Source organism: Schistocerca cancellata, chromosome 2 (assembly GCF_023864275.1).
Source record: "Schistocerca cancellata isolate TAMUIC-IGC-003103 chromosome 2, iqSchCanc2.1, whole genome shotgun sequence".
Taxonomy (NCBI): Eukaryota; Metazoa; Arthropoda; class Insecta; order Orthoptera; family Acrididae; genus Schistocerca; species Schistocerca cancellata.
In genome coordinates this window covers 135,398,013-135,542,191 of record NC_064627.1, presented here as the reverse complement: position 1 = coordinate 135,542,191, position 144,179 = coordinate 135,398,013, and the positions used below count along the sequence as shown (strand labels likewise).

Below are 144,179 nucleotides of genomic sequence, written 5' to 3'. Positions count from 1 at the left end.
TGCCAACTTTATTAGACACAAGAGTTCAGTGAGGGGTGCTACTAAGATTAACAGATGCCCACTGCACTATCACAAATGCTGCATTGTTAGTTCAAATGGTTCAAATGGCTCTGAGCACTATGGGACTCAACTGCTGAGGTCATTAGTCCCCTAGAACTTAGAACTAGTTAAACCTAACTAACCTAAGGACATCACAAACATCCATGCCCGAGGCAGGATTCGAACCTGCATTGTTAGTAACTCAGGGAATATGCCCATAGTATTTGGAAATTAAGGGGAGCTCTTCATTGGTCAAAGGAAGGCAATAAAATGGAAGCCTTAACTATACTGGGAATGGAGGCCAGTACAGAACAGTATGAATTTCTGACTGAAAATGATATTTCTTGAGCTGTCAAGTGGAGTGATACACTAGTGACTTTAATGAGCTGTATGCTACATACCTGTATAAAATCAAAAGGCAGATTAATGATAGTTGCACCTACAGCAATGTGGGGGACATTGTGGGACTGTGCTTGCTATGAAGGTGTGGCGCATAATGGTCATTAGCCATTAACGATGCTGGATCTCAGAGCAGCACTGAAAGACAAGTCACCCTGGTGCATCTTGGACGATGCTGCAGCTACACTATCCAGGAAGGCCACAGAAGACTTCACAAGGCACCAAACCACATGGCAGTATGCTACCATCCTGCCTATAAGAGATACTTTACAGATGAAGAGAACACAAATGATTTTGGTGACCACTGAATGAAATGTTTTTCCAGGAATCTACATTGCATTGGCACAAGTGGTCATGGAAGTGTGAATTTTAAGACATTACAATGAAACTTTGAATCACTTGTAAAGAGGGAACACTACTGATGTACTGTCCTTAACAAGGAATTAAGTAGATGATTACTGCTGATGGGGCAGAATGAGGGCAGATCCAGCAGTGGAAGTAAACATGAGTAGTTGAGATGCATCCTAATAAATGAACACAAACAAAACAGAATCTATACAGTAAATTAGCCATAATACTTGAGTAGTTGGTTAAGGTTTTTTTTTTTTTTTTTTTTTTTTTTTTAATTGTAGCGATAACATTTTTGTGGCATTAGCAGTTTTTCTTTATAAGTTCCAAAAACAAACAATTAATACATATATTTATTACTATCCACAAAAATGTTAGCTTCCTAGATGATAGGCTGTAATGTGAAAAACAAATAAATAAATGCCCATGTCTGGTGGTAAACAGGGGTGGTGATGTCAGTACCATCTCTATGGAAAGATGTATGGGACATCCTGTGATAGTGGTGGGAATGGCAGTTGGTATGACTACCATGTGCAGAGATGGTTCTGAGGATAGTGGAAAGTGTCCTCACTCAAAGACACATATACAGTTGTTCGCTACATGACATGCAGCCAGGTCACCTTATGAATGATGAAGCCCCACTCTGCTGTTACAGGGTGGAATTTAACTGGGTGTTGCTGTAGTTCCTGTAGTATCAATAGCATCACACATATCTTCAGCTGTTGACTGTGCTAAAGTTCTATTGGCCTTTTTTCATTCTCTGCCATGATTCTGTTTGGAGTTTATAGAAAGGGTTCGGGTCATTTACAGTGCTCTATTACCTGATAAAATTTTTGCCATGTGTCCTTTGAGTGATCTGATAACTGCCCTGCCATTCTGTTGCCTTGGGATTGGAAATGTGCAGCTGTCAATTAACATTGTTATTTTGTTGGAAAAATTGCTGGAATTGATGGGTGATGAATTGTGGGCTGTTGTCAGAGACAGTCACATTAGGAAACACTTCAGCTGTGAGAAACTTTAGTAATGCCTTTATAATAATGTTAGTAGTAGTTTTGACAACCATATGGCTATTTGAACAACATGTCAACTACAACAAAATTGATCAACTTTCAAAGGGGGCTTGCAAAGTTAATATGGAAATGCTGCTATGGCTCACTTGGGACTAGATATGGTAAAAAAACTATATAAAATTCAATCTGATCTTCTGTTTCTAAACACTGACTTGTATTCTGTAGACTAATGAAAGAGCATACCCTTGCTGTGAAGATTATTCAGTGGACAAAATCTGCATAGCATTGAAAATGAATTTATTGGAGTACAATTAGGGTCTCCTGTGCTATTCAAATACAGGGAAATATAGGGAGGCTGCTAAGTTTCAATTGTTTGGATGTGAGCTTTTATAGGTGAAACTCCTTTAACACCCAGCACATGTCCAAGATATTTTACCTGTTCTTGAAAGAAGCTACATTTTCTTAAGTTAGATTTTAATCCGGTCTCATCAACCTTTTGTCTAAGTTATTCTTCTCAGAGTAGTTGGAACAGTTTCTGTGAGACAAAATCTAAGGGTACCTATTCATCTAAAACAAATATGTAATTGGAATCAAATAGTGCACCCACTCCTGGGCTCAAAAAATTGATGCAAACTATTGACAAAGATCCTCTATTTCATTTAAAGAAATGGTAGAAGAAATTAGTTTTACTGAACCTCAAACAGAGAAACCCAATGTGGTGAAAGTGACTAACCCAGAGGTGTTTTTGGTATGTAGCCATGGCTGAAAATTTCTCTTTTATTGTACTCTCACCAGCTGAAAGGCTCCATTCCATGTCTGTAATTCAAAGTGGTCACAGCACCTGTATCAACCTGAAATTTTATATCCTTGTTCTGATTGAGAAGGGAAAGATAATGCTTCTGTGGCAACTGTGTTCTGAGAAACTTTGAGTTTATGCAGGGTGTAACTAAATTCCATACACAGACTTCAAGGACAGGTTCTTTACATCAAAACAAGAGAAACATGTCTAGTAAATGTGGGCTCTGAAATGTATACCTTAAGAGCTATGTTCAATAGAAGAGGTGTGTTTCATAGTAGCAAAGATGAGCAAGAGCTCATAGCTCTTAGTATGCATTTTAGAGCCCATGTTTACCATACTTTTTTTTTTCTTGTTTGGGCCATACTTCCTCCTCTCAAAATATGGAAAGCAAAGAGCTTGCAGTACGAGAGATGTGTTTCACAATATTGAAGATAAGGAAGTTCTCATAGCTTTTAAGCAGAATACTTTTATTCTGTGTTAAAGAGACTGTTCACAAAGTCTGTAAAGAGAATTTTGTTATACCATGTGTTCACAGATTTTCATGCACATTGTGTTCCATGCAAGCTGTCTCTGTGAAGTATATTAACAATAAATTCTTGTTAATCCTAATTTATTCACTGGAAATTATGATAATTACTTTCAGTTTACTTTAAATAGGGTATTTTGGAGAAAGAGCCCCATAATCTTACAGTATATAGCACTGGTCTATACTAGAAAAAAAACTGTAAACACGTGTAGGGAAACAAATACTTAACAATATGTATTAGGCCAGATTGCTACTCACCACAAAAAGGAGGCACTCAGCAGCAGACAGGCACATTTAAAAGCACACTAATGTGTCATACATAGTCCTTCATAAGAATTAGAAAACCACACACACATTCATACATGCTCAACTCAAACATACTGATTACCGTTGTCTTCAGGCACTCAGGCCTTAGTGTAGGTAGCAGTCTTGGCTGTGGTGGGTAATGAGGGTACAGAAGAGGTGTGGAGCCAGGAAGGTTAGATGTGAGGGAAAGTTGCTGTAGTTCTGCTGTAGGAATTTGCAGGGACATGGTGGAAACAGGATAATGGGCTGCTAAGGGCAGCATTGGGAGATTGTGCTTCGGAAAGGGGGGGGGGGGGGGGGGGGGGAGAAGAACAGAAGGAGAAAGAATAATGAAGGTGTGCTGGGAGGATAGAAAGCATTTTTGGGTTGGGTTGGGTTGTCTGGAGGAAGAGACCAAACATCGAGGTCATCGGTCTCATCGGATTAGGGAAGGATGGGGAAGGAAGTCGGCCATGCCCTTTCAGAGGAACCATCCCGGCATTTGCCTGGAGCAATTTAGGGAAATCACGGGAAACCTAAATCAGGATGGCCGGATGCGGGATTGAACCATCGTCCTTCCAAATGGCATTTTTGGGGCTGGAGTAGGAACAGGGAAAGGCATAGGGACAGTGGAGAACACGGTCTAGTGAAGGCTGAGGCCAGGAGATTTGTGAGAACGAAGAATATGATGAAGCACAGTTCAGAAAAGCAAATTTTTGTTTCTCTTCTTTTCAGGATTTATTGTTAGTGCTAAGTGCAGCATGATTTTAATCTTGTTTATTCCCTGTCAGTGTGTGGTTCCACGCACACCGTTCCAATGCTCTTTCACCATCATTAAGAATATGGTAGGGTACAGGTATTCTCCTTGACACCATATGTTATAGGCCTTGGCAGATTCTGTAATACCACATGAGAAGTGGGAGTTAGACAAGCTGTCTACATACGATGGAACAGACACTGGTATCGCTTCATGTCGATGCAGAGTGGGAGGCCATTGCATTGACGAAGCAATCAGTCAACTCGCAGTCTCAGCATCCACCTATGGTGAGATAGTGAAAACCATTGAGAGTCAAGAGCAGTCCCAATGTGCCATAGATAATGTGAATGGGGAACAACTTGATAGCGAGTCTGACAATGGAAGATCCCATGCATACAGTACAATGCATGGAATAAATAGAGTAGGTGGTATTAAAGATGCAGAAGATCAATTGAGCTCACTAATTGGGGGGGGGGGGGGGTTGATTTCAGCAAGCTGTTTCAGTTCCTCTCAGATGCTAACACACACACTGAGGCAGATCATAGGGAACATGGTGAATGAGAACAGAAACAGCAGAAAATAAATGAAGAATGTGACAAAGCATATGGTGCCCTACTAAAGGGAACACATAAAGAAAATAGAGGCCAAAATTAAGAAAAATGCAAGGAATATAGAGAGAAAATTTAAACAAGCATTGCAAGTGCTACAACATCTAAATAACAACACAGCAGAGATTAAGGAACACAAGAAGATCACTAAAGTTGATACTGAACAGCACAAACAGCAGAACAAAATAACTGTGGATACTCTCCAAACATGAACAGTGTACACACAAATATCTAATGAAATCAAAAAAATACTGGACACAATCAAGAAAACATAAATGGTCGAGACAGCGGTCAAAGCGATTCCAATGAAAATACAGCAGAAAACATGGAAACAGGGTCCAATAGGAAGTCTCCTGCTCCAATCACAGAGTCACAAGAATTGCACAATCTATTACAAATTCAAAAAACACAGTAAAGCAGTACTACGGTGCAGAAATGAACTGAGGAGGCACTCATGATGGAACTTGCAAATCCACAGCATGAGCTGTCACAAGCACTTGGTAGCAAGAACAATGTGGGTGCATCTGACACTACCATGTGAGCTAGTTTGAATGCTACAATCAGCAATGTTCAAAACAGGCCATTATCTAGCATGAGAAGTGAGCCAGCATACACTATGTGTAATACACATTTTCAGCTGCATCCACTGATCATGGGCGCTACATGTTCAATGAAGGAACAACTCTTTGATCATACCTACTTCTTCAGACAGAGAAAATTTCAGATGTTCGGAGAGAATAGTGCAAATATTCACACAAAAGCCTGAGCCAAAGAATTTGATTATTCTATTCCCCCATCGTGGCCAGTACATGTTCCAATCGATTTTGTCTCCAGTTATTTAGAAGGTGCCACAATGACAAGAATGCAGTTTTTCACACATAATTGCCAGACATACAACAAATTTCATACAGGGTTCCTTGTGACCTACTGGTCACAGGACGTGCAGACAAGGGTGAAGGACGAGATTACACTGGGGAGAAACTTCGTCAACTTTGGAATGCAAAGATCCATAAAATACTTCGAGAAAATGTCTCAGGAAAGCCAATTCTTGAATTGTCTGATGTAGATGTGCTGTAGCAAACTTTTATCAAAGTACCAACAGTCACTGTTTGGGCGCTCTGAGGATAATGAAGAAATGTTTAAAATCCTGCCCCAATACTTTGAGCATATCAACTCCGATTTCAGCAATGAGAACCCAGCACATAACAATGGACAACCCGCAGTTAGATCACAATGACATTTCACAGGCAAGGCAGAATGACATCAACTGTAACAATAGGTGAGACAGGGTCCAAGACAACCACAATGAAAGACAGAGAGCTCAAATAGTGGAAGTACAATCACTCGACCTGTGATGTAGTCAACCACATGTGGCTCGGAACTTGCAATGACAAGAGTCTACTACATGACTGGACCCTACAGACAAAGCTGTGGAAGACAACTGCAACACAGTTCGTGATGGTGAAGACATGGCAGATAGGAGTAACCTTTTTTAGTCTGGGTATAGTGACATTAGGGAAGAACCACTTGAAGATAACAAAATGACGGAAACAATAAAATCTGCACCCAGCAAATGTAATAACCATAGACGTAAATTTAAATGGGACTGGGGTTAATGGAAGCCACATGTTAGTCATAGATGTAGAAGTGCTCAAGAAATGCCTAGAGAAGCTACTTTGCAGTTCTGTGGCTGCAGAAAACCGGAATAAAAGGAGACATTGTGGGGCAGATCATGGAAGTCACAAAGTAAGTCCACTTCAAATTTGAATGCCAAATCACTCACTCAAGTGGAACTTTCTGGTCATTCCCCAGCTCTCTGTTAATGTGATACTGGGAATGGATTTTATGAGTGAGAATTGTGCTTTTCTGGACCTCAGCTGTGGTGAGATTACACTGCACAGAGGAGTTCCAGTCAGCCTTCACTTCAAAGAACAAATCCCAACAACTTGCTTGAAGCTCTACCTGGGCTCCACTGGTGCTCATTAAAAGTGTTTGAGTATTGGTCACCACAAACATAAACAAAATAATGTCATGCTAAATAAAGATGAAGTGACACCCATCATCACAAAAAAACTGACATCAGGGAAGAAGGAAAGGGCGACCTAATGAGTGCACTCAGGGAAGATGCTGAGGTTTTCTCACTCTCACTCAGTGTGATGAGAGGTTTTCAATATCAGTCCAAGGTGAGAGATAACAGAAAGTTCCATACCTGCCCATGTGCCATACACCTGGCATGCAAATGCAAGGGCTTGAAGGAGATATAATCCACACTGACAAAATGAATTATCGGACCAGCAGTTATGCCTTACAACAGTCCCTTCCTTGTTGCCCTGAAGCAAGATGGTACACTGCATCTAGTGGTCAATTCAAGACAAATAAATACAATAACTGAGCCAGAAACAAATAGGCCAGAAAGTCTCAAAGAACGCCTGCAATAGTTCCACAGAACTGAAGTGTTCTTCTCAGTGGACTTGCGGTGAGTTATTGGTGAATAGAACTTGCTCCACCCTGCCGTGATTACACTACCTTTCTTGCTTTTGGTCACTGCTGTAGTTTCTGATGCTTGCCATTTGGGCTGAATGTCTCATCGGCAGCATTCATTATGGGCTACAGGAGTGCATCATATAATATGTGGATGATATTTTAATAGAAGAAGGCATCCATGCACATCGGATTATGGCAAACTTGGAGAAATCCAACCTTGGGGTTTGCAGGGTGAAGGGCTCGACCATATCATCTCTAAAAATGGCATTTCACCCAGCCCTAAAGAAACTGAAGCAATACAACATTTTGTACAGCACTCAACTAAGAAACCAGTTCAAGGATATCTCAGGCTTATAAATTTTTATAAACGTTGTGTGTCAATCAAAAGCCTCGCTACACTGCACCTGTGTCACCAGTAAAACTACAGCCTGAATCTGGGATGACCAAGCAGAAGCCTAATTCCAAACACTGAAATCATCAGTCAACTTAGCTGTGACGTATGTGCACCAAGACCTGTCATCTGACTTCTATCTGGTGATGGACAGTGCTTTAACCAGGCATGAGGTGGTTCTATTTCAAGAGCTAGAACAAGAAGCAGCTCGTCCAAAAAACTGTTGCTCTTGGTATACATGTTCTAAAGAAGTGTGAACAAAACTAGTCTGTCACAGACCTGGAAGCCCTGGCCATAGTATGGGGTTTCCAAAAGTCCAGGTTTGTTCTATTCTGATGAAATATCACCATCTTCAAGGACCACGAAGTGCTGGAGTTTTTACTGATGGCTAACTTGACACATAGTCGTAGGCACTCTGGGTCTCCCTGCTCCAGAAATACAACTTTTCCATATCATACATCACAGGCAGCTCAAGTATTATTGCTGATGCTTCGTCACATTCTCCCATGGGTCTATCTGAAGGTATAAAGGAAAACCTAAAGGAGAAGCACTTTAGACTGTATTACTTAAAAAACATCATGATTGAGAAACATGGAAAAGATCCCTTGCAGACATAGTCATGGAGCAGGATAAAGATCCCATTTTGCAAGACATCGAATGCTGCTACCATGGACACAGCAAAACAGAACCAGTCCTATACCATCAGAAAAGGAGTTTTATTTAGACATCAGACTAGAATGACACACAATGGTTGGTTTGCATCCCTGACGCCCTTTTCGCAACTTGGTTTTTGTTTAAACACCAAAACTATGCACTCTTTGGCACAAAGGAAGTTTTCTTGAAGCTCCAAATGACATGTCACTTTAGAAATACGGAACAGCGGATTCGCAGAATACTTGTGACTTGCAACAAATGCCAGAAGGCTAAACCTACCAAAACACTGAATCAACCACTCCTGTCTCTATTGTTCCACTCAAGCTGTGAGATGCGGCCATTACTGATTTTCTTGGACCCACTGTCCAGGACAAATAGGGGTTATTGTTTTGTGTTTGTGATGATTGAGCTAACTTCCATACACACCAATGAACCAAAACACTATGACAACCTTTTTAATAGCATGTTGTTCCAATTTTCAAATGCAGTACAACAGAGATTCTGCTTGGCAGGAATTCTAATAGAACTTGACAGGATTCCAGTAGTGTGTGTCCCCAGATGTTTATACACACTCAAGCAATACCTGCAAATTACAGGCACGCAGGTGGTGCCCGATGTATGTTCCAACTGGTAGAGATGGCACATTTACTGGCCAAGACATCAATGTGAGTTCACTACAGTGTCCCTCAAACAACTGTAACACAATTCTGACCTTGCAACAAAGGACAGTTATCCTGCTAGAAGATGTCATTGCCATAGGGGAAGACTTCAAGCATGAAGTGATGCACAATAATATTCACGTAGTTGACTGCTGTCAAGATGCCTTTGATTACCAACACGGATCCCATGGAAGCCCAACTCAATGTACCACATAGCATAATTGTGCCATCGCCAGCCTGCATCTGTGGTGCTGTGCATGTTTCGTGCAGCCATTCGCCTGGCTGCCAGCATGTGAGTACCCAGCCATCAACGTAGTGTAACGAGAAATGTGATGCATTCAACAGGCAATATGTTCCTACTGATCCATGGAAAAAAATCAGTGATGCTGTGCCCACTGCAATCATGATTGACAATGCCAATGGGTCAACACAGGAACATGTAGGGGTTGTGTCATGTGGAGCTCCATGTTCAACAATGGCCTTTGAGTTGTGTGCTCTGAAACACTTGTGCCTGCACCACAATTGTACTCTGTTGTCAGATCTGCCACAGATCACTGCCCATCCCAGATTACACAATGGAGGATCCTCTGACCTCTACATTTTGTGATGAGACTTGGTCGTCCAATACCATACTGCCCACTTGTTATTTCACCATTCTTCTACCACTTTCAATAGGTGCTCATGACAGTAATATACAAACAGGTGACCAGCTGCACCATTTCAAAGATTCTTATTTCCAGCCACAGTGCCACAACAATGTGCCCTCCCCCTTATATCAGTGGATTCCCTAATTTGTGGCATTCATCTGTGTTCTGCTTACATTCTTTCCTTATTGCGTTGTGTGTCCGCAGCACCACCAGGAGGCATTGAGTCTCATAGTGGGCAGTGGTCATAATGCTTTGGCTGATTAGTGTATACGGTGCTTACAACTTTGAAAAGAGCAACAGGAGAGACCTTTGCCAATATGTTTGAGGAATGCTTCCTCAAAGATGGTTTGGTCTGGAGAATCATATCAGATAATGGACTGCAGTTCGGGTTGGGTCAATGGGAGGGTGTGTCGAAATATTACAGAGTAAAACTGGTGTACATATCAACATGTCACCCTTCATCAAATCCTACTAAATGTGTGATGCATAATTTGGGTAGTTTATGCAGATTGTACTGCTTGAAGTGACACACCACCTGCGATGTGTTTCAACATGATTTTCAGAATGTCATAAATGATCTCCCACCTTCCGCCACATGATTGCCACCAATTATGGTTTTGTGAAACTAACCACAACATGACAAAATCAGTGATTTGATCAATTTTCCTCTCCAATGGAAGTTACATCACAAGGAGATCATTCAGTGACCATACAAAACTGGTCACGGGCAAGTGTGAAGAGAAGATCAACATAAAGGCAGAGCCCAGAACCTACCATGTGAGGGTAAAGTTCTCATTTGGGCACATAGATTATCAAACAACAATGCAAACAGTGTTAGAAATTCTTCTCCATGTACGTGGATCTGCTACAGTCGAGAAGGATCCTGTACCCAAATGTCCTGGAGTTGGAGTCCACAAATACTGGAAAAGTATATGAGCAGCAACTTGTCGCGGTCATTAAAACATGTCTAGAGTACAAAAAAGTGTGAAAACAACACAAAGTGGGGACAAGTGTCTCCGCATATAATTAGGCAGAGAAATCAATAGCACAGCCAGATAGATGAGAATAAAAGTTCTGCCAACAGGGTATTAAGATGGTTGGATTCTTTTTGCGACTTCTTCTGGGATGGATAAGGTTGCTTAGAAGCAGTTTGCTAAATTAATTTGTTGTATCCACACCGATATGGTGCCAACCATGTCAACAGAAGACAGTCTAGGTAGGTCCGCATCAAAGTATGGTTGACTTTTTATGTAACACTAGAGAAGCATCTGAAACACCAAGTTTTCCTGTGTGATTTAAGTATGCCATTTACTGACAAACCACTGTGCCTGTTCCAAGGCAGAATGCTTTCACTGTACAGTGCACGAGATGGTTGGCGACCAACACTTTTTTTTCCTCAGGTCTGATGTAGCTTAAGATGCCATCAAATGCCTACTGGCATCTCCTACATGACCATACTGATTTTCAAGGTGTCATGGCCCTCCAGTGTCACCACAGCTGGACCCAACGCCATTGGGGTCAGGTATCCTGAGTATCAGTTGCACATGGCCAAACCAAGGGCCACATAGGGTCACCTCCACGTGGGCACTTTATTTTGGTAGCGGCATGCATGGCACTGGTCAATGAAAGGTCAGACCATTGACATACTAAGCATCTGATGTAAACACATTTACCAACAGCAAGCCTGGCCCCAGCATACAGCCCACAGAAACAATATGGCCTGTGGATAAAACATCGGTCACTACAAGACAATATGACAACTACCTCTCACAATAATCCTGCTAACTTCAAGCCACAATACTCTCACCGATCATGGAGATGACACCTGAAGTTCCCTGCTGCAATACTGCCTCACCACATGTATTCCACCAAATGTTCCCCACCTCCTGCAGTCTTCCACAAACACTGGACTGGACATTACACCATGACAATAATCTGTGTATAGTGCTTGTGTTAAGTGCTTTGTTTCATACATTTTTCATATGCTACCATTAGAAGAGAATGCCATAGGGTGCAACCTTTATGGATAACATAGTAAGGCTTGTTCATCACTAGTCCTCACAAGGAGGTATTAGTTTTTTCAAACTTTCTAGTTTTTTTTTTGGCTGATTCGTTCCTGGATCAAGACCATACAATGAATTATAATAAAGAATTTTATACAAACTCTCAGCACTTGAGCATGGCTTTTTTTGTTAAAGTTCCGTTCATGTATTTTTCACTGTGTTTCTTCTCTCAGTGGTAAATCGGACTTTGTTATCAGACAGCACCCAAAGACGATGGTGGATCTATCTGGACGACTTTTTGCTTAAAAGTATGGAACCTTTTGCCATGTCAAGTCAGCAAATAATCTTACAATAACTAAAGATACAAAATAAACATACATAGGTTAGTAATAACAGTATATTCTGAAATAAAAACACAATTTAAAGGACACTTACATTCTGTATTTACGAGTGCCGTTTGGTTTCAACTAGTCAAGTATTAATAAAGTAATGTAGTATTAATGGCAGTGCACCTAAATACGTCCATTCTGGACAAGACCTAGAAAGTAAAAGGTGACTCTTAGTCTAATAATATTATCTATGGCTCAAATTGTTTCTTTATTTCATAACTTATAATTAAGTTTTCTGCTAATAAAAGCTCAGCACACAAATGTAACTTTAAAAGTGGACAAAATTTTCTTTCTTACATCATTCGGAAGGATGATGTAAGTATCAGTTTAATTAGATAAACCAGTTAAAATTCGCTTTAAAAACGCAGATGTCCATCTTTGAAACCAGAATGCATAGGTGTCCATTTCTGATGCAAATATGATTAGCAGTGTCTATTTTTTATGCACAGAGATTCACTTCATAGTGCTGTGAATCTTTTACATGAATATCAACTGGGAAATTGCAGGAATTTGGAAATAAAATGAAAGAAATTAAATTTCAGACTCTTATTATATTTCTGAAAAAAGTAAATGATACAATAATGGTGGTGCTACATACAAAATAATATGTAAATTTTAATGTTGTTCAACATGTTTTGCCCATTTACACGATTTTGAGTAGTAAAGAAACTTGTTTGTATTTTGGAGTTCTTACATTATGAGAAAATTGCCAGAGGAACTTAATATATGCTCGAAAATGTTTGGCTTGCAACCTGTTAACATCTCAAAGTTTTTCTGCATTGATTGTTATATCAATGGGAATGTTCTGACACTTTCTCTCTTCCGGTTTGCTGTTGACTTTAGAAATTAGTCACTCTGCCCCCATATCCATCTTGTAAGCTTTGACCACCATTTGCCTGACTGTTTTCTGGAAAATTATGTGCCTGCATGCCGACAACTTGAAGTGGAGCTAACATGTCAACTTCATATGTCGTTTGGCTTGTTCTTTACAATTTTGAGATATCCAATCTCTTCCAATTACTTTCAGAGTTTCACACTTCTCAAAAACTTTAGTATTCAAATTATTATTTGTTTCTTAGATCTGTTTCTATTAGGTCCAATGCTCTACCTGTAGATAGGAAGGAGTGGCCAGTAACAGGAAAGACTATTTCAGTCTTCATTAAGTTTTCTGGTGCACAGCTATATACTGATACATTAACAGTTTAGACAATCACTTTACAACCTTTGAAAAACTGAAAGGTTGTAGCAATAAAGCCTTCAGGAGTATTAGGCAATATGGTCTGTTGCCTTAGGAAGAACAAGATTCTTTTGGCAGTCAAAGTTCAAGAGAAAACACCCTGTAGGATTTATACTCAAGTGCTGGAAAAAGACTTGGGCTTGTTTCTTGCTTAGCTCCAATTTAATTTTCAGTCTTCAATTCACAGTCTCACTTTGTTCCACTGAGATTCTATTTCCCACTTCAATACATTCACTACACTTATCTATACTTGGGTCAGAAACTCCTTTGTTTAACTTTTTGCAGAAAACATTTCTGAAACGGCTTGATTGGCTTCCTCTTGATTGACACCTTCTGCATCGAACATTATTCTTATTGATGTTGAGATCTATTGGCAGATAAATCTGTAATTTTTTTTCTCTTGAATAATCTGACTCACAGACATTTAGACTGCAAATAACGGTCTACAGCAGTTCTCTAAGTGGGAAAAATTTGATCTCCTTGTGATTTCCAACTCATGTTTATACTAGGACATGAAAGTTACCTTTCTTGAAGTTTCTGAACACTCCTATGATGCTGTGCTTAGTTACTGGCATCAGTAACATGAGGAATGTTTCAAAACAGACTCGCAGGTTATTACTGCATTAGTTGACAATACTGTATTTAAAACTGGTGGTTTTTCCTTTAAGACCTTGGTTCCTTCTTCCTCTTGGGGTTGGGTGTTTCTGTACAACAATATTTGAGAATCAATGCATCTTGCTCACTCTTTCCAGGTGTGAAGTAAAATGCATCTTGGAAGTCTTTGATGTCAGGCATCATTAGTAATGAACATTGATAACCAACTCTGTGGTTACATGTAGGATGCTATGGGAGGCCTTCAGTGAATACCTGGACACATGAAACCACTATAACAATTGTTTATTGTCATGTAAGCTTAGTAGACTCATTTAACAATTGAAGTAATTATATAGAAATGGAGACAGAACCATATAAAAATAGCAGTAAACATCTATGTTTTCCATTAACATACTAATTACAAGATTATACTGACAGCACTGAGTTTAGAAATACAATTTCTGTGTTGCTTTAAGTGTTGCATTTAATTTTCTTGTATGTTAGTGTGTATTTTAAAACAGTGAATCTCTTACCCCTTCCCCTATGCCCCAATCCAACCCACAGCCTCAGATTTTATCACCAGAATAGCAGGGGCAATCAGTAGTGATTAAAAATTTGCCCATCTCTCAGTCTGTAACACGGGCCATATTATTAGTTTCGATGACCATGTATCTCAGAAATTACTGGCATACGACCAGTTGAAACTCTTGTCATATTTCTCCCTGTACACTCTTACATTATTTATAGCATCAAAATTCTTTTGAACAATTAATAATTAAGTGTAATACACACCTAGATTACAAGCTATCCTTACCTTTGTTTCAATGTTCTTTTTCCACTTATCAGGTTGCCGAATTCTCTTCCTGGCTTTTCCTTCTGTTGCAGGTGAAACATTTCTTTCCATTTCACTCACTAAACTATTAATTATCAGTAGTCATACTGTAAAAGCACTTCAAAACCTGAAATACGGGGTAGCACGTTTATCATCTGACACTGAAGTGAACAGTGAACACCAACTTGTTATTTATCATACTTACATCCATTTCTGGAACAAATGGACTTCACTAATGAGAAGAGCAGAAAATTTCCTATCAGAATCTTCTGATAACTAAATTTCGACCAGGAGCATAGGTGCCTGGGTTTGATACTAGGTTACTCACTTGTATTTCAGTCATTCCATTACTATTGTTTCTTGCTGCCAGAAACAGCGTATAGACACTATTTCTTATATATATGCACAAGTACACACATTCCATGTTCATTTTATGCATATGATTCTAGTTTTCCATTATTCAACATGTTTCACATATATGCATAAGCCTGTGCTTAGGTATACATACACGTAATTTTGTTATCATTAGAGTCCTACAAGGCACATATTACACTGTCATTGGATACAGAATGCATGAATTACCTTGCTATGTGCACCTTTCTGCCAGGTGCGTCATCGTAATATACGTAGAGAAACATTCTTGTTGGTGCTTCACATTTGATGTTTGTCCTATGTGCCAGTGAAGTTTCGATCTGTTCTGGCAGATGGTAGAGCCGTACGTAGTACAGCGTTAAAATGCTGTCTACACATGACTCACATTACAAGCCGCATGCTGTTATTGAATTTTTGTGTCCAGAAAAAGAAATCAAGGTGAACAAACCATAAATGTTTGTGTGCAGTGTATGGTGATGCTGCAGTTGATAGTAATACACTTGGGTGATGGGTAAAGAAAGTTACAGCCTCAGGAAATGCAGAAAGAGAGCTCCATGATCAGCCACGCTCGGGATGTCTTGTCACAGGCACTGCTAAAGACTTGCTGAATCATGCGGATGTCATTATTCATGCCGACCACCGCATCACAACTCGACAATTGGCTCTACAGTTCTCAGTCAGCATTGTAAGTTCATCTGCAATGATCAAGACTCTCGGATATTCAAAGAACTGCTCACAATGGGTTCCACAAACGCACACAGTGGACCACAAGATTAAAGGAAGGCCATTTCATCTGAATTGTTGGCCGTTTAAAGATTCTCTATGGGGAACACACTTTGAAGATGACAAGAGTGTCAATCACGCAGTGAAAAGATGGCTATGCCTACAGGACAAGAGCTTTTAGCAACAGGGAATATATGTTCCTCCACAACATTGGCCTATGGCCACATAAAGTGATGGAAACTATGTAGAGAAATAGGTCATGGACAAGACATGTTGATGTACAAGGTGATTCAAAAAGAATACCACAACTTTAAAAATGTGTATTTAATGAAAGAAACATAATATAACCTTCTGTTATCCATCATTACAAAGAGTATTTAAAAAGGTTTTTTTTTCACTCAAAAACAAGTTCAGAGATGTTCAATATGGCCTCCTCCAGACACGCGAGCAATATCAACCCGATACTCCAACTCGTTCCACACTCTCTGTAGCATATCAGGCGTAACAGTTTGGACAGCTGCTGTTATTTCTCGTTTCAAATCATCAATGGTGGCTGGGAGAGGTGGCCGAAACACCATATCCTTAACATACCCCCATAAGAAAAAATCGCAGGGGGTAAGATCAGGGCTTCTTGGAGGCCAGTGATGAAGTGCTCTGTCACGGGCTGCCTGGCGGCCGATCCATCGCCTCGGGTAGTTCAGGTTTCATAACTAACCTTTTTCGTAGGACTCTCCATACAGTTGATTGTGGAATTTGCAGCTCTCTGCTAGCTCTGCGAGTCGATTTTCCTGGGCTGCGAACAAATGCTTGCTGGATGCGTGCTACATTTTCATCACTCGTTCTCGGCCGTCCAGAACTTTTTGCTTTGCACAAACACCCATTCTCTGTAAACTGTTTATGCCAACGTTTAATACACCACTTATCAGGAGGTTTAACACCATACTTCGTTCAAAATGCACGCTGAACAACTGTCGTCGATTCACTTCTGCCGTACTCAATAACACAAAAAGCTTTCTGTTGAGCGGTCGCCATCTTAGCATCAACTGATGCTGACACCTAGTCAACAGCGCCTCAAGCGAACAAATGTACAACTAAATGAAACTTTATAGCTCCCTTAATTCGCCGACAGATAGTGCTTAGCTCTGCCTTTTGTCGTTGCAGAGTTTTAAATTCCTAAAGTTGTGGTATTCTTTTTGAATCACCCTGTATATTGTCACTAAATTCTGACTCTTAACAATAAATATGTTCTGAGAAAAAAAAGTGGGGCTTTAGTTATTGAACGACCCTCGTATCACACACACTGTACATTGTAATCATTTTTTAAACACATTTGCCATTTGTGTACACATGGAAATTTACAATTTTTATGTACAATTGTCTCATTCTATATCTTAATGGTTAAGTGCTTTTTATTTTTCTTTATGGGTGTCTTGTCACTTGTTATTTTCCCAAAATCATTGTGGGATGGGCCAGAATCTTCAATACACAACCATGGTTCTCCAATTACTAGCTACGACCATGAATGTGTTGTCTACTGAAGCAGAAGTTAACATTCTGTGTTACACTGTTGAAGCCATCAGATTACTATATCTACGGAAACAGTTGAGTGTTTGGAATTATCACTAAGTCATGTTTCTCTCTATACTCTCACTCTGCCTTCTGGAAGAGGCTTTGTCAGTTTACTAGCAGAAACCTTTTCTGGCAACAAGTTTTGATGCAACAGGGGAAGGGGTGACATGAGTCAGCAGCCTGTTTCAAGCCTGTCCTCACATATATTCCTTTATTTTGCATAAGTGATCGAGTAAAGTTTGCATATTTCTATATTCCACATCAAATTGATCATCCACAACTTCTTCTCTGACGTAATTTGCAAATTTGTGACGTGAGTGGCTGGAATGCAGTCGCAATGTAGGGGATAATCGGTGAGCATCTTCTTAAGAATGCATCATATGATCTCATACATTGCTGGGTGCACATTAGTGAGGACAGGAATATTCCTCCTGGAGCACAGCTGCACAATAAAAATACAGTGTGCCTGGACTATACTGAGAATAGGACCAGAGAGCAACTAATTGGCTAGTGGTCACAGAGCTACATTAATAGACTTCATCGATGACCAACTCTGGGTGTTTCCACACAGGGGTTGTGCTTTGTCTCAAGTACTGTCTTGCTAGTCTGGATATTTTGCTGCTTATGGACACTGAGGCTCTGCCAACCATACTGCGTGAGGATGACGTGGGGGGTTACCATTGCAAAGATACTTGGTGAACATCTTTCCACTGTTTGGGAACAACCGGATGAACGGAGTGCAGGTTTCTCATGGGAGTTGTTCAACAGCTTTCATTGGCGGTGACATGAAACTCAAGATGATGATGGTCTGGGAACAAATTTCCATGCTTTCAGTTGACTGATCTGTTAAGCCATTTTGCTCACTGGCTCTTTTCTGTACAAAATGTGCAGACCCAATGTGTAGAGAAAAGGAGTAGTAGTTTTTCTGTCAGGGCCAGGAGTATGTCAATTCACATCTGACAGTTTTTGGACCATGCCCAATCACAGACAGTGTTGGATTTATTTTTGGTGCTGTCACGACTTCTCTTCCGCACCAGTTTTCTTACGAAGGCAACAAAGAGGAGTCGATGCAGCAAGTGTACTCCAGCCAATAGCACTGCAATTAACCACCTTTCTGGCTCAGTGATTGGCACCATTCTCTTTGGCTGTGATCACTCCAGATACAATAGGGTGCCACATGCAATGTATTTGTCTCCTTTCAGAGCATTTGTCAGGCAACAACAAGGGAGGTTTAATCTTGGATCATACCTTCAGATAGTGTTTTGATATATTGCTCTGATAGTCAAGATGTCGCACAGCTCCCTCTCACTTGTTGATACTTTTCCCACCTACGGCTTAACCATTCACATCTTAGTTATCGCATGATGCTATCAGCTGTAAATTTATGGCACAACACTAATGTCCATATACCCTTTCTATTTCAAATACTTTTCTATTTATGCGCTCTGTTGGTAGTCATGCAGTCTTAACACTACTTTACATCAAGTTTGGGATCAAGAATTATATACCCAAAAATGATTTTAGGTCAGTATCCCAATCAAATTTTCCCATAAAATACTGGTGGCTGCCCTTTCATTGTAACTGATCACGCATAAGTTTGTCTAAGGAAATCACATTTGTAATCACTTAAATTCAATGTGATTCATGAGTTTCCTTTCTGTTTGAAATTTTTGGAAAACATTCAACTATTTACCAGATGAAACCCCCTTTCATTTTGTAATAAATACGATTCCTGATAATTGAATGACCAAATACTTGATCCATAAACAAGGATGCAAGGCCTAAGCAAACTGGAGGATACTTGGTTAACACTTCCTGTGCATCACAGTCAAAACTCCTTGTATGTCTACTTGTTTCACAGAGAAATTTTGTCATTATTCATGATCTGGGATGGCAAACATGCAAGTCTTCACCATTTCCATACTGTTCGAGAATTTGTAAAGTGATGCTGGGCACTACCAACAGTGACTTCTGGCATGGTAAAGACTTCCAGTCTTGCTTGAAAGATGAAGAAAGAGCTGACAATCTGTAGCATCATCAACAGCACCGATTGCACACTTGTAGTACAGTGTTGAGAGGAAGGTCTGAATCAAAGGCTAAGATGGTTCTGCAACTATGTAGGTTAAAGATCCCTTGACTTGTGCCAGAGGGTGGTGGGATTTTGGGTTCCACTAAATAGGTGATGGGTCCATTGCGCATACGAGGTGGCTATGTGGGTAGCAGGGGCTGTGTGGAGTGGTAGAGTCATTTTTTAGCTTAAAGGGTCTCAGGAAAGAACAAAACAGGCTTCAGTCTCAAAGGGTGCACATCAAACACAGGATGAGGGTAGGCCTAGGAATCACATGTATTATAGTAATAAACTGGAGTAGCTGTGTTGGGAAAGAACCAGTGTTCAAAAAGAAAGCACTGAAGTTCAAATCATTAAAGGTACTGAGAGCTTGCTAGAGCCAGAGATTAAAGTTCCAACAATATTTTTACAAAGCACCAAACCATGTTTCAAAATAACAGCTTAAATACAATTGGTGGCAGCACATTTGTTGCTTTTAAAAATAGTCATCTTGTAGTGAAACTGGAGTAGATGATTCCTGTCAGTTAGGATGGGTAGAGGTTATACTAGACAACCAGAATAAATTAATGTGTGTTTCCTTTTACTGACCTCCTAACTTAGTTGCTGAAAGGCTCAATGAAAACTTGAGTATCATCTCAAATAGGTACCCACTCATACGATTACGGTTGGTGGTGACTTCAATCTACCCTCAGTATGTTGGCAAAAACACATGCTGAAAGTCAAAGTGTGACGTTCATTTCATTTCTGAAGCACGTACAAGAAAAATGAAAATTAAATTTATGTGGGGAGTAACTATAATGGTTGCATATCACAGATTTCATTCCAGAATAGTTGACTTTACATTTTACAAATCTTGTCATAGGTGATAATCCCATTCAATTTTAAGTGAAATAATTTAAAGAGCAATATTTTAATATGATTTTATTTCTATAAAAAACAACACAATTAATGAAAAAAAGTTTTTCCTTTTTCTGCACTTCAAGGCTAACGCACTTGCACCTGTTCGTCTTCACTATACACTACCACTTCGTTCTGAGTCTTCCTACATCCCTTCTTCCACTTGGCTCGTACAACATGCAGGATTCTCTCTGCCATCATTCTTTGTAGGTGATTTTCCAGAAAGTTTTACTTTCTTTGTTGTTTTCATTTGTATATTATTAATACTTAGTTCATTCCTAATAACTTCCTTTCTTATAAGGTCTTCATTGGTAACACCTCTCATTTTCCTAAGAAATCTCTTTTCTGCAACTTGTAGTTTACTTTTATTGCATTTTTTTAGGGATCCATGACTCACTTTCATACAGCAATACAAGTGTGGCCATGGTTTCATAGAATTTTAATTTTTTTTTCCCTTCTGTATTTTGTTCTAGAGTGCTTTATCATTCTGCATACTGATTCATATTTGTTGATATTTTCTATGTTCTTACCCATATCATTGCTTACATCGCATCCTAAAAAATTAAAGTTGGAGACCTGCTGAAGTGGTGTATTATCTGTAATTGGGTGAGCCATTTCCCATGATGGTCCATGATTTTAGCGTTCTTTGTTGATATTCAAAGGTTATCGTCTCATTTCCCTAACTGACACAGTTTATATACTGATTTTTGTAGCTCATTTATTAAATTAAATATGAAAACTAGTGATGATGTCAAACTTAGCCCAAAGTCCAGTGTATCATCTGCCATAGTTAGGCCAATTAAATAAGTTTAACACTGCCACAATCATCCAGTCCCAAATATGCATGACTGAGTTAATACCAACCTCCCATTAATTAAAAACAATTAATGTGTGCGAGTCCAGTATACAGGGTGTTACAAAAAGGTATGGCCAAACTTTCAGGAAACATTCCTCACACACAAAGAAAGAAAATATGTTATGTGGACATGTGTCCATAAACACTTACTTTCCATGTTAGAGCTCATTTTATTACTTCTCTTCAAATCACATTAATCATGGAATGGAAACACACAGCAACAGAACGTACCAGCGTGACTTCAAACACTTTCTTACAGGAAATGTTCAAAATGTCCTCCGTTAGCGAGGATACATGCATCCACCCTCCGTCACATGGAATCCCTGATGCGCTGATGCAGCCCTGGAGAATGGCGTATTTTATCATTGCCATCCACAATATGAGCACAAAGAGTCTCTACAATTGGTGCCGGTGTTGCGTAGACAAGAGCTTTCAAATGCCCCCATAAATGAAAGTCAAGAGGGTTGAGGTCAGGAGAGCGTGGAGGCCATGGAATTGGTCCGCCTCTACCAATCCATCGGTGTCCGAATCTGTTGTTGAGAAGCGTACGAACACTTCGACTGAAATGTATTTGATCATGTTGGAATGAAGCCTCATCTGTAAAGAGAACATTTGCACTGAAATGAGGATTGACACATTGTTGGATGAACCATTCGCAGAAGTGTACCCGTGGAGGCCAATCAGCTGCTGATAGTGCCTGCACACGCAGTACATGGTACGGAAACAACTGGTTCTCCCGTAGTACTCTCCATACAGTGACGTGGTCAACGTTACCTTGTACAGCAGCAACTTCTCTGACGCTGACATTAGGGTTATCGTCAACTGCACGGAGAATTGCCTTGTCTGTTGCAGGTGTCCTCGTCGTTCTAGGTCTTCCCCAGTCACAAGTCATGGGCTGGAATGTTCCATGCTCCCTAAGACGCCGATCAATTGCTTCGAACGTCTTCCTGTCGGGACACCTTCGTTCTGGAAATCTGCCTCGATACAAACGTGCCGCGCCACGGCTATTGCCCCGTGCTAATCCATACATCAAATGGGCATCTGCCAACTCCGCATTTGTAAACATTGCACTGACTGCAAAACCACGTTCGTGATGAACACTAACCTGTTGATGCTACATACTGATGTGCTTGATGCTAGTACTGTAGAGCAATGAGTCGCATGTCAACACAAGCACCGAAGTCAACATTACCTTCCTTCAATTGGGCCAACTGGCGGTGAATCGAGGAAGTACAGTACATACTGATGAAACTAAAATGAACTCTAACATGGAAATTAAGTGTTTCCGGACACATGTCCACATAACATCTTCTCTTTATTTGTGTGTGAGGAATGTTTCCTGAAAGTTTGGCCGTACCTTTTTGTAATACTCTGTATAACATTTTTGCACAGAAAACAAATCACACAATAATTTATTTACATACTGTGGAACCATCGAACAATGGAAAATCCAGGATGAAATGTAACAATATTATGAAAACGATAGTTGCTACTCACCATATAGCGGAGATGCTGAGTTGCAGATAGGCACAACAAAGAGACTGTCAGAAAGAGAGCTTTTGGTTAACAATGCCTGTGTCGAAAATAGATAACTTAACACACACACACACACACACACACACACACACACACACACACACACACACACACACACACACAAAACTCGCGCACCCTTGACGGCAGTTACCAGAGAGAGAGAGAGAGAGAGAGAGAGAGAGAGAGAGAGAGAGAGAGAGTGTCTCCACTATATGGTGAGTAGCAACGATCCTTTTCATAATATTGTTACAGTGGAACTATTGTGGACATATAAACTCTGGACCAAGAGTAATTTAAAAAGCAAGAAACTGTTAACACTGGAAAGGGTTTATATATATATATCTCCATGGAAAGTTGTAATTAGATTTATCCTATGTAACCAGTATTGTAATATAAAAATAAAATTCAGACACAGTTTAAAATGCACAGAACATTAGAAGTACAGCACATATTGGATACCCAACACTCATCTTATGTAATATTTACATACACTCATCAACAGTGCAGAAAGTGGGAATAGATGCCTATGCCTGTTTTATAGGTACTGATAATGTGTTTGTGTTTGAAACATTGCTTTTATTTTCAATGTTGGTCTTTGTTCTAGAACTGCACATGTTCTATGATAAATTCATTGTTGTTTACATAAACCAATTCGCTACTCTAAATTACCACGCTTGTCACACAAAAATACTAAAATTATCAAGGTTATGCTTAATTCCTTCAAAATTATGTTGATGAAACAATTTTGTTTTATTTTTCCTTTGTGCAGCAATGTTTTATACACAAATGATGATAAACTCAACTATTACACCATAAAAAAACATTTCTCTACATAGAACCACTCATTACAAAATATTTTGTTTCCTGTGGCAGGTGAGATTTATTTATGTCAACATTTATTTTTATATTTCAATATCTACATGCTTTATTTACATATTTATTTGTAACTTTAGTTAAAATTATACAATATATAATTTAAAAAATCTGTGTAATAGCTGTTATAATACAATACTTTACATTTCCAATGGAATGTAAATAAGGTTCAACACAAATTCAGACACTGCAATATGCTCTTTAGCCTAGATTTCTGAGCATTAATACTGAATACACCATAATCTAAACACCACATTCAAATTTCTTTCCTTAAATCCCAATCACCTGAATAGTAATCAGCATATCCAAGGCATTTAAATGTATAAAAATGTAGTAGTTCTACGATTTTACTGACAATGATGCAGTGCTTGTAGTTGGCTTTGTGCCTTGTGTCTGTTCTTTCTCAAGTTGTCTTCCAAGGTATTCCCTGTAAGAAAGCATTGGCGTCCTTAGACAATGTCAAGTCTACATACATTAACTTATTCCCTACAAATTAGTCAAACAGTTGAATTCTTTGGTATGTATGACGACAATTAAACTTCTTAAAAAGTGCTACCAGAACACAAATAACAATATTTTAATTTCACAATTTTCATGATTGAAATAATCAAACATGCTGCTGTCAACATAAGAAAGATAAGACATTTGTTTCACTTCTACTGTCAAATGAAGTGGATAGTGTACATGTAACAGTAGAACAAAAAATAGTATTAATACTTGTAATTAATAGATTATTGTGAAGATTAATGTCTGAACTATGAAGTGCTTCTAACTACCTTCAAAAGTACAATAACAACTTAGGGTACAGATCATAAAATCTCTGTAAAAGAGAAGAAGAATTATTGTGCACTTAACAAAAAAACAAATACAAGATTGTAACTGTTTGTGGCACTGCCACTACCCTGCCAACTGTATGGTGGGGAATAGGATGTCAAAACAGATCTGCAATGTTCAGTTACATAGTCGGCACTTTTATAATTTCATTCACATGATGAAATCATGTAAAGGATTGAGAATAATATGAATGCATAATGAATGCATGAAAAGGATTGAGAAAAATATGAATGTGTGAGTTATGACGTGCCAGTATACCAAAATTAAATTCTGAGTATTTATTATGAGGATCTACTTGGGGGAAAGTGGCCGGAGCAAATAGTGTGATGTCCACTTTTGTAATGGTCACATAATGGCCTAAATGCATCTTTTTTTCAGCTGCACAGTTCGAGGGTCAGGCAGGTCTATAAAGATCTCTTAGCAGTGTTCTGAATCTTCTTAAAATTGGATCACAAAAATCATGCCGATCTAACAAAGTCCCTTGCACACAAAAAGTATCCACATTTACTCTCAGTATGTAATAAATGGTTGTGGATAGCATTGATGAAAATTATGTGTTTTTTTTTCCTCCTCCAAAGCAGCACTAGTAGCACCTGTAGCAAAAGTAACATGAAAGTAATGAAATTTTTTTTCTTACTGTTGTACAGTTGTTGTGGTCTTCAGTCCAGAGACTGGTTTGATGCAGCTCTCCATGCTACTCTATGGGAGAGGGAGAGGGGGGAGGGAGAGGGGGGAGGGAGAGGGGTGGAAAAGAGAGAGAGAGAAGGGCTGGCGAGTTCACACGCTTGCACATGTTCTCATCAGTTCATCTCCTAACTATGGCAGTATTATGGAGCATTTCGACAACAAACTGTTGTCTTTTTTAGTTATTTTTAATTACAGACAGTGACTTAAATATGTATACCTTATGTATGGGCACTTTATCAACTCTTTGTGAACTGTGGGCTTTTTAAACATCAACTCTTAAAAACACACACATACATTTCTGAAGACCCTATAAGTAACTCTCCTGTGAAACTTAAAAAAGGTGGCAAGAAGCTGATGACCTCTCTAAACTGTTTGTGTCAGCAGATGGGGTTATGGAATATCTTGACAGGACATATGAGAATATTTACAGAATATGTGCAACAGTATCCAGTTTTTCCAAGCCAAAGAACACACTGAACTATCCTTTGCACTATTCATATCACAGCTGACAGGAGAGTAAAGCAATCATACAAGCTAAACTACCCTCACCTGACTACCTAGAAGTGCACTGTAAGGCTTCCAAAACTAAGATGTTCATTCTTGCATTGAAAGTATCATAGCAGTATTTTCTTTTGTTTCAGATGTATTGGAATTAGAAACTTCAACCATTAGATTGTTCAAATTTTAAATGTAGTTAGAGTGCCTCTTCCTCTATACTGGTTTTCCCAAATACTGCCTTTCCCCCCATTTAGGTAAACAATGTCTTCCAAACAGAAGAAATGTGCTGTCATAAGACTCTTGGCAAGGAAGGGTGCAAGCAAACCAACATTCATAGTACTTATTTGTAGATGACACCATTGACAAGAGCAATATTACAAGTAGGTGAAACAATTATTCAAGCGTGCAGTGGGCACACCATAAAATGTGACTACTGATCCAAATCAACAGTGGTTGGATGACTAATTTGCAGGCACAGACTGGTCTTGCACTTTCTATGCAGTGGAACAAATGGAGGCAATTTTGAGAAGCAACATTCTATAGATGAAGAGTCACTCCAAATACATGCAGTTTGAAAACTCAACATCAGCTAACAAGTAATGAGTGCTTTTGCAATACTTTTAGTATCATCAATGTGTTTTCTGCCTGGGTTACATTTTGAACTTTCAGTATAGTTAGCCCTGCTAATAGATTTGAATGTTGTGAATACTGTACATCTTTCTTCAGATCATCTTGCATTATGCTGGCTGCAAATGTGGTTGGTAGAAGTATGTGGAACATTCAACATTAAATAAATTCCTACAACTTAGTGGCCTGGATTCACAAACAACTGGTATCCTCCACTTAGTGGAGGCCTGTAACCAAGTCTATTATACAAGATAGAACTAACAATTTTCAAAGCTTTTCCATTACCTGTTACTGGTGCACTTACATACCTGTATCGTGCAACCGACATCTTCTATAAAGGCTGGATCACAGTACTGTTTATTTCAAAATGCACTGCCTTCCTAACAGAAAATATTCTCCTGTTCTTATCAATTCACTGAATAAATGGCCATTTCTCTGCATAACACGAATGTGTGTATTACATTTTATTTGTAACACAGATCTGACAATAACAAATAGACAAATAACCAGAGCTTTAAACTGAACAACTGATGATCTCAGAATATGAAGATTTAATAGTACAGGATCGTGTCTTATTTTTCACATCTTTTTACTAATAGTATATTAACCTTCTACTTGATTATCATCATTTGCAAGGATAGTTTTCCTGGGCACATTTGACAAGCTAGATAGAATGGAAACAATTAGGAGATTTGTTGCAGTATGTTTCATATGTATGCAGTTATTTGGAGCTCTCTTCACCCAGCACTTACAAAAAGCAATTTTCTTGATACTTCAACAAAACTTAGACCAGATCTTAAATATCACTCCTGTTTACTGATAAACAATTTTTACTACAAAAGCTAATATGCCTATTGATGTCAAACAGAAGTATTAGCATGCATTTGATCGATGGATACACACCAAAAAAACAGATTCAAGAAGTCTATCAAGAGCTCTCTCCCCCCACCCCCCACGCCACTTCCCTGTCTGTGCCTTCCTAAAACCCTCTGCCTGATTGTCCCAGTTAGTAATATGGGAACCTATGGTTTAAAGTGGATCCTAATCTGTGGTGGAACTCAGCATTTTTCACATACACACATAACTGCCAGAGGTGAAGGAAGCAATAAGCGACAGAAAAAGATCCCAAGACCAAATGAAGATTGAATCCTAGACCTATGGATTTGTAGTCCAATACCTGCTGCATTACCAAGTCATATTATATCATTTAAAGCATTTATAGTTTAAAAATTAACAAGCTCTCTATAAATTCAGTTAATACTTACCAATTATGAACCATCAATTTCTGTACTGCGAGCAGAGCTTCATAACGAACATTTGGGTCCTCATGGCCAAGTAACTGCATCACCAACTGTTTACCACCCAACTGTTCAATTACACTACGAAGAAAGAAAACTTTTGAAAGATGCAACACCTACGCTGCTAATTTCTGATGCATAATAACAATGTAATTAGTCTAAACACTTTTCCACAATTACCTATTGGGAGAATAATAATCTTAACACACTTTCTTCCCTACAATGAACACAAATTATGTATGAGACACTTTTGATAGAAATGATGGCAATTTAACCAAAAAGAATCTGCCTCTTTAGTCAACAATAAAGTAGTCGACATTTTATTTTAAAGTAATATTAAGAATATAACAAAAGTTTTGAAAAGTAACGGACTGTATTATTACAACAATTAACTCATAACTGTTTATGTCTCATGTTTTTCTCATCAAGTATGAACGGACAAATACTCACTGTTTTCCTCTTGGGTAGTGTCTCACGTATTCACCAATGTCAAAGCTAGCAACACTCAGCACTAATGGATCTTTGCTGGTTTCCAGCAGATGAATTAATATACGAAGCAATTCATAATTTTTTTCATTGAGCCTGCCTGCATTTTCACGCCAAAATTTTGCTGATTTATGGACAGGACTCCACTCCAACCGACCTGATTTCACCTCTGTGGCATACTCATCAAATGAACTGCAAAAATAAAAGACAAATCTTTAAAGAGATACCTAAAGCACATATGACAAAGGCAAAATTCAATAGGCCACTTGTTTGTTTGATACATATTGCTACCAAAAAAAACATTGTTGATTGGAAAAAAGGATGATGACCATAGGAAACCACATCAATCATTTAGATGTATTACAATTTGTTAGAAAGGCAATGATTACAACGCAGGGATGCACAATATCATAATTGTTACTATAAATAAGTTTACTTTCCAATTAACTCTGTTTTATATTTGCTTTTCTAACAGCTATGTTTATGTGGTAGTTCCATTTGACTTCAGATTGTATGGTAAATACTAGATTGTTGCACAAACTAACGAACCATCACTAATGATGCAGCTGATTATTCCTGCATTTCAAAATATTTTGTCCCTGTACAAAATCTGGTAACTGTTGTCATTATCTGGTAAAAAAATTACACTTTCCCATGGAGGTAGAAAAAGAAGGGAGATGGCACAATAGACTTAACGTTGTATGTTGTTTTGAAGACAGGGTGGGTGGGGCCTGCTGCCATCTTAAGCGGCCCAAAACATTGTCAGATTACGGTTTACAATTGCTTCCTGTTCATTATTTCTGTCATGTACATGCAACAGCTGTTTCAAATACTAAAAAACACAGTGCTTCCATGAATAGCGTCATGTCAGGAAGGCAATTTCGAATGTTTTTCTGTTCTTAAATGCGTAATTGTTCTAGTAATACGGCTCATTTGGCCTCATTAACGTAACTTGTTTTGTAGTTGATAAATTTCAAATAAACAAGAAGAGAAGGAAGTGATGTGAAAAGCACATTTTCATAATCCATTAAATCCACTATTGCCATATTTGTATCGACAGCAAATGAAGCTGGAACTCCGAAACCAATGCTTGTTTGCTTATTGGTACTCCTTCTTGTTTGTTAGTTTCAGCTTTCAACTCATTTGCACAACATTTTTAATGTTCACGTTTGTAAAAAATACTTACCTATATGTTCTTTGCTAGCCCATAAACATGTGCAATGAGGAAAGAAGCAAGGCATGCTATTGTAGCTTGCACTTGTCAACAACGCCAACGATTATTGAAATGTCAAAGGAACAGAACTGCATAGAGGTATACCTCCAAGCAGAACAGAATTCTTGTATTATTAGATTGTCAGTACATTATTTTTACTGTAGTTTGCACATCATGTCACTTTGAAATCTTACCCATGATGCATCACTCAGCATGTGACCAATAATAGCAATTTACAGTGTAAAATAATGATATAATTTTTAAGCATGTTCCACCATAAATGTGAATAAGAGAATGGTCTCAAATGCTTAGGCCCCATAAAATACACATTTCATTTTAACAAGTCTGTTTTTTTTAGTAATGACAGTCTAACCTGCGTAACATATATTCCTATCTTTCCAACAGTAGCCTGTTTGCTTCTCTTCCCAGAATATTTCTTGTCACTAACTCTGTCAATTTTTCAGAAATAACCAAACATATTACACCCGGAATGTATGTCTACTTTGATCATCTGTTTAACTTTACTTCTGAATTTCATTTTGAGGTTTTCAAAATATGGAAGTCCATATCACATACTTTTGTGATACACCAACAGTTGGTGACTAGTTCGTGTTCAATGTATCATTTGCACGATAAGTCTTAATGATGTGGAACAAGTCATTTTATATTAATATTTTTTTTCGTTCTAAATATGCCTTTTGTGCTTAATATTTATTATTTATTTTTTATTTCTTAGTCACAGACAGACAGATGTTAGTAATTCCTAGTCATCAACATTTACACATTACAATAACAGATAGTAGTCTGCACAATAGGACTTATCAAAGAGAAATGTTTTCAGTTTAGTTTCAAACTTTAATTTGCTGTCAGTCAAGCATTTTATATCACTGGGTAAGTCATCAAAACTTTTGGATGCAGAATTATGAACTACTGTTTGTGCTTCAGACAACCTTAATGTGGTGTAATGAATGTCATTTTTTTTCTAGTACTGTAATTATGTAAATCATTTTCCTGTTGATGTGTAATGGATTATTTACAACAAACTTCATGAAATAAATATAGTGTGAAGTGGTTAGACTGCTACAAAAACCTCAACACACACACACACACACACACACACACACACACACACACACACACACACGACCTCTGTCTCTGGCTGTGCAAAGCCACAGTCTTTTTTAAAGAGTGAGTAAATGTGAACAATGAATAATTATCAACAGGAGGAATTTAGGGCATGAGATGCTGACCAACAACCACAGCAATCACATAACCGTGTATTGTGCGGGGACAAAGCCATTGGTACAGTGTGGCACAGACGTGAGCATGTGCAGTTAGATAGGCACTGAAAAACACATGAAAGAATCAAATTAAACAGTGCAGCCATAATTCAGGTATACAAAAGAAACTATTGCTTGAACCATTCCACTTATGAATGAAATGTAATGTCTTTAAACATCAGATTACGAGCGGAGAGATCAGTACACCTGTAAACAATGCAAGCTGTTATTTTTGATGAAACAACTATATCTCCACACGGTCAAAACAGCACGTGCTATTTGGGATAAAACCACAAAGTCGATAGATATCGCCAACAGTCAAAACTGGGCACATGCACATCAGAGTGACATCACAGGCAAGTATCACCATGGTGAACCATGTAGGCATAAATGTGGTGAACCTAATATTTTGGGCTATATAAGATGGCAAACATAAGCTTCAAGTTTGTGACACAATAAAAACTCCCCTCCCTTTTTTTCCCCTCCATGCACTTTCCTGAAATATGTTAAATCCTGATTTCTTTTCCTATGGTTTCTACTTATTGAAGGCAATACTATGGATTTTGTCTGTCCTCCGATCTTATTTCTAAGCTTATATTTAATATGATATCTCTGTGGTACTAGAACTTTGGCTAAACAGACAAGAAAATGAACCTCAGAAAATCAAATGCTTCTACTACCTTTTATTTAAGGTTACTGAAGCTGACAGAAGTTAAATAAAATGTAATGGGATACAGAGTGATTACGTAAAGTGTGGTGAAAAAACCAAGATGACACACAACAAAAACCATACTGTGTTCTATTACAGAGAACAAGAGAAGAGAGGAAATTGAGGCATAGTGTTTATTGTTAACAAGAAGCTTAAAAACAATATTGCCGATGTGGAATGAATCTCAGATAGGACGACGACGTTTGTTTTAAAAATCCTCTGCCAATAATTCATGTCTATCCCCCAATGTGTTCACAACACCTCCATGATAAGTTGAATGAGCTGATAAATTACAGAAATTCCACTACAGTATCTTAATGGGAGATTTGAATGCGCAAGTAGAACAAAAACTGAAAGAAGATTCTACATTGGGAAAACTGGGCCACAATGTCAGATCATACATCAGAAAAATTTGCTGAGAAGAAGAATGTGTATCTGCTTAATTTATTCTCCGAGAAGAAAAGAATTAGAAAATGGACAGGCAAGAAGTAAATGTAACACAAAAAATTTTATCAAACAACAAATAAAGCAAGCAAAATGTAAGGCTATTAAACCACTTTTGAACTGCAAATGATATAAGGCTAAAAACAAATATCATTAGATAGGAAGTCAGGAATACAAATTATGTGAAGTACCTGTCCACTTCCATGCCTGACTGGTCAGTGTGTCTGACTGCCAACCTATTAAACAACTTGCAGCATGGATTCCGAAAAGAATGATCCACATTAACAGCAGCAACAACTTTTTACCGTGAACATCTCAACTGGATAAAGGAAACAAAGCCATTGGAACTTTTCCATACTTACCTGAGACCTTTAATTCTGTGAATCATGGCGTACAATTATGCAAATTAGAAACTTATTTTTATAAAAGGAGAAGTTCTAAATTTCGTAAATTCCAAGATAGAAGACAGTGTAGTAAACCATGTTATACGAACAAAAGTAAGATCTTAACAGGAAGATCAGCATACAAAACTGTGGAGGCCCTCAGGGAAATATTCTTGGGCCTTTTCTGTTTCTTTTTATAAATTAATGACATTACATATCCACAAAACTTGAAGTTCATGAACTATGCTGCTGATGTATCATTTATTAGCTGGGGGCCATACTGAACAGCTACAGATCCAAAGCAATAAAGAGAACATTGAACTAATCACAGAATGTCTAACAATGAATAAAGTTACAGTAAAACCCCATATTAGCAAACCCGCTTTTAAGGAATACTTTCGTTGGTCCCGGCGATAACGCCATAAAAACAGTGTTCCTGAAATTCGGTTTTAATGAATCGCGCTTTCTTTTAAATCCCACTTTTAAGGAATAAGTGTGTTACAATTCGCAAATTAAAATACGGTCTGCAGCTGCACTTCTTGTTTTCGGACATTGAATCGTAACATTAGGCTTTGATCATTTGTAGTCTTAAAATCGATGTCCGCGTTAGCATTTGAATATTGGTCTCTTATCGATAGTTGTGAAGTTATCAAGATTGGTGAATGTTAAACTGATCATTTGAAAACACAATTCTTCCACACTACCGCACTCCAGCTGTCGTGTCTGATGCTATAATGTGAAAGTATTAAGTGTATACTGTAGTTGTGTAGTCTACTTACAATAGTGTAAATGTAATATGGCCAGCAAACGAAGAGATGATGATAATGTACTTACTCCTACACCCACTATGGAAATGAGTGAGCTGTTTGCTGCTGATATTGGTGAAAAAACTGAAATTGGTGGTGAAAGTGGTGGTGACAAGGATGATGATGATGATGAAGATGCGGACTCACCAACACCAAGCTTTTCTGTAGTTGTGGAAGGACTTGAGACTGTGAGAAGGTATTTCTCATACTTCGTTGTGGATGAGTCAGTCCTTAACACTATTAACCAGCTGGAATGACAACGTATAGGAGTACACTGTGCTGGATGGAAGCAGCAGACTACTCTTCTAGATTTTTTCAGAAATAAAGACAGTATAGCAGTTTTATTCATTATTGTGATATCTACCGTGATGATGATGATGACGATGATGAGGATGATGAGGTCCCATACTCCAAGGAGCGTAGGGGACGATGCAGGCGACCCGCACTGCTGTACTAAGCAAGGTCCTAGTGGAGGTGGTTTGCCATTGCCTTCCTCTGACATATCTACCGAATTTAAGCCGCACTTTTTTCTGTTTTTTTAAGCGGAAGTTCTGAAAAATGTTGGTACGTGCCACCACAACTAACTTCTGCCGTCTAATATATGTAGGACTACACAGGCATGCTTTGCAGGTACAAAGATAAATACTGGCGCCAAAACCTATGCGTCAGTAAATAAATTAAAAGAAAAGGTAGAAGAATGTAAACATTATGCCATGTATTCTTTTGTGTTTGCTGCTATCTCATTTAAATCCTGTCTGCCTAATAAACTACGAAACTAGAGTGAGACAACAGCAAACACGGAAGAATATACATATAATGTCATGTTTATATTCGTATTATTCTTATGCTGAATAGTGATACAGTCAGAAATGAGACACGAATCTAAGATGACTAATTTCTGTGCAGAATGTAATGTACTAAAGAGGCGTCTGCAAAGATTTTCAAACAGAAAAATTTTCGCTAAACTCTCGTTCGGAACAAATTCTACCATACGCAGTCTATTATTTGGTTCTTGTTGATCATTATCAAAGAAAGCAGCAGTGTAAGTAACAACAAATAGCACTCTCTTGGCGTTGTTTTGGTTATGAGACAACTCCTCTCTTTTTTGTTTCAATTGTAAGTCGCGGTAGCGCGCACTAAAGCAAGCCATGCTGCGAGCGGCGACAGGTCGTAAACACTCATTATCAGAATGCGACAAACAATGCATGACACAGTACAATAATGCATTTTCAGCTTAGAGTGACAAACACCTATAACAAAGAGAACGGCACTTACCAGATCAAAGCAAAATAAGCAATTGATTCAAACCAGACGAAGCACGTAAAAAAGGAAGGGTACCCGTATAAATACGGACGGGGTGGCTGACACATAGCAATGGCGACTTGGTAAAGCTTAACTGTTAAGCTTACAACTCGAACCAAACTACTGTAGCTGTATCTTCATCCATTCGACCTCAATCGTCTCTCATGTTACAATGGACCAATTTTGTTTCTATTTGGAGGGGCGGTCTAAAACTTTTCTCTCCCCTTGAATTTCAAGTCTCAAATTTCAGGGGGGGGGGGGGGCGGCGGCTTAGATTAGGGAAATTTTTTTTTTCCTTGACTTCAAGTCTAATTTTTCAGGTGCGGCTTAAATTCGAGTAAATACGGTAATTCATTGAGTGCCATTAGCTAAATAAAATTTTCTCCTCTTAGACCAAGATACCAGTTGTTTATATTTTCCACGAAACATTTTCATGTTCACTGTATTTTTGTATGCAGCGCAAGGTGTGTGTGTGTGTGTGTGTGTGTGTGTGTGTGTGTGTGTGTGTGTGATTATGGAGTATTTATATGGCCTAAATAGCCTAGGTTCCAATTTTGATTCTGGAACACTTATTTATATCGTTTTGACCTAAATCCTTATTTAAGGAAACCCCTCTTTTAAGGAACATTTTTTTTGGTCCCCTGAGATTCGTTAGAAAGGGGTTTTACTGTACACTGGATAAGGGTAAGGCTGCTGTAATGAAGTTCTTGTTAAAGTACAACCAGTCTCAAACTGAATCACTGTCTACAGTTGAAATGTGCAATAAATGTAAGTTTTTAAGCACTGTGATTGATGAACACCTTAAATGGGAACAACATACCAGCTACATCCATTAAAAGATTACTAAAACATCTCTCAAATTATAACTGTTCCTGTCCTTATAGGAATGTACTAAAGAATAAACCACTCACATTTATAATATGTGGTTGAAATTTGGGGTGAGGCACCCACTGTCTACATGGATAGGATATTTGGGCTTCAAAAGAAAACAGTTAGGATAATTGCCAACATGAGCAAACACCAGTTCTGTAGGGACTACTTTAAAAATTATAATTAACTGACTGCATTTTCATCGAATGTCCTTAAGACTATAAGGTTTGTAAAAGAGAATATTTATAAAGTGTGATGAACAACAGAGTGAGTCACAGTTACAATGCAGGAACAAGATGTCATTATTATAAGATACTGAATAATAAGAGAATAATTTAATTGGATAAATAAGAAATCTACTAACCAAGCAGCAGCAGAACACACACATAAAAGTTTATAATTAGGCAAGCTTTCGGAGTCAGTGGGTCCTTCTTCAGGCAGAAGGGTTGAAGAGGAAGGAAAAGGGGTGAAGGAAAAGAACTGAAGAGGTCTAGGAAAAAGGGTAGATTTTGGGAAAGTCACCCAGAACCACGGGTCAGGGGAGACTTACCGCATGGATGAGAAGGAAAGACAGATTGTTGGGGACTGCATCAGATGAGATTTGAAAACCTGAGAGCTTAAAGGTGGAAGACAGGTTAATATGCAAGACAGAGATTACTGCTGAAACATCACACATGAGTTAATAAGAGTGGAAAGCTAAGTGCAATGTATTTAACAGAGGTGGGAGGGGGGCGGTGAAAAATAGATGGGTAAGACAATGAGCGATGTAGGAAACTGTAATAGAGTAAAGAAAAAAAGTAGTTACTGCGAAGGTAAGCTGAGCCGTAAAAAATTAATCTAAATTAAAGCCAAGTGAGTGGCGAGAAACAAGCGCATGTTTTAGCTCTAGTTCCCACAGGTGGAGATCTGAGACAGTATTGTCTGGAGAAAGAATCAAGATCGCATGTGTGGTTTACATCGGCAACCTTCATTTATGTGTGTGTTCTGCTGCCACTTGGTGAGCAGATTTTTTTATCTATTCAATTAAATTATTTTGTCAAAAATTTACTGTTTTCGTTGAATAATAAAGAGCAACAGATTACAGTCAATTTGAAGCGGGAAGATATTTCTATAAGCAGTTGCCAAATAATATAAAGCAACTCCATGGCCATCTTTTTAGAGGCAAATTGAAACAACTTTTAACTGAAAGATGTTCATACTCACTCAAAGATTTCTAAGATGTACTACTGATAGTTCTACTTTTAAGTACCACATTAACTATTGATATACGTGGTAAATGTTTACATAAAATGCTAACTGTAACTTTTATACAAGGGGCGTTCAGAAAGAAACGAGCCAGAGGCATAATTACATGTTAGAAGTATCGACCCTGGCTGTTGAGACATTTGTTCCACTGTGACGCAAGGTGGTGAATGGCTGTCTCATAAAATTCCCGGGGCTGCGATATTAACCAGTTCTGCACATACAGTTGGACGTCGTCATCCAAGGTTAATCGTTTGCCACTCAGAGATTTTTTAAGGGGACCAAAAATGGCATAATCACAGGGAGAGAGGTCCGGACTGTGTGGAGGGTGGCCGAGAACCTCCCACTTGAATTTCTGCAGGAGTGTCACCACTGTGTTGGCCGTATGAGGCTTTGCATTGTGGAGCAAAACGACCCCACAGGTAAGACTGCCTGGTCATTTTGATTTGATCGCTTGGCAAAGGGTGGTCCAGGTTTGCGAGTAACACTGGGCTTTCACTGTTGTCCCGTGCTGCAGTAAGGGAATCAGAATGGGGCCATCTTGGTCAATGGAGAACGTCAGCATAACCTTTCCTGCACTCGTGTGGACGGCCTTGGCTTTTTTCTATTGTGGTGGTGATCTTGATGCTTCCACTGGAGACTTTGTTGTTTTGATTCTGGTTGGAAGTGATGATACCATGACTCCTCTCCAGCCATCACTCATGCCAGGAATGCATTCCCTTAACGAGCATAGCACTGCAGATGAACAAGACAGTGGGTCTTTCAACAGGCTTCCTGGTTTGGTTGAAGACTGTGGCGCACCCTTTGGGCACACACTTTGTGCATGTGCAGTCATTCCTTCATGACGGTGTGAACACTTCCAGTGCTCAATCTGACCACGGCGGCTATGGCTTTCACTGTCACTCGGAGGTCCTGGGTAATCAGTGCAACCACCAGCTGGACGATGTCATCAATAATGCAGTGTGGTGCTCCAGACTGTGCATCATCGGCTAACGATGTCCGTCCTGCCCTGAAGCACTTGTTCCATGCCTTGACCCTTCCAAGGGACATGCAGTGTTCACCGTACACTTGTGACATTCGTCGATGAATGTCCATACCTCCTACTCCTTCCGCTGTCAGAAAACAAACAACACCTCTCAGCTCTTCTTTTGACGCCACCACGTCACTGTTTGCAATGCGACTGGCAGCGATGGACAATTGACGCATGCTGCTGCTGGCTCTTTATAGTCACATGACGTGCACGCGTGCCCTCTAGCGATGGGCTGTGAACTTCCACACACTGGTCGGAACCACACCTCGTTACACGTGCCACGATATTACCTTCCTGTCACCGGTTTCCGCATTCCAGACTCCGGCTCATTTCTTTCTGAATGCACCTTATATATTCATTATATATACAGGATGATACTTTGTAAATGTACACAATATCACCAAAACTATTCTCAGCAGCCCTAGAAAAAATGTTCAGGCCCCTCAAATGTCAAAATGTAGAAGGAATACACTTCAATGGAATTTATCTGAACCATCTTCAGTCTGCTGATGACACATCTTAAGTCTGTTGATGACACAGCACTGTTTGCTTCCAGTGTACATAAACTTCAACAATGAATATAAGAACTTAATAAAACAATCATTTACAATGAGACTTAAATAATACTGTCATGTAGAAGAAGGTGTAATTAGATGAATGATGAACACTAACTTCACTTAACAAAGGTTTATTCAGCACTTGCACACACGAGAGTGCGGAGCGAACTGCCTCTGGCCAGAACACATACGATATTACAGGGTGGTCCATTGATAGTGACCAGGCCAAATATCTCACGAAATAAGAATCAAACGATAAAACTACAAAGAACGAAATTCATCTAGCTTGAAGGGGGAAACCAGATGGCGCTATGGTTGGCCCACTAGATGGCGCTGCCATAGGTCAAACGGATATCAACTGCATTTTTTAAAAATAGGAACCCCCATTTTTTATTTCATATTCGTGTAGTACGTAAAGAAATTTGAATGTTTTAGTTGGACCACTTTTTTCGCTTTGTCATAGATGGCGATGTAATAGTGACAAACGTATAAGTATGTGGTACAATAACATTCCGCCAGTGCGGACGGTATTTGCTTCGTGATACATTACACGTGTTAAAATGGACCGTTTACCAATTGCAGAAAAGGTTGATATCATGTTGATGTATGGCTATTGTGATCAAAATGCCCAACAGGCGTGTGCTATGTATGCTGCTCTGTATCCTGGACGACATCATCCAAGTGTCCGGACCGTTCACCGGATAGTTATGTTATTTAAGGAAACAGGAAGTGTTTAGACACATAATGAAATGTCAACCACAACCTGCAACAAATGATGATGCCCAAGTAGGTGTTGTAGCTGCTGTCGTGGCTAATCCACACATCAGTAGCAGACAAATTGCGCAAGAATCGGGAATCTCAAAAACGACGGTGTGGAGAATGCTACATCAACATCGATTGCACCCGTACCACATTTCTATGCACCAGGAATTGCATGGCGATGACTTTGAACGTCGTGTACAGTTCTGCCACTGGGCACAAGAGAAATTACGGGATGATGACAGATTTTTTGCACGCAATCTATTTAGCGACGAAGAGTCATTCACCAACAACAGTCATGTAAACCGGCATAATATGCACTATTGGACACGGGAAAATCCCCGATGACTGCAAGTGGAACATCAGCGGCCTTGGCGGGTTAATGTATGGTGCGGCATTATGGGAGGAAGGATAATTGGCCCCCATTTTATCGATGGCAATCTAAATGGTGCAATGTATACTGATTTCCTACGTAATGTACTACTGATGTTACTACAAGATGTTTCACTGCATGACAGAATGGCGATGTACTTCCAACATAATGGATGTCCGACACATAGCTCACATGCAGTTGAAGCGGTATTGAATAGCGTATTTCATGACAGGTGGATTGCTCATCGAAGCACCATACCATGGCCCACACGTTCACCGTTTCTGACGTCCCCGGATTTCTTTCTGTGCGGAAAGGTGAAGGATATTTGTTATCGTGATCCACTGACAACACCTGACAACATGCATCAGCCCACTGTCAATGCGCATGTGAACATTACGGAAGGCGAACTACTCACTGTTGAGAGGAATGTCGTTACTCGTATTGCCAAATGCATTAAGGTTGACGGACATCATTTTGAGCATTTATTGCATTAACGTGGTATTTACAGGTAATCACGCTGTAACAGCATGCATTCTCAGAAATGATAAGTTCACAAAGGTACATGTATCACATTGGAACAACCAAAATAAAACGGTAAAACGTACCTACATTCTGTATTTTAATTTAAAAAACCTACCTGTTACCAACTGTTCGTCTAAAATTGTGAGCCATATGTTTGTGACTATTACAGCGCCATCTATCACAAAGTGAAAAAAGTGATCCAACTAAAACTTTCATATTTCTTTACGTACTACACGAATAAGTAATAAAAAATGGGGGTTCCTATTTTAAAAAACGCAGTTGATATCCGTTTGACCTATGACAGCGGCAACTAGCAGGCCAACCATAGTGCCATCTGGTTTCCCCCTTCAAGCTAGACAAGTTTCGTTCTTTGTAGTTTTTTCATTTGACATTCATTTCTTGAGATATTTGGCCCGGTCTCGATCAATGGACCACCCTGTATACAGTTACAGAACATTTGTGGTTACCTCTAGAATGTACTCAAACCGAATACAGAAATTAAAATTTTACAATTCAGGTGAGTTTTGAACTCATGACCCTCCATGCAACAATCTAGTATCATAAGCACTACACCACGATGACTGGGTTACTCAACTTCTTCTGCGACATTGCTCTCTCCTTAAGAGAACAGTGTCTCGGTGTTAAGTTCTCCTAGTCCGGGAATGAGTCATTGGTCCTGCATGCTCCGACTCCTGACGACTGATGTTCACCCTGGTGGTGAGCTTAGAACTTCCTCTGCTGCTACGTTCTTCATCACCTTTCTGCTTGTTGCCTGTCGCTGGAGCTTTGAATTTACCCTGGGTTGCAGGATCCTTAGAAGGCTTCGTTCGAAGGACGTGGACTGTATCTCTGATCTTGTGTTGAGGTCGAAATCTTCAACTTCATAAGTAACATCAGACAACTGTTTTACAACCTTATAAGGTCCAAAGTAGTGCCTGAGGAGTTTCTCAGAGAGACCAACCTTCTGAACAGGAGTGAAGATCCAGACGAGGTCACCAGGCTGGTAGACAACAGGGCGGTGGCTTGCTTAATACCTTCGGCGATCGTTTTCTTGAGCCTGCAGCGTGCGGAGTCGAGCTAACTGCCGAACTTCCTCAGCACTGGTTAACACCTGGCTGATGTAGTCATCCACATCATTAGGATGTAACGGAAACAGTTTCCATCGTCATAGTTGCCTCACACCCGTGCACCCGGAAAAATGGCGTAAATCCCGTGGTGTCTTGTTTGGCGGTGTTGTAAGCAAACGTCACGAAAGGTAGCACCTCATCCCAGTTACTCTGCTCAACACTGCCGAACACTGACAGTAGGTTGGCCAAGGTCTTATTAAGGCATTCAGTAAGCCTGTTAGTTTGTGGATGGTAGGCAGTTGTCATGTTATTAGTAATGTTGCACCAACGGTTTCTCTCTGTCACAAGATGCTATTGAAAAACCTTCCCTCGATCCGTAATTAACGACCTTGGGACACCATGTTTTAATACAATGTCTTCCACAATGAATTTGGTTACCTCGGATGCTTTGGTTGTTTTTACAGCTTTTGTAATGGCATAGCGTGTCAGATAATCAGTGCAAACAATAATCCATCTATTGCCACTAGCAGACGTTGGAAATCATCCAAGGAGGTCAATCCCAATATGCGGGAAAGATGTTTTGGCTGGTGGAATTGGTATGTGTCGGCCTGGTGGTTTCTGAGGAACTGCCTTTCTCCTATGGCACTCTCGACAGTGCGACACACAGTGATGGACACTCCTAAATAAACCTGGCCAGAAAAATCTCTTGCGGATCCTATCGTATGTCTTAATAAATCCTTAATGTTCGGCCTCAGATGTGTCAAGGAATTTCTGTAGAATATTTAAGCGCATGTGTTTAGGAATCACTGGTAGCCACCTCTTTCCAAACAGATCAAAGTTTTTCTTCCAAAGTAATCCATTAACTACCTTAAATTGTCCTTTCACATCCTCTGACCGATTTAAGGCAAGCATAATTTGAGATATCTTGGTGTCCTCCTCCTGCTCAGCAGAGAGATCCTGGAGTGCAGTGAGGCAGTCACTATCTTCATCAGTCTTGATGGTCTTGTGCGGGGTTGCTTGGGAGACAGTCGGCATCTTGGTGTTTTCTTCCACTTTTGTACACTATGGTAATGTCATACTCCTGAAGACGTAGTGTCCACCTGCCTAGTCATCCTGTTGGATCCTTAAGACCTGTCAACCAACAAAATGAATGATGGTCTGTAATAACTGTGAATGGCATCCATAGAGATACAGTCGAAATTTGCACATAGTCCAGATCCCAGATCACAGCAAGATATTCTCTTTCTGTAGTTGAGTAGTTTCCCTCAGCTTTCGTAAGTGTCATATAAGCATTGGCTATAACCTTCTCTTTTCCATCTGAAATTTGCACCAGAACAGCACCAATCCCATACCCACTGGAATGCGTGTGTAGTTCTGTAGATGCTCTCTCATCACACAGACCAAGTACAGGGTCAGTCGTCAGAGCCTTTCGCAGCACATCGAAAGAATCTTGTTGAGCACCACCCAAGATAAATTTAACATCGGCTTTTAACAACTCTTTGAGTGGCCTGGCTTTGATACAAAAGCCTTTGATAAAACAACAGTAATAAGAATATAATTCGAGGAAGCTTCTCACATCGCTAATACTTTCAGGAACAGGAAATTCCAGTATAGGTTTTATCCTTCTGGGTCTGGCCGCACACTTTCGTTTAACACAAGGTGTCCAAGTATTTTGATTTCTTTTGCTCCAAAGAGACACTTTCTTGGATTAAGTTTCAGTCCGCTTTGTTGCAGACACTTAAGAATAGCCCTCAGTCTTTTTATATGTTCATCAAATGTCTCTGAGAACACTATAATGTCATCTAAATAACAAAGACACATCGTCCACTTCAGGTGACTCAGAAGATTATCCATCATCTGTACAAAAGTTGCTGGTGCATTACACAAACCAAACGGCATTACCTTAAATTCATACAGGCCCTCAAGGGTGATGAATGCAGTTTTCTCAAGATCAGCCTCATCTACTTCGATTTTCAGTATCCCAAGTACACATCCATGGTTGAGAAAAACTTAGCCCCCTTCAGACAATCTAGTGTATCGTCAATTCGTGGAAGGGGGGTAAATGTCCTTTTTAGTTATCTTACTAAGCTTCCTGTAATCAACGCAAAAGTGCCAACTGCCATCCTTCTTCCTGACAAGAACTACTGGTGATGACCATGGGCTCTGCGAAGGCTAAATGATGTCATTCATCATCATTTTCTCTACCTCCTTGTGAATTACTCCGTTGCTGGTGGTGACCATGGGCTCTGCAAAGGTTAAATAATGTCATTCATCATCATTTTCTCTACCTCCTCGCGAATTATTCGATGTTCCGTTGCTGACACACAGTATGCTCTCTGGCTTTTCGGTTGATGGTCTCCAGTGTTAATCCGGTGCTTCACAGTCGATTTGTCTAATTTGCTCTTCACCCGAAGCATTCAGAGGACTCTTGAAGAATGGCAAGTAGCTTCTTCTGTTGATCCTTTAGATCTGGTGATAGTTGAGGTAGAAGATCTCGTCTTGTAGTGGTAGCGCCAATTTCACCCACAGACTCAGCATGGGAGGTTTCTATGATGCTCAGCTATTAGGCGATTACATACTGGTGGTTATCCTGGGTCCTCCAGACATCAGTCTTCCTTGGTGCCCCCAACAGGTTCCTCATGTGGTATTGTAGGAACGCAACTTCACCTGGGTCTCTACTTTTTCACTGTATTGAAGGGAAATGAAGAATGAGAGATTGGGTTCAATGTCTGTTCCACTTCCTCCCTTTATGACCTCTTGGAGCGTCTCGGTTTTTTGCTCGCCGTGCAATCCAAGTGCCTTCTGAACTTCCTCCCTCACTATCTGACAAAGAACACTTGTGAAGTCAGTTCCTTCCTCCACCACAGACATTGATACCACATTTGGAAGCTGTTCACACTTCTTGCATGTAATTCTTCTTTGATACATTGTCTTTATATACTGGCATCATTTTATGAAGTAGTCTGCTGTCGAAACCTCCTTCAGGAGTAGGGCTTGATACATGTCCTCACCAACACCCTTCATGAGATGTGCAACCTTATCTTCCTCCTCCATTCTAGGATCCACTATTTTACACAGCCCCAAGATGTCTTGAATGTAGGATGCTGTAGTTTCTCCTGGACGCTGTGCCCTGCACTTTAATTTATCTTCAGCCTTGCACTTCTGCTGTTGTGTGTCGCCGAAATACTTGCGCAGTTCTGCCTGGAATACTTCCCAGCTTGTGAACTTCTCATTGTTGTTCTCATACCATTGCTTGGCAGTGCCCTCCAAGTAGAAAAATACGTTAGCCAAACACATGGTGTTATCCCATTTGTTAAATTTAGCTACATGCTCATATACCTTCAGCCACTTGTTTGGATCTTGGCCACTGTCGCCATAGAACCCAGAAAGATGTCTCATGTGGTGGCACACAGTTGCTGTCATCATAATGTCTTCTTCTTCTGTCTCTGATAGATTGCAATCTGTTGAATATGGCTTGAACTTGGGTTTCTCACCATGTAAAAGGCGGCTCTGTCGTGGCCTGATGGGAGCCACTGTGTCGTCGGTAATTTGGGCTATCCCAAGTTCCAACACCCGGTGCCTCCACCAGAATAATGTCACGTAGAAGAAGGTGTAATTAGATAAATGACGAACATTAACTTCACTTAACATACATTTATTCAGCACTTGCACATACAAGAGTGCGGAGTTAACTGCCTCCGGCCAGAACACATACAGTATATATACAGTTACAGAACATTCCAGTACAATGATTCTTGGCATTTGTGGATACTTCTAGAATGTACTCGAACCAAGTACAGAATTTAAAATTTTACAGTTCAGGTGAGTTTTGTACTCACGAACTTCCAAGCAACAGTCTACTATCATAACCACTACGCCATGGTGACTGTGCTACGCAGCTTCTTCTGCGACAATATGTAACAACATATCTACAGAAAAATAGCATAAATTATCATCGAAGTAATAAGCTAGTGGATGAGTGTTTACATTTAAAGCAGTAGAAGAAAACAACTTGTTGTATGGCAAAAGAAAAAAAAGAGTAGACATGATCCCAGTAAAATCATTAGGATGATACAACTGTGCATGGATGGCTCCCAGGCAGCAGTGATGTTCAGAGGATCCATATCCCCCACCTTTCCAATTAAAACAGGCTTACGACAGGGAGATGCTCTTTCATGTGTCCTCTTCAACCTTGCATTAGAGAAAGTGGTTCAGGTGAGTAATTTACATCTATACAATGGTCTCCAATTCGAACACAGTGAAGTAGAACTCCTGGCTTATGCAGATGATATAGTGTTGCTCAGTGAAACTGAAGAACTGAAAGACATGTACAGATCTTCAGGCAGAGTGCCAGCAAAATCGGGCTTTTGATTAACCAAGAGAAAACCGAATATATAGAAATAGGTTGAGTCATAAACCCAAATCCTTACTTTGAAACTGACCAACATTATAAATTCAGAAAAGTTCTCCAATTTAAATACCTTGGATCACGTTTCAACAGTAAAAATATCATAACAATGGATATAAATGAAAGAATAGCCTCAGGGTCAAGATGTCTGTACTCACTAACCAACCCCCTCAAAAGTAAGGCTTTGTCAATCACCACAAAGATGAAGATATACAACACTATTATCTGCCCCATAGTACTGTACGGTTCAGAAAGCTGGACACTTACAAAGAATGATAGAGAAAAACTGAATGTTTTTGAAAGAAAAGTAATGAGAAAAATCTGGGGACCTGTGTTGGAGAATGGTGTATGGAGAATTCAGTTAATGAAGCAGCCCACTATCATCCAGAAATTAAAAAGTAAGAGACTGCAACGGGCTGGACATGTGGCCAGATTGGAAAACAACAGAATCACCAAAAAAGCATTTTAAGGAACTCTCCAGGCAACAAGACCATTGGGCCGACCTTGTACAAGGTGGAAAGATGACATAGAGAAGGACATTGCAGCATTAGGAATTTCCGCAGGGTGGAGAGAGGCTGTGAGAGATAGAAGGCGGTGGAAGCAGATCGTTGATGCAGTGCGTGGTCTACAAGGCCTGTGATCGCTGAGGAGAGAGAGAGAGAGAGAGAGAGAGAGAGAGAGAGAGAGAGAGAGAGAGAGAGAGAGAGAGACGATCTGGAGTGCTTGTGGCAAACCTAATAAGAGTTCTTCTAGCAGAATGTATCTAGTACAGAAAAGTATTTGTTCAAAAGCTAGCAAAGTTTTAAGTCTTGTTTACTTGCCTGTTGGTGACTTGACACTGCTACTATTCTTGTAATTTGATTTAGTAGCAACCGTTTCCTTCCTTTCCTGACTTGTCATACCATTTCATCAAACTTATAGAATAAATTTCTGAGTTGCAGACGTTTGCCTGATCAAACACTTGGTCAAAGGCATGGTACTTATTTACTAGTGCACAATGTCTAAAAAAGTCACCAATTCTCTTTTGATGAGAATGGGAGTAACAGTGGCTTTGCTGCAGGAATGATGAAACATGTGTTCGGAATAGTACAGAAAATGTAAGTCAGAAAGACCAGTTCGAGATTTGAAAAGCTAGTGCAAAATACAGCCAAATCACTTTATTAGTAGCTAAAAATTCAAATAAATGCTGTATGCCATCTCACCTCAGATCTTGCACAGATGCTTGAAGCTTCTCATTGAGGAATTCAATGTCAGCAACTATATCTTCGTCATCAAGTTTTCTTTGTTCCAGGATACTCAACTGCTTAAGCACTTTACACTGTACCATAGCAATACAATGTTCCTTTGAAACTTGGCTGTCTTCTGGCGTTTCAATAAGATTCTACGATCAGAAATAAAACACAATACAAATATGACAAAATGAGACCATAAAGGATATTTAATAGGAGTGGAATGTTAACATTATACCAAAATATAAAAATTGATTTATGGTAATAAGACGCATTGGGAGCAATGAACAGATACACAGATATTCGGTTGGTGTATTAATCTGTAGTATTTTTGTTTTGCATGCTGGTGTCCAGGATTTATTTGTCAATTGTCATTTTTTATTTGAAGTTCACTGTTGCTAATTGAATGTACATATTGTAATTTTGTAATTCTGGGATAGTGAGTGGGGCTGTGAACTCAAGAAAATTGAGTTTCAAGTGGAGAAATCTGAACATTTCTAACGTATCCCTCTGTTTGAGTTCAATAAAGGGATGACACCAGCCAGAAATATTTGCGCCTTGTCTGGGGATAATGAAATTGGACAGAGCACAGTAAGAAAATGGTATTCTCGTTTTTAGGAGGATCATTTTGACATTAGTGACCCTCCACATTCAGGTAGACCTTCGAGGTGCAATGAAATACCTTAATCCTCATCGATCCACTTCAGTGTACTTGAGAACTACCAAATGTGATGAACTGTGATAATTCCACCATCGTGCAACACCTGCATGCAATGGGGAAGGTTCAAAAATCAGGTGTATGGGTATCGCATGCTCTAAGCCAAAATCACAGAAATCAGCAGGTGGCTTATCAATTGGCTCATGAACAACGCTAACCATTTCTGTCGTGTATCATTACTGGTGATGAGAAATGGTGTCTTTTATGCTAACATAAGGAAATGAAAGGAATGGTTGAGTTCAAATAAAGCATGAAAGCTCTGCATGAAGACCTGTGCACATCCACAAAAGACAATGTCATGCATCTAGTGGAATAGCGACCGTGTGGTGTATTACGAATTGGTTCCCCGAGGTGTAACCATCACTGCTGAAAATTACTGCCAACAACTGAGACATCTTGCATACGCAATCCAAAAACAACGATCAGGAAGATTGCGTGAAGTGCTACTACTCCACGATAATGTCTGCCTGTATTCTGCTAGACTGACAAGAAACAGTATACAGGTATTGCGTTGGGAAGTCATTCCACAGCCACCTTACTCACCTAATCTTGTACTCTCAGATTTTCAACTTTTTTGCTATCTAACAACCTTCAAGGAACTTCCTTTCCAGATGAAAATATGCTCCAAACATGGCTCGATGAGTTCTTTGTCTCAAAAGCAAGTAATTTCGAGAGTTACAGAAGAAGTTACCCCAGCATTGGCAGACTGTTGTAAACAGTGAAGGAGGAAATATTATTGGTGACTTAAGTCTCTGTTATGTGTATCTGTTGTGTTTATTAAACTTTTGGAAAAACACTATGAATGTATGCACCAACCCAATAAACTGACGCTGTTGCCACATAAGAATTTTCTGTTAGCCTCCCTCACTTTTAGCTTGTAGTAAGAGAATGCAAAAACTACAAGCTGAAAAATCTTTTGGTTCTACTCAGTGTTCTGCTCACTATCTACAATTTCATAGTTTATATATAAAGTTTGTTTCTTGATCACAAAACAGCATATTTATTACTGAAGTTTGTCAATATTGGAAAATAATATGCATTTAACAGAAATAGGTCAATGATTGAAACAAAAGAAACTGCTGTGAGGACAAGTCACAAAAGAAGAAAAGTAGAAATGAGCTTCCACACTTGAGGTGTATTACTACTAGCATGCGAATCTTGTGTACCCAGAAAGATGAGCCGGAATTTGATGGACTTATCCGAATTCAATCCAGCATTAGTATCTAATTATGCTTCCTGAACTTGTCACTGTTAATGTCTTCATACACTTTTTTTCTGCAGCAAGCTGCAGCCTGTTTTTTCCTCCCACTTCCTCCAGCCCACTCCAGGAGACTAATTTTGTTTGTGCAAATTTTTCCACACCAAGTGGCAACTACGTATTTTGTTAAGAGCTATTAACCACTACAAGCAAAACTGTAACATTTGTTGTTCACATAACTGTTGTACACCGCTGTTAAGGATGAGGTAAATAAAGGAACGTAACATATTAACAATTCGGTGGAAATGAATGAAGCTGTGGGAGCATGTTGATAGAGGTCTCCCAGTCGTCCACTGAAACATGGATGTTATATGGTGTAAGGGCAACGTGATTATAGTGCCAAATGGGGCCAGACTCACAACACAAGGCAACTAAAGGAATGGGAAAGACAGGCATGCCAATCCATGAGCAGTTACAGAATGCTGTGGCGGTTGTCTCCAATTCAGCATGGCCCAGTAACAACATCTGGATGACTTCACATGGTGAAGATTTATTGGGAAACTGGAAGCAAGTTGAAATGTGAAGAGTGTACACAAGGAATTTGGTACTGCTCACAGCATTGTTTCATGTGCATGGGGAGTTTCCAAACAAAGGGCACTGCTGCCCGAAGGAGAGGAGGTGGTCAACCACTGACAACTACAGCATCAAATGCCCACCACATTGTGCAACAGGTAAGAAGGGACCCACGCACAACAGGACTGCAACGCACAAAATCTCAGGCTCCACAGTGGGATGGTGACCGCATAGGAGTGGTCTCTCTGTATGATGATCAGTATGTTGGGTACCACGAACAACCGCATATTGCTGGCATCATTTGTGATGGTGCCAAGAGCAAACAGACTGGACCAACAAAGAGTGGGACTCAGTCTGGGTAATGATTCTGGACTAGCCTCATATGGCAAGAGGTGAGAACATGTACTGCACCTAGGAACAATGTCGCACCTCATCATTTTGGTGGTCCAGGTGTTATGGAGTGGGGAGGCATAAAGTTGCATAATTATACCCACATTCAAATCTTTGAGCATGGTACACCCACTGGTCATTGTTATTGTGACCAGTACTCCTTCCCCGTGTGCATCTTTTCAGGGGTGTATTTGGCCCCAACTTAATTTTTATGAATGATAACGCATAACTGCATTGAACTGAGCAGGTGGAGGAGATCTTGGAATGAGAGGATATTGGGCAAATGGTCCGGCTTGCCCATTGCCCCAACTGAAATCCCATCGAACACATGTGGGATGCATTGATGAGACATACTGCAGCACATCTGCACACACTATACTGTGGAAGTTTTTTCTATGAATGGCCCAATTTTCAACGAGCTATGATACTTGACAGTGAAACACCACACGGAAGTTACTTCCATCTTTAAGTTTTGCACACTAATATGTAAGTGGACTCTGCCTCACTTTGCTAAGATTTTATGTAACAATGGCAGAGAGTACATCATAGTTGTCATCTATCCAGAGATTGTTTTGAACGACACAGTGCTTTACTAAGCATGGTCCTGTTGGAGGTGTTATGCCATTGCCTTCCTCCGACATGTAAACTGGCTTACCCGCCATTTATAGGGGGACCTCCAATTTCACATGGATTCCACAAAGGCTGTGTTCACAGTGACACCGAAATGGTCATCAGATCTGTTGCGAGCGATCACCTGATAACATCAGCTGACAGTTTGATCATGGCGTGTCTGATCTCCTCTGTCAGTTTTCAATGGGGTCACAGAGGTTAGTTTGGGTTAGGTTAAAATCTATTCTATCCATGATGTAGGTTAGATTTTAACCTCTGAGGGTGGGATGGATAGCATGACACCTCTGTGTTTAGAGACGAATGCTGCGAAGGAGCGTTTGCTATTAAAAATATGCCAAATGCATGTGACTGAGCTATATCTGTCTCGAAAACAATGTGGTAAGTACACTGTGTTCTGTCATCAGTTGTTGGAATTGCCAAATAACTTTTGCAAATATATATCACTGATTAGTGTCAGAAGTGGCTGCCACCTTTGAAGCTAGCATGTCATATTTGATGCTTTTTATATTTATATTTGTGTGTATTATGCAAATATGTAGTTTCAATGATACATCACATAAGAGATCTCACCAAAACACACGACTTTGGTGTAAAAAGGTTTTGTCAATGCAGTTATGAGCACATAATGGTTAATTTATGTGGCGAAAGCAAATGTGTCTACTTTATGATGCACTTTACCAAAATCTGTGTATGAGTAAGCACATATAATTTACTTAATGAAAGGTGATTTATGACTTCACAGCAGTCCACTTTATCCTAAAAGTACTAGAAACTTCAGTGCTCTGTCAACACTTGTCCAGTGCATCTGAGAAAGGAAGCAACAAGGTTTCTGGTGGCAGTATTATTTCAGGTTGAGTGAACCTTTTACTAGAGGAAATCAACTACATTGCAGTGTCTTTTAGTGCATCTGCAAGAAGCATAGCTCCAAAATTCGGTACGGAATAAATTTAATATTTTGTATTATTTGAGGTAAAACAATAGAAATATAATCTCTTACATTAATCTTTCAACTAACTTAAACAGCATTCAACACATCATACACAACTACAAAACTCTGAAATTGCACTTTTTCAAAATGTGGTATAGGCCTTAAATATTGAAAAGATGTAATTGTCAGATGTCAAATATCGAAATGTCACTTCTAGTTTTACTTGATCCAGAACTGCATTTATAATGTGAGTACTGTATTTTTTTTTTAATAGTGCTCAAATCACACCTTTGCTCAAAATTAGTTTTTGTTATTTGGAAGTGTTCCATGTATGTTTCTTTGGCTTTACATTCTCGAAATGATTTTTGGTCACCTTGAAAAGCAATATTACATACGCTCTTGTGTTGCTAAATTTATCTGAAGTTGTGCAGTCATACATCAATTAACTTTCAATGACTATCATTCAGCATACATGTGAAGGACAAACAAAGTTTAGAATAAGGTACCGGTACTGTCGACATCTAAAGCACTGGAAAATGGAAATACATATACTGCATTTGCAAAGTACTTCATGTAACAGAATCTCCACCTTACTGGTATAAAAATGCCAATAAGGACTAAAAATAATTTGTAGACAGCTAATGTCAACATACCACAACCCAAAAAACATCCACTACAGTAATATCTAGAATAAGATACGCCATCCTTCACACCTGAACGCATTATTTCTTGAGGTTATAATTTCCACCTAAAATTTTCAATGAAGATTTTGCCTACTTGTGGTTTACAATAAACGCACTTTCAGTCCACAGATTCCAAACTCTATCCCGATTATGATGCCACAAAGTCCTTTCCATAGTCATGTTTCACATTGTGCTGGCCCATATGAGCATAGGAAATAAATTGATATGAAGTTCACTGACCGTTGTCTGAAATCTGTCTGATCTCATTAGATCAGCTGCTCTTTGACCACACACATAGTGGCCTACTGATTTGAAAAGAGCAGCTGTCTTCGGCCAATGTTGGTTGTTGGTGGAATCCAGCGACACCAGTGCCACTGTGAACGCAACCTAAGCCAACGAGCCAGATGAGTGCATCGTACGAGAAACAAATAGTTTCCAGAAAAGAGGAGGAGAGAGGTGCAAACACACTAAAGTTTTAAGTCAGGCCTTCAATATGTATCTCAAGGGCTCACTTACTTAAGAGCACTGCCTAAACAGGCAAGAATCAGCTTCAGATTTTGGGCTGAAACACAGCTGTGTTTCGTCATTAAATAATTTGCTTTCTTTGGTCTTGGGTTTTGATGACCCACGTCATATGCCATAGCTTGCCTCCACAGTTGGTCACAAGTTTGTAAACTTGTAAATGTTTACGAGTTCATAATCTGTAAACGTTATGAGTATGGTAATACATAACCACGATACATAACATCCTTACCCTGAATACAGCCAGTATAATTCTTGTGACTTTTTCCTTTACTGAATCACTCAGTATATCAGCCAAAATAGGAATTACATTGAATCTGTAAAAACAATAAGAAAGACACAATTAAAAATGTTTCTGAAAAATTTCCATGTAATGAGAAAAGTCAAGAGAGTAACTTACTTATTCATTTTTTCAGCAAGTAGTGGGTTGAAAGTAAGTACCCATAGACAAAAGATGAGTTGGTACTGGACTTGAAAGTTTACTCTTCCTTGCAGCACATCAATAAGAGTAGAAATGCCATCCACAGACACAAATGCAAATCTGTACTCATCAATACGTAACATCATTTGCAGACAGCGAGCAACTGACTGCATATACTCGTTGTTCTACAAAAAAAGTTTTTATATAAAAATATTTTATTCTCTGAATTATCATGAACTTGAACACTTTGTAAAGCTACGTATAATGAATGAAGTTACTATTTTGGTGCAATAAGGAGAAAAAATGGGAAACTAATGATGTTGAAGGTTTGGGACTCAAGATTTACAATAAAATATGCTAAGGTGATACAGTAATGGATAACATTAGCCATTTAAAACTCAAATTCAAGAAAGAACGGAACACACAGGGAGGAGAGAAAAACAAAGAACAATGTCAGTGTAAAAAATGAAAATAAATAAATAAAAATCAGGATAACAAGAATTTTTTACTGCTTTGACAGAAACCCCAAAACATCAATGATGTGGATTAAAAAAAAAGTGAAAGCAGACCTGAGGGAAATGAAAATAATGGAGGAAGGAATAGGAGAAAGAGAAAGATTCAGAGCAAAAGTCAAAGGTTTCAAGGGCTTCCAGGAGAAAAAGGAAAAGACAGGTCAATATGGACAGAAGGAAGAAGAGAAAAACATAGAAAGATTGAAAAATAACTGGAAAGACAGAGAGGAGAAAAGGAAGAATACATACGTTATTTCATGTGTAGGCCAAACCAATAAAAGAAAAATCATGTCACTCACAATATGCATTTTGTAGATTCTTTCTTGTGTGTGGTTCTCTCTTGAATCTGGTCTCTGTATGGCTAATTTGATCATTTTTTGATAAAAATATATTGTTTAACTTTAAATGGTGACAGTGGCCATTACATATTACTGTAAATACTACTTTGTCAATGGTATCAAAATCTTAGACCTTATGTAAATTACAGAAAGTGGCTGTATATCTTGGATATGCAGTGGCTGCATCATTTAATAATTAAAGTTTACCCCATTTACTTGTTGAACATAATAACACATGGTACATCCATACCAATGATTCTGATATGTTTCACTATCTGTTAATAAAATCATGCAAATAATATGGTTCAAATAATATGGTTTTTATATGTATTACTTTATATGATTTCTGCATTTTTGTATGAAATAAAAATGTGAGTTGTTTCAAGTTTACATACAGAAGACCTGATCAGTGCAACAGGCAGAAGTTGTTACTGATTGTGTGTCTAAAGCCTGCAGCTGAAATGAACAAAACAAACCCGAATTTCCTCAGGATGCTCAGCTGTCGAAACAGGAGCAGTGCCAGATGAAGATTCCTCTGCTGCAGGTGTCGCATGCAAAGTCGCATCCTTTAGCGCTTCACTCTACAAAAATATAACTGCAGTCAAGCTCAAATTCTTCATGCCAGTTATTAGTGTACGGATTTTCTGAAGCAGACAGTTGACTAAGAGCCCAGCTAATGCCAGCTGTTAGTTGAGAGAGAATGAAGAACGATGAAAGACCAGGTAAGTTTCACAAGCCATCATACCAAAATAATTTTAAACTGCTGAAGCAGAATTAGACTTGACAGGAAATACCACCATCATGTTTTAGTTGAAGTCCACATACAGAGAGTGTAGAACAACAAAGAATTGCAGAAATACTATATCAAACATAGTATTTCTTTAATCTATAGCCACAGACTCTATAGCTGTAGAAACAAACTGACTAAAAAGCACTATTTTCAGGTGCAAAGCGATGAGGAAAGAAAACAGTAACAACATTTGTTTCATATTAAATGTAATTTGTTAGTATGCATCTGAACAATGCACAAAAAGCAGCACTATACAAAAGGAGTAAATATCACACACTTTTCCACTGAACTACAAGCTGATATAAGAAAGTATTTGATTAAGGTTGTCAAAATAATTTAATTTTGAGATTAATACTTCTGAACAAAAAATAAATTTTCAATGTCAGAATCAGAATAAAAAAAAATACAAAAAAACTAATTTAGGTTGTTAATATGTAGCCACAAGTAACATAAATGAACACAAAAACATATTACAGTTTTATTATTTCATTGCATTACAAAGTCACTTAAATTTGAGCATTGAAACAGTGCATTCACATTTTAAATACTGAATTAGATTCTTAATTTGAAGTCATGAAAAGGAAGATGAAGTTCACACAACTTTTAACAGTAATAACACAATTGATTGTTCTCATCCAAAATATCTTAAAATCTTCATATGGTTTAATACTTCAGCTATCACCTGTATAGTGATTTTGATGTCCCAAGCAATATTCTCTATCAAATCTACAAATTTCAATGCAATTTTATGAACAATATTTAACTTCAGCTTATTATTTTTATCAGTGTAGAAGAAATTTCAAGCAGGTCTAGTAAATTCTTGATAGATCTACTTGTTGGCTTGCACCTTAATGATATTGGGAGATGTATGTTTTCATTGTACATAAAAAAAAACTATTCAATTTTTCTGCAGTTTTTAGACAACTTAGCTACAGTTGAGTGTAGTGGAATGAACTTTGTTTGACATTGGCAGTTTGCAACATTTGGTTTTTATCTTTAACTGTAGCTTGCATCTGAGCTCCACTTTCCCCTCAAACTAAACCCTCCAACCCCTTTTCCAGTACACCATACCACAATATACCTCACAGTGAAATCTGATTACAAAAAACTTAAATGGAATCAAATCAAATTTCTATAACTGTTGTGAAATAAAAAAGTAACATAAGAAACACTAACAGTGAAGAGAGTAGAAGTACAGATCCATAAACTAAAGAATACTTACATTCTGTTTTAGCTGGTCCTTCAACCATGCAAGGTAGAACTGCAAGTCAGACTTGTCCATTAAGTCTTGGCTCCAGCAAGCAATCTTTGCTATAATTCTTGATGTCATATTTACTATGAAACCATCAGGCCTGTTGAGAAGATTCAGGAAAGGCCCCCACACTGATTCCTTCTTTTTGGCACAATGCTCATGGAATATTTCAACACGTTTTCGATCTTCCTGCATAAACAAAATACATTACTTGCATTTCCTCATTCTTGTTGGTGGCTTTTGTGGTAATTGCTGATTACATGAAATTTGTTCACATACCTGCAACATGTCATCAATCATTATTAAAATATACTGAATTGTCTGATCTTTTGACACATGCCCCAGGAGGTTCAAAAATGTCTTGGCAGCCTGATTCCTATTGTCTTTCAGTAGCTTCTCACGAGCCTGAGCATCGGCATTATCAAATGCCACTATAAAACTATAGTCCTCTTGAGAAATCATTTGCGATCTAGAAACAACAAAAAATAGTACCCTTATAAAACAATAATGTGTGGAAAAATAATATTTCCATGGAAGCATAACTCACTTAAATGACATTAAATGTGTTAATTGACCATTACAGAGCCTGAATAACCCAAACAAGTATTTAATGTGAGATCACTAATGGATTTGCAGAAAGCAAAGGCGCTGGTGTTTTTTTGTGTAAGATTCGAATATTGTCTTATAATTTTGGTCATACTATGACAAGGCAAACAGACATACACTGAGGCAATGTGCATGTTGGTAGATTTCATTCAGCTTAATATTAAGCTATTTTTCCTTAACTTGGTTGTGCATCTAATAGAATACAATTCACAATACTGATTTGGTGAAAATCCACACATTTGCCTTATACCAGTTGAGAGTGCTCTTTTTAACAGTAAAAATGAAAGGCAGTATCATACATTGCAATAACCTGACAATTAATTGGGACAATTACAGTTCTGTTAGTGGTGGGCATGACATGACATCCTGAGAACCTTTACTAAATGCCTTCTCTGAAAACCACATAGAACAGATAGTTAGGAACCCCACTCATGGTGGAAATATATGGATCTAATGGCAACAAACTGACCTAACCTCTTTAAGGATGTCCATATCAAAACTGGTATCAGTGACCATTACAGCATTGTGGCAACAACGCTTACCAAAGTACAAAGGACTACTAAAACAAGCAGAAAGATATATACGTTCAGTACACTAGATAACAAATTTAGTAGTGTCATATCTCAATGAGGAACTTTAAACTTTCAGCACAGGGCAGGAGTATGTTGAAAAACTCTGGTTCAAGTTTAAAAGAACAGTTGACCATGCACTGGATAGATATGTACACACTAGAATAGTTCATAATGGGAGGGAATGTCCACGGTATACAGTCACTGTAAGGAAGCTTCTAAAGAGAGATTACTGAATAATAGATGTAAAACAAGATGTAGGGCTATAGACAGAGAAATTCTGAATGAAACACATTTGGCTGTCAAGGAAGCAATGTGTGATACCTTCAATGACTACCATGGCATAATATTGTCAAGTGACATTTCACAGAACCAAAAGAAATTCTGGTCCTATGTAATGGCTGTTATGGGCACCAAAGCTAGTGCCCAGTCTCTAATGAATGAGACAGAGATTGAGAGTAGCAAAGCAAAATCTGAAATGCTTAACTCAGTTTTCAAATGTTCCTTTATGTAGGGAAACCCAGGAGAACTGCCCCAATTTAATCCTCATACCACTGAAAAGATGAATAAAATAAGTATTAGTGTCAGTTGTGTTGAGAAACAGCTGAAATCATCAAAATTGAACCAAGCTCCAGGCCCCGGTGGAATCCTTTGTCAGATTCTATACTGAATTTCCAGTTGATGTAGCCCCTCTTCTAACTATAATCTATTGAAAATTCCTCAAACAAAACACTGTGTCCAGTTCTTGGAAAAAGGCACAGGTCACACCCGTAAACAAGAAGGGTAGTAGAACAGATTTACGAAACTACTGTCCAGTATCCTTGACATCAATTTCTTGTAGAATTTTAGAACATATCCTGAGCTGAAACATAATGAGGGATCTTGAACAGAACGACCTCCTCAATGCTAACCAGCATGGATTTCAAAAACACTGAACATATGAAACCCAACTCGCATTTTTCTCACATGACACACCGAAAGCTTTGGATCAAGGCAATCTGGCAGATGTTGTATTTCTTGATATCCGAAAAACATTTGACTCAGTACCACACCTATACTTATTGCCAAAAGTACGATCATATGGGGTATCAAGGGAAATTTATGACTGGGTTGAGGACCTTTTGGTGGGGAGGAAGCAACATGTTATTTTGGATGGAGAGTCATCGTCAGATGTAGAAGTAACTCTGGGTGTGCCCCAAGGAAGTGTGTTGGGACCCTTGCTCTTCATATTGTATATTAATAACCTTGAGGAAACTATTAATAGTAAAATCAGGCTTTCTGCAGATGATGCACTTATCTATAATGATGAAGAAGAAGATGGTGGTGATGATGATGATGATGATGATTATGATGATGATGATGATGATGATGATGATGTTTGGCTTGTAGGGCACTCAACTGCAAGGTCACATCAGCGCCCGCAGTATGTATAATGAAGTACTATCTGAAAGAAGCTGCTTAAATATTCACTCAGATCTTGATAAGATTTCGCAGTGGTGCGGAGATTGGCAACTTGGTCTCAATGTTCAGAAATGTCAAATTGTGACCCTCATAAAATGAAAAAATGTATTATCCTATGACTATAATGTCAATAAGTCACTGTTGGAATTGGCCATCTCATACAAATACGTAAGTGTAACACTTTGTAGGTGTGGGTAAAGCAGGTAGTAGATTTCAGTTTATTGGTACAATACCAGCGAAGTGTAATCAATCTACAAAGGAGATTGCTTACAAATCACTTGTGCAACCAGTTCTAGAATACTGCTCAAGTGTGTGGGACCCATACCACATAGGTCTAACATGGGATATTAAACGTATACAGGGAAGGGCAGCAGGAATTGTCACAGGTTTATTTAATCCTTGCGAGAGTGTCACAAAGATACTGAAGGAACTGAGCTGGAAGGCTCTTTAAGATAGCCGTAAACTATCCTGAGAAAGTCTGTTAACAAAGTTTCAAGAACTGGCTTTAAATGATGACTCTAGGAATATACTGTGACCACATACGTGAATTGAATGGGAAGAAACCCTAATAACTGGTACAATGGGCCATAGCCTCTGCCATGCACCTCATGGTGGTCTGCAGAGTATAGATGGAGATACATAATATTTTTATGTTCATCACTTAAAATAGATCATGGGAGAAAGCTATACACATCCACAATCTATAAAAAGTACACCCTGTATGAGAGCAAGATATCATAACAGCACACGTATGCTGAAGGTTTTTAATGCCAAAGCCCAATTCAGCTGCTGTTATGAGTTCTCTCAATGAGAAGTACACAAATGAATTATTCCTGTTGCAAGCCCAATCCACGAGGTCATTAAAGACTAACACAAGCTCAGATTGGCCAAGGATGGACACAGCAACAGGCCACATATTTTTCAAAGGAACTATCTTGGGATTTTGATTCGTTTATCATGTTGTAATACCAAGCATGCTTCATTTCCTGCTTATTTTGCTTGCTCCAAATTTCTGTGATTGCAAAAGCATTATTATGAGATTAGAAGATCCACGAGTAGATTTACTGTTGATAAATATCACATGTCCCACATATGCAACGTGGTAAAAGTTCTAGAAGGCAATGTGTGTCATCATCCACCTTCCATCACTGAAAATACATGCTGATTATGCCTCCATGATCTCCATATTGCATACCATGAGCCAGAGGATGTTGATACATTTAAGGCATACTATCTGTCAAAATTTTTTAAAAGCGTATCGAAGACTACAATGATGAGCTTCCAATAAAGAAATTGTGGCCAAAGTTAAACATTAAGGTGGAAGTTACACAACTAAAAATACTTGGAATGATGTACAAATGACATATGGAGAAAACTTGCTGATTCTGCATCAGAGTAAAAAAACTGGAAACAGACATTGCCAGTTCAGCTGAAGAGACAGTGAGTATGATGATGATGATGATGATGATGACGACGACAGTGTAGGTTCTACACTCTCATTTTGCAGTTCTGAACAATCAAGATTTGATGGCTATCGTGGAGAGCAATAAGAAGGAAGAAACTGAGGTCAAGAAAGAAACTGAGGTCAAGGAAGTTCAACCCATATGAAAGATGACAACTAAGGCGATGGCAAATGTCTTCAAAATGGTAGTGCTGCATGGCAGTTTTTGAAGACAGTGATCCAGAAGAGGAAAGAAATGAAGTGTAAATTGAGGTTGAACATGTTCTTAAAACTCTTCAAGAACTTGCATGAGCTGAAATTGAAGAAAAATCAACGGTGAATAATCTAATATTTTGTTTCCATGGTTCTTGGGTGTACTGCCAAATCCTATTGTTGAAAGTCAACAATATTTCACCAGAGAAGCATTATACCATCAAGAAGTGGTGCTCAATCAGCATCATCTGATGATGCCAGGAGAGCTGTCTGCCAAAATATTGTGGTGTTTCGATGATCGAATTTGGCAGTACAACTGAGCATCATGGAAGCAGCATATAATCTGGGAAAGTTTGAGATCATATATCTAATAATTTGTTTGAGAATGATTTTATACTTCAAACGTGAACCACATCAACTGCAACTGCCGAGTCTACTCTTAAAATAATCACAGAAACTGTGTTGAACACAGCATCACAAAAATCTTCTGAAGACTAGAAGCTATTTAAATTTCAAAATTTGAAATACAAAAACTTCGTAAGGTTATTATATTTTACATGTCGAGTGTTTGTTTCTTGTTTCATCAATTACATTTGATGTTTTTATCTTCTTCTGTATTTAATTTAGTTGCAGAAAAAAAATACTGGTTGTTTTTAGTTGACATAATGTGCAACGTAATTTTAGAAGATATTACAAAGACCATTCTTTGATATTTCAGTCTCCATCCCTGCTGCTAATACCCTAGTCCTTACAAAAATTACATTTGCCAATTTCTATTATTCTCCTCTCTAGAGAAATAACACACTCAATGCCACATGGAATAATGTTGCGGAGTAACTCATCTTTAAGAAAGTCTTCATTGCTCAAACACACTATAAGAGTAATACGTGGTGCTTACCCATGATCACCTAGTAGACATCTGTTTAAGGAGGCATTCTGACTATTGTTTCATAGTGTACTTACTCCCTCGTAAAGTATGTTGTAAATAATCCACTGCTATTCAAAAGAAACAGTGATATACATAAATATAACACTACATGACAATAATTAACAAAAACACCCTGGGTATCTTCAAGATAATGTGTGCTTGACCTCCAGCTTCATTTGATCACACTATAATGTGATGTGCAACAGCTCAATATGTGACAAAAAGATGAATGACTAATAAATAAAATTATTTGCAAGATATATATATATAATAATGTATTCTGCTGCCTTGTATATGTCAACTGGATCTTACAATACTGTGGGCAGAGAGACTAACAGGTTTAAGTGTATCGGGCAGGAGTAATACTTTTCATTATTTTAACATTCTACTCATTTCTGATGCTCTCCTAATGTAGCATTAAACCATGCATGCCAGCATGTAAAGCAGAATTCCAGACAAAGGCACGTCACACGATTTATTATAAGCATATGGACTGCAATACATCACAATTTGAGGTATAAACCTCTTCTCATTCTATGTCACTCAGGAAGCTTTATAAACTTCCAACAATTTTCCATTTTTGTACATAAAGATTCCTAGCTAAATGTTAAGTACAAGATCTTCCCAAAATTCTGTGCATCTGTTACATGACAATAGCACCGCTTATTACAACGTTCATATTTTACTTTATGCTGATAGCTAATTCCATATTCTTCTGACACTTGTAAAAAGACGAGAAAAAGTTGTATGTGATCTTGTTAAAACTGCATAAAACCATTTTAATTCCTGCACTCTGACAACCAGTCCCTGCAGATTCACTAACATCTCGTAATTTAAAGAATGCACTCAGTTACGTGTTGTTGTTCCTGTTTGATTCTCTTTACAGAAATTCTGTTGTTTTCATAAGTGTTGAGCAATAATGGCGATTCTCATGTGTAATTTCTCAAGGTGTCTGTTTAAAATGGTGGCAACCCTGGTGTGATGCATTTTGCTGGTTAATAGGAGGGAAAATATGTCACTAGATAGCAGTCACCAAAGACATTCACCACGTAAGAAGTGTAAATATAGCCACATCTGAAATTAAACATTATTTCTCAAACCTATTAAGGCTGTGAAATAAAGGATTTGTGACCAGGTGCTGTCTCCTTCACTAATACTTAACTGAATAAGGGCTACATAATTTACCGAGCTCACTCACAGAAAATACAATTCGTGATAAGCATCCGTGGTATTACGTTAACTCTAATAAAACGATTAATTTTTTAAAAACCAAATGACATTCTCCACTTGAAATACTGATAAACAATCCATGTAATATATACCTGACTAGTATTTAGACTTATAAAGTTTCACCCCATATACACAGAAAGGATCCAAGAAAAGCATTGAACTCAATATCACAGAAATGCTTACAACAAAAGTAAAAAAGTATGATGAAGGAAAATCACTATATTGCTTATCTTCTACAGGATTAATTTATTGTGTCAACCCGTTTCTGGCTTACAATGCCATCTACGGACTTTATCTGACTATTGCCACCAAAGTAGTAAACAACATTGGAAAAAAATTTTTACACATCTAGATTGAGCCACAAACACACAATAAATGACATCTTTGACAGTATAATGTAATTTATTTTAAAAGGTAAAAAGTTGAACAGTACATAAATATAAAGGGAGCAAACGAAAATAAATTACCACTATCCTCAACAACAGTGCCCATGTAACAGTTTACATTAAATGAACAAATCAAATGAAATAAAATTAATACTTGGCGAGACAGAGCCAAGAGGTATTAAACATGGGAAATGATGCAGAAACCAATTAAAAGAAAGATGTAACAATTGTAACTACAGAATATATGGAGTACATAGGCAGTCTCAATATAGTAAATCAATAAAGACAGGAAAATGGAGGAATATGAAGGGACAAACTGTGTGGGAAGTTGGGGTTGGGTTGTTGTTGAGGAGGAGACCAGACAGCGAGGTCATCGGTCTCATCAGTTTAGGGAAGGATGGGGAAGGAAGTCGGCCATGCCCTTTCAAAGGAACCATCCCGGCATTTATGGAAATCATTGAAAACCCAAATCAGGACCGCACAATGCGGTATTGAACCGACGTCCTCCCGAATGCGAGTCCAGTGTGCTAACCACAGTGCCAACCCACACGGTGTGTGTATGGGAAGTAATGGCAAACAGAGGATTATGTGAAGTTCAGAAGAGGGTAAGTATTAAGTTGTGTTTGATTATTTCAGATTAAAACAAGACTGTGGGCTAGATGTTTGCTGATTTCCAGAGCTTCCAGCAGATTGAGTTTTTGGCCTTGTTTGCTAAGTGAAGAACATGGATCTGTGGCTGGTAGTTGTGGCCCTCACTCAGTACATGCTTAGCAAATGTGCAGTCAGAATTCTGTAACCACCAGTTGCATTCATGTTCTGCAAGCCTAATAAATATGTGTCTGCCTGATTGGTCAATATAAAAGCTATCACAATCAGAACAAGTAATTCATACTCCTCACTGCTGGCTAGTAATTGGATCTTGTTTTGAAAGCCAAAAACCAGTTAACGCAATAAATTAATCCTGCAGTGTGGTATCACATACTGATGATGCCGCCCCAAGGGTGTCATAAAGCTGGCAACAAAACTGCAAACTGCTGTCAGGCACTGGCGCTGCGCGCCAATTGAGACACACCTGCAGCGGCTCCACAGCACAAGTGCCCTCTGCTGCCATGATATAGGACTGTCGGCAGCAGCCACACAGCCCACACGCACTTGGAGCCTCTTCGCTACGTGACACTATGCAGAAGCCACCTAGTCACGGCTCTGACACCATTGATTGTGCTTTAGTACAGAAAGCCTCATCTTTGTTGCAATTGTAATAATTGACCTTATTTTTTGGTGCTTTATTGGTAATGAGTCTTCATAAGATTGGAGGAATACAAGTTAAGTAAACTTTCTGTTTACTGTGTTTACTTTTTCACTAAGCATTTCTGCTCCTGTCCAGCTTTCCAATGACAACTGTCACACCGCTATGTAGCCCACCTCTCCTTATTGTTATGTATGAAATCACACACAACGTACATGGCGATGAGTACTAGTACTTACGTGCGGCTGTCATCAAGTCTAATTTACCTCTTCCCGTTCTGTCATCCTTTTTTTTTTTCAGTTGCTTGTCTTATGTCTCCAGTGTTTGCCTTGTTAGTGTTCTCTATGTTCTAGGTCCCATGATTACTGCTTTTGCACCATTTTTGCTTTATCTGTGCTTATTTGTCTTGTTATTTTGTGCACTGCATAGTTAATATGGCTACTACTAAGCCACTACTGACTGCTGCGCTGCCTGCAGTTGACCTACATCAGTTTATTCAGTTTCAGAATCAACGTATAGCACAACTGCTTGATTTGATGAATTGCTTCATGATGGTGCAGATGACTTCACACAAGACACCGGGCACAGCAGCAGCACCACTGCCTGCATGTGCACCACCTTTTCACGAGTTTGACAAGATGAGGGAAGACTGGACAGAGTACCTCCCAATATTCAATGCACACACCGCACAGCATCATGACAAACATTTTTATTTCTTGGCCACAGTGGGATTGACTGTTTACTGCTTGTGAGCTAAACTTTTTCCCACTTTGTGCTCAGAATTAGTACAATATGAGGACCTACAGTGGGCGCATGTGAAGTATTATGAGAACAGGGTACAAGTGGCAGCTGCCCTTTACAAATTCTTTATGCTTTGCAAGCAACAAGGACAGATATATTGTTAGTGGGTGACTGAAATGCAAGACCTTACTATAGTTGGTATCACGAACGATGGCAGTCATCTTTAGGCTTGTTCTGCACATCTACGTCACGCATTCCTCAACAGCCAATGTGCATTCAGTAGTGCTCTCAACTCTGCTGTGAACATCGCAGCCAATGTGACAATTAAAAGTGATTGTAGTAAGTTATTTACTGAATTTATATTCCATTTGTTGTGACCTGTTGTGGCTGATCGTGGTAGTAAGCAACAAATTCTGAACAAGGATGTGAGTAAGAGAATTTGCAGTACACATGCTTTCTTCAAGCACAGAGCACATGTATGTGCTTACCGCAACTGTTGCGAACTACTGACAGTAGATTCAAATGTGACTGTGGTATGTACTACAGTGATGCAATGATTCATAATGCCATCACACACAATGCAATTGGCTTTTGAATTAAGAAACAGATTCTTAAATACCCGGATCCTTTCTTGCAACTGAGCGAAGCGGCGCAGTGGTTAGCACACTGGACTCGCATTCGGGAGGACGACAGTTCAATCCCGCTTCCGGCCATCCGATTTAGGTTTTCCGTGATTCAAAGTGCCGCCGCGCAGTTACGCGCATCTTCTACATGCGGCGCTGTCTGCCAGCCATGCAGCAGCAGCGCCACCTAAGCGGCCAGCGGCCGCTAGACTCGGACTCAGTTATGATTTGACTGTTAAAGTGACACACGTCTTACTCTGTTTACTTGATCTGTGACTTTCATGTATTGCGTCGTCCTTGAAATATATTTGTTCAACTTGAAGTTATAACAATTGGCGATGAGGTAGTGAATTTTTCTTTTTCATCGTTGACCCATATGTTTCCATGGCTACTTTAGAGCAACTATTGCAAGGTCTCATAGAACAGCAAACGCTTCTCACAAATGTGATTCGTGATTTCGTCGCGGCATCAAATGCGGGGCGTCTCTCGTCATTGCCTCTACCTCCTTTTCCTCCTTACGACAAGATGGCGGAAGACTGGTCTGATTACAAAAAAATGTCTTCGACAGCACTTCTTGGCATTTCATGTCACGGACGACCAAACATGTTAGTCTCTGTTCCTATCATAGATTTCACCTCAAATGTATTGGTTGTTGTCACAATTGGCTCCTTTGAAAGATCCTGCGTCTTTGTCCTTTGCTGAAATGTGCTCACTTCTGTCCGTCTATTTTCAAAAGCATACGCATGTGGTAGCCTCTCGTGTTGCCTTTTATCATTGTCAAAAAAAAAACCGAATCAATCCTATCACGCTTGGGCTGCTGAACTTCACGGCCTCAGTAGAAAGTGTCAATTTGTTACTGAAGTTCACAAAGAATCCTACGCCGATTCCAAGGTACAGGATGCTATTATACGATCGGCGCCCGACAAAGAAGTTAGGCAACGTGCCCTTCAGTTGGCAAATCCGACTCTAGATGAAGTCCTACACATCGCTCAGTCTTTGGAAATTTCTCACGCCGCTGGAGAGCAAATAGAGGCATGGGGTGACGTTGGGGAAATACAACCTCTGTGCACTGTTGACGAAGTGTGTGGTGTGTCCCCGCCGGCCGACATGGCCGCAGTACACTCCCAAGCGCAGCCTCGGCCTAACCGTAAACAAACCTCTAAGAAACTGCAGCAAAACCCACGGCAACTTCCTTCATGTCCGCGGTGTTTTACAAAACATTCATGAAAGGATTGTCCACAACGTTGGGCCGTGTGTCACAGCTGCAAAAAAAAGGGTCATGTGTCATCCGTTTGCAAATCCGACCACATACATAATGTTCATGAACGTGGCACTGATTCTGATTCTGTATTGTCTGTCAACTGTACTTCTTCCCTTTCAGGCAAGTTATTCCTCACTGTCCAAATACTTGGTCGAGATGTTTGCAAGCAGGTGCTGCCACTATCATCAATTCTCAGACATATCTTCAGTTGGGTTCTTCAATCCTGTCACCTGTCACTAGGCAATTATGGACTTACAATAAACAGAAGATTTCTCTCTTGCAACAATTTGATGCTGAGGTATCTTACAAATCTGTCGTTCGCACTGTTCCCATATTTGTGGTCGACCATAATAACGCGAAGAATCTTTTTGGTTTTGATGCCTTTCGCGATTTTGGGTTCTCCGTAGATGACTCTGTCAATGTCATCTCTGATGCTATTCCTTATGCTCAATTGGATTCCTTGTCGGCGACATTTTTGTCCCTTTTTTCTCCTGGGTTAGGCCATGCAAACGACTTTGAAGCTCATATCACGCTGAAACCCACTGTTTGCACTAAGTTTTTTTGGACTCTGCCCATTCCTGTGGCCCTTCGTGATCTGGTAAAATGGGAGCTGGATCGTCTCACTGCTTCAGGGGTCTTGCTTCCTGTCACTTCCAGTGAGTGGTCCTCTCCTGTCGTTGTCGTTGCTACGCCAAATGGTGATATTCATCTCTGTGGCGATTTCAAAGCCACTGTAAGTGCTCAATGCCTTATCGACACTTACCCTATGCCTCGACCTGAAGAATTGTTCACTAAACTTGCTGGAGGCCAGTATTTTTCTAATCTTGACCTGCCAGAAGCTTAACATCAACTTCCTCTCGACACTGCTTCGCAGCAGTTTCTGGTCCTTAACAAACCTTTTGGCCTCTATCAATACCAATGATTGTCATTCGGGGTTGCCAGTGCCCCTGCTCTCTTTCAGCGATTCTTGGAACAATTACTGCTCACTGTCCCTGGGTGTATAAATTACCAGGACGACACTGTTGTCACTGGCTCCACCACTGAAGAACATCTTCAGAATCTCCGCACATTTTTTCATGTCTTACAGACTGCTGGTCTTAAGTGTAATCATCAGAAATCAAAATTTTTTCAGGCATCTATCATGTACTTGGGGTTTCAACTCTCTCAGGATGGTATTTGTCCACTTCAGCAAACTGTCGCTGCGATCGATGCCCTTCCTCGAACCTACTTCTGTTAAGGAACTGCAGGCCTTCTTGGGGAAAATAGCATACTATCACAGATTTTTACCGTCTGCTGCTTCGGTGGCTCAGGCGTTGCATCGCCTGTTGCATAAAAACATGCCTTTTCACTGGTCCGCGTCATGAGATGCGGGTTTCCAGAAATTAAACACTATGCTGAAACAGGCCCCATGCCTGGCTACATATCGACCTAGCCAACATTTTGTTCTTGCCATGGACGTCTCTCAATACGGGGTTGGTGCAGTCCTTGCGCACCATTTTTCTGACGATTCTGAACAAACCATTGCTTAAGCCTCCAAAACGCTCACGGATGCCCAACAAAAGTATTCTCAAATTGAAAAAGAAGCTTTGGCCATTATTTATGCTCTTCATAAGTTTGGTGTTTTTCTCTATGGATCCAAATTTCATCTTGTTACAGATCACAAACCACTTGTTTCCTTGTTTCATCCATCAACGTCACTTCGCGACAAGGCTGCACACTGCCTCCAGCATTGGGCTCTTTACTTGTCTCGTTTCAATTATGAGATTCATTTCCGGCTGACGGCTCAACATGCTCATCTTCCCAAGGGTCCTGATCTGGCATTCGATAGGGACGAACTTTTGTGTTTCCACCTGGATGTTGCCGAGCAGCAGGTTGTGGACGGGTTCCCCATCACCGGGGACCGAGTGGCGGTTGCTACGGGTTCTGACCCTACCCTCTCCCAGGTTTTACACTGTATTCAGAAGGGTTGGCCAGATCATCCGTCCGCTAAGACTTCTGATCCATTGCAGAACTACTACGCTTTGCGTTACCGCCTCACGGCTAGGGATGGTGTTATCCTCCTTTCCACAGAAAATGCTTCGCCGCGTGTTGTGGTACCTGCGTCTTTGCGTGCTTCGGTCTTGCGCCTCCTTCACCAAGGGCACCGGGGTGTCTCTCACACAAAATCTGTGGCGCGCCGTCATGTGTACTGGCCCGGCATCGACTCTGAAATCGCACACATGGTCGCTGCCTGGCCCCTTGTGCATCACAGGCTGCCGCCCCCAAGTCATCTTTGTCACCGTGGCCTTCGCCTAAGAAGCCCTGGGAGGGTATTCAAGCTGACTTCGTGGGACCGTTTTTAGGTACTTATTGGCTTCTCGTTATTGACACCTACTCTAACTTTCCTTTCATTGTCCGTTGCACGTCACCTACCACCGCGGCAACCGCCAATGCTCTAGCTCGCATTTTCTCTTTGGAAGGCCTTCCCTCTACTCTTGTTACTGATAATGGTCCGCAATTTGCCTCTTCCGATTTGAGGCTGAACAACTGGTCCACACATTTAAGGTTCAGATGAGGAAACTCCTGACTTTTTCTGCTGCTGATGATGTGCTTCTCCAATTTCTGGCTTCTTACCGTTTCACCCCCATGGGCGACCACAGCCCGGCTGAGCTCTTACATGGCCGACAGCCCCGCACGCTATTTCATCTTCTGCGGCCTTCCACCTCACGGCCGCGGGTGCCTTCGCTTCGCCGGTTCACCGCCGGCGACCTTGTATGGGTACGGGGATATGGCAGGCGGCCAAAATGGAGTCCTGGCCGCATCTTACGACACCGTGGCCGACGCCTGTATGAAATCCAAATGGACACGGGTGTTGCAGTGTGTCATTCGGACCAGCTTCAGCCTCATGTGACGGCAACGCCTGTTCCGGATGCTGCTACACCACCTTCGGCTCTAACTGACGCTCGGGATCCTGGAATCTCTCATTACTCACAACGCAGTCCTCTCACCATCATATCGGTGCCAGCACAAGAACTGACGCCAACAGGAGACGTGCCCATGCAGGAACCAGATGACCATCATCTATCGGAGCAACTCTACTAGCCTCCTCCTCCTACGGACGCAGACACATCGCCCATGTCTCCTGTTATAACAACCGGACTTGCCGCAACTGGCAGATTGGTGTACGGGACCCCAACAGATTCGACCCCCACGTCTCCTGTCATCTCAACCTGCTATCAACGGGGACACTTCTGTCCGTTCGGGAAGCCTCCTCCTTGAGACTTTACGGCCAGTCGAACAACACCTATGGACATTAGCAATCTACAGGCCACCTCCATCAAGACCTGTGCAGAAAACTTCAAAGGGGGGAAAAGTGTTGTGACTCGCCGATCATTCAAAGCGCTGCCGCGCAGTTATGCGCGTCCTCTACATGCGGCGCTGTCTGCCAGCCATGCAGCAGCAGCAGCAGCACCACCTAAGCGGCCAGCCAGCCAGCAGCCGCTAGACTCAGACTCAGTTATGATTTGACTGTTAAAGTGACACACGTCTTACTCTGTTTACTTGATCTGTGACTTTCATATATTGTGTCGTCATTGAAATATATTTGTTCAACTTGAAGTTATAACATCCCTAAATCGCTCCAGGCAAATGCCGGGATGGTTCCTTTCAAAGGACACGGCCGACTTCCTTCCCTAATCCAATGAGACCGATGACCTCGCTGTTTGGTCTCTTCCCCCAAACAACCCCAACCCCCTCTTTCTTGCAAAGGATTCTGTAGATTCTCAACAATCAGGACTTCTGTGAAAGCACAGGCTGCTCATTTTGTACACAGCCGCAACAAACAGGCCTCACATCCATCTTGCAAACAGCGGTCCATCCAGCACCAGCCACACTGACACATAAACACATCATCTCTGATACAAGGTGTAAAGTACTACCCTTGTTGTACTATGGCACACGATCGCTGATCTCGCCCCTCGCATCTAGCAATTTGCTTTCCTTTTTTTGTGGCAAACAGGGACATGTACACAGTCTATGTGATTACAGAAGTATAAGGCACTTCTGCTACTCCTTCACATAAATATAAATCACAAATAGTGTGTAGTTTTTCCAAGCCCCACAGTGCCATTACTGCAAAACACCAGTGCAATACTTGCTCTGGAAAGGCTCCCAACTCTTCTGATGTGCTATGTGAAAAGAACAAACTTTTTGTGTCCCTTACTCTTGCCGGACAATCAATGCACTTACAACTTTGACACTGAAGCTTCAGCGACTCTGCTCAACTATAGCACTTCCGAATTGCTTGGCAAACCTAAGTTGTGCACATTGCACCATATGCTGATGGCATATAATGGCCAAGACATTCTGGTCTTAGGCACTTGTGGCCTTCATGCAGCTTTCTGAAGTTTCACAGAGACAGTGACATTCACAGTGCTTTCTTCCAGAGACATTGCTAATATTTTTGGTCTAGAAACTTTTGATTTGCCTAGGTTAAGCAATCAAGACAATGTACTTTCTGTTTCTTCCTTTGATCTTTGGGACAGTGTTCCTAAATTACATGCAGAATTTCAGAGGGTTTAGGTAAAGCTACTCATTTTGTTGCCCATGTCACAATGAAGGACAATGTACAGCCACATTCTGTTAGAGCTCGTCCTGTCACTCAAGCTCTTCAAGAGCAGGTGTCTCAGGAACTTACTGTTTTCCAAGACAATGGTCGTAGCAACCATTACTGCCTGTCAATGGGTGCCCCTCATGTAATTCTAAAGAAACCATCCAGCAGACTCTAGTTGAGGACTGATTTTAAGAAAACTGTAGATCCTCAAACGGTCATTGCATTTATCTCTTAGTGCACCTGGAAGAACTGATGGTTAAATTGGGTGCTGGTCATCACTTTGCCAAAATTAATTTGCGTGATCACAATGAGTCTTTGTCCTTAACACTCATCGGAGTCTCTTCAAATGTTTGAGATTGCCATTTGGCAATGCTTCTGCACCCACAATATCTCAGTGCTTTCTGGAGCAGCTGACTGCAGAAGTTCTTTATGCTGGAATTATTTAGATGAGATTGTGTCTCAGGTCGCACTCCTGATGAACACATTAGCAATCTCCAAACTCCATTACCAGTGTTGTCTGCAACTGGTCTCAAATGTAACAAGACAAATGTGTTTTTTCAGACTGAGCTTGAGTACTTTTGAACATATCATTAAAAGCCAGAGAGTTCACCCTTTGTAATCATATTTGCTTGTTATCTGTGACCTACCAGCCCTAAGCAATGTGCGGGAATTGCACTCTGTGTTGGGAAAGCTCATGTATTACATCCGGCTTATCCCAAACACCATTCAAATAACGGCTCTGTAGCATAGGTTGTGCAGGAAAAATTTCCGTTTGGTTGCAAGAGTGTTAGTCTGCTTTCCAGAAGTTGAAAGACGCTTCGCTTAGTAATCAATGCCTTGTTAATTCTGATCCAGTCAAACCTTGAGCCTTGGCTGTGGATGCTTCCTGCTATGACATTGGTGCTATTTTGTCCTATAAATTTGGTGCTGTTGACAGGATGGCTGAAATTTCAAAGGTGTTGAACAGAGCTCAATATGTCTATGGTGTCACACGTACCTTTTTGGTAAAATATGTTATTTGCTGACTGGTTATAAACCTCCACAATCTTCATTTAGCCCTTCCCAGTAAGTCCCAACTCGCAGCGCAGAAGCAGCAATGGTAGGCTCTTCTTCTGTCAAATTACCACTATGATAGTCTGTATCTGTCTACTCTTATGCATGCCATACAGATGCTCTTTCTCACCTCCCTGCTGGCCCAGATTCAGCATTCTATGCGTCTGCCGCTTGTTGTTACTACACTGATGAACTAGGCACAGATTTTTGGAATAACTTTCTGCCCAGGCTACAGCAGCCGATACCAATTTGCAGATTCTGTTGCAATACACCCGCACCAACTGGCCATGTTCAGCTAAACAAATTTGTAGCTCTGTGGTTTCCAATATTTTGCACATTGGCATGCCCTTGCAGTTCAGCAAGGTGTCATTTTGCTTTGCATTGATAATGGCCAGTCATGTGTTGTCATTCCCCATGCTCTCCGCCTGATGTGCTTCGTTTGCTACAGCAAGGTTGCTGGAGCGTCATTCACACCAAGCAGTTGACGTGACATCATTGCATTTGGCATGGTCTGGACATGCAGACTGAACAGTTGACTTCTCAGAGCCCAGCCTGTGCTGAACATCAGCCAACCCCACCTTAGCAGTTCTCTGAAAGGCCCAAACCTCAAGCACCTTGGCAATGTTTGCAGTAGGAATTCACAGGTCCCTTCTCGAACACACGCTGGCTCATTATTGTTGAAGCTATCAAAAAATCTTCCTTCATGGTTCCCATGCACTCCATTATAGTTCGTTCCACTGTCCAGGCACTGTTGTCGATCTTTTGCTTTGAGGGATCCAGCCATAGGCCTTGTGCTTTCAGACTGCGTGCCTGCCTGGATGCAGAAGCCCCCACTGCATCTGGCTCCTACATCCTGTGTGCCATCAGTGCTGGACCTGGGGCCAATGGAAGTCTACACCCTTTCATGGTTGTTGCTGTTTCAATAGCCACTGTCGTCTGGGGACGGGCCCCCTCTTCCCACCAGCTGTCCCACATGCCACCTTGGGTCCCTGTGGGAATTTGGCACTAGCCTCAGCTTCAGCTTTTGTCTCCTCATTGCACCTGCTTCCAGCCATCCCCCCACTGCCGTACACTCATCTAAGCTACACGACAAGAGTGAGGGGGGTTTGGAGGGATGTGGTCTCACGTAAGGATACCGCCCCACAGGCATCATAAAGTTGATAACAGGGGTGCAAGTTTCCATCAGATCCCGATAGGGGTTGTGCAGGATCTGGTGGACGAATAGTGCGTGCCTGCTTAGCCACGCTTCCTGCAGCTCTATACCACAAGCATCATCTGCTGCCACGAACAGGACGGTCGGTGGCAGCCACACAGTCCACTCGCACTTGGAACCTCTTCGCTACGTGACACTATGCAGATTCCATCTAGTCGCAGCTCTGACACCACTGGACGCATCCTTGTCACTACTGTTAATAGCTGGACTTATTTCTTGCAGCATTATTTGTAACGAGTCTTCGTGCACTTGGAGAAATAAAAGTTAAGTAAATCTTCTGTTTACTGTGTTAACTTGTTCCCCAATCATTTCTGCTCCTCTTCAGCTTTCCTATGATGACAGTTACCACACCACTCTACAGCCTACACAATACGTAGAACATAAGCAATAGAGTGCTTGTCGTTTTTGTAATGTTGTTCTAGCAAGAACTGATGGAAGAATCAGTTAATACAAAAATGTAGGTTATCAAAAGAAATTTCTGACTAGGTTGCAGCTTTCTTGGTATGGAGGACACAGCATGTTATCTTGGATGGAGAGACACACAGATGTAGAAGAAACTTCTGGACTGCATCGGGAAGTATGTTAGTGCCCCTACTTTTAAACTGTACACTAATGGCCTGGCACACACTATTAACATGAATAGTAACTGTAGACTTTTTGCAGATTATTCTGTTATCTAAAATGAAGCACTGTCTAAAAAAAGCTGCATAGATAGCCAGGTAGCTCTTCATCAGGTTTCAGTATTGTGGAAGGATACTAACTTGCTTTATATGCGCAGGAATGTAAAATTATAAACCACATAAACTGAAAAATATCATGTCCTACAATTACAATATCAGTGAGCCATGCCTACAATCATTCAACTCATACAAATGTCAGGGTGTAGCAAATTGTAGGGGCACGAAACAGAACAATCACAAGGGCTCAGTAGTAGGAAAATCAGGTATCAGGCTTTGGTTCATTGGTAGGATACAGGGACTAAGCAGTCTGCTTACAAAGGAGACTGTATACAAACCAGTTTGTATTGTATACAAACCAGTTGTGTCACACACACCAAATACGTTGAACTGGGGAGATCAAACATATAGAAAGAAGGGAAGCATGAAGAGTGACAAATTCACCTGACTCAGAAGAGTGTGTGTCAGATAATCTGACTAAACGGAACTGGCATACACTCGAGGGCAGAGCAGAAAGGCTATTTACAAAGTTTCAACAAGCAGCTTTAAAGAAGAGTCTAGGAATACACTATAGCATTCTACATTTTGCTCCCCCTGGGATCATGAAGATAAGATTAGTCTAAGTACAGCACTCAATGAGGCATTTAAGTAACCAAGCCTTCTGTGCTCCATGCTTGAAAGGGACTGGCAGAAGTCCTAATAACTGGAACAAGGGGGAGTACCATGTGCCATGCACGTAACAGTACTTTGCAAAGTATAGATGCAGATGAATTTTATTCTGCAATGAGTTCCAGACTTTTTGAGGGATATTTCAGAAAGACAAATAAATATCAGCTGGTAATAATTAAAAGTGCAGCTACTAACTAAGCTACATTGTGGACTGTAATCATCATATGGCAGCAAAACTTGGTATACAGGGTGAGTCACTAACTATTGCCACCAAGAATATCTCCGAAAGTATGATAGTAGTTGAAAATTTTGTGGGACAAATGTTGCATGGGACAACAGGGGCCATAATATGATGATGGTTTTTTGCTGCTAGGTGGGGTCATGACAGAGATATGAAGGTTAACCTTCTTTTTTTTTTAGGATGCTGTAGTTTGGTATTTATTTTCTGATAGCAGCTATCGAGACGAATCCAATGATGTGTAACAGTAAGGTCTTTGAAGGTCAAAAAGGTGACATGAATGTCCATTTGCAGATGGTGTTCGAAGTGATGACCATTGGTATCAATGCAGTGCTGTAATCATCTTATCATGGATTGAGTGGTAATCCTTATCACAGCACATGCTCTGACAATTCTCTCTCATATATCGTGCAAATAGTAAATATTTACCGAATACGGTGTATCCATCTAACATGCCACTGACATGTAAACACCATTTGACGGTTATACAATACAATAGGAATGGTACAACTAGTATAATCGAATCAAGCGAATGTGAATTATGTATTCCTTCAAAGAACAAGTTGGTATGTTTCTAATTTACGAATGATGCCAACAAAATTCAGTGAGAGCTAGAGAGTTATATGCTGAAAGATATCCTCAACCTACTCACCCTGCACGTCACACATTTAAATATGTGTATTATAAATTGAGAGCAACTGGATCTTTAACACATCGGAAACACATCTGGCAAAGGAATATTACAAACAAAGAAAAGGAAATTTGTACTCTTGCCACAGTGGTTCGACATCCTTGTGTTAGTTCACATCAAATCGCAAGGGAATCTGGCATGAGCCAGAGTAATGTTGTTCATGTTCTGCATTGGCATAAATATCATCCTTACCATATCAGTCTCCAGTCCATTAACTGGTATGGAATGTAGGTGTCGCACTGAATTCTGCCAACAGGCTCAGCGTCAGATTCAGTGGGATGACACATTTTTTTAATTTGATTTTATTTACTGACGAGACTACATTCATGAACCATGGAAATGTTAATTTGCATAACATGCATTATTGGGTAACTGATCCATGTTGGCTGCGGCAAGTCGCACACTAAAAACCGTGGTTGAAGAATGTATGGTGTGGGATTCTGGAGGACAGAATTATAGGCCCCTATTTCATCGAAGGAAATCTTAATGGCAGAAAGTACACCACATGCCTGTAAGAAATATTAGGTCTGTTATTGGAAGAAATTCCTTTACGAACAAGGAACAGAATGTGATATCAACACGATGGGTGTCCAGCACATTTTTCAGCAATGGCTACAAATGAGTTGCAGAGACAATTCCCAAATCATTGGATTGGACGCAGAGGAGAGGTGTTGTGGCCGGCTCATTTACCAAATGTGACACCTCTGGAGTTTTTCTTGTGGGGATTCGTAAAAAGACATTGTTTATAAAGACATTCCAACTACAGCTCAAGCTATGCGAGAGGGAACTGTCAGAGCATGTGCTTCGATAAGTGCCAATGTCAGAAGGAATACCACTCCATCCATGATAAGAAGATTGCAGCACTGCATTGATACCAATGGTCGTCACTTCAAACACCTTCTGTAAATGGACATTCATGCCACCTTTTTGACCTTAGTTGACCTTCAAAGACCTTACTGTAACACATCATTGGTTTAGTCTTGATAGCCACCATCAGATAAGTACCAAAACTACAACATCCCATTTAAAAAAACAAAGTTGACCTTCATATTTCTGATGTGACCCCACCTAGCAACAAAAAATCGTCATATTATGGCCCCTGTTGTCCCATGCAACTTTTGTCCCACAAACTTTTCAGCTCCTATCATACTTTCGGGGTTATTCTTGGTGGCAATAGTTAGAGACTCATTCTGTATATTTCAATGCATTAATGAGAACCAATTTACGCTGGAAATTATTTAATTCCAATTTTGGCCATAAGGTGCAAATATGGAACAGTGAACTCAAGGAATACATATACAAATGTTTCCATATGTAATGGGACATGGGCAGGAAATGTCAAACAAGTGATTAGTTGGTTTAAAAGGGAGGGGGGGAGGGACCAAACTGCTAGGTCATCGGTCCCTCAAACAAGTGAGAAACGCATAATGTTGATTTTATTATTAACCACCACTCACACGTTCAATATGAGCACAGAACAAGTTACTGCATCTGTAAAACAATGATCTACAGTTGCTCACAGCAGTTCCAGTGGAATCTGAGCATCATGTTCCTGTATACTGGTCTTCAGAATTGGTGCAGATCTAATGTATCCCTGGTAAGTGCATTGTTTTACATATACCCAGAGCCAAAAGTCACATGGATTAATATCGAGTGATCTTGCAGGCCATGCATACAGAAAACCTTTGGAGATAACATATTCACATAAGGTGGTATTAAGCAGATCTTTCACTGTGTGAGCGATATGAGATGTTGCCCCACTGCGCATGGAAACAGTGGTTTCCACACAGTTGCACTCTTCCAAAGCACGAATTACATGCTGTATGAGGTGGTCTCAGGAACAAGCAGATGTCTCTGTTCATCTGACAGGTCATCTGAGTGTATTCTCTTCATAGAACAACAGACTGAGAATAAAGGTGCTTGTGAATCCACATACACAGTTACATACAGTGAGTGTACTGGTGCTTCGTGCATAACAAAGTTTAACAATACCCAAATTCAGCATTTCCATGTGTTCACTTCACCTTGTAGTGTAAAATGTGCCTCGTCAGACGAAACAATATTGCCCAGTCATAAGTCATCAACACCGATCCGTCCCAAAAACGAAACTTCCCATAATGTTGACCATGGGATGGACAATTCTTGCGATGCTGCATGAGCACTAGCACCACCCAGGCCACATACTGCATGGTCAGTTACACCAATGGCAACCACCTAAGTAACTTCCACGGGGATTGGACACCCTCCTCTTCCTGGTGCCACACTATGCTCACCCATATTTTCATATTTCATTATCTTTAAGCCATTTAATGAGTTTGAGCCTCTCCTGTCAGACCTTTCAGTCAGCGGCATTATATTAATCCAGTACTGTAATTGCTGCCATTCATATAAAACAGTTTGACTAACAGAATATGGTCTCTCTTCTCAATAACCAAACTGTTCACCCACATTGTGGCTTGTTGTGTAACAGTGTGGATGTTGTATCATAATACGAACAGTGTATAGTGCCGGATTTGCACCTGATGGCAAAAATTTGAACTATTTTTTTCAATGCTTATTGATTCTGCATTGATGCATCAGCATATGTACTAAGTTTCACTGCTATACGATAATTACAGTCCACTTTGGAGCTCTGTGAATAGCTGCACTTTAATTATTGCCATCTGGGATGAGTGTCAGTCACTACCAATGAACACAGCACATACAGTTCAAAATGGACACCAAGTTTGAAAATTCGTACATGTTTCTACATTTTTGCCATTTAATTTTTGAGAACCAGATCAAATCAAGTTTTCCATTCAGTGCATTTTAAAATAAACTTCATTGTGAATATTTATTAATTTGTACTTTAGAATAGGAACAGGTAGTCTCACTAATATAAATAATATTAACTGTGAATTAGTTATACTAAAAAAATGCATCATCATGATATCCATTAAATTACTAGCACTGAAAATATTTTTATGTTACTTTAACTCACTGTAGGTATGACTGCCAATTCACACGCTGATTTCTAATTTCTGTAGCCTGTTGCTGGAGTACACTCGTGGCAGCAAGCATATCTGTAATTAAAGTAACATAAATATCCAGAATGAGATTTTCACTCTGCAGCGGAGTGTGCGCTGATATGAAACTTCCTGGCAGATTAAAAGGTAGGAGACGAGGTACTGGCAGAAGTAAAGCTGTGGGTACCGGACGTGAGTCGTGCTTCGGTAGCTCAGTTGGTAAAGCACTTGCCCGCGAAAGGCAAAGGTCTCGAGTTCGAGTCTCGGTCGGGCACACAGTTTTAATCTGCCAGGAAGTTTCAACATAAATATGTTGACAGGTTGTATTATTCAACAACTAGTTCATAACACAATTAATATTAGCTTCTGGGTGATGCACTGACAAATTAGGGCAGTCCACATACCTATTACTGTTATTTAAATTCACTGTTATCACATTTGGAGATTGTCAAAACCAATTCATAGTAAAACAAAGAGGATCTGGCGGAAGATAACATGATTGATGGAAATAACAAGGACAGAAAGTGAATCTGGTACAGTGCCATCAAACGCTTTCTGGATAATAGTTTGGTCTAATCTGAACATAACATTATAGCAAGCTTGAAAATATGAATACTGCCTGTATGGAAAGTATCCTTACCCCACAACCCAGTTGCTTCTCTCATCATGCACTGCTGCTCGCAGTCTGATCTCAGCAGCCAGAGACTGTGGTTATGTGTGTCTTGAGTTGCATTTGTGTGTGTGTGTGTGTGTGTGTGTGTGTGTGTGTGTGTGTGTGTATGTGTGTGTGTGTGTGTGTGTGTGTGTTTCCGATAAAGGCCTTGTTGGTCAAAAGCTCACTCTCTGACAGTCTTTTTGTTGTGCCTATCTGCAAGGTAGCATCTCTGCCACATGGTGAGTAGCAATTAATCGTTTCATAGTATGGCAAGTATGATGCACAAAGTAATGCAAAACATATTTTTAAGTTAATAACTGGCAGACTAAAAACAAAGCAAATATTGTTCAAGTTTTGACGCCACCAACAGAAAGAAAACATACAGCACAACAAATGACGCAATTAATTCAGCAATTACATCTTTCAGGCAAATAATGAAGTAAACTGTTCTTGAATGTACACTATTTCTACAGTATGTCTTTCTGCCTAGTGATGATTCCTCAAGAAGTGTCTATGTTGCTGATTATATACTACTCAAGTTTGCATTCACATCAACCCTCCCCCCTTTCTTGCAAATACGAGGTCTGTTCTAAAAATTCCATATCTTTCTCAACAAAATTTTTCTACGCTTACCTTTCACTTATTGTGCACGGTCTCCTTCAAAATACTCTCCACCACAAGTGATACACCGCTACAAATGCTGTACCCACTTTCGGAAGCAGTCTTGGTATGCCTCTTGCTGGATATGTCATCTATTGTTGCAAATCTTCATCCTTTCAATGGGATTTCCAACTTTGAAAATGAAGAAGAAGAAGAAAGTCTGCAGGGTCAGGGCTAGAGAGTACGGAGGATGAGGCAGCACAGTTATTTTGTTTTTTGTGAAACAGTCATGCACAAACGGGATGAATGCGTAGGTATGTTATTGTGATGCAAGAGCCATGAACTGTGTCACCACATTTCAGGCTGTTTCCTTCTCACATTTTTTCGCAGGCATTGCAACACGTCCGGATAGTACCATTGACTAATAGTTTGTCCTTGTGGTATGAATTCATCATAAACTAATCCTTGAAAAACAAAGAAAACAGACGAACTTTATTGGTTTTGGATAATCTTTCCCGACCCCACTGTGAAGATTGAGCCTCGGTCACAAAATTATATTCGTAGACCCACCTGCCATCACCAGTTATGATTCTCTTAAGGAATATCTCGTTCTCATCTGCGTAACCCAAAAGCTCTTCACAGATTGCAAGGCAAAGGTATTTCTGGTCTTGACTCATGAGCCGTGAGATGGACTTGTCGGAAACAAATTCTTCCAAGATGCTGTGTCACGATTTCATAACATCATTCAACTGAAATTCTACATTCTTCTGCAAACTTTCAGATAGTAAGTCTTCGATTAGCACGCACAATTTCATTGACGTTCCAGACATGAGCGTCATCAGTACATGCTCAAGGGCATCCTGAACAAGGGTCATCTTTAACTTCCGTTCCACAATTTTTAAATAATTTTTAACATCAAGTACAGCTCAAGCACTCATCACTGTAGGCTTGCTGTGTCTTTGTTGTGTCTCTGTAGAGGTTTCCTTGAGTTTCACACAAAATGTAATGCAGACACATTGCTCCTCTTACTCTGCCATCTCGAAATTTGCTAACTGTGCGACACAACATTGTACTCAATACAGCTGTGAAGAACAACTGATAGACATACACCAATGAAACTTCTGACAGTTACACACTAAACACAGGCATGTGCAGGGATGCCTACCGCATTCTGCTCCAACACGCCATTGGCACGAAATTACGAATGTTCTGGAATATTTTGAACAAACCTCGTACCTATTACAAAATATATGCCTTTTTATTGTCAACTTCAAGAACCACTGCAGCATCTAGAGATAGTACAGAAGGAAACAAGATGAACTCATTGTGGAATTAGGAGTTTTCAAAAGACAGGACTGTCATGTGCAATAACTGATACCTTCCTCTAATAGCAGTAAATAGAACGATAAATTATAGAGCAAATAAGGTTCCTTGTTACCCAAGAGAGAATACTTCAATAGTGACAGTGTTCCCAACACAAGCTGGTAAAGTTCCAATTCTGCCAAGCAATTTGATGCTGTGACTACTGGAGTTTTTAAGCAACTCAACAGTGTGGTTGTTAGTATCCGTACCCTCTTAACAGTCTTGCCATGACCACAGGAGTGCGGATTTCAGTGTCTGTGTGGTTCCGTGTGCGAATGTGTGTATTTTCACCAGAAAAAGAGCAAGAGCTCGAAAGCTAGTGTGAATGCTGTTTCCTGTCTCTGTGCCCCACACTTTGGTCCTTTATAAATGAGTGGCTGCCTTTCTCTTTTTTTATGTATTTGAACCGTCACATGAAATGACTTTGTATGTACAGCGGAAATAACAGAGCAGTGGGGCAAATTGTACTTGTAAAAGTTCTTCTGGAACACGATAAGGACCGATAAAAGTGGATTTCATGTATGGATAGATGAAGGGTTGGAGCCGGGTAAAGAACCCCAAGGGCAAAATCTTGGCAGAGGGTATTCCGTCCCAAAAGCTGATAAGTGGTCTTAAATTGTGGTAATATCCACTTTTCCACAGTAAGGTTAAAGTACAGTTTGCTTTCACTGCATTCTCAATCAGGCTCTGTGCCAAGGGCTGTTCGAAATTCGTGTGTCAAGTGAGTGTGGACATTCCTCTAGGATGTGTCAGATTCATTTCGTAGGTGCAGTGGGAAGGATTATCTTGCCATAGCATCCCGCTTTGTGTGAGGTACATGTGACCAATATGGGTGCAACACAGGAATACAGCCTCTCCTCAAGATATCTGAAGTCACACCCTCCACTTTTGGTGGAGGCTTTTATCTTTCACTTTCTGTTGCCTGTGATTCCATTTCCGTACCACTCTTTATTCACAATAAGTAATGAATGCTATCAAACAGGGGAGCCCAAGTTGATTCCACATTTCTAGATTTCCAGAAGGCTTCTGACACTGTTCCTCGCCAAGCAGCTTCTAAATTAATTGTGTGTCTATAGAATTTCATGTCTGTTGAGTGACTGCATACATGATTTTCTGTCAAGGGTCACAGTTCATCATTTAGTGAAATGGAGAAAGCAAATTTCATGTTTCCAGTTACCAGCAGAACCTGTGATTAACTATGCAGTCCACGAGTTTGCAGACAGTTGTCAAAGTGACTGGCCTGTATCTGAAGATACAGACTCTTCCTGTCAAGTTTCAATATTGGTAAAATTGTACTTTCTGTTCATTGAGAAACCAGAAAACTTTGTTTGTTATGGCCACTAAAACAGCAAAGCATCTTTGCACTGTGTTAGTGCACTGTTGGATTTCCTGTCAGTGAAAGGGGCATCTCCACAGGTTGGGTATTAAAAGACAAAAATACTCCAATCTTATAAAATCTGATGTCGTGTAAAGTCTGGGTAAGAACTATTGAAGTCAATACTTCGGCAAAATATATAGTCAGTAATTTAGCTATATGGAAAGTACTGATGAGTCTGAAGGGAAGGAAAGTCGAGTGGGAGAAGCAGGAAAAGGAGTGGAAGGGGGAAAGCGAGTGGATGGGGGAAGTTATTGGTGGGAGAGTGATGCAAATGGAGGGGAAAGCAAGTGGGAGAAATGAGTGGTGGGGTGGGAGTGAGTGTGTGTGTGTGTGTGGGGGGGGGGGGGGGGGGAAAGTGACAGGTGTGGTGCGAATGAGTGGAGACAGTTTGTGGGGTGAGAGTGAGGCTGTGGGGTGGGAGCGAGTGGAAGGTGCTGTGGAGTGGGAACGAGGGTTGGGGGATGAAGTGGGAGCGATTGGAGGGGATTGGTGTGGCAGCAAGTGGAGGGACATTTAGAAAGCAAATGGAGGGGAATGGAAGTTTTGAAAGTGAGTGGACAGGAGGGGGTGGGATGGGTAGATGTGGAGTCAGCGAGTAGATAGGGGTGAGAGGTTGGAGTGGGCAGACCGGGAGGGGTGGGGGCAGATATGGCGGAGCAGGGAAATGGGGTGAGCAGGCAGATGGGGGGGGGGGGGGACAGGAGTGGTGGGGGGAGGAAGCAGGTGATGGGTGGGGGAGAGGAGCAGGTACTGGGTGGGGGAGGTGAATGGAAGGAAGATTTGGGAGATGCTGAGTATTCTTAACGACAGTTTTGGTCTCAGGGCATCCTGGACTTCCTAAGAATCCTGTGAGGGTAAATGTAACTACAGTGGTCAGCCTAGGCTAACTAGTTTCAAATGTGGTGGGCAACACTCAAAGCACATTGAAAATTGAGAACTTGAATCAGAAGTTGCTGAGCACAGTCTCACAAATGAACACAGAATTATGGTTGATGACATGAAAGTCTTGCACTACCCTTGTGTTTATTGGGATTCTCTTATTAGAGGAGAAGTAGAAATAGAATACGTGAGAACAATTCAGTTGGGTCAGAGGCTATTATTGTTGTGTGTGGAAGCAAGCTCTACATGCTGAGAAGAGGGAGACAATTGTGCTTCATTGTTTACATTCCTACAACAGTTTTGAGCTACTAGTACACACATGACCAAAATCACTGGTAGCATGATGTAATGACTGTTCGTCAACCGCTAATCACATGCTGCCTATTGGATATAAATGGTTGCCACAACAGCAGCCATGAAAGTCAGTGGTTCCTAATGAAGGAGAAGAAGGAGGAGGAGGATTTCATGGAAAAAAGAAATTTTACCCAAGTTGGACATGGCTAGTAAACACACAATATTTGGTACAGTATAAATGACATGTTCTCAACGGGCAGAAAAAAAAATTGCAAAACAGAAAATGTCGACATTATCTTCAAATATGGCATTAATGTACAGTGTCAGCAAAAGTTATGATACTATGCAAACGTCCCGAGTTCGAGTCTCAGTCCGACTGTGTGTCATAACTGTTTGTGAAAACTGCAATACATGAACAGAAATGTCAAAAGCTTACTTTATAGGTACACCACACTGGAAAAAGGGAACACTGAGCTGTGTATATCATAAGTGCCACTGGTAAATGTTTTATAGGAGAGGTTCACACCTCTACAATGAGAACAGGTACCACACAACCAAATTAATGAGTCTGAACAACTGCAAGTGTAACTAATGCCATAACATCTCTGTAGCAGAAGTTGCTAATCTAAACCCTGACAACCTAAGAAATTTACACTGTCACTATCTGGCCAGCAACAGTAAGAGATGGTCAGCATATAGTTCTTGATCACTAAGCACAGTGACACCACTGCTTCTCCTCCAGAGCAGCAGACAGAACCAGGTTCACTAGCTCCCATGTTTATCGCCACCACCAACAAAAACAACACAAACATGACACTTAGTTAAACAAACATTCATTGCAAACATACACCAATAAGTGCCCAACTGAGCCTATCAATACTGGACATCTGCTCTGACATAGAATGTAATGATTTGTAGCATGTAATGTCATATGTGCACAATAACAGAAAGAGAATAAGACACTGAAAATATCTGTTTAGTGCCCATGTTACTATATATTTTTTTTTTTTTTTTAAATTGTAGGTTATGGTGACAGATTGGTGGTGCAGCACGGGGTCTAAGTTAGGCTGAAAGTGACAGTATGGTTGTGAGGTGGGGAAGCTAGTAAATGTGAGTACAAAATCTTTGTTGTGGTGAGATACTGATCTGTTGCTTAGCCTGAGGTCTCAGTCAAACTGAAAGGTCACAGTTTGGTTGCGGGTTAGGGAAGTGGTACTGTACACTTCGAGTAACCCTCAAAAAGTTATATATAAGATATTTGAAGTGAAGGCTGTCAAACACACACACACACACACACACACACACACACACACACACACACACACACACAAAGAGGTGAAGAGGTGAATTGACAGAGACAGACTATGAAACAAGATGACAGTTGCATTACGGCAGGAATTGTTTTCCACTGTCTGCTTCAGACACCCACCAGTGGGTTATGTTCCAGACTGTGTGCACAAATAGTATTCCTTTCAGCATGATAGTTCTGATATAAACCCAGATTGAACTCAAGAAACTTAGGGCTTTTCAGTATAGGACAACTGGCAAACAAATTGTGTCTTACAATGAGCCTTACTTTGAGTTAGACAACAGACATGGCTAAATACAAGATGAACTATAAGGGGTGATCAAAAAGATTATGACTGAGGTAGTAGCTGCAGCACATATGCAACACAGCATTACTCTGAAGCGGATACATAAGCACTGACGGGCAAGCAAGGAATTAGTGTGGCATTCATGTCTTTCTGACGTGTGTGGTAAATGGAAAATGTGAACCATGGAAAGTTATTATCAAATGCATCCGAACATGTCTAATGTGCTGTTATTTTTATCTTGGCTGCCAAAGAACAAACACTGATAGATATTTATCAGAGTATGAAGAACTTGTACCAAGACCTGCACTGGTCACAATTTGGCAGAAGATGCCAGTGAGCATGGAGGCCAGCCTCAACATGTAAACTCATGTAGGGGACACTTTAGCACCCACCATATAGTCCTGATCTCTCCCCAAGTGAATACAATGCTTTTGGCTCCTTACAAGTGCCTTCAAGTGTTGACAATTCCTGTTGGATGAAAATGTGCAGCAGGCAATTAGTGACTACCTCATGCAGCAGGGCAAGTGTTTCACCAAATGGGTATCTTAAACCAGGTATGCCAGTGGGATAATTGTCTTAATGCTCAGCGCGTTTTTACTTTACTGGCATACCGATTCTGGAGTGCAAGGCATTTAAACAGGAACATTTTGATTGCTCCTTATTTATCAAGATTCTATACAATGATTTTTCTGGACCCATAAAATGCTCTTTCACATGTGGTATCATTTTTCAGGATTTCTCTGCACAGTATATATCAATTTTCTCTTCATCTTATAGTCTTTTCATCTATTGTATTGTCTGCTGACCATGTTTGCAATTTCATCAGTTAACCTTGGTCATGATACTGATTCAGCAGCCCTTACAGTGCTGTATTTCAACATAAATTAACTGAAATTATGTCTCTTAATGACATGTTCAAAACCAGTTTGACTTGAGCGACAACATATGTAAGCTATTATGCAAAATGTGATGACTCTACCAAGTACAGAATATTTACAATATAATATTATGTTAGGCTTTTTTTCACCATTTCTATGTACAACTGAAGGTCATTGCCTAGGCCTTACATTTAATTAATTTCTGATGATTCCTTATTGGAGCAGCAATTTTCACAGAACAGCAGCATAAAAAAGTCAAAATTTCAACATGGCAACTACAAAATGATGTTATTGGCGATTTTTTCAAATGGGGTAAGGTATTTTTTTAATACCACATTTATTAGCTTCACCAATTCAATACCAAACTGTTATCTTTCAACCTAAACTATGCCTAGCTACAAGTCAACGGGTCAACTCTATCTATTTATTACTATTATTATTTCTTTGAAACCTGTTGGCTTTGCCAACAGATGTTAATTTATCACTACCTAGCAAAACTGTGAATATCTGCACAAAAGGTGATGTGACAACAACTGTTAACATTACACAACTGGCCAAATCTGACAACTCGCATCAAACATTCCTCGAGCCCAAAATTTAAGTGATAATGAGAAATAATGCTATACCTGGACACTGATCACAATTCATTTGAAACATGCACAAACACCAAGGATCAACAACACTCTTGGACTGAGTACACAGATATAAATTTTGTCACACAAAGACATATTTGTTGGTGTGTAGTTTGTATGGGCGAAAGATTCTGGATGATGAATTCAAATTTAGTGACTTGAGTATCATCAACCTGACATGCTGATGACACAATCCAAATATTACAGATTACTTTAAGAAATTGGAAATGGCTGCTCGTATAGCATTAATATGCTTAAGTAGAATACATTGCAATGTAACAAAGTTGAACAAAAATTCAACTTCCTGAAATTACAGCTATGCAAACTGGCTGTTGCATTTACATTGTTTATTTTATGGGTTACCTAGTTAGTCAATGAATCCTCACTAATGTTAGCTAATGTATTCCAATTTTACAATAATGATTTTAGAGACTGTCTTCCACTACTGATAGAATTTCACAATTTGGAAAAATATTTAGTTCACATAGAAAAGAAACAAATCCTAAGTTTGGGCAGCTTGGCACACATTAATATATACCCTAGATAGTTGGCAGGCTTCACTTCACTCAGCTGTAGCGTGCCTCCTTCAAATATTTTTTCTTAGATCTATTTATATGGTATCTTAAATAGTACCACCAAACTGTCATTTATCACACATATATTACTACTCTACAAAAATATTAGTCTCTCTCCTACTCAAGAACTCTGAAGTATTGGATTTTTCGCTATACTTTCGAGGCAAAAACAACACATCAAAAATACAGTGATGATTTTGGATTAGCAGTGAAAGTGTAGTCATATATAGCAAATAAATCTATCCTACAAAAGATTTAAAGACAAACATGAAACTGTTTACATTTAAGATTTTGAAAGAAATCAGCAGTATTTTGATTATTAGTGATACATGCTCTATTCATCAATCACAATAAGAGCTGCTGCCAGTAATTCCAAAAGCTGAATAATTGACGAAAAATCAGCGGTACTGTACTCACCAAGCTGACTTTTTAAACTTACCAATTTTTTCGTCTGGTAACGAAATAATGGATTTTATTGTAGAGTCTGCCATGGTTAATGAGAAGGCGCTGTCCTCGCTGAAAGTAACAGATTGTTGTATTACTGATTACAACAAACAAAACACTTTTTAGGTCAACGCCTTCTTTCAGAACAATATAGCACATCCACTTACTTGCAGACGAATCTTGTGATCTGATGTAGCAGTGCAGCCAACTTTAGATTGTTGAGAACAGGTTAGTGAAAGAAAAGGGACATCGAACCTATTCGATTAGCGTCATTTTCTGTCTTTTATTTACACGTACGTGGTGTTCATGCAATAGACTACTGCACCTGGAGTTGTCAGTTTATGAAATTCTACCGCCTATGGATACACTGTGGAATTATTCTGTAACTTCGATGTATGTACTTTTGTTGTTAATGAAGGCCATCTACGTCCTCACTTTTCTGGAGTAGCCGTACAACAGGATTCTATTAGGCAATACCAGTGTGTTCTACAAATTTACTCAAATTATCTACGCATAGGCATTTATAACTGTTCCTAAACCAAAACTGAAGTTGAATTCAATGCCGTATCATAATCACGTGCGGCATGAAGACGAACCTATTACGAATGGTGTGATTCAACCATGAAACCATTCTAATGATAAACCACTTTATCCACGATGTCTCGGAGCTGGAAATCGTTGTCCAGAAAAGAGTTTACTGCTGGACACTTGACAGCAATGCAAACTAAGTTTAGTTATCTAAAATCTTAAGCGATCTTATGATACAGTGAAACATTAGTCTTCTGTTGGGAAATGTAAGGGGGGTCAAATTAAAACGAGATATATGGAAAAAAAGGAAAAAAAGTTTACTATTTCAAAAGTAGTTGTCGGAACTGTTGACAAATTTATCCCTCTGTGAGACAAGATGGTCAGTATCTCGTGGGGAAAATCTTTGAGTTGCTTTCGGAACCATGATTGTACCCAGGCGTGCATCTCTTCGTCTGAAGCAAATAGACAGCGACGATTTTTATTTCAGGACTCCACAAATATAGAAATCGTATGGGGAGAGATCTGGACCGTACGGAGGGTGAGTAAGGACTTCCCAGCAACACTTCTGCAGCATAGTTGAAACAACCCTGGCCACGTGTGTGCGGGCATTAACCTGCAATATAATGATGCCATGTGTCAACATGGACAGTCGGACACGTCGCCAAAATTGAAGCACGCCGTCATGTCCAAATACTCTGGAACGTAGACCAGTTCACGTACATGTTGCCAACGTTTTTTTGACTACACTGCAGAAGTTTCACTGGGAAGCCCTTACACATCCTTCATACAGTCCAGATCTCTCCCCATCCGATTTTCATATGTTTGGAGCCCTGGAGAGACATTCGTGGTCGTTGATTAGCTTCCGATGTAGGGTACAATCATCGTTTCACAGGCAGCTGCAAAAATTTTTTCATGAAGGAATTGACTGTCTTGTCTCACAGTGGGATAACTATATTAATAGTTATGTCAATTACTTTTGAAATAATAAACAGTTTTCCACCTGTATGTACTTCTCTGTCACTGCCAACAAAACTGAATAATTTGAACTAGTTTCTTCTGTATGGATATTATCGGGGAAAAAAATGGGAGTAATGTCGAAAACAGACTTATGGGTATAGGTAACTTTAATAACGTAAATTTTGCAGTTATATTCTAATAAATTCAGCAACAATTCATAATTTTTAAATACGTATGGGAGGACATCGAAAAACCTCTGATCATTATAGAAATGAAAAATAAATATATTATGTAGTCATATTATTATCATGCATTGTATTGAATTAATTATTATTCACACACTGCTATGGCATGTTCCACGACCGTGTGAGAATTTTGCACTGGTCATGTGAAATTAATAAGGAAAATTCATGAAGAACAATGCAGTAAAACGAACTTAGAACTACAGTAGTTTATGTGTACATTAAGCCAAAACGCTGCTTTGTCTAGCAGTTATTATTGTGACTTTATTTTCATTTTTTATTTTATACAGAGATTGTCTGAAGAAAGTAACATATGTGATCTGGAATAGGCACATACTCAGCTATTTTTAGGAAGTGTGGATTTGTAGCTTTTGAGAAGTACTGTGATTTTAAATGTAGACCATTAGGGTTACTGGTTTGTGTAATAAAATGTACTGTAAGATTATATGATAGCTGGGAAGGGAAGGGAAGAATCTGTAGACATGAGAATAAATGTGCTTCATTATTTGCACTATTGAAGATTTTTTCACATCATTGCATTTTGAAGATCTTATCCTGCCATGATAAGTGGTGAAGCAATTGGCTTGTAACACTTGCAATAACTTAATCTTTGGCTTCTGCAACTGGATATATTGTCAGATTTCTGTTCCATCTTATAATTAATTCTACAAGTTTGTCTTTGCTACTGAATTATGGTTAGGGATTACTTAGGGCTGCAGAAAGACATCCTAAACATCAAAATGATATTGTACATTTAACAGTTTCCACCAGAATTGCTTAACAGTGAATAATATACCGTTAACTATAATATTCCCCCCCCCCCCCCCATGAACCATGGACCTTGCCGTTGGTGGGGAGGCTTGCGTGCCTCAGTGATACAGATGGCCGTACCGTAGGTACAACCACAACGGAGGGGTATCTGTTGAGAGGCCAGACAAACGTGTGGTTCCTGAAGAGGGGCAGCAGCCTTTTCAGTAGTTGCAAGGGCAACAGTCTGGATGATTGACTGATCTGGCCTTGTAACAATAACCAAAACGGCCTTGCTGTGCTGGTACTGCGAGCGGCTGAAAGCAAGGGGAAACTACGGCCGTAATTTTTCCTGAGGGCATGCAGCTTTACTGTATGATTAAATGATGATGGCGTCCTCTTGGGTAAAATATTCCGGAGGTAAAATAGTCCCCCATTCGGATCTCCGGGCGGGGACTACTCAAGAGGATGTCGTTATCAGGAGAAAGAAAACTGGCGTCCTACGGACTGGAGCGTGGAATGTCAGATCCCTTAATTGGGCAGGTAGGTTAGAAAATTTAAAAAGGGAAATGGATAGGTTAAAGTTAGATATAGTGCAAATTAGTGAAGTTCGGTGGCAGGAGGAACAAGACTTCTGGTCAGGTGACTACAGGGTTATAAACACAAAGTCAAATAGGGGCAATGCAGAAGTAGGTTTAATAATGAATAGGAAAATAGGAAAGCGGGTTAGCTACTACAAACAGCATAGTGAACGCATTATTGTGGCCAAGATAGACACGAAGCCCACGCCTACTACAGTAGTACAAGTTTATATGCCAACTAGCTCTGCAGATGAAGAAGAAATTGAAGAAATGTATGATGATATAAAAGAAATTATTCAGATAGTGAAGGGAGACGAAAATTTAATAGTCATGGGTGACTGGAATTCGAGTGTAGGGAAAGGGAGAGAAGGAAACGTAGTAGGTGAATATCGATTGGGGCTAAGAAATGAAAGAGGAAGCCGCCTGGTAGAATTTTGCACAGAGCACAACTTAATTATAGCTAACACTTGGTTTAAGAATCATGATAGAAGGTTGTATACATGGAAGAACCCTGGAGATACTAAAAGGTATCAGATAGATTATATAATGGTAAGACAGAGATTTAGGAACCAGGTTTTAAATTGTAAGACATTTCCAGGGGCAGATGTGGACTCTGACCACAATCTATTGGTTATGACCTGTAGATTAAAACTGAAGAAACTGCAAAAAGGTGGGAATTTAAGGAGATGGGACCTGGATAAACTGAAAGAACCAGAGGTTGTACAGAGTTTTAGGGAGAGCATAAGGGAACAATTGACAGGAATGGGGGAAAGAAATACAGTAGAACCAGAGGTTGTACAGAGTTTTAGGGAGAGCATAAGGGAACAATTGACAGGAATGGGGGAAAGAAATACAGTAGAAGAAGAATGGGTAGCTTTGAGGGATGAAGTAGTGAAGGCAGCAGAGGATCAAGTAGGTAAAAAGACCAGGGCTCTTAGAAATCCTTGGGTAACAGAAGAAATATTGAATTTAATTGATGAAAGGAGAAAATATAAAAATGCAGTTAATGAAGCAGGCAAAAAGGAATACAAACGTCTCAAAAATGAGATCGACAGGAAGTGCAAAATGGCTAAGCAGGGACGGCTAAAGGACAAATGTAAGGATGTAGAGGCTTATTTCACTAGGGGTAAGATAGATACTGCCTACAGGAAAATTAAAGAGACCTTTGGAGATAAGAGAACCACTTGTATGAACATCAAGAGCTCAGATGGAAACCCAGTTCTAAGCAAAGAAGGGAAAGCAGAAAGGTGGAAGGAGTATATAGAGGGTCTATACAAGGGCGATGTACTTGAGGACAATATTATGGAAATGGAAGAGGATGTAGATGAAGATGAAATGGGAGATACGATACTGCGTGAAGAGTTTGACAGAGCACTGAAAGACCTGAGTCGAAACAAGGCCCCCGGAGTAGACAACATTGCATTGGAACTACTGACGGCCTTGGGAGAGCCAGTCCTGACAAAACTCTACCATCTGGTGAGCAAGATGTATGAAACAGGCGAAATACCCTCAGACTTCAAGAAGAATATAATAATTACAATCCCAAAGAAAGCAGGTGTTGACAGATGTGAAAATTACCGAACAATCAGTTTAATAAGTCACAGCTGCAAAATACTAACACGAATTCTTTACAGACGAATGGAAAAGCTAGTAGAAGCTGACCTCGGGGAAGATCAGTTTGGATTCCGTAGAAATACTGGAACACGTGAGGCAATACTGACCTTACGACTTATATTAGAAGAAAGATTAAGGAAAGGCAAACCTACATTTCTAGCATTTGTAGACTTAGAGAAAGCTTTTGACAATGTTGACTGGAATACTCTCTTTCAAATTCTAAAGGGGGCAGGGGTAAAATACAGGGAGCGAAAGGCTATTTACAATTTGTACAGAAACCAGATGGCAGTTATAAGAGTCGAGGGACATGAAAGGGAAGCAGTGGTTGGGAAGGGAGTAAGACAGGGTTGTAGCCTCTCCCCGATGTTATTCAATCTGTATATCGAGCAAGCAGTAAAGGAAACAAAAGAAAAATTCGGAGTAGGTATTAAAATCCATGGAGAAGAAATAAAAACCTTGAGGTTTGCCGATGACATTGTAATTCTGTCAGAGACAGCAAAGGACCTGGAAGTGCAGTTGAACGGAATGGATGGTGTCTTGAAAGGAGGATATAAGATGAACATCAACAAAAGCAAAACGAGGATAATGGAATGTAGTCGAATTAAGTCGGGCGATGCTGAGGGAATTAGATTAGGAAATGAGACACTTAAAGTAGTAAAGGAGTTTTGCTATTTGGGGAGCAAAATAACTGATGATGGTCGAAGTAGAGAGGATATAAAATGTAGACTGGCAATGGCAAGGAAAGCGTTTCTGAAGAAGAGAAATTTGTTAACATCGAGTATAGATTTAAGTGTCAGGAAGTCATTTCTGAAAGTATTTGTATGGAGTGTAGCCATGTATGGAAGTGAAACATGGACGGTAAATAGTTTGGACAAGAAGAGAATAGAAGCTTTCGAAATGTGGTGCTACAGAAGAATGCTGAAGATTAGATGGGTAGATCACATAACTAATGAGGAAGTATTGAATAGGACTGGGGACAAGAGAAGTTTGTGGCACAACTTGACCAGAAGAAGGGATCGGTTAGTAGGACATGTTCTGAGGCATCAAGGGATCACCAATTTAGTATTGGAGGGCAGCGTGGAGGGTAAAAATCGTAGGGGGAGACCAAGAGATGAATACACTAAGCAGATTCAGACGGATGTAGGTTGCAGTAGGTACTGGGAGATGAAGAAGCTTTCACAGGATAGAGTAGCATGGAGAGCTGCATCAAACCAGTCTCAGGACTGAAGACCACAACAACAACAACTATAATTTGAATAGCTTATTTATATTGGGAAACGAGAAAAAGTACTGGACTACTATAAAAGTATCAATCTGCTGTAAAATTAGTTTCACTGAGGAGCATTTATAAATGCCAGAAAATAGGGTGTCTAATTTCTATACAGACAACATAATTATTAATCTCCATGCATAAGAGCTGTGCCATTCCATCTATTTGGATTCGGTCCAATTGAACTAACAATTATTTACAGAAGAATGGAAAAACTGACAAAAGCTGAGCCCAGTTTGGTTATGGAGAAATTGAGGAACACACGAGGCAATGCTGACACTACAGCTTGTCCTGAAAATTCTTCAGAATGGCGAACTTATGCATAAAGCTTATAGCAGATTAAAAAAAATGGTTCACGATATTGACTGGAATACACGCTTTGCAATTCTGATGGCAATAGGTATAAATAACAGGGAGTGAAAGGTTATTTACAATCTCTACAAAAACTAGAGTGCAATTATTAAAGTTACAGCAATGAAAGGGAAGCAGTAGTGGACAAGGGAATGCAACAGCGTGGTAGCCTATCCATAGTGCTATTCAGTTTGTGCATTGAACAAGTGGTAAAGGAAACGAGGGTGAAATTTGTAAAAAGAATTAAAGTTCTGGGAGAAGACATTAAGCTTTGAAGTTTTCCCAAGACATTATAATTCTGTCAGAGATAGCAAAAGACTTGGAAGAGCAGTGGAATGGAATGGACAATGTCTTGAAAACAGGTTATAATACGAACATCAACAAAAGTAAAACAAGTAGTCGAATTAAATCAGGCAATGCTGAGGGAATTATATTAGGAAACTACTGATATGTGAGCACAGATGTGGGTAACAACTAGTGTAATATAAATTTAAGTCTTAGGAAGTCTCTTCTGAAGGCATTTGTCTGCAGTGTAACCTTCTATGGAAATAAAACATGATTGAAAAATGGTTCAAACAAGAAGATAATAAAAGCTTTTGAAATGTGATGTTACAGAACTATGTTGAAGATTAGATGGGTAGGCTACTGAATCAGACAGGGGGAAGAAGAAATTTAAGGAACAATCTGACAAAAATAATGGACCAGTTGATAGGACAGATAATGAGGTATCAAGGATTCATCAATTTGGCGATGGAGAGAAATTCGAAGTCAAAAACTGCGAAGAGAGACAAAGCCTTGAATATAGCAAGTAGGTTCAAATGGACGTAGGTTGCGACAGTTATGCAGATAAGAAGAGGCCTGCACAAATATTGGTTAGTGTGGAGATCTTCTGAGAGAAGACCACACAAACAACAAGGACCATCTGAATCTCTATGTACAACATTCTCTATTACTATTACCCTCCATTCTAGTGTCCAACACATGATGTCTCTGGTTACATCAGTCAATTTTATTTTCGTTTCGAATTCTTGTAGTGGATACCAGTTAATTCGTAGAGTTTATTGTATACAGTGAGATGCATCCAGTAAGTAAACAGATAGTCCAGTGGCTCAGAGGCTGCATCTACGTTTACATACATAGACGGAAAAAAATCCCAGCACCAAGAAGGAGTTGTGCGACGTAAACGAAAGCTGGTAGGCGTTCCTCTACATCTGAAAGATGATGTCTGTTTAAATTTCGTGCCAGTCGCATAAGAGTAACGCTAGTAGCGCCATTATGAGGCTGCAAATCGGTTTGCTTGAAATACAAGCTGCAACACTCGTGGGCGTTAGCTATTTTTGAAATCGGACGTTGTGAGTTCATGTTAGTCAAGAATGCCTTTAAGGCGACAAAGACACCTTTATCAATACCCTACTGAGTTTGAACGAGGCCGTGTAAAAGGACTACGAGAGGAGGATATTCCTTCTGCGATAGTGCAGAAAGATTTGGTAAGAATGTACCCACTGTACATGATTGCTGACAGCGGTGGTCATGAGAATGTACAGTCCCAAGAAGACCAGGCCCTGGACGACCATGTGGCACTACTGGAAGAGAAGAGCTTCGTGTTCGGTGTATGTCTCTGGCGCTGATGCAACGAACTGTTACAAATCGATTACTTCAAGGACAGTCGCCTTGTAGTTTGCATTCCACTGGCTTCAAACCACAGCCATTTGCGACTTCTGTGGCGGCAAGTCAGAGCTCACTAGAGGGCAGGGTGGAGGTCTGTTGCGTTTTCTGACAAAGCTGATTCTGCCTAAGTCTCAGTGATTGCTGTGTGTTGGTTAGAAGGGGGCCAGTTGAGGGCCTGCAGACAATCTGTCTGTGTGCTAGACACACTGGACCTGCACCTAGAGTTATGGCCTGGGGTGTTACTCTGTGACAGCAGGAGCACTCTCATGGTTGTCCCACGCACCCTGGCCGCAGATTTGTATGTCAGTTTGGTGATTTAACCACTTGCGCTGCCATTCGTGAACAGCATTCCAGGGGAAGTTTTCCAAGAGGATAACACTCGTACACACACCGGTGTTGCAACTCAACATGCTCTACAGAGTGCCGACACGTTGTCTAAGCCTACGCGATCACCAGATCTGTCTGCAATGGAGCAATATGGGACATTTCCAGAATGAGATTTTCACTCTGCAGCGGAGTGTGCGCTGATATGAAACTTCCTGGCAGATTAAAACTGTGTACCGGACCGAGACTCGAACTCGGGACCTTTGCCTTTTGCGGCAAGTGCTCTACCAACTGAGCTACCCAAGCACGACTCACACCCCGTCCTCACAGCTTTACTTCTGCCAGTATCTCGTCTCCTACCTTCCAAACTTTACAGAAGCTCTCCTGCGAACCCTGCAGAACTAGCACTCCTGAAAGAAAGGATATTGCGGAGAAGTGGCTTAACTACAGGCTGAGGGATGTTTCCAGAATGAGATTTTCACTCTGCAGCGGAGTGTGCGCTGATATGAAACGAGATGAAATGAGACGAGATACTGGCAGAACTAAAGCTGTGAGGACGGGGCGTGAGTCGTGCTTGGGTAGCTCAGTTGGTAGAGCACTTGCCCACGAAAGGCAATGGTTCTGAGTTCGAGTCTCGGTCCGGCACACAGTTTTAATCTGTCTGGAAGTTTCATATCAGAGCACACTCCGCTGCAGAGTGAAAATCTCATTCTGGAAACATCCCCCAGGCTGTGGCTAAGCCATGTCTCCACAATATCCTTTCTTTCAGGAGTGCTAGTTCTGCAGGGTTCGCAGGAGAGCTTCTGTAAAGTTTGGAAGGTAGGAGACGAGATACTGGCAGAAGTAAAGCTGTGAGGACGGGGCGTGAGACGTGCTTGGGTAGCTCAGTTGGTAGAGCACTTGCTCGCGAAAGGCAAATTTCCCGAGTTCGAGTCTCGGTCCGGCACACAGTTTTAATCTGCCAGGAAGTTTCAATATGGGACATCATCGGAGGACAACAGCGCCGTCCACAAACAGGATTAGACGCCCTGTATTGATCAGCCAAGTGCAATCCATCTCACAAACTGATATCCAGCACCTGTACAACACAATGCACGCACTTTTGCTTGCAACATTCAACATTCTGTCAGTTACACTGGTTGTCAAAGCACCACCATTTCACATTTGCAATGGCTTACCTCGCACTTACTTTAACCTGTGATTTTGCAGTGTTAATCACTTAAATATGTTACCTAGACAAATGTTTTCGTGAAATTTGATTACTCTAAATTAACTATTTTTTGCTGCAACAATTTCTTTTGTCTGTGTATATAATAAACAAATCTGTGTGAAGTGCTTGATAGACGATACTTCCCATCGTTATTCATATTAGGGTTTCTTCCCGTACAAAGCACATATCGAGGAAGAAATGACTGTTCAAATGCGCCTGTGCGTGTTGTAATTAGACCAATCTTATCTTTGTAGTTCCTGTGGGAGCAGCACAAGGGAGGCTGTAGTTTATACCTAGATTCCTTGCTTACTACTGGTTCTCGAAACGGAAGTAGGCCTTCCGGCTATAGTTTAAGTCTCACTTTAAGTGTCTGTTACTTCAAGTATTTCAGCGTTTCCTTGACGAAGTTCTGTGGGTCACAAAAGCTGTGATAATTCGTGTTGCTCTTCTTTGTATATGTTCAGTATCAGTGTTAGTCCTATATGTCCTATATCTATATACGTACAACAGCAATTGTCCTGATTGATTTACTGACTCATCATCGCCCAGCTAACGACAGGAACTTTAGATTTCGAGAGGGTGTTGACTTTATTTATAGTTTAAGAAGGGATTTTTCGAAATTCCACTTCTATGAAGGTGAAACAGGGGACGAAAGGTTATTTTTTTTAATATGTCACTATCAAGGCAATTTTGAAGCTAGAACTACTAAAATTTACATAGATGTAGCTTTAAAAATGCATTAGTAACACCTTAACAATGATTTATTTTTAAAAACTTTCATCCTCTGTTTCTTTCACCCCCTTTGGGTTTGAATTTCCAAAAACGTTGAAACACGTATTTTTCTTATTTATGACCGAAAAACCAAATACTATGAAAACTGGTACTTGACTGTTGGAGATAAAAAGAATTTTCAGTGTTTTTGGAAATTCAACACTTAAGGGCGTGAAATAGGGAATGAAAATTTTATATGAAAATTCACTGATCGAAAAAAGTAATTAATCTGTAATAATGAAATTTGTCTGGGTAATAATGAAATTTGTCTAGGTAATATATGTAAGTGATTAACTTTGCTAGGTCACAGTTGAACGCAAGTGCGAGATAAGCCATTTAAAATGTGAAATGCTGGTACATTAATAACTAGTTTAATTGGCAGAATGTTGAATGCAAGCATGCAAATATGCATGCATTGTTTTGTAAAGGGCAAGGCGTTAGTTTGAGGGATGGACTTCGATGCTTGTTGCACTTGGTTGGACAATACAGGTACGGTTAATGCTGTTTCTGGATCACATTGAAATTTTCATCCAATGATGTCCATATACATTATGCTGAGTATTCTTCTGCGCTTGCCACTAGCTCATTGGTTTTATTCCGGTGGAGCTTCAGCTGTGTATAGTCGGGTACAATCAGAGAGATAGTTCTGTCTCTTTGGATACAATAATAACCTTACGCTTTAAGCGGCAAATTTGCTCGCCAGCACCACTCTGGGAAGATATCGCAGCGCACAATGCTTTACTATAAAAGCGCATTTAAACATGGATTGTGAATACATAGAAAGAAGGATCCGTTATTGTATGATTATATGATAGCGAAACAAACACTGGTAGCAGTTACTTCTGTAAAATATCTAGGAATATGCGTGTGGAACGATTTGAAGTGGAATGATCATATAAAATTAATTGTTGGTAAGGCGGGTGCCAGGTTGAGATTCATTGGGAGAGTCCTTAGAAAATGTAGTCCATCAACAAAGGAAGTCGCTTACAAAATACTCGTTCGACCTATACTTGAGTATTGCTCATCAGTGTGGTATCCGTACCAGGTCGGGTTGACAGAGGAGAGAGAGAAGATCCAAAGAAGAGCGGCGCGTTTCGTCACAGGATTATTGGTAAGCGTGATAGCGTTACGGAAATGTTTAGCAAACTCAAATGGCAGACTCTGCAAGAGAGGCGCTCTGCATCGCGGTGTAGCTTGCTGTCCAGGTTTCGAGAGGGTGCGTTTCTGGATGAGGTATCGAATATATTGCTTCCCCCTACTTGTACCTCCCGAGGAGATCACGAACGTAAAATTAGAGAGATTCGAGCGCGCACGGAGGCTTTGTGGCAATCTTTCTTCCCGCGAACCATACGCGACTGGAACAGGAAAGGGAGGCAATGACAGTGGCACGTAAAGTGCCCTCCGCCAGACACCGTTGGGTGGCTTGCGGAGTATAAATGTAGATGTAGATGTAGATGGAAGTCGGTCTATCAAGCCCACAGTGACGTGAACAATTGCAGCTAACGGTGTGGAAGCTTATTTGTTTCTGTTCAACATTCCACAGCTGGATGTTAATAATGTTTCGTTTAATCAGTTTCCAATTGTTTTATTTTAAAACTTCCCCTAGATAGGTATTTGAAAATGCTGGAACACTATAACATTCGTGTTAAAAGTATTAACATAAAACATTAGGAAGCAGATTAGTCCAAAATTACACCTGCATATAATTAATAAATCGCCAAACAGCAGACAAAAAAACTTGAAATGCCATTTAAAGTTCAAAAAGGATAAATTAATATACAGTAATTCTCATGTAATAGGCTTTTTAAAGGACGAGCTTAGAAAAATAGCATCAATAAATACCTGCGTAAATACAATATAATTTATTTGTGACAGCAATGTGTGATTTTAAGAGTGTATTGCAGGGGCTTTGCCACACACTCAAGTGATATTTCGATAAATATTAAAAAGAGTAACTTACAATGGAATCGAACCATAATCTTACACATAAAAGTCAATTCTTATTTCCACTACACTATCAAATCCCTGTCGAACTGGTTATATTTTTACAATGGTACTACACTGTGTTTCTCAAATTCATCAAACAGAAAGTGGAAACTTAAGTGTTACGGTATTTCATGTTCTAAGAAAAAACTGAGAGAGTATGTGCAAACCAAGTTGACATATACCGATCAAAACAACACTTTTTATAGCCGGCCGCGGCGGTCGTGCGGTTCTAGGCGCTTCAGTCCGGAACCGCAGGATTGCTACGGTCGCAGGTTCGAATCCTGCCTCGGGCATGGATGTGTGTGATGTCCTTAGGTTAGTTAGGTTTAAGTAGTTCTAAGTTCTAGGGGACTGATGACCTAAGATGTTAAGTCCCATAGTGCTCAGAGCCATTTGAACCATTTTGAACACTTTTTATGTTTGGTTAACTTTTACTGTGGTGTTCAGCCCCAAGACTGCTGCAGCTCTACCCACTATTAATAGTCTACGCTGCGAAAACTTCTTCATCTTTGTGTAACTCCTGCGACCATACCGATTTGAGGCAGGAGGAGGAGATTAGTATTTAACGTCCCGTCGACAACGAGGTCATTAGAGACGGAGCAAAACCTCGGATTAGAGAAAGATAGAGAAGGCAAACGCCCGTGCCCTTTCGAAGGAACCTTACCGGCAGTTGTCTTAAGCGATTTGGGGAACTCACGAAAAACCTAAATCAGGATGGCCGGACGTGGGTTTCAACCGTCGTCTTCCCGAATGCGAGTCCAGTGTGCTAACCACTGCGCTACCCCGCTCGGTATTTATACACTTGAACCTGCATGCTATATCGAAGACTCAGCTTCCTCCTTTTTATCCCCTACACTTCCTCCGTTAATCAACGATTCCTTCATGCCTCTGGAGGTGTCCTATCAACCGATCCCTCCTTCCCAATTCGATTCAGTGCCTCGTCACCAATTATCTCTTCTATCCTCCTGATCATCAGCATTCTTCTGTAGCACCACATTTCAAATTATTCTATCCTATCCTTGTATGTACTATTTAGATGTTAACAACATCTCTTTCCCAAGGAAGGTTTTCTTGCTGTTGACAGTCTATGTTTTACATCTGCTTTACTTCTACTGTCGTCAATTATTATTCTACATGACTAACAAAAAAAAGCGTCTCATTTCGTAATCTATTACCATCGGCATCACCTGACTTAATTGGAGAAAACAGTTTAAACGGGGCAACCACATCGGTGATTAATCGTCTTGGGGATGGAGAAGCCGCTTCACGGGTATTTAATTTTTTTGTTATCAGAAAACACTGGCACTGAAAACCACACTCTCAGGTGACATCTCCATAACAATGAATTATGAAGGAGTAACAGATTCTAAAATACCCACTAATATGCAAAAAACATTTTTACTTAGCTCTAATGAATTAGTTGCGAGTGTACAATTTTCTCTATTTTACATGCTTTTAAAAGTCCCTTAAATTTTTTCCATATTAGTGGATATTTTAGGATCTGTTACTTTTTCATGATCCGTTGCTACGCTGATGTCAGCAAAGGACGTGATTTTCAGTGCCGCGAACCGATTGTGAGCCGATAGTAAAAAGATTAAACACACCTGAAACCGCTTATTAATCCCCAAGGTGACTTAATTGGATTATAGTCCATTACCCTTGTTTTATTTTTGTTGATGTTCATCTTTCAACCTCTTTTCAGGACGCTACATATTCAGTTAGCTGATCTTCCAAGCACTTCTCGCCACTAACAGAATTACTGGGAAACCTTAAAATATTTATTTCTTATCCCTGTGCTTGAATTCCTTTCCTAAATTTTTTTTGGTACTAGCTCTGTATACTGACTGAATGGTACGAGGTATAGGCTAGAACCGTCCCTGTGGCCCCACACTATTCCCTCCTTTTCAAGTCATTTGTCTCTCATAAGTGCAGTCCAATATCTGTACAAATTCCCCTGATAACTTCTGAATTGGAAAGAGTTTATTCTGGTCAACAATGTCTAAAGATTTTTCTAAATTTACAAATGCTATAATTGTAAATTGGCCTCTATTCAGTCTGCCCTCTAAGATAAGTCGCAGGGTCAGAGTTGCCTTGCCCGTTTCTAACTTCTGCAGAACGCAATTTCCAAGATCGCTAACAAGCTATACACGGTGTTACAAAAAGGTACGGCCGAACTTTCAGGAAACATTCCTCACACACAAAGAAAGAAAATATGTTATGTGGACATGTGTCCGGAAACGCTTACTTTCCATGTTAGAACTCATTTTATTACTTCTCTTCAAATCACGTTAATCATGGAATGGAAACACACAGCAACAGAACGTACCAGTGTGACTTCAAGCACTTTGTTACAGGAAATGTTCAAAATGTCCTCCGTTAGCAAGGATACATGCATTCACCCTCCGTCGCATGGAATCCCTGATGCGCTGATGCAGCCCTGGAGAATGGCGTATTGTATCACAGCCGTCCACAATACGAGCACGAAGAGTCTCTACATTTGGTACCGGTGTTGCGTAGACAAGAGCTTTCAAATGCCCCCATAAATGAAAGTCAAGAGGGTTGAGGTCAGGAGAGCGTGGAGGCCATGGAATTGGTCCGCCTCTACCAATCCATCGGTCACCGAATCTGTTGTTGAGAAGGGTACGAACACTTCGACTGAAATGCGCAGGAGCTCCATCGTGCATGAACAACATGTTGTGTTGTACTTGTAAAGGCACATGTTCTAGTAGTACATGTAGAGTATCCCGTATGAAATCATGATTACGTGCTCCATTGAGCGTAGGTGGAAGAACATGGGGCCCAATCAAGACATCACCAACAATGCCTGCCCAAACGTTCACAGAAAATCTGTGTTGATGACGTGATTGCACAATTGCGTGCGGATTCTCGTTAGCCCACACATGTTGATTGTGAAAATTTACAATTTGATCACGTCGGAATGAAGCCTCATCCGTAAACAGGACAGATGCACTGAAATGAGAATTGACGCATTGTTGGATGAACCATTCGCAGAAGTGTACCCGTGGAGGCCAATAAGCTGCTGATAGTGCCTGCACACGCTGTACATGGTACGGTAACAACTGGTTCTCCCGTAGTACTCTCCATACAGTGACGTGGTCAACGTTACCTTGTACAACAGCAAGTTCTCTGACGCTGATATTAGGGTTATCGTGAACTGCACGAAGAATTGCCTCGTCCGTTGCAGGTGTCCTCGTCGTTCTAGGTCTTCCCCAGTCGCGAGACAAGGCTGGAACGTTCCGTGCTCCCTAAGACGCCGATCAATTGCTTCGAACGTCTTCCTGTCGCGACACCTTTGTTCTGGAATTCTGTCTCGATACAAACGTACCGCGCCACGGCTATTGCCCCATGCTAATCCATACATAAAACGGGCATCTGCCAACTCCGCATTTGTAAACATTACACTGACTGTAAAACCACGTTCGTGATGAACACTAACCTGTTGATGCTACGTACTGATGTGCTTGATGCTAGTACTGTAGAGCAATGAGTCGCATGTCAACACAAGCACCGAAGTCAACATTACCTTCCTTCAATTGGGCCAACTGGCGGTGAATCGAGGAAGTACAGTACGTACTGACGAAACTAAAATGAGCTCTAACATGGAAATTAAGCGTTTCCGGACACATGTCCACATAACATCTTTTCTTTATTTGTGTGTGAGGAATGTTTCCTGAAAGTTTGGCCGTACCTTTTTGTAACACCCTGTATACAGGGTGCTCGGAAAATCCCGTTACAAACTTCTAGACTTGCAGAGGCGAGTGAGCACATAATATTCTGAATAGGAAACCACATTCGGAACGTCATCCAACGACAGTACAGACCGTCAAAGTTATTGACGCCAGCGCATGTAAATGTATGCATATACAGGGTGAGTCTGTGACGATGTTACAAACTTTCTAGGATGATGCAGAAGGATAAATATATTCATTTTAGGGCAAGGTCCCTGTAGTGGAAACGAACGAGTCGAAAGTTATAAGCGGAAACCGTTCTGATACCTTTGATAGTGGAATACATGAACTGTTACTGTTGTTGCTGAGACAGTAGGATAGGCAACATTCAGAAGTGGTATTATGGACCAAAACAAGAAAAAAACCTACAGTAAACTTGAGTTCTAAACTGCATACCTAAACAGCTATGTGCACTTGTTAAGTACAGGAGATGTGTTTCACAGTAGCCAAGAAAAAACGGCTGTTCGAGGACCCCGTGCTTCTGCAACTAACCGCTTAATTAGCTCGACTGCAGACTTCTTAAATATGAGGGAGCATACAAAATAGATAACTACACGTAAAATTTTCAAACTCTATTTTTTCAAAAGTTGCCTGCCCTATCATCTTAGCAACAACGAACGGTACCTGTACATTTATTGCACTGTCAGAGGTGTTAGAACGATTTTCGCTTACAACTTTCGAGTCATTCGTTTCCGGTACAGGGACCCTTATCTCAAATTGATACATTTATCCTTTTCCATCAAACTAGAAAGGTTGAAACGTCATCACGGAATCAACCTGTATAGACATCCGTTCACAGGCGCCGGCGCCTGTAACTTTGACGCTCTGCAGCGTCGTTAGATGACGTTTACGGACATAGGCTCCAAGGGTCAATTCTAGTGTCCGATACCACCCGTCGGCTTTGACCAATAACGTAATGTGTGATGTTGTTTTGTTTGTGCCGCAGATTGCTGTCTTTGAACGTTAAATGATTTCTCTGGATTTCCTCTTTACGCGCGTATATTAAAAATTTGGGTCTAGTGCAGCAGGGGATACAACCCGTCGGCTTTGAACAATGACGTCATTCCTTAGTCATAGATCGTAATGTCTTCACTTCGAGGCATAGATAATAAAGCAGTTCTGTGTTCAAATAAGCACTATCATTAAAATAATTGAATGTTAATCTAAAAGCGATCGCTTGATATTCGGTACATCATTAAACGTGTGATTTAATTAACTTAATTGTTTGTTTTTTATTCGGCCGGTACTTAATATTTTTCGTAATGATATTGAGGTAATGTGGATTGTGTTTTTTGGCTTTTTTAAAAAAAATCTCACGAGATAGATTAAACTGATCCTACTTTATTAAGCAATCAATAAAAAAACTAAACTAAAACATAACAGCTTTTGCTGTTATGTTTCAATTTCGTTTTTTTACTGATTGCTTAATAAAGTAGGATCAGTTTATTCTATCTCGTGAGATTTTTTTTTAAAGCCAAAAAAACACTTATCAGCTACTGAAGGCAGCTACAACACTACGAAGAATCACTTCTCGGCTTTTGACAAGATATTGCTTAATAAAGTAGGATCAGTTTATTCTATCTCGTGAGATTTTTTTTTAAAAGCCAAAAAACACTTATTAGCTACTGAAGGGAGCTACAACACTAAGAAGAATCGCTTCTCGGCTTTTGACAAGATCAATGTTTATCTCTCTCGCATTCCTTTGTTTCTCAACATTCTCCTCAGCTCTTTCATCTTTGTAATACATGGTCTCTGGCGACTTGTGACATCATTGTTCAAAGCCGACGGGTTGTATCCCATGCTGCACTAGACCCAAAAATTTGATGTAGATTGTTTTGTTTTCATCTCGTAATTTGTTTTCGGCATCTTTTGTTAATGGAAGTAGTAGTGATTTATAAGTAGTCGTGATTTATAAGGTGTTGATTTCTCACGATGTTCGTTATGAATGAGTTAGTTGTTTTTACTGCAAAAATTCTGCTTCAGAAATGAGTGACCGTAAATCAACCATAAAATTTTTGCAATCATTGGGCGCCATTGCGGGGAAAGAGAAGGATTTCAGTGTTATAAGGCCATTTAGATGAATACTGTTGGAGGAAGAATATTCCTAAAGGTCATTGTTTATTTCTTGCATTTATGAAAGTAGTCATCAAAATGTACAGACCTCGTTTTGTTTGTTAGGTGTTGGTGGGCCTGATACCTTTTCCTTGTTTTACGTTGCGTTTTTTTATGTTACTGTATTGTGCGAGTACTACTTTTTTGGCTTCTCTGGAGGGAGGTTTTCCTGTCGTTTTAATATTTTCTGGTTACAATGGTGGACCGATGGGTATTGCTGTGTCTTTGCCGGAGGGTTTATGTGACTGACTCGTGGTTTCATTTTTTTTATTATTTTAAAATTTTGAGGGTGGGTGGTAGGGAAGAACTGACTTGAGTGGTACCTCATTCGTGACTTGCATGTTGTGTTTATTATTTTTTCATTAGTTATTCTGGATTTTTCTCCTTTCGTTACAGTTCGGCCTTCTAACATTATTATTTCTTGTTATGTCCTTATTTCGTTCTTATCAGCCCCGATCTTTGACTCCTTTGGAAGTTCATATGCGGTAAGTTTGTTTTTATGTAGCCACTTTTATGTTTTTGATGTTTTTGCTACACTTGTCTTATTTTTACTGTCACTCCTGGCGTATCGTTTTTACTGAGTGTTATTTAGAGCTACTGCAGCTGGTGTGCCTTTCGTGTAGTATAGTTATCGGTTGAAAGGTTTGGTCTTTTTTGCCTTTTATTTCTTTGCGTGTGCAGTAATGTGTGTAAAGATTTTCATTTTTTCAAAGTCTAGTCGTATTCCGCAGTTCACTAACAAGATCATTTTTAAGCACATTTCTGATATAATATTTTTGCGCAACAAACAGTAATATTGGAATCGGTAACTAGAAATGACCTCCTACATAGGTTGCTTCTAGTTACCGATTCCAACTATTCGACGGTTCATTATTTAGATCGTTTTTGCAGTACGCGTGGAAAATATAACAGAACATGCTCTGTTAACGGTATACTATGCCTTCCACATCGCTGGCGACGGGTTCTACACAACGCTGTTCTATTATATTATGTAATATATGCACTCCTAACTGCTCTCGTACTCATTTATTTCAGTCATCTTCAAATCGTTTAAATAAAATTCGCGCGTAAATAATAGTCGCGTTAAATGTGTCATTTTATGGCATGCTACATTCGTTTGTTTACGAGTATAATCCCTCCCATTCATAGATTGTCCATTTCAGCATCATTGCCTTACGTATGACGTCATTGGCCAAATCCATAGAGTAGAAATATCTCTGGAGTAAGCATTCAGAAGCGCAGAATTGATTTTGTGTTGTCAACATACGTTGCCACAATGGTCACGTGATCTCGGGACGCCGTAGATTAGTCCGACATTTGTCCTATAAATTTTGAATGTTGTCATATCGCTAGTAAAGACAGATTACCTTCGTAAGTGCTTTGGATTTAGTATAGACGTTTTGCAGGCACCATAGCAGTTTACGTCTGATATTTGAAATAAATTGTGCTCTTAGCTTTGAACAGCAAAATGAACGAGCATGACGTCACAGAAGCTTCATGTCAGCATGTATTTACAATGTCTTTCATGTCACATCTCGTCAAGTCGCTTAACACAGTACTGAACGGCAAAATTGGGGTTTTGAGTCACCATCCCTAATATGCATAAAATGTTAGAGTATAGTATCGGAACTGAGGAGCTAACAATGACAAAAGTTTGTCAATGGCCGAAGAAAACTTTATAACCTATGTTCTTGAGGAGTTATGTTCGGTAAATTACTGAGAAGTGAGACAACTTTTCAAAACATCGACAATTATTTGCTAGGGGAAAATATGTACATTCATACACATCAAAGAAAGCTTCAAGCGAATGAATGAAGCCTGTTAAACTTATCCATTATGTTTTTTCTTACGTAATTAATAACGTCATAAACAACTGTATTTTACTCCTTAATTAAAGCTGACTTTTTTGCTTAAAATGTCATATGGTGGAATTTGATTCGTCTACTTATGTTCTTATACATATACATTGTGGGCGTCAGCGCTGTTGTGTTATCGTAAAAGCTAAATAACTTTTCGCCTTCAGATATATGACCTCGGTTGTGTAAGAAAGTGGAAAAAATATCGCACTCGTCATGGAACATCTCCAATTTGTCACTAAAACAAAGCGCTATTATAAAATAAAGATACAACAGTGCAAAATACACTATTATAAGGAGAATGAGCGCGGCGAAAATAGGTTAACTTAAGATGTTAACAGACTGGTACCGTCAAAATTTTCTTCCCGAGAGATGTTGACGTACCGTGAAATGACGTGACGTTCCGTTGACGGCTTGTGCGAATACCTCCATTCGAAAGATATTGTAGAATGTTTTGATGTTATGTGACAAGACGTGACGTCACCTGATGGCGGACGTGAATTGGCGTTAAAAAATCGACGTCGTCCCTAGATCACGTGACAATTCCAGTCTAATGTTGACAACATGCGCAGGGCGCAATGCTCACTCCAGAGATATTTCTGCTCTATGGTCAAAGCCGATGGGTGGTATCGGACACTAGAATTTATCCAGCTCCAAATATTAAGTACTCACTCCCCTCTACAAGTCTCTAACGGGATTTTCCGAACGCCCTATATACACTATGTGATCAAAGGTATCCGGATACCTGGTTGAAAATGACATACAAGTTCGTGGCGCCCTCCATCGGTAATGCTGGAATTCAATGTGGTGTTAGCCCACCCTTAGCCTTGATGATTGCTTCCGGTAATTTCCAAGAATGATTGCCTATCGAAGTCGCTGGGTCAAAACGATACATATCGAACGTGCGATTGTTAATCGATCATGCGACTCTGGCGGGCATTATGAGTATGTTTACGTTGGTCACTACAGCAACGACAAAAGAAGAGCGTTACAAAAATATTTTTAATTGCAAAGGAGACGACTTACCTTACTCGACGTCGGTGTTGTCGTCATGTTAAAGTCCATTACGGTTGTCAGGAAGGATAATTTGGAAGAGTCGAACCATATATTCTACTGATACTCGTTCGTTTTCCGCACTGTCCGCAGTGAAATTGTAACGGTATTTCAGCATCGAAACTGTTCTTACGAAGTCTTACACATTTAGCACCACCACAGTCTACATAGTCCCTTCTTTCTTCGTCTGGTAGTACTCCATATTTGCTACAAAAAGTCGAAAAATTTTCTACGCTGCATAAACATGGAATTAGATTCTTCTATGTGAGAGAATCCGCCGAAGAAACGTCAAGAACAATAGACATCCCACTCAGTAAGGACATAAATCGTCTGGGTTTCTCTAGCAACCCACAAATAATTCGCGGAGGTATGTAATTTAGAGCAAATAAGGGAACGACGGAAAATAGATAAAAATGACGATCACAAGTAATTGATCATAACGCCCATCACCGGGGTCGCACGATCGATTAACGATCGCACGTTCGATATGTATCGTTTGGACCCAGCGACTTCGATAGACAATCATTCTTGGAAAATACCCAGCTTCCACTCTCGCAGGCGTACGTTCAGTCAGGTGCTCGAAGGTTTCATGGAGAATGGCAGCTCATTCTTCACGGAGTGCTGTTCTGAGGAGAGGTACAGCTGTCGGTCGGTGATGCCTGGCACGAAGTCGGCGTTCCAAAACATCCGGACGGTGTTGTATAGGATTCAGGTCAGGACTCTGTGCAGGCCAGTCCATTACAGGGATGCTATTGTGCAACCACTCCGCCACATGCCGTGCATTATGAACAGATGCTCGATCGTATTGAAAGATGCAATCGCCATCCCCGAATTGCTCTTCAACAGTGGGAAGCAAGAGGGTACTTAAAACATCAATGTAGGCCTACGCCGCGATAGTGCCACGCAAAATAACAAGGGGTGAAAAACACGACCACACCATAACATCACCCCCTCCGAATTTTACTGTTGGCACTACACACGCTGGCAGATGACGTTCACTCGCCATACCCACGCCCTGCCATCGGATCGCCACATTGTGTACCGTGATGCGTCATTCCACACAACGTTCTTCCACCGTTCAATCGTCCAATGTTTACGCTCCTTATACCAAACGAGGTGTCGTTTGGCATTTACTGGCATGATGTATGGATTATGAGCAGCCGCTCAACCACGAAATCCAAGTTTTGTCGCCTCCCACCCGACTGTCATAGTACTTGTAGAGGATCCTGATGCAAGAATTCCTGTGTGATGGTCTGGATAGATGTCTGCCTATTAAACATTACGATCCTCTTCAACTGTCGGCGGTCTCTGACAGTCAACAGACGAGGTCGGCCTGTACGCTTTTGTGCTGTAGTGTCCCTTCACCTTTCCACTTCACTATAACATCGGAAACAGTGGACATAGGGATGTTCAGGAGTGTGGAAATCTCGCGTACAGACGTATGACACATGTGACACTCAGTCACCTGACTACGTTCGAAGTTCGTGAGTTCCGCGGAGCGCCCCATTCTGTTTTCTCACGATATTTAATGACTGCTGAGGCCGCTGATGTGGAGTACCTGGCAGCAGGTGGCAGCACAATGCACCTCATATGAAAAACCGATGTTTCTGGGGGTGTCCGGATACTTTTGATCACATAGTGTATCAAGCGCGCGACTGAAACAATTTCACACTGCTATCGTAAGAGTACTGTGACTGTAAAGATTAATAATTCGTCGTAAAGGCCTTCTTCACGAAATATCAACGACTATAGGGAGCAATGTGATGTAGAACAGTATTTCTCATCACCTTTCTGATCTTGAAAAGTTCTCTTCCATTTCTTCATCCGAGTCATCGCTTGACGAGTGCTCATCTTTCCAGCGTATTCTCGTGGACCTGCGTCTTAATATCTTCACAAGAGATTCCTGTTGTGGCTTGTCTTTCTCCTTCTTGTCTTTCCCCATCTTGTCTTTATCCATCTGTAGCGATCTTTTCACCTACTGCTTTAAAATTAACTCCGAGGATTTTGCGTTGGTAAAACTGATCCTCGCATCAGTTTATAAGTATCGATAAACAACTTGTCTGGCAACATATATTTCGCTTGTTTCTAAGACAGTCCAAAGATAAATTTGCAGTAAACTCCATGAAAAGCTGAAAAAAGGGTGATATACATACTAACATAGACCATAGATAACATAGACTTTGCATGACGTAATTTTACTGAAACCAACATCTAAGTCACATGACTCGGGGCATGTCATTACGCTTTTACAGCCCACAATTTGTGACATTTTGTTACAGACCAAATCTTGTGCTTTTTACTAGATGCAGAAGTAAAGACTTTCACATATGCTCAGATTAGACAGTAATTCTGTATCCTACAAACTAGGTAAAGTGACGAAAATCACAGTTGTGTAAGTGAATTGCTTTAAAATACTTGCAGAGATATTTCCATAAGTTGAAAGTTAATCTGGATCTTGGTCCTTGGATGTAAAACTTCGTGGATGACTAAGATTTTGAGACGACATATCGTTAACGACTAGCTCACTACACCAGCATAATCAACGTTTTGTAGTATATTACGCTTCCTATCTTGATATCGCTTCGGTACCTGTACTGGATTAAGCACAAGTCAGAAAACATACGTGCTTATTTTGAGTAAATACCTGACATTATGCACATAAACTAGATGGTTTGAAGCGTTAACACGGCAGAGAGAGGTACATGAGCGGTCTGTGTTATATATGGTCTATGTATATGAAGTATCCTGTTGCTTTTTTATCATGGAGATATACCCCCATGTTCTTTATGAACATTTACGTCTACACTCCTTGAATCAATATATCGTGCACGGAAGAGAAAACTGTTACAGTACCATACATTACTTTGTAATGTTGGATACCGTTTCATTCACGAATGGAGCGTCGAAGAATAATTACACACAGGCATCTGTACGAGTTATTATTTGTCTAATGTTGTGTCTACAGACTATACAGAAACGATAAATAGGAGGCTGAAGAATTTTCGGAGATATCGTCATGAAAACTAGTTTTTCGAAAATTCCACACAGTAACATTAGGTACCATTCTTCTAGGGTCGGCTACTTGGCATTTTTCGGCATTTATGTTAGTCTTGTCTGCTAGTCAGAGAAGCCTATGACACTTGTAATGCCCTTTTCAATTTTTGTATACACTGGATGTCAGCCCATCCTGGAATGGATCATCACATAGCTCAGCATTTACTACCATTCCAGTTCATATCACCACACACTAACGACGTATGATGTGACTAACTTCAGATGTGAGTCAATAATTGTGTCGTGTACCATATATTCACGTTTTGTGCAATGTATAACTTTACAGCTTTCTATATTAAGAGATAGCTGCCAGTGTGGCTGACATTACGTTAAGATCTGGCTGGATATTGTTTCAATTTTATGGGTTAATACTTACTAATGGACAACCATACCAACCGAGCAGCCTCTGAGACAGGAACTAATACCGTTTACTAATGAGCAATTATAGCGTCACATTTCCCTAAGCACAATCGAATTTACTTCTGCTTCTGAGCATGACGTTCCACCCAGATACCGTGTTGCGCTTTCCCTTCCAAGCCTGCAGCCAAGACTATGGCCACGAAAAATTGTATCTAAAGCAATTTACTAGCAATACTGTAAAAAAAGCCGTCATACGCATCTACAGGAAACAATGATATCCTGGATTCAAATGATAAGCTTATTATTGATCCTATACTGCTCACTATAAAAGATATCTTCAACCACTCCTTAACAACAAATGTTTTCCCTGAGTCCTGGAAACAGGAACTAGTTGAGTTACTATCTAAAAATGATGTTGCCACAGCATCTTCTGATTACTGAGCTATTTGAATTCTGCCTGCTCTGCCCAAGGCCTTCGAATATGTAGTCCACGACCAGCTAATGTATTGCCTAACCACAAACAATCTACTAGACAAATATGAAATGGCACTACCTTCCCATCCCTATCTGAAATTCCAACCTCATATCAACATCCTCTGAAGAGGTCATTTTAGCACGATTTTTTTTTAACTTTCTGGATTAAGATATGTGAACACAAAATAAGCAGTCTCGCATATGCAGATGACTTAGTTGTGATGGCAGATTCGATTGAAAGTTTGCAAAGTAATATTTCAGAGCTAGATCAGAAATGTAAGGACTATGGTATGAAGATTAGCATCTCCAAAACGAAAGTAATGTCAGTGGGAAAGAAATATAAACGGATTGAGTGCCAAATAGGAGGAACAAAGTTAGAACAGGTGGACGGTTTCAAGTACTTAGGATGCATATTCTCACAGGTGTAGCAAAGCTAATGCAGTGAGCGCTCAGCTACGATCTACGCTGTTCTGCAAGAAGGAAGTCAGTACCAAGACTAAGTTATCTGTGCACCGTTCAATCTTTCGACCAACTTTGTTGCATGGGAGCGAAGGTGGGTGGGTTCAGGTTACCTTATCAATAAGGTTGAGGTTACGGATATGAAAGTAGCTAGGATGATTGCAGGTACTAGTAGATGGGAACAATGGCAGGAGGGTGTCCAATATGAGGAAATCAAAGAAAAACTGGGAATGAACTCTATAGATGTAGCAGTCAGGGCGAACAGGCTTAGATGGTGGGGTCATGTTACACGCATGGGAGAAGCAAGGTTACCCAAGAGACTCATGGGTTCAGCAGTAGAGGGTAGGAGGAGTCGGGGCAGACCAAGGAGAAGGTACCTGGATTCGGTTAAGAATGATTTTGAAGTAACAGGCTTAACATCAGAAGAGGCACCAATGTTAGCACTGAATAGAGGATCATGGAGGAATTTTATAAGGGGGACCATGCTCCAGACTGAACGCTGAAAGGCATAATCAGTCTTAAATGATGATGATGACTTTCTAGATTTTATACTCTTTTCTGTATATCCAGTTCCAGTAATAAAGTGCCTTTTCAAAAATTAGTACAAGTGAATTTTGTTATCTCAGATTAAATTTCGCATTAATATGCTACCAATTTTATATTAGCAACCAAGGGGAATAAGCCGTTTGTAAATAATCCAACTTTGAAATTTCATGATATGAACTATGCTGTCATGTTGCACCACAGTTGGCAACACTGCGCAGATGCGGACTCTTCGAGTATTTGCTGCATTAAATAATTATAAAAAAACGTTGTTATTAAGCTGTTTTTAAACGTTTACAGTTGTTATAAATATAATCTAAGTGTTGTTAAATTAGTAGGAGTGTTAGTGAAGTATAAAATAAGATTAAAAAGGTAAGAAGCGTATTTTTCTTCTCGCGCCTGTAGCACGAATCCTAGGCCTCATTTCACGCGTGCGAATCGTAAGCAGTGGATTAAACTTATAGGTAAACGTTTCCTGAGGGTATAAATATAATATAAGTGCTTTTACATTAGTGAAAGTGTTGGTATGTAATCACCAGTTTTTTTATTCAGTAATCTTTCAATTTATTTATATCTGCTTGGATAGTTTCTAGAGTCCTTTGTTTACGTTTTAGTCAGTACTTAACAGTTTATACGATTTCTGTTTTTACCATGAGTGAGAAGTGTGTGACATGCCCGTAGGATCGTTAGTTCCGGGGTATGGTGTGATGGGTGCTGTAGTTTCATTCATTGGGGCGAATGTAGTGGCGTGGGAAATGTGGACATAAATGAGGCTCACCAGTGGTATTGTAGGATCTGCAGTAGAGACAGGAAAATACTGGAACAGGAAGGGAAAATTGCAGCTCTTCAAGCTGACTTAGACAAGGCAAGGGAGGAACTGGACAAGTTAAAGAGGGAGAAGGGTGAACACAGGTGGGAAGTGGCAACAGGTAATAAGGGGAACAGGCAAAGAAGAGCATCAGACAGCTTTGTCATAAATCTTGAAAATAGATTTGACCTGTTGCCTCAGTCAGAATCGGATGAGCCTCATGTAGCTGAAGCTGTAGAAAGTGCACAACAAGCTTTCAAGGACTTGAAAAAGGTAGGGAAATTTGTAAAGAAAAAGAAAGTTCTGTTGTTAGGTAGCTCCCAAGGTAGAGATGTTGGCCAACTACTGCAGGAAAATCTAGGTCCAGAGTACCAGGTCACAAACCTTTTCATGCCTAGTGCAGATCTGGGTCAGGTAACAGAGGATGTAGGTTCTTTATGCAAAGATTTCATGAAGGAGGATGCCGTGGTTATAATGGGTGGTCCGGGAAATAGCATTGACAAAGACTCTGAATATTCCGTAGAGAGTGACCTGGCGAAGATAGCATCAGCAACGAAGCATACGAGTGTGGGATTTGTGTCTGTGTTGAGACGCCATGATCGGCCTCATTTGAACTCTTCCGTCAGGAGGGTGAACTTGGAGTTGGAGTGGCTGCTTAGGACGGATATACGGTCCCATATTGGTTTGATTCCTGTGGATGCTATCGATAGGTGAGACTACACTAGGCATGGCCTTCACCTCAATAGGAAAGGGAAGGGAAAACTGTCTGGGTTGATTGCAGAAAACGTAAGGGGGGGGGGGCACTGTCACAAGTGGTAAAATACCAGTGGTCACAGGTGTCAGACGAATGCCTTTTTTAAGATAGGGAAGGGGGAAAGAAAACGAGTTTTAAGAGAGATTGGCAGACACACTCAGTTTGAGAAAACAGATGAACAGGAGTCAGATTTTAGCATACAGATTCCATTTAAACAATGTTTAACAGAAAGTAATCAGAAACTGCCAGTTCATCTTCGTCAAAGCAGTTATAATCCCATTAGTATACAGTATCAGTTATCTTTATTACACCAGAACATTCCGGGACTCAGAAATAAAATTGATGAACTACTCATTTGTATTGATGAAATGAATTTATCTAACCAAATTGACATAATCTGCCTCTCTGAACATCAAGTGACCACTGGCATAGATATGTTAGACATTTCAGGATTTAAGCTAGCTTCCTACTTCTGCAGAGTAGATATGGATGGAGGAGGAGTTGCCACATTTATTAAAAACTGCCATATATTCAAGAACATTGACATTAGTAAATTCTGTTTGGACCAGCATCTAGAAGCATGTGCAACAGAAGTAGAGTTGCATAACAGATCCTATATAATAGTAACTATTTACCGAGCACCTGCAGGAAATTATAATCTATTCATAAATCATCTAGAAGCTCTTTTGGGTTATTTAACGGGAAGAAACAAAGAAATTTTGATTGGTGGTGACATTAATACAGATTTTCTAATGCAATCTTCCAGTAAACATTTACTGTAGTTAGTAATGTTGTCTTTCAATCTAACTCACACTGTAAACTTTCCAACTAGGATCACTAAATCCTCAAGGACAGCCATTGATAACATTTTTATAGACAAATCAAAGGAACAAAACCATATCATAAAACCTGTAATAAATGGACTATCAGATCATGACATGCAGCTCCTTGTTTTAGATGTAAATTCTGAGCAGATTATCAAGACTGCTAAGTCTGAGTACAGGAGAGTAGTCGGTCAACCAAAAATTGAGTGTTGTAGAAAACTGCTCAAAGATATGAACTGGAAAGATGTTTATAGTGCCCATGACATGAATGAAAAATATAATACATTCATGAACAATGTCAGTACCATGTTTGAAAACTGTTTTCCTCTAAAAGTTACTCAAATTAAACAGAAGTCTATAATAAAACCATGGATTACACTGGGAATAAAGATTTCCTGTAAGACAAAAAGGAAAATGTATCTGTCGTCAAGAATAGCTCCAATACTTATGATTTAGCTAAATACAAGGAATATTGTAAAATATTTAAAAAAGTAATTCAGACAGCTAAACAAATGTACTACGAGAAGAAGACAGCAATGTCAGGGAACAAAATAAAAACAATATGGCATATAGTGAAAGAGGAGACTGGTAGAACCAGAAAGGAACAGGAGTAAATAGCATTAAGGGTAGATGACACATTAGTAACCGATGGGCATAGTGTGGCTAATCTATTTAACAAGTACTTTATATCCGTTACTGATAGAATGGGATTGTCAGGATCAGTAAATAATGCCCTTCAATATCTGAAACTAGCCTTTACAAACAGCTTCAGCTACATGAATATGTCACTCACTTCACCAAAAGAAATAACTTCCATAATAAAATCTTTGAAAACAAAGCATTCTAGTGGTTACGATGAAATATTCACAAAGTTAATTAAGGCATGTTCTTGTGAGTTTAGTACAATTCTAAGTTACTTGTGTAACCAGTCAATTATAACTGGGACATTTCCTGACTGGCTAAAATATGCAGATGTTAAGCCTCTATTCAAGAAGGGGATAAAGAGATACCATCAAACTACAGACCGATTTCACTTTTGCCAGCATTCTCAAAAGTTTTAGAAAAAGTAATGTACAGGCAGCTTCTCAACCATCTGACCACAAATAACATATTATCAAGAACACAGTTTGGATTTCTGAAGGGTTCTGATATCGAGAAGGCTATTTACACCTACAGTGAAAATGTACTTAATTCATTAAATAACAAATTGCAAGCAGCAGGTATTTTCTGTGATTTGCAAAGGCATTTGGTTGTGTGAACCACAACATCCTTTTAAATAAATTAGAATTCTATGGTGTCACGGGCAGTGCTGCAAAATGGTTCAAGTCATACCTAGCCAACAGGAAACAAAGGGTGTCAGTACAAGGGCCTAGTGAATTAAGTCATCAGTCATCATCAGAATGGGAAGAAATTACATGTGGTGTCCCACAAGGATCCATCTTAGGGCCATTGCATTTCTTGTGGATATTAATGATCTCTCATAAGTTACACTGCCAGAAGCAGAGTTCGTTTTGTTTGCAGATGACACAAGTATTGCAATAAATAGCATGTCGTGTGTAGTTCTAGAAAGATCTGCTAATGATATTTCCATGGATATTAATAAATGGTTTAAAGCCAACTCATTGACATTAAACTTTGAAAAGACTCACTACATGCAATTTAGAACCTGTAAGAGATTTCCACCCAGCATATGCATAAAGTATGAAGAAGAGCAGATAGAAGAGGTCTTAAATTCCTGGGATTACAACTTGATAATAAATTCAGTTGGGAGGAGCACACTACAGAACTGCAGAAACGCCTTAACAAATCTGTATTTGCAATTCGAGTGTTAGCAGACATAGGCGACATAAAAATGAAAAAGCTTGCATAGTTTGCCTACTTTCATTTCATAATGTCATATGGTATAATATTTTGGGGTAACTCTTCAAGTCAAACAAAAATTTTCAGAGTCCAAAAGCGTGTAATACGTATTATTTGTCGAGTAAATTCACAGACATCATGTAGAAACCTCTTCAAAGAACTGAGTATACTAACCACTGCCTCTCAGTATATTTACTCCTTAATGAAATTTGTCCTAAATAATACATACAATACCAGGAACAAAAATGATCTGCACAAAGACTTAAAAGCACTTACTTTAGTTCAAAAAGGGGTCCACTACTCAGGAACACTCATCTTCAATAATTTGCCAGCAAACATAAAAAAATTAGTTACAAATAAAGATCAATTTAAAAGGAGCCTGAAAGACTTACTAGTGGCCAACTCCTTCTACTCCACTGACGAATTTTTTAATAGAAACAAATGATGTATTGTATATATTCATACTATTAGTATTGTTATATCAGCTAAAAAAAGTTGTCATGTTCCACATCCACGAGGATCTCCTCAGCATGGATCTATGGAACGAAAAACTAATCTAATCTAATGTAATCATATTCTTGAAAATTTACCTCTCCCCTCTCTCTGAAAAGCAACGATGTATATTCATTATGATCATCTAAAATTATAGCTCTACTTGAGAGCAAACCGAAATACCGTTGATAATATTTTATTCAAAGTGATTTGTTTATAATTAACTTAAAAGTAATTTAAATTCTCATTAGCAGGAACCCGACTGTAGAGTAACCTCCCACTTTATATCAGAGAACTGAGTGACATCTTCAGCTTCAGAAGGCACTTAATGGCATACCGGTATCCTCCAAAGCAATAGTAATGATTACCATTATCCCTCTACACTCTCATTACCCTTGTACGCCCATCCTCCCAACCAAATCTTCCTCATTTTCCTGTATTCTTAGCTGCTGCAGTCTCCTCAAATTTCCTTTCCCCAGGACTCGCTATACAGGAAAATATCTATTTTGTACACCTATAAATTCTTTTTATACCTGCCACTATCGCTATCGCTATTATTCTTATTGTTATTGTCATCATTGTTATTAAGAAAAGGATATATTGCTACTCCCCATATGGTGTAGATGTTGAGTCGCAGATGGGCACAACAAAAAGACTGCTGAACATGTGAGCTTTCAGCCAAAAGGCTTTCTTTACACACACACACACACACACACACACACACACACACACACACAGAGGGACAACTCACACATACACGCCTACTGTCTCTAGCCACTGACGTCAGATTACGAGATCACAATCTGGCCTTGTTGGCCAGAAACAGTAGTCATGTATGTGTGAGTTGTGGTTGCGTAACTGTGTGTGTTTTGTTTACTTTCGATGGAGATATTTTGGCTGAAAGCTTACATGTTTAGCAGTCTTTTTGTTGTGCCCGTCTGCGACTCAATATCCCCACTATTTGGTGAGTAGCAATCTATCCTTTTCATAATATTGTCATTCTTCCATTCTGGACTTTCCATTGTTTGATTTCATTATTATTATTATTATTATTATTATTATTATTATTATTATTATTATATTATTACTAATCTCACTATTAGTGGCAGCAGCGTAGTACAAGCACTATCAGTATTAACTTTATAATCTCAAAGTCAGTATTATTTACTTACATTTTCATTGTTGTTGTTGTGGTCTTCAGTCCTGAGACTGGTTTGATGCAGGTCTCCATGCTACTCTATCCTGTGCAAGCTTCTTCATCTCCCAGTACCTACTGCAACCTACATCCGTCTGAATCTGCTTAGTGTATTCATCTCTTGGTCTCCCTCTACGATTTTTACCCTCCACGCTGCCCTCCAATACTAAATTGGTGATCCCTTGATGCCTCAGAACATGTCCTACCAACCGATCCCTTCTTCTAGTCAAGTTGTGCCACAAACTCCTCTCCTCCCCAATTCTATTCAATACCCCTCATTAGTTATGTGATCTACCCATCCAATCTTCAACACTCTTCTGTAGCACCACATTTCGAAAGCTTCTATTCTCTTCTTGTCCAATCTATTTATCGTCCACGTTTCATTTCCATACACGGCTACACTCCATACAAATACTTTCAGAAACGACTTCCTGACACTTAAATCTATACTCCATGTTAACAAATTTCTCTTCTTCAGAAAGGCTCTCCTTGCCATTGCCAGTCTACATTTTATATCCTCTCTACTTTGCCCATCATCAGTTATTTTGCTCCCCAAATAGCAAAACTCCTTTACTACTTTAAGTATCTCATTTCCTAATCTAATTCCCTCAGCATCACCCGACTTAATTCGACTACATTTCATTACCCTCGTTTTGCTTTTTTTGGTGTTCATCTTATATCCTCCTTTCAAGACACTATCCATTCCATTCAACTCCTCTTCCAAGTCCTTTGCTGTCTCTGACAGAATTACAATGTCATCAGCGAACCTCAAAGTTTTTATTTCTTCTCCATGGATTTTAATACCTACTCCGAGTTTTTCTTTTGTTTCCTTTACTGCTTGCTCAATATACAGATTGAATAACATTGGGGACAGGCTACAACCCTGTCTCACTCCCTTCCCAACCACTGCTTCCCTTTCATGTCCCTCGACTCTTATAACTGCCATCTGGTTTCTGTACAAATTGTAAATAGCTTTTCGCTCCCTGCCACCTTCAGAATTTGAAAGAGTGTATTGCAGTCAACATTGTCAAAAGCTTTCTCTAAGTCTACAAATGCTAGAAACGAAGGTTTGCCTTTCCTTAATCTAGCTACATTTTCATTATAGACATAAAAATCATTTTAATACTATAGGTTGTATTAAAATTGTTGTTTCTTAGGCTGCCTAATTATGGAGTAAAAAATGGTACTTTGGAAGTGAAACCGTGGTCCGATGGAAGAGAGGGTGTGATGGCCGTAATCAGATCAGGTTACATCAATAAATAAATAAATAATTAAATAAAAATAAGGAAGTGGTACTATTAAAAGTGTTTATCTACTGGAGGCCGTCCGTAAAATTTGAGCCGAATTACGTGGAGACTGAGTATATGTGCACAGCAATGTTTTTTTTTTTTTGTTTTTTTTTTTGTTATGGTTTTAGGGCGCAAAACTGCTACGGTCATTAGCGCCCCCACAGCAATGTATATGACGACTGTGTGTGTTTGGAAGCGAGCTTCTTCCATTCACTCAGGATATTTTCTGTTGACCACAGTAATGCCCACTTGGCTCTTGGCGTTCAAGACAGCAGTCAGTATTGCTCGATTCTATCTCGGGCATGATTTTACAGCAGTGTTAAGTGAGCTGTACGTTAACCGTGAGCCACAGCAGTATGAACAGGTTAAACCAGATTTCGTAAACTGATTTTGGTTGGACATGTAAACACCCGATACTCGATTATGGAAATCCGTTTCTGGCTGCCTTTTTTTCACTTCCACAATCCACAGGTTAAACCAGATTTCGTAAACCGATTGTGGTTGGACATGTAAACACCCGATACTCGATTATGGAAATCCGTTTCTGGCTGCCTTTTTTTCACTTCACAATCGATCGCTCCCATGTAAACGCACAACCGTGTTTGAAACGTGCTTGGATTGTCAAGTTATGTCTTGTTCTCAAATTATTCGACTAAAATGGACGGGTAGACTTATTGATCAGTGAAGGAGAAGCAGAAATATTAGACATAGCATGAAACTGTCTACCTCTAATATTTAAGAGAATAGAAATAACGGTTGAGTGACTAAATCAGAAATTGAAACAGCTGTTTACCAGACGCCATATTTAACTGGGTTAGCAAATACGCTCCAGACCTTAACATGTAAACACGATTACGTGAAACGGTTTCCGTTTCGTCTTTCGGAACATATATCGCAAGTGAAAGTAGTGACTGTGATATGGTTATCGTTGCTGCGGGTAGAGCTGAACATATCGAAATTGTGCTGCATTTCCGTTGCATTCGCTGAACCTACACGAGGAGTACTCATCACCAGTAATCCCGTCAGCGTTAACGTACAATTAACACTGCCCGAAAAACATGCTCGAGGCTGGATTGTGCAGTGCTGAGGTCAAACTCAAAGATGAAGTATAAAGGGGGCCATTATTGTCGTCAGTAGCAAATACCGAGAGTGAAATAGAACGAGATTGTTTCTAAACAACACACAGAGCGTATAGCATCGACATTTACGCTGCTGTGTTTAGATGTTTTAAGTGCAATACCGGTAAACAGATAATTGGGGGCAAGAAATCAAACGAAATGCAATTACTCCACAAGGAGTCTTAAACAAAAATATCACTGAATAAAGTGGAAATTTTTGTCGATGGAGTTCAAGTTCACCCATTACAATTTTATCATGGCTAGCTAATTTGTCAACATACTCGTATTGTGAGTGAAAATGAAATCGTCAACCCGCTTGGTCACCCGACAATTGAAAATTTATGGGCGTGGATAGTGTTGCAAAATCCACTTTGTAGTAAATAAGGACTGGTGGTTTAAAAAATCGGGGGGAGAAGGACCTAAAAATGGGGTCATGAAAAAGAGAAGAAGAAGAATAGAGAGAAGTAGCGTAAATTTTCAATAGTTAGATTATTATTTCCTTATGAACAAAGTTGATGCACTGATGCAACTACATGTACAAGCAAAATATAGGCTTTCCTTACAGTTTCTAATGTGAGAAGTTATCATCATAACTCAAACTTATCTCATGAAACTACAGTGCACTACAAAGAATGACTACAGTATTTTGCAAAAAATATAATTTTACAAAAAAAGCTCGCTTTGAAGAGTTAAATATGACGAAACACGCGTACAGTAAAGTTTTGTAAGTTTTGCGTTTGTTGAGTACACAAATGAAACTTCAAAACGTAAGATTTGCCTATGTTTATGCTAATTGCCTATGTTTATGCTAATTCTATTCAATACCTCCTCATTAGTTATGTGATCTACCCATCTAATCTTCAACACTCTTCTCTAGCACCACATTTCGAAAGCTTCTATTCTCTTCTTGTCCAAACTATTTATCGTCCACGTTTCATTTCCATACATGGCTACACTCCATACAAATACTTTCAGAAACGACTTCCTGACACTTAAATCTATACTCCATGTTAACAAATTTCTCTTCTTCAGAAAGGCTCTCCTTGCCATTGCCAGTCTACATTTTATATCCTCTCTACTTTGCCCATCATCAGTTATTTTGCTCCCCAAATAGCAAAACTCTTTTAGAGACATTGGGGACACGTTTTTTACAACAAAACGATAAAAATATCCATTAAACATGACGTCTGTAGTGCATACCTTAAGAGCTACACTGACGAGCCTCAGAAACTGGTACACTTGCCTAATATCGTGTAGGGTCCCGCGAGCATGCAGAGGTGCCGCAACAAGAAGTGGCAGGGACTCGACTGAAGTAGTGCTGGAGGGAATCGACAAAATGAATCCTGCAGGGCTCTCCATAAATCCGTCAAAGGGTGGAGATCGCTTCTGAGCAGCACGTTGCAAGGCATCCCAGATATGCTCAATAATGTCCATGTCTTGGGAGTTTGGTGGCCAGCGGAGGTGTTTAAATTCAGAAAAGTGTTCCTAGAGCCATTCTCTACCAATTCGGCGCGTGTGGGGTGTCGCAGTGTCCTTCTGGGATTGCCCAAGTCCGTCGGAATGCGCAATGGACTTGAATGGATGCAGGTGATCAGACAGGATGCTCACGTACGTGTCACCTGTCAGAGTCGTATTTAGATATATCAGGGGTCCCATATCACTCCAACTGCACACACCCCTACAGAGCCTCCACCAGCTTGAACGGTCCCCTGCTGACATGCAGGGTCCACGGATTCATGAGGTTGTCACCATACCCTTACACGTCTATCCGCTCGATACAATCTGAAACGAAAATTGTCCGACCAGTCAATATGTTTCCAGTCGTCAACTGTACACTGTCGGTGTTGACGGCTGGGCTTTGTGTCGTGCAGTCTTCAAGGGTACATGAGTAGGCCTTCGTCTCCGGAAGCCCATATCGACAATGTTTCGTTGAATGGCTCGCACGCTGACACTTATTGATGGCCCAGTATTGAAATCTGCGGCAATTTGCGGAAGGGTACGCACTCCTGTCACGTTGAACGATTCTCATGAGTCATCGTTCGTCCCGTTCTAGCAGGATCTTTTTCCGGCCGCGGCGATGTCGGAGATTTTATGTTTTACCGGATTCCTGATATTAATGGTACACACGTGAAATGGGCGTACGAGAAAATCTCCACTTCACTGCTACCCCGGGGATGCTGTGTCCCGCCGCTCGTGCGCCGACACAACGTTCAAACACACTTAAATCTTGATAACCTGCCATCGTAGCAGCAGTAACCGATGTAACAACTGCGCCAGACACTTATTGTCTTACACTAATGGCCATTAAAATTGCTACTCCAAGAAGAAATGCAGATGATAAACGGTTATTCATTGGACAAATATACAGGGTGATTCAAAAAGAATACCACAACTTTAAAAATGTGTATTTAATGAAAGAAACATAATATAACCTTCTGTTATACATCATTACAAAGAGTATTTAAAAAGGTTTTTTTTCACTCAAAAACAAGTTCAGAGATGTTCAATATGGCCCCCTCCAGACACTCGAGCAATATCAACCCGATACTCCAACTCGTTCCACACTCTCTGTAGCATATCAGGCGTAACAGTTTGGATAGCTGCTGTTATTTCTCGTTTCAAATCATCAATGGTGGCTGGGAGAGGTGGCAGAAACACCATATCTTTAACATACCCCCATAATAAAAAATCGCAGGGGGTAAGATCAGGGCTTCTTGGAGGCCAGTGATGAAGTGCTCTGTCACGGGCTGCCTGGCGGCCGATCCATCGCCTCGGGTAGTTGACGTTCAGGTTTCATAACTAACCTTTTTCGTAGGACTCTCCATACAGTTGATTGTGGAATTTGCAGCTCTCTGCTAGCTCTGCGAGTCGATTTTCCTGGGCTGCGAACAAATGCTTGCTGGATGCGTGCTACATTTTCATCACTCGTTCTCGGCCGTCCAGAACTTTTCCCTTTGCACAAACTCCCATTCTCTGTAAACTGTTTATACCAACGTTTAATACACCACCTATCAGGAGGTTTAACACCATACTTCGTTCGAAATGCACGCTGAACAACTGTCGTCGATTCACTTCTGCCGTACTCAATAACACAAAAAGCTTTCTGTTGAGCGGTCGCCATCTTAGCATCAACTGACGCTGACGCCTAGTCAGCAGCGCCTCAAGCGAACAAATGTACAACTAAATGAAACTTTATAGCTCCCTTAATTCGCCGACAGATAGTGCTTAGCTCTGCCTTTTGTCGTTGCAGAGTTTTAAATTCCCAAAGTTGTGGTATTCTTTTTGAATCACCCTGTATTATACTAGAACTGACATGTGATTACATTTTCATGCAATTTGGGTGCATAGATCCTGAGAAATCAGTACCCAGAACAACCACCTCTGGCCGTAGTAAAGGCCTTGATACGCCTGGGTATTGAGTCAAACAGAGCTTGGATGGCGTGTACAGGTACAGCTGCCCATGCTTCAACACGATACCACAGTTCATCAAGAGTAGTGACTGGCGTATTGTGACGAGCCAGTTGCTCGGTCACCATTGACCAGACGTTTTCAATTGGTGGGAGATCTGGAGACTGTGCTGGCCAGGGCAGCAGTCGAACATTTTCTGCATCCAGAAAGGCCCGTACAGGACCCAAAACAGGCGGTCGTGCGTTATTCTGCTGAAATGGGTTTCGCAGGGATCGAAAGAAGGGTAGAGCCACGGGTCGTAACACATCTGAAATGTAACGTCCACTGTTCAAAGTGCCGTCAATGTGAACAAGAGGTAATCGAGACGTGTAACCAATGGCACCCCATACCATCACGCCGGGTGATACGCCAGTATGGCGATGACGAATACACGCTTCCCATGTGCGTTCACCGCAATGTCGCCAAACACGGATGCGACCACCATGATGCTGTAAACAGAAGCTGGATTCATCCGAAAAAATGACGTTTTGCCATTCGTGCACCAAGGTTCGTCGTTGAGAACACCATCGGAGGCTCTCCTGTCTGTGATGCAGCGTCAAAGGTAACCGCAGCCACGGTCTCCGAGCTGATAGTCCATGCTGCTGCATACGTCGTCGAACTGTTCGTGCAGATAGTTGCCTTGCAAATGTCCCCATCTGTTGACTCACGGATCGAGACGTGGCTGCACGATCCGTTACAGCCATGCGGATAAGATGCCTGTCGTCTCGACTGCTAGTGATACGAGGCCGTTGGGATCCAGCACGGCGTTCCGTATTGCCCTCCTGAACCCACCGATTTCATATTCTGCTAACTGTCATTGGATCTCGAGCAACGCGAGCAGCAATGCTGCGACACGATAAACCGCAATCGCGATAGGCTACAATCCGACCTTTATCAAAGTCGGAAACGTGATGTACTCATTTCTCCTCCTTACACGAGGCATCACAACAACGTTTCACCAGGCAACGCCGGTCAACTGCTGTTTGTGTATGAGAAATCGGTTGGAAACTTTCCTCATGTCAGCACGTTCTAGATGTCGCCACCGGCGCCAACCTTTGGTGAATGCTCTGAAAAGCTAATCATTTGCATATCACAGCATCTTCTTCCTGTCGGTTAAATTTCGCATCTGTAGCACGTCATCTTCGTGGTGTAGCAATTTTAATGGCCAGTAGTGTATATAGGCGTAGCGTCGTATTCTGCCTATATTGAATACGTATGTCTATACCAGCTTCTTTGGCGCTTCAGTGTGGAAGTATTTGTTGACCTTCGATACTGTGAAATATCTCTTCTATTGAACTAATGCTCATTGCTCTTAAGGTATGCATTTTATAGCCTAGTTTACTGGATTATTTTTTTGTTGCTTTGGTCCTTGTTGGTGTTGACGGCTGGGCTTTGCGTCGTGCAGCCGCACTGTTTAAGCCGCAATGTCACGGATTGCGCGGCCCCTCCCGCCGCTGGTTCGAGTCCTCCCTCGGACATAGGATTGTGTGTTGTTCATAGCATAAGTTAGTTTAAGTAATGTGTTAGTCTAGGGACTGATGAACTCAGCAGTTTGTTCCCTTAGGAATTCACACACACACACACACACACATACACACACACCTCCTCCCAAAAAATGGAAAGCAAAGAGCCTGCAGTAGAAAAGACGTGTTGCACAATATTGAATATGAACAAGGGGTCATGGTTCATTTTAGACCCAATGTTTGTTAGACTTTATTTTCTTGTTTTGATATAACGAACCCGTCGTCAAAGCCTGTAAAGGGATTAAGTTACACTCTACATATCTAACTGCACCTTCATTCAATTTGTTTGTATTTACTATGTTTCTAAATAGAAACATACTGTATAAATCACTCAGCAGTTGTATTTCTATTGACTGAAATCGACGGGCATTGTACACACAGCCGCCTCCCACGTTTTGTCCCTCGCTACGTGGGAGGGCTCGAGGGCGATCACCGTTATGGAATGCAAGTACTGATGGTCGCGCCAGGAGAAGTCAAGGCCAGTCTATGGGCGACATGGGGGGAGAAGTTGAAACACTGTTCAGAAAACAGCGACTAGGCTGTAATAATAGAACAATGGAGACCACGTGACTCATTGTTTTCGAAATGTGCATATGCGCTGAGGAGATCCTTTAGTTCATCAGCTGATCGAGACCTCTTGGTACACCGTACTCCTAACTTTCTTGGCTTCCGCGGTCGACGCATTTGGAAACTCATTCTGAACTTTAAGGTACTCCACCAGTTTTAGAGTGAATACACATTATTCGAATTGTTAGCGGTACCCAAAGGGGGAAATTTGGCATCCCGGATAAGGCTTACGCGGAATGGTTCATGGTACCCCTAAAGGTTCGAACGCCCCACGAAAATCGAGATAACACGTCACACTAAGCGTGGACAAAGGCGCGAATCGGGATTTCGCCAAATATAAACAGACAAGATGTAGTTTATCTCGTGGAAAAAATTCTTGACTTTTTTAGAAGGGCATTTTAAATTCTGTAGCTCTGTCACAAACTCAGCCTGAATTGCATCTGCTGTATAGTAATGTGCATCGATAGGTTACTTTAGATGACGTTGCTTTGATTGTCACCATAGGCGTACGCATGGGGGGGGGGGGGGCAAGATGGGGCACTTGCCTCTCCTGGAATCTGGATGCATGATTTTTAGTATCATCATCATCATCATCATCACCTCCCTTTCAGAGACTAGGCTGTAGCCTGTTCCGATCACACAAACAAGATCATTCTCATCTTTTTCGAGATCTTCTAATATCTCTTTTTGCGTTCGCCTCGTACCTCAGGATCTTCAAGAGAATTCTTTGACGTGGTATTCTCATGAGGCCTTGTCTCCAATCTTCACGATTTTTTGAATCTTTCTCATCATCTTGAAAATATTCTAACACTTTCATTTCTAATCTTGTGTCTCCTTGTGCAGCCCTTCGTCTCCCTTAGGAACCTTATCTCTGCTGTTTGAATTTTTGTATTTTTCTTTTTTTCCTAACACAGCTTTCGCTTTCATAGGATGGCACAGGAAGCGCCATCACTTTATAGAATTTCATAATGGTCTCTTTATGTACTTCATGGCCCAATGTTCAGATAAAGGTACCACAGACAGCTATTTTATTTTGAATATCAGAGTCAGAATCAAGTCTGAGTCAGAGGTTTGAACGACTTATTCTAAAACTGAAATATCCAAAACAATTCTTGATATGACTGGATATTTCTCGTAGTGCCAATGTTTTAATTTTATTCTAGAAATTTTAAAGTTAATTTCTTGCATATTTCGTTCAGGTGGTATACTGATCTTTGGAGGACATCTTCATTCTTTTGAATAATATCGATATTAACGATATCATATGATAACAAAAGTACATTAAGGTATACATCATTCGTTATTTTAATGTGTTTGTTTACTTTATATTTCCATTTAAGGGGAGGTTTACTATCTTTGGCCCGAAAAAGGCATGTTCTTTGGGAATTCTTTTCTCGGGATGTGTTATAGATATCAAAGTCAAATTTGGTCAAAATGTTTATTGGTATTTCCTATACAAACTGGAATTTTTCCGACCGGAAATGTCGAAGAGCAAAGGCGGAAGTGCCGTCGGAACGAAACAAAATTTCGATGTAGACCTCCACGCGCGGTATGTCACAGGTCTGCCGGCTCGTCTGAAATCAAAATTGAGTTGACGTTAGCGTAGTATATAAGATCCTTTGGGAGTTGTACCTCGCTTAAGCTATTTGGCTCATAGGAAACAAAATGGCGGCCATTTGAAAAAAATAGGTTTTTTTCATCGATTATTCGACTTCGTCGGCCTAGTAAAAATATTTACAGTTGATGGATCGGAATAAAAGTGGTACAACTCTTAGACAATTTAGTTAGCTTCGTCGGAAACAAAGAATCATGCCAATCGGTTCAGTAGATTTGAAGTTACCATACCGCGCGATAAAAAAAAGTCATTTCGAGAAAAACGCGTTTGATGTTTTGACTACAAATAAATGCAATATTATGCAACGTACGTTCAATGTACTATTGCGGGTCCATAAACTAGTCCTTCCTCTTCCTCACTGAGGGCGTTCTGCTCGATCCGGGCCATCCTGCGCTGCTCCAGAGCCGCTCCTACGGCCGGTGACAAGTGGTTTTCGGCCGCTTGAATCCGGTGGTCGTCCGAATGCTTGGCGAACTGCATCGAATAGCGTCTCGGGGTAACGTCCATCGTTGTCATGGTCTTCCGAATTGCTGAATACCCTTCGTTGAAGCTGCTCACTGTCAGGAAAGTCGCAATCTCCACAGTCTTCGCACCAGAATGCAAATGCTTGGGGGCTAACTTCCAAACACACGCGTTCAAACTTTCATTTAAATTTTGTGTGTTTCCTCGAAGCACCGGTACGACAACTCGTCCTCCGAAAGAAAAAAACTGGTGCGTGAAAAAGGCCGATTTCAGGCAGGTACATTTTTTTGTTCAACCGCGAATAACGAACATTTACGTCCCGTATTCGGAAAAACCGTTTCCGGGGTGCATTCTAAACATTTTTATGGATCCAAAAATGCAATTTAAAAGAAATCGATCTTTTGAACCAAAAGTTAGTAAACCTCTCCTTGAGAAGAATGAAGTCAATGCAAATACTAATAACGGTAGGTGACAGTCCACACCCGTGTCTAGCACCATGGTTAATAATTATTTCTCTTATTCGATTGCTATCTGTGTTTATTATAATACTTGTATTTTTGTAAAGATTTCTTTTACTATCTCCATTAGATGATAAGTATATCGACAGTCAGACATAATCTTCAATAGGCTATCACGGCTCACACGATCAAAAGACTTCTCAACGTCGATAAAGCCCATATAGGTTTCTATATTACATTATCTGTGTTTTTCTATAATGTTTTTAATTACAAACAGATTTTTTGCGCATGTACTACCTGATATAAATCCATTTTATTCTTCAGAAACGGTAGGTTCAAATGGCTCTGAGCACTATGGGACTTAACATCTGAGGTCATCAGTCCCCTAGAACTTAGAACTACTTAAACCTAACTAACCTAAAGACATCACACACATCCATTGCCCGAGGCAGCATTCGAACCTGCGACCGTAGCGGTCTCGCGGTTCCGGACTGAAGCGCCTAGAACCTCTCGGCCACAACGGGCGGCCAGAAACAGTAGGCTCTGTGCTATTCTTCACGCAGTTATTGATTATCTTTGAGTATATCTTCAATAAAATTCTTCAGGGTATCAGACCGCATCGTCATAATTTAAATGCGCCAACGTTTCGGCCAGCGTTGCAGCTAGCCTTCATCAGGGCCTTACGTTAAACTGGCAGTTTAACGTAAGGCCCTGATGAAGGCTAGCTGCAACGCTGGCCGAAACGTTGGCGCATTTAAATTATGACGATGCGGTCTGATACCCTGAAGAATTTTATTGAAGATGACAACGGCCGCGGAAGCCTACGCTTACATCTTTGAGTATAGTTTGTAGCCAGTGTTTAGAAGACTGATGCCACAATAGTTTTTACAGTCCATACGTTTCCCTTTCTTGAAAAGAGAGATTACTTCTTATGTATTCCAAGGGTCTGGGATATTGCAATTCGTCCACCATTCGTTTATTAATTGTAAAAGTCTTTAGCTAGTAATAACCTTCCATTTTTATTCATTACATAATTCTCGCTAAATTGAGCAACTATTGTATATGACTGTACTAAACTGCATGTTTAACACTGCCAGCCGCGATGTGAAATACTGTGACTTTAGGAGTCACTGTGTGTCTTAGAATTATTTTGTTGTCATCCTGTTGACAGGAAATTATATCGTGTCTGTAGTCCAGTGTCGGTTTTGGCGCTGTTCTGCAATCAAGATCGATGCGAACCTTTACAGGGCAGATCCCTCAATATTTTCTCTGGCACTACCTCATATGCTCTTATAGAGCTGCAAAAAAGGGACCGTCGAACAGCCTGATGCATGGATTCCCAGTACAACATAAACATGCAAAAAAAGGAAGCATGAAAATACTGGAATGAAATGATCGTATGGCACTGGTGGCTGTGACTCCCCACATGGGGAAGTTAGGCCTCCGAGTTGCAAGTCTTTTCAGTTGACGCCACATTGTGCCACTTGCGTGGCGGTGATACGGACAACATCCAATATATCGAACATATGGTTTCATTAAATTTGTTTCGTTGGTTGACGGGCGGCGCGTCGAATAATGTTGTGGAAGCTGCACAATAATTCAAGGAGACAGTCGCTTATCACCTTCAAATGCTTACTGACGTTCCTGAGCGATGAAAATTTCCGACCCAGCCAGGAATCGAGCACACGGCCGCTGTATGGCAATCACATGCTCTGACCACTCAGCTAAGGTGGCGGACAAGTAATGCGCTAAAACCAGTGTAGTTATCGAATGTGAAAGTTTGTAAGTAAGCCAAGTGTTGTGGATCTCACTAGTCTAATCAGTCTTTTTAAAAAAATTAATCCATGTTTCTGCACTTCTAGGAGTATCTTTCGTTAGTTATTTTTGTTTATCTCTAACAGGATTTCTCTCAATCGTTATGACTTTTTTTCTATTTCAGATTTTTAATGTTTAGTTTCAATCTTATATTATGGGAACATGAGCAAATATTTTTTGTGCATATTTTGTAGCTGTATTTCATAACCCGTTGGATATCGTGGATTTAACCATATGAAGATGTAATATCAGATGATTTAACCAAAAAGGTGACATACATATTCATACTAACATACAACGATGTACTCTGTACGAGTGTATACTGTTGAGTCCAGGAATACATCCAGCAAATAATTCAGGACGTAGGTTGCAAGGGCTACTCTGAGAGGAAGGAGTTCGCAAAGGGTACGAAGGATCACATCGAACCAATCAGAAGACTACTACTCAAAAAAAAAAAAAAAAAAGAGTGTTGCTTAGGTGTCAAAGTAATCGACGTCAAAAATGCTAAATGAATATAAATCGTTTGAATTATACCGAATCAGTTATATCGAAAATGAAATCTTGCCCCCTCGTAGCAAAATTTGTGCGGACGCCCATGGTCGTCAGCTATAATCACTGCGTTTGTTGGCTATTATTCTTTTTTTAATAAGTACTGTATCCAGCCCGACGAGCGGCGTGAGGAAGCCAAGTCGTTCACGAAATAGGAAATCAGAAATCAGCTATTAACGAAAAGAGGAACGTCCCGTTCAACCGTTCAAACTGAAAGATATGACGAATACAGAGTAAGTGCAGAGTCCCTAATTGTATGTATTATTAATTTCATGGTTGATTACATTTTTGTAATATGTTACCTGAATTTTGTTGGGCAACAGAAAGATGTATGAAAAATTAAAATGACGCAATTCGAAAACGAAAGAGCGATCTTGGAAGGTTAGGGGTAGCGAGGGGACGGGGGGGGGGGGGGCGAGGGGGCCGAAAACTCTCTGTCTTAGGGGGGCGACGCCTGTAAGTCCGCCCCTACTTGTAAACGCAGTTCAGGTAACCCAGTGAAGACAGTAAGACAGCTGCCACTATTGTAAGTCATCACCAGCGAAAATCCGGTTACCGCAGAGCTGAAACACACACAAGCTATGTTGAGTACAAGCGCGTCGCGCGCATTTGGCCTAGGAGCGGTTCCGCAAGTAGCGACCTTGAAGTAACTCGGTCAAATCTATACGTGCACGGGAAGGGCGTGACCAGACGATATACTGCCAATGGCGACGTTAAGAGACAACTGAACAGCTGCCGGAGTAAGAAGCACTTTTCAATTTGTAGCCTGTCAGCGTTGCGAGCAGTGTTGGCAGAAAAAATTGGGTGGTATAGGAATCGGCGATACAAGGACCTAAAAGTCTGATCATAAAAAACACGTAAATTTTTAATCATTAGATAAGTGACAGCAATCCCTTCCCCACCCCGATTCTTGGAATCGAACTACATTTTAAGAAAAGCTGGCTTTTCACGCATCTCGATGTTTACGACGTCATGTCTCCGGAACTATATGGCGTACAGCGTTACAATTTTGCAGGTACATTCAATAGTACATGTGGATACTGTCTGCGATATGGGTTACGAACAGAGTTAGTAGTATAGAAGAAATAAATTAAAATGCCGTGCCTGATGCTGACGCTTTACTGCAAGAACAGTGCGATTTTTACGGGGGGGTGTTAGCGAAAAAAACGGAAAAGTTTTGTTGAAATTGTATGTAATTGTTATTGGAAGTTGCTCTCATTCTCAATCACTTTAGAAATATAGTCTGGGTAATTTGCGCGCAGTGAGTTTCGCTGCCTTAAGACAAACACACAGTTGCTAACTTTTAACACATGCCTTATTCGGTCAAACCTTTACCATGAGGTGATGCCTGTTAATGAGTAGATTATGGAAGCATTTAAAATATTTAAATTCGGTCAATAATAATTTGAAGTACTGAAAATCCAATTTTTGTAACCCCTGGAAGCGTTCGACAGGCAATCTGCATCTGGAACCAAGTAACCGAGTGATCGTTTAGTTGTGTAGAATTCCTTTTGTTTTCTGCATCTACATCTGCATCAGGTATATCATACTCCGCAAGCCACCTAGAGTCTGTCGAGTGGGAAAAATGATTGTTGATAAGCCTCTGTATGAGCTCTAATTTCTAGAGTTTTCTTGTCGTGGTCATTTCGCAAGACACAAGGAGGAAATAATGTGTTACCTGGTTCTCCTGCAAAGTGCTTTCTCGAAATTTTGAAGTAAACCTCTGTGATGCACAAGGCCTCTCTTGCGCGTCTGGCAGGGGAGTTTGTTCAGCACCTCTGTGACGCTCTCGCGCCAACTAAACGACCCAGTGACGAAACTCGCCGCTCTTCCTTGGATCTTCTCTGTCTCTTCTATCAGTTCTACCTGGCAAGAGTCCCAGACTGACGAACAGTACTCAAGACTCGATCGAACGAGCGCCTTGTGATCCACTTCCTTCGTGGGTAAGTTATAAAAAATGGTTTAAATAGCTCTAAGCACTATGGGACCTAACATCTGAGGCCATCAGCCCTGTAGACATAGAAATACTTAAACCTAACTAACCTAAGGACATCACACACATCCATGCCCGAGACCGGATTCGAACCTGCGACCACAGCAGCAGCGCAGTTCCGGACTAAAGCGCCTAGAGCCGCTCGGTCACAGCGGCCGGCGATAAGTTACATTTCCTTAAGATTCTTCCTATGGATCTCAATGTGGCATCTGTTTCTACTACTAGTTGTTTTATGTGGTCATTCCACTTAATGTCGCTCCGGATAGTTACTGCTAGATGTTTTACGGTAGAAACTGTTTTCAGCGATTTGTCATCAATAGTGTAGTTGTACAGGAGTGGATATCTTTTCATGTGTATGCGCATCATTCATCAGTCTTCCAAAGGTCATTTTGCAAATAGATCCTGTCTTCTCACCGAGCGAGGTGGCGCAGTGGTTAGACACTGGACTCGCATTCGGAAGGACGACCGTTCAATCCCGCGTCCGGCCATCCTGATTTACGTTTTCCGTGATTTCCCTAAATCGCTCCAGGCAAACGCCGGGATGGTTCCTTTAAAAGGGCACGGCCGACTTCCTTCCCAGTCCTTCCCTAATCCGATGAGACCGATGACCTCGCTGTCTGGTCTCCTTCCCCAAAGCAACCAACCAACCAGATAGTGTCTTCTGAAGTTGCTACTTTCCTAGACAACCACAAAATCGGCGAACACTCTTAAAGAGCTTCCGACACTTTGTATTACATCATTTACACTGAAGCGCCAAAGAAACTGGTATGCGTATTCCAATACAGAGATATGTAGACAGGCAGAATACGGCGCTCCGGTCGGCAACGCCTACATAAGGCAACAAGTGTCTAGCCCAGTTTTTAGATCGGTTACTGCTGCTGGAATGGTACGTTATCAATATTTAAGTGAGTTTGAAAGTGGCGTTACAGTCGGCGCACGAGCGATGGTGCACAGCACCTCCCAAGTAGTTCAAATGGTTCAAATGGCTCTAAGCACTATGGGACTTAACATCTGAGGTCATCAGTCCCCTAGACTTAGAACTACTTAAACCTAACTAACCTAAGGACAGCACATACACCCATGCCCGAGGCAGGATTCGAACCTGCAACCGTAGCAGCAGCGCGGTTCCAAACTGAACCGTCTAGAACCGCTCGGCCACAGCGGCCGGTTCCGAAGTAATGATGAAGGGATTTTCCCGTACTACCATTTCACGAGTGTACCGAGAATATCAAGAATCCGGTAAAACAACACATCTCCGACAACGCAACAGCGGGAAAAAAATCCTGCAAGAACGGGACCAATGGCGACTGAATCGTTCAACGTCACAGAAGTGCAACCTTTCCGCAAATTGCTACAGATTTCAGTGCTGGGTCATCAATAAGTGTTAGCGTGCGAAGCATTCAACGAAACGTCATCGATATGGGCTTTCGGAGCTGAAGGTCCACTCTTGCGCCCTTGATGACTGCACGACGCGAAGCTTTACGCTTCGCCTGGGCCCGTCAACACCGACATTCTGCTGTTGATGACTGGGAACATTTTGCCTGGTTGGACGAGTCTCGTTTCAAATTGTATCAAGCAGACGGACGTGTAAGGATATGGAGACAACCTCATGACTCCATGGACCCTGCATGTCAGCAGGAGAATGCTCAAGCTGGTGGAGGCTCTGCCATTGTATGCGTCGTGTGCAGTTGGAGTGACATGCGACCCCTGATACGTCTAGACACGACTCTGACAGGTGACACGTACGTAAGCGTCCTATCTGATCACCTGCATCCATTCATGTCCATTGTGCATCCCGACGGCCTTGGGCAATTTCAACAGGACAATGCGACACCTCACACGTGCAGAATTGCTACAGAGTGGCTCCAGGAAGAGTCTTCTGAGTTTAAACACTTCCGCTGGCCACCAGACTCCCCAAACATGAACATTATTGAGCATATCTGGGATGCCTTGGAAGATGCTGTTCAGAAGAAACCCCGTTGTACTCTTACGGAATTATAGACATCCCTGCAGGATTAATTTTGTCAATTCCCTCTAGCACTAGTCAGACATTAGTCGAGTCCACGCCTTGTCATGTTGTGGCACTTCTGTGTGCTCGCGGTGGCCCTGCATGATTTTAGGCAGGTGTACCAGTTTCTTTGGCTCTTCAGTGTGTATACAGTGTAAAAAGTTACGGCACTATAACACTTCTTGGGATACTCCGGAAATTTTCTTTGCCCTGTCGATGCTGTTCCGTTAAGAGCGACGTGTGAGTTATCTCTGTACGAAAGTCTTGAACCCAGTCGCAAGTCTTCTCAGATATTCTGTAAACTCGTATTTTTTTTCACTAAACGGCAGTGTGAGAAGGTGTCAAATGCCTTCCTAAAGTCAAGGAACACGGCATCAACCTGAGTGCCGTTGTCTACAGCGCTGTGGATCCCGTGGAGGAACAGAGCGAGCTGAGTTTCTAAAGATCTCTGTTTGCGGAATCCATGTTGATTTCTATAGAGGAGAGTCTACAACAGATTGCCGTCAGCGGTATAGGCCTATAATTATGTGCATGTTTCCGACGACCCTTGTTGAAAACGGGAATGACTTGCGCTTTTTTCCAGTCGCTAGGCACCGGCCGCTGCTCCAGACATCTACGTTAAACTGCTGCCTGGAGGGGAGCAAGTTCTGTCGAATAATCTTTTTAGAATCTTATGGGTATCTCATGTCTTTCCATTACCAAGCGATCGTAGTTGTTCTTCTGTTCCGCGATCCGTTATCTCAGTATCTCCCATTTAGACCTTCGCACGGTGGCTGAAAAGAAGAACCGTGTTACGATCTTCCGCTGTGAAACAATTTCCGAAGACCGAATACAGTTTCCGCCTTTTCTGCAGTTTCGATGCCAGTATGGTCATTGAGTGAATGAACAGATATTTTTGAACAACTTCGTGATTTTGCGTACGACCAAAACCTCTGAGAGTTTTTACTCAGATCAACTGACAAAATTTTACTTTCAAAGTCGTTGAACGCTTTTCTCCTTGCTATTCTTACGCTCATTTTCGCTTCGTTCAGCTTTCGTTTGTCAGGTAGATTTTGACTTCTGTTGAATCTGTGATGGAGCTCTCTTTATTAATGTAGCAGTTTTCTAACACAGCTACTAGACACGTTGGGTCTTTCTCATCCCTTAAGAGCTTCCTCGGAACATATTTGCCTAAGGTGTATTGAACGATGCCTTTGATTTTTTTCCCTTTTGTGCTCCATATCTTCGTCCTCAGCACTGAATACTTCATGCTGACTCCTCAGATACTCTGCAATCTGGATCCTGTCACTCTTGTAAAGCAATCAGATTTTCCTACCTTTCTCACCACTCCTTGCAAAACGCGTGGTCTTAGTTGCTGTCACAATTTTCAGTTTGTACACTGGTACGTCTGTTGTCAAAAGTAAAGTACCAACGTTAAGCTATTAATACAAAATCCTCGACACACTTTGGCGTAAGTCATCAAAGTATTTTGACATTAATAATCATATTTTAACGTACATAATCAACAGTTAAAAACGACAGTTTTCTTGCCGGCTAACTTCAGTTATTTTGCGCCACTTTGACTGACCATATGCCCTATGCAGGGAGGTGGAGAACAAAAATATGGAAACACTAAAAACACAACACTTTACAATGCCTAAAACGCCTGTATGGTTTCGAAGGGAATCTTGTACCATTCTTCCTGCAAAATGACGATTAGTTCAGGAAACGATGCTGCTGGAGGGTAGCGATACCCACCCTTCTCACCAAAGCAGACAATAAAGACTTAACAATATCGAGATCTGGTGACTGTGGTGGCAGGGGGAAATGCGACATTTTATCCTCGTGTTCACAAAACCATCCTTGGACGAAGTGAGCCGTATGAACAAGGGCCCTACCGTCCTCGAACACAGCATCGCCCCTGGGGAACAGACGTTGTACCTTAGAATAGATATGATTACCCAAAATGGTTACATAATTCTTGGCAGTATTGCTACTTTGCGGCGAAACCATGGAGTCCATAGAATACCACGATAAGGCGTCTCAAAATATCATCACTAAACCCCCCGCCATGTTAAATTCTTGGGGCGTAAACTCATTTGTTTTTTGAGTCATCAGTCTTCTGACTGGTTTGATGCGGCCTGCTACGAATTCCTCTCCTGTGCCAACCTCTTTATCTCAGAGCAGTACTTGCAACCTACGTCCTCAATTATTTACTGGATGTATTCCAATTCTGTCTTTCTCTACAGTTTTTGCCCTCTACAGGTCCCTCTAGTACCATGGAAGTCATTCCCTCACGTCTTAGCAGATGTCCTATCATCCTGTTCCTTCTCCTTGTCAGTGTTTTCCACATATTCCTTTTCTCTCTGATTCCGCGGAGAAACTCCTCATTCCTTGCCTCATTAGTCCACTTAATTTTCAGCATTCGCTGAGCTAGAAGTTGGAAATAGTGTGAAACGAGACTCATACCCCTCACTGACATTCTTCCATTGCTCCATAGTCCACGGGTTACGGCTTCGGCACCACGTTTCCCTGTTACGGGCATTTGCATGACTGATGAGTGGTTTTGGAATTCCACCTCGCTCTGGATTCCCTGCCCCTGGTGGTCCCTTCGTGTTGTTTCGGTCGTGACAGGGTTCGCGAGTCGACATTCAGTCCTTCAGTGGCTGTTGCAACTGTCGTACTCTTATTTCTTGCCACAGCCCTCTTTAATGACCGTCTGTCACGGTAACTTAAGACACACTTTTGTCCGCTTTGTTGAAAGGCGACAGTCAATCCTTCTTTCATATAATTTTACAGTTTTATAGTTTTGTGTGTTTATCAATCTCTGCAGAGTGTCTTCTCTCTGCCTGTATTGTCTCAGGTTTTTTCATGCTAGGGCGGAAGATCACGGTGGGAACCGAAACTGAATGTGTTTTATTTTCATTTTGATTACGTCAAACATACAGCACACCATGTACCTATAATTACCTGTCCTAAACATGGACAACATTATTGTCTGGGCTCTGTCAATGTCAATGTCAGTATAAAAAAAGCAATTCGCCAAGTTCTGCTTTTCCTAGACAATGCAACCTACCATCCGAAAGTCAAGATATCAAACATGAAATGCCTTTGGCTCCTGCCAGGTACAACCAGCCTCACACAACCCATGGATCAGAGGGTTATTTACACGTTCAGGTCCCATCTAGGCAATTATTGATGCGGCCTCTTATTCATAGCTGAAAGCGCATTTGTGCTTGCACAGCCAGTTTCAGCCAATATGTGGCAAACTGTATTTTCTTGGCAATAAGGGAAATAAAGCTGTAAACTATCACTGAGTGCTGCAGCTAAGTGGAGTTCGGAGGTCATGAACAAGACGCTTCTGTACTCATCGAAGCTGAAGAAATTGCAGCAGCAATTGCTGAATTAATTGAAATGCAAATTATTTCATGTAGTCCAGATGACCACATTCGATGTAATGACTTCTTGTCACCTCACATCACTTTTACTTCAGCAACAAATCTAAAAGAAATCCACAAGACAGAAGATGATGAGGAAGACACAAAGGAAGAAGAAAAGGAGCAAACTGATGAACCATAGAAAAGTTAATATAGCCGAAGAAGCTGTTGCGTGCACAAACAAAGCTACGAATTTACAGCAAACTCAAATTATGCAAAGGTGTTGTGAAACAATTTTGAATTTGAATTTCCCTGCTTGATTTATGGCGAAAAAGTGACATGTAAAGCAAATAAACACAGGAATAATACGTGTGTACAACAATTTAAGAATTTAAAATTGCGGTAAAATTACGGACATGCCATATTATGTCTCAGTTACCGTAATAGTTCAGTGTTCAGTTCTGTAGTGTACAGTAAGGTAACTACTGTACAGGTCCGCAAACTGGTGCATAACTACAAAATTTTACCTTTTTGCGTGGTACGCAATAAATTGTATGTAGCCTAGAGGGTATGATGTAATCAGGAAACTTGTCCAATTTGGAAGATTATTTTGGTCCCAAGCGATTGCGTGTTGAGCAAGTATTACTGTATATCGTTTGATGCTTCCAAGTAGAAATACTACCGTCGCTACCTCATCCACGCTTAGACTACATTCAAACATTCTACCAGACGCACGATCCCTTGTAACCTCAGTACTTGTCCCTGCAATGTGACGTAACGACGACGTCCTATTAGGCTCAACCTCGACCTTGACGCGACGGACATTTGAAGTCTAGCGCTGAACGACCTTCGGCCACGACACGACTGGAGCGAGCAATGCTGTGACGTCAGCCTCCAGATACAGTGGGTCGAGCCTGCTGCGCATGCTGCCATCTACATCGCAAGTTCTCAAACTATTAATGAAGCAGCTGGCGAGAAACAGGAAAGTGTTCATATATTCAGATCAGCAGTTTTTCTGAGTTCGTACCACGATTCTAAAAAATATTACAATACTCGAAACAGAACTTTTTCACAGAATGGACGTTAATTCCTGCTTATGTTGTGACAAATGAACGTTTCCATATAAAAAACAAGTACTTTGCTACAGGGAATGAACACACTCAGGTTTTTCGCCACGTTTACCCTTGGGTAATGTCAATTAAGAACGTTACCAAAAAACAGTCAAATTCAGTGGATTCGAGTGACACGCGGCTCGATGGTTCAGCAAATCGTAAGATCTGCATTTTAATCTCCAGTCGTTGCTAGGAGCTTGCAATGATTGGTAAATGTGGAAAACGCCATGTTGCACTGTAGTTCGGAGTTCACCTTAAATTGTTCGGCTCCCTTCAGTTTTTTAGGTACGTCTGTTAAAGGCTGGAGAAAAGCAAGGGTATGTAATAGGTTCTTGCCTAGTGAAACACTCACCTGTTGAGAAACCTTTGCTTCTTCAATGAGATTTAACTGGAATTACCCCGATAGCCCTGAGTATACAGGGCGAATTATCTAAAACTTGCACCGCAGATATTCCGGAAATGGAAAGTGCTATTGATGTGCAGTTTTCACAGAATGGAAAATTGAAGCTGCATGTGAGATTGTTTGGGTAAGACTCAGTATCAGGGATGGGCATAAAATGATAACTGAATCCTTCTATCGCCCACCAACTCATCCCCTGATGTAACTTCAGAGAAAACCTCAGTTCACTCGCATGTACGTTCCCCAATCATACTGTAACCATCGGTGGACACTTTAATCATCCAGCAATTAATTGGAAAAATTACAGTTTTGTTAGTGGCGGGTGTCATAAGATATCCTCTGTAACTTCAACGAAACTGGTGCCAGAGATCATGACACAGTTGTGCCAACGATGATTACAAGAGTACAAAGGAAACTAAAACAAGCAGAAAGATGTAATGTTCCGTAAACTAGATAAAAAGTCGCTAGTGTCATGTCTCAATGAGGAGCCTGAAACTTCCAGGACAGGACAGGAGCATGCAGAGTATCTCTGGTTCAAGTTTAATACAATACTAGACCTTGTACTGCGTAGATACGTACGAGTAGAACAGTTTGTAATGGTATACAGTCACTGTAACGAAACTTCTAAAGAAACAGAGATTACTGCATAATAGCTGTAAAACAAAGTGAAAGGGTTTAGATAGAAAGATGCTGAATGAAATGCGTTTGGCTATAAAGAGAGCAATGCGTGATGCCTTCAATAACTACCGTAGCAGAATACTGTCAAATTTTTACCGTAACCCAAGAAATTCTGGTCGTATATAAGGGCTGTTGGTGGGGCCAAAGTTAGTGTCCAGTCCCTATGGAATGAGACAGGAACCAAACTGAGGTAGCAAAGCAAAAGCTGAAATGCTTAACTCCGTTTTCAAATATTCCTTTACAAAGGAAACCTCTGGAGAACTGCCCCAATTTAATCCTTGTACCACTGAAAAGATGAACGAAATAAATATTAGTGTCACTGGTGTTGAGAAACAACAAAAATCATTAAAATTGAACAAAGCTCCAGGGCTCGATGGAATCCCTGTCAGATTCTAAACTGAATTTTCGGCTGATATAGCCCCTCTTCTAACTATAATCAGTCGTAGATCCCTCGAACAAAAAACTGTGCCCGGTTCTTAGAAAAAGGCACAAGTCACGCTCCTCTACAATAAGGGTAGTTGAAGTGATCCACAAAACTACCTTCCAATATCCTCGACATAGATTTGTTGTAGAATATTAGAACATAGTTTGAGCTGAAACATAATGCGGCATAACGAGCATGGATTCGGAAACATCAGTCATTTGAAACCCAATCTGCACTTTTCTTAGAAGACATACTGAAAGCTTGGAACAAGGCAATCAGGTAGGTGCTGTATTTCTTGATTTCTGAAAAGTATTTGCCTTAGTACTACACCTACGCTTATTGTCAAATGTACGATCATATGCAGCATCAAGTGACTGAATTGAGGACTTTTTGGTAGGGAGTACTCAACATATCTTAGATCGAGAGTCGTCGTCAGATGTAAAAATAACTTCGTTTGTGCCTCAGGCAAGTGTGTCGTAAGTCTTGCTGTTCATGTGGTATGTTAATGTCATTGCAGACAATATTAATAGAAAATCAGTTTTTTTGCAGATGATGCAGTAATCTATAATGAAGTACTATCTGGAAGAAGCTTCATAAATATTGATTCAGATCTTCATAAGATTTTAAAGTGGTGCAGAGATTGGCAACGTTCAGAAACGGAGAATTTTGCACTTCACCAAACGAAAAGATGTAGTATCCTATGAATATAATATCACTGAGTCATTGTTGGAATGGGCCATCTCATACAAATACCTAGGTGTACACTTTGCAGGGTCATGAAATGGAATGATCACACAGCCTCTGTCGTGGGTAAAGAATATGATAGACTTCGCCTTGTTGCTGGAATATTTGGGAAGTGCAATCAATCTACATACGAAATTGCATACAAATCACTGGTGCGAATATGGCGAAGTGCTGTCAGTCTACAAAGGAGATGCGACGCATCCCATAATATTACTCAAGTGTGTGGAACCCATATCAGGTAGGACTAACAGGGCATGTTGAACCTGTACAGAGGAGGACAGCACGATGGTCACAGGTTTGTTTAATCCACGGGAGAGTGTAATAGAGATACTGAGGGAACTGAATTGGAAGACTCTTGAAGACAGACGTAGACTATCCCGAGAAAGTCTGTTAACAAAGTTTCAAGAACCGGCTTTAAACGACTATTCTAAGAATATTAACAACCCCCTAAGTATCGCTCACATAGGGATCGTGAGGATAAGATTAGAATCATTACCGCAGGCACAGAGGCATTCAAACAATCATTCTTTTCGCGCTCCGTACGTGAATGGAACAGGAAGAACCTCTAATAACTGGTACAATGGGACATACCGTCTGCTGTTCACCTCATGATGGTTTGTAGAGAATAGATGTAGATGTAGACAAGTTATGTGGATCCTGACCAGTAATGAGACAACTGACCATCACAGGGTGTGTTCAAACTGCAACAGCGGCAAAAACATTAATTCCCCCTTTTTCTGTCGTCACTTATTTCCTTCTATTACGTCATCTAGGCGTTGCGCTACCACTTTCACGTAACTGCTTGAGGAGGTTCACAAATAATTACCGAGATGGTCGACGTCTATTGGGATATCTTGCCGCATAGAGCGTACAAGAACGAACTGCATTCTTCCCATACTCTCCATACACCATGAGCATGTCCGCTTTTTCTGTATTTGTAACCATTTGTAACTTCCACCGTCCACTCACGACTGTCGCACACAACTGACGAGCAATCAAGGGAAACACGAGCACTCTGTAAGCAAACATAACAACATGGTACCTACGAACAATGCAGGTTGAATGATACAAACAAGTGTCGCTGTGGAAACTTCTCAAAATATGATATCTCGTGAACGACTCGCACTAGAATTTAAAAAAGTGTATGTCTACACATAAAATAGACTTTCTAAGTACTATTAGAATCTGTTTACTGATTAACAATAGCAGCCCTTGACTGCCAGTCCATTATGCGAAAACCACACTCAATAGCACTACCCATTTCTTCACTACCTGCGGTGCAAGTTTTTGGTTATTCACCCTGTATACAGGGTGTTACAAAAAGGTACGGCTAAACTTTCAGGAAACATTCCTCACACACAAAAAAAGAAAATACGTTATGTGGACATGTGTCAGGAAACGCTTACTTTCCATGTTAGAGCTCGTTTTATTACTTCTCTTCAAATCACATTAATTATGGAATGGAAATACACAGCAACAGAACGTACCAGCGTGACTTCAAACACTTTGTT

The 144,179-nt window shown here is 40.4% G+C and overlaps 1 protein-coding gene across 2 annotated transcripts; it reads right to left on the bottom strand.

Annotated features, from left to right (window-relative positions):
* Window positions 1-23,318: 23,318 nt before the first annotated feature.
* LOC126161406 (V-type proton ATPase subunit H) lies at window positions 23,319-87,505 on the bottom strand. Of its 2 annotated transcripts, XM_049917184.1 has the most exons (12): window positions 87,436-87,505; window positions 87,264-87,340; window positions 77,952-78,033; window positions 55,414-55,603; window positions 55,105-55,323; window positions 53,569-53,673; window positions 52,222-52,427; window positions 52,054-52,138; window positions 46,153-46,331; window positions 27,950-28,177; window positions 27,467-27,580; window positions 23,319-23,982 (listed from the first exon to the last, which is right to left on the bottom strand). In XM_049917184.1, the coding sequence occupies exons 2-12, from the start codon at window positions 87,313-87,315 to the stop codon at window positions 23,895-23,897; spliced, it is 1,548 nt and encodes a 515-aa protein (XP_049773141.1). In that variant the 5' UTR covers window positions 87,316-87,340; window positions 87,436-87,505; the 3' UTR covers window positions 23,319-23,894. The 2 variants fall into 2 exon arrangements, with proteins under 2 accessions (XP_049773141.1, XP_049773143.1); XM_049917186.1 differs by lacking the exons at window positions 53,569-53,673; window positions 87,436-87,505 and having other exon boundaries at window positions 23,332-23,982; window positions 87,264-87,429.
* Window positions 87,506-144,179: the final 56,674 nt, after the last annotated feature.

Excerpts from the sequence above, each read along its gene's own strand:
- LOC126161406 (XM_049917184.1), bottom strand. The coding sequence starts at position 87,315 with ATGGCAGACTCTACAATAAAATCCATTATTTCGTTACCAGACGAAAAA. Across the intron at positions 78,034-87,263 it reads GTTACCAGACGAAAAAATTG|ATATGCTTGCTGCCACGAGT; the intron begins GTAAGTTTAAAA and ends CTTTAATTACAG. Across the intron at positions 27,581-27,949 it reads CACTACCCAAGAGGAAAACA|TGTAATTGAACAGTTGGGTG; the intron begins GTGAGTATTTGT and ends CTTTCTTCGTAG.